This window comes from Leuresthes tenuis, unplaced genomic scaffold (assembly GCF_036924035.1).
Source record: "Leuresthes tenuis unplaced genomic scaffold, fLeuTen1.0.hap1 SCAF_14, whole genome shotgun sequence".
Taxonomy (NCBI): Eukaryota; Metazoa; Chordata; class Actinopteri; order Atheriniformes; family Atherinopsidae; genus Leuresthes; species Leuresthes tenuis.
In genome coordinates, this window is record NW_027325368.1 from 15,671,935 (window position 1) to 15,785,148 (window position 113,214).

At 38.7% G+C, this 113,214-nt stretch overlaps 1 protein-coding gene across 2 annotated transcripts; it reads left to right on the top strand.

The window, feature by feature from the left end:
* The first annotated feature begins 7,098 nt into the window (after positions 1–7,098).
* Positions 7,099–102,692, top strand: LOC140269071 (glypican-5-like). Of its 2 annotated transcripts, XM_072364094.1 has the most exons (9): positions 7,099–7,549; positions 16,931–17,092; positions 33,363–34,051; positions 46,063–46,226; positions 47,296–47,352; positions 47,980–48,102; positions 70,456–70,576; positions 84,097–84,232; positions 100,618–102,692. In XM_072364094.1, the coding sequence occupies exons 1-9, from the start codon at positions 7,372–7,374 to the stop codon at positions 100,785–100,787; spliced, it is 1,800 nt and encodes a 599-aa protein (XP_072220195.1). In that variant the 5' UTR covers positions 7,099–7,371; the 3' UTR covers positions 100,788–102,692. The 2 variants fall into 2 exon arrangements, with proteins under 2 accessions (XP_072220195.1, XP_072220196.1); XM_072364095.1 differs by lacking the exon at positions 47,296–47,352.
* Positions 102,693–113,214: the final 10,522 nt, after the last annotated feature.

Below are 113,214 nucleotides of genomic sequence, written 5' to 3' on the forward strand. Positions count from 1 at the left end.
CTCAACTGCACCAGTACCAAAAGAGGCATCTGTTTTGGTAGTGATAAAAAGAGAGGTAAAAATAGGGTGAAATTGCAGTGCCCTCACTGAGATAAAATGCTTAGTCAAATTGCTGTAAACCCTTTTTTATGCCTATTATGAGTGATGTGGTTGATTGGTCATGTACAAAGCAAGTCACTCCATTCATACTGGCTCTGCATACCCTCACATTCACATATACACAAAGGCCAGTCTAATCTCAGCGTGTGGCTCAAGTGTGACATTTCAAAGGAAGTATTTAGGTCCCATCGGAGTTCAATGCACTTAGACAGTAAGGACATCTCAGGGGTGAATGGGTTAAGCAAATGTTTGCACCTATGCACACAACAGTAGTTTGTTTTGTGAACAGTAGAGAACCCTCCCTCTGGGACAGCGATGGGTGAAACAGAGTACAGACTCACAGAAATGCCTTTGCATACAAAGAAAAAGTGTCTAAACCATAGGAATAGGTTATCGACAGAAGGTTTTACTGAATTTGTTACTGTCACTGGATTTTGATAATGACTTTAGTATTGCATTGTTTTCCAACTGTGAAAGCTAATTAAACACAAGGTTAAAATAATAATATTTTTTGTCAGATATTACAATATTTGCACATTTTGAAATATGAAAAAGAATTACTAACAAATAAAAAAAACATAAATTCTATTCAAAGAAAAGTCATGTTCACACATGTATTTACTATCCAGCACAATACAATTATGAGCACAATTTAGTCTTCTAAGTTACTAAAGATCGCTTGTCCACGTAAAGTGGAACAGAGTGACATGAATGACTGTGTATAAATACAGACCATTGTACCCTAGAGCAGATGCCTGGTACTCAGTTCAATCATGCATGTAATGATGCTGTATTGATCTAGTGCTGTAACAGGCTAATGAAGAGTCTATAAAAAACATTATTACATCAATTAAATGACACTGAGGAAACAGAGACACTATAAACAGAACAAGGATTTTTTCTTATGGAGTTTTTAGCAAGTGAATTGTCTTACCACCAGGGACTGACATCTACAAATTGCGTTATGTAAATGATTGTCTGATTCTAAAAAGGCTGTGCAGTGGCATGAAGATTCTTGCATGTGTTAGTGATGCTCAGAGGGATTCTGTCCACATGGGAGTACCATGCAGGTGAGGACGAAGAAGGCACCAGTGGAACAGAGAGTGAGACAGATGTCAGAGTGTTATTAATGATGCAGAATGTCTTACTTCCATTACTCACATCTCTGTGGGACAAATGAAGCATAAGGTTCCTGCTCTGATCAGCGATGTGTAGACCACTATATGTTTCATGCATGCAACGCATTCCTACACATTGCACAAAAGAACATCCACTTTAGGATTGTCTTGGTAAAAGATGCTTTTTTTTTTAAATAGAAATCTTATCCACATTTTCTTGGCAGGCAGTTGCACGGCATGAGGCAATGATCAACTTAATCAAGCCTCTAAACACTCATTTATCACCACTTCCTTCCTCTAGAGACCTCAAGCTGAGGCAAGTCTCTAATGTCCACCCTTCACACTTTCTGCTGGTGCACCAAGACAGAGAGGTGAAAATGGGAGACTGAAGACAGTAATCTCTCAAACAGGCGGTTGACGGGCTTAACCCCTTGTAAGCTCTTAAACCCCCAGTTTAAAAGGCCAGAACTGATGGGCTAAAGCATCCAGAGACAATACACAAACTGCTCGACTCAGTAGGAGGACACATGAGGGATCTTATGTCATGACAAATGAATTGACCTAATTGGCGTAAAAGGCAAAACACTTTTTTTGTTATATGCTTAAAGGGCAGGGACAACTTAAGGAGAGAGGTTTTTACAGATGGTGTGAAGAGTGGAACATATTGTTCTTCTGCTCTGCACAGCTCGTGCTGTATTGTAAGAATGCCTGGGGTGACTGATGACTCAGTGTGAACAGCCTACTTGGGACATTGGCGATTAGTTCAACTCAAAGGTTTTAGGTTTTGCTCCAAACTAAAAGTAACATTTGCTGAAGAGTAAATGAAACATTGTATATTACCTTAGACAGGCAGTCTAAAAAAAAACTTTTCATCTCCCACTGACCTTATCTTGTACTACAATACTTCACACTGACAGCTTCACACAGTTAAATGAGCATACAAACGTTTGCGTGAGGACTGAAGGGTAGGGTGTAGGGTGTTTGGCGCCATCTGCCGAACACATTCGTTAACAATCAGGGTAAAAAAGAAACCATGTACAAATTCATTTATATTTAGCTTGTCATTTCTTAAACAAAAGTGATGAAAATACATATTGTGTACGTAAAAAATATATTACATTATTTCACAAGGGTCAAATTTTCTTGGTTCGCATCAAACAAACAAGACAACTACGGAGATAGTTGAGCTACTAAAATTGGATTGAGAACTGTCCAATGCACTATGATAACCGGGCTGGTAGTTGTGAACGATATCTGAGAAAGAAATGTGGTTGGGAAAAAGTCCTGAATGATCTCGATAGGAGATATATTAAACACTAGGTGAAACCAAGTCGAGGGAAATCAACAGTTGAGGTCACAGCAATATTTAGGCAAGGAAAAAACTTAATTAGCAAGAAAGTATGAAGATTTGACTGGACTCTGTCATTATTGCATCAGGGTAATAGGATTTTAAAAATACCAAATAAAACACCTGCTTTGGCTTATTCTGTGCTTTAATGAATATATAACACCTTGTCGGAAGAAACATATTTCCCTCACCCTGCTTTGTGGTCGGTGCTCATTAAGGAAATTGATAACACCTGCTGCAGCTCATTGTAAAGTTGCAAGCTGAGACGAGCTCGCGAACCCGCTGCCACAGAGGCTTAACGTGGTCAGGTGTTGGAGGAGCCATGCAGAGAATTCCTCAGTCTCCATGCTCGGCTCGTACTCTTGTCAACAAACGGGTTAGTGTCCGCTGGCCAGCGCGACGGACAGGTCTTACCCAGTAGGCTACAATCAGCTGCAGACTCAGTTTAACTGTTTAGTTTGCCAGCTGGCGGTAGTAATTTGCTTTCTTTCTTTGTGTGAAGTTCAATGAGGGAAACGACCGAGGTGTTAACTGCGCCAGACAGTTTTGACATTCATTCCCAAACGATTTAATAATTTTTATTTAATTTCTCCCTCCCTGGCAACATGGCAAGATGGCAACATCTGGGCAAGGGATTTGATTGATTTTGCGTAATAGGCGAAGTTTCGAACATGAGATCTGTTTCTTCCAGACCGTCATAGAATTTTGGAATCTAGAATTCCACTCTGCGAAGGTGACCGTTACCCATGCAGCCATCCATCTCATTTGTATACAAGTTGCTTTTTATATGCTTGTTTTGTGGCAGTGTTTGTTGACTGACATGATTTTGACAAATGTTTCTCCAGGATGAAAAATAAAGCTTTAACATCGTGCACCAAGCTTGAGGCTTCTCGCTGCATTAGGCTCCCTGCGTATTGATAACTGATTTGTTGATACTTCACATTCATTAATTAAGACGATCTTTGCGTTGCAGGAGAGGGAGGAAGTCCGAGCAAAATACACTGCAGTTTCTACTGAGGGTCCCCTATCCGGTAAGTGAAGACTGAACCCAGATGAGGTATCACAGCTGGGAGATATCCATCGGGCATGATTTGGTACAAAATTGCACCTTCTTGACAGAATTCTTTAGCTGGTTATAGACGCTGACTCCTTTGTCATAATCTGAGTTTACTTTGTCCTCTCTCACTGATTAAGTGCTGTTGTTTTTCCTCTTCAGTAACAATATTACTTCTGTTACTCAGATTCCCACCTTCCTCAAAGTAAAGATTCAAGATAAAATATTATTATAAGCTGTGCTATTATTAGCATGCCTTGCAAATACACTTGTCTTGCAGTATGATTGACAATCATGAATAAATATATTTGAACAAATGAAAAGCACTATTGTTCATACTGAAAACATGACTTAAATTTCAATAAATGCATGCTAATCTCCAGGCTGCTAACATGATCAAAGGCTAACTGCAGTCAGGAAGTAGGAAATGTAGACGCCAGTCATTAAAACAGACCTGGAGGTCTGTTGAGCTACTCTGGGCTATTGAGAGACATGCTCACATTGTATTTTGGCTATTTACAAGAAATGTCTCTGCACTCGACATTTCACACAAAAGATATCTTATCAAGAATGTTTTGATCCAAAATCAATTTTTTGGCACTAAAAAAAAAAAAACCCAATGAGATTGCATTTTGCATTACCTGTAATAAGTAAATGCTGTCATTGAGTGCAGAAACTGTTCTTATTTCAAAGGAAAATATTAAATCCCATTTAGAGTTTCATTGGGGGGGGGGTTTAATAGCAGTTTTACACGTTATTGCCTGTAAGCACAATTCATCTATCAGGATTATCCAAAGTTTACCTGCATTTGTTTCTTTAATTTAAAAAAGAAATAAATTTAGAATGAGATACACTGACTACAGCGCCACTGATCTGGATGGAAGCCAGGGAAAATGAACTGGTTGACCGGAAGTCACCTTGCACAATATCAGATCAATCAATTCTTCTTTCTACTAATAGGGCTAGGTATTTCAATCCCTAATGATTCTGCACAGCACTTACCTTGTGTGGAGATGTGTTTTGGGGTGTCTACATGGGATCAGGGGATAGGAGGGATGAAAGCAATAGTGGTAGAGAGGGTGAGGAAGGCAAAGAGCGAAGGGCCGGATCGAGCTGTACATTCTGCCTCCCTCAGCTTCTACCCTTAGGTGGGAACAGAGGGGAGAAGAATAGAGAATAGACAAAGGGGTCTATCGGTTTTTCATTTGTGGAATGTGGATGGCACATCATCGGTTGGACACCCTAGTCTCATCGGGTGTTTCAGCCATTTATCACAAGACACCCTCAGCTGGGGAATGCCCACCACAGGCTGCTCAGACTTGGGGGTGTGTCGCCTGGTAAGAGTTCTTTGATTAATTTCCGCTATGCCTGCCCTCTGATGCGCAAATCCTTTAGCAGCTTTGTAGTAGAGAGGACCACAAAGTCCCTGCAACCCACTTCCACTGGACACACACTCACCTTCCAACCTCACTGATCTGCCTCCCCTGCCAGACCATCGTATCACAGCTTCTTCCTCTCAAATGCCTCATCAGTGGCATCCTCCCAGGGGACTGTCAGTTAAACGATGAAGACGCAGCTTGTTGTAAACAGTTTGACATGTAAGAAATGCAGAGATGTATAAGTAATGACTGCATTCCACTTTGGAAAGGTCTTTCTGTCATGCATGCTGGTTCACTGTCATCATTTATGTGGAAACTTAAGAGAACGGAGCCATCATTCATGTTACCACCCCCCTCTGTCCACTGTGAGGTTTGGTGGTTTACGCAACCAGTGCTCTAAAAAGCTATTAACTGTCCTGTGATTTGATGTTAATGTCACATTTCATTGTGACTATGTAAGCTTTCACCTGCATTAAAATAAAGAGGGCAACGTTCTGATACCGTTTTGGTGAGATATTTAACTATTTATACATTTATTCTTAAATGAGACCATCTGCATTCAAAATATCACTATTTATTGAAGCCATTATGTGCTGCACGGTAGTGTAGTGTGAGTAATATGAGTGTGGGGGGGTTGTTTGTGTTGTTAGCCCCGCGATGGGCTGTAAACCTGACCTGGGTGCACCCCACTCCCCCCCAGGGTGCCAATAATATTAGAATCCACGGGACTGCTAATTAACAATGTTTTCTTTTAAAGCTTGTTGTGTTATCCCTGTGTAAAATCCTCACCCTAAAAGTATCTGGCATTTAAAATGGTCACATAAGTGGAGGAAAATTGTTTTTAGGGTTTTTTTGGGGCAAAGTGTATTAAACAAAAAAAAAAAAAACATGTACGTAGGTACTGTTCTTGTATTTCTATTTTTCTCCTTTGCTTTATTTTTATCATGAACAAGAATGTTTCAGTCCTTCTCTCCTCAGTAGAAAACAAACTCATATGATTCACCAGATCATAAAGCATGACAACTTGGCTGTTGGTCGGGTGTGAACCAGTTGGAGCAGGAAAAAAAAAACTTGCCCCCACACAACAACTTAAAACTTTACTGATGAAGCGTTCATGTGAAATCAGACCTCAAGGCAGTTACCACATGACTAATGGTGTGGCACCTTTTATGTCCAAAAGAGGGCCCTCTTTTACAAGCCAAACAGCAAAAAGTACTGACGTACTAATGATATGCTGTCATTAGAATACATAATGGCACACTGAAGTGGATATAAAACGCGTGTTACAGTACTTACACCTAATATTCCATATTTCCACATTTAAAATGATGGATGAGAATATATTAATTTGTGGATTGTACCGGGATGCAGGCTTCTTAAACTAAGAACCAATATTCTATGTGATTAATGAAAAAAATAAATGATCACATGGGATATACCCTCTCAATTGGACATGGTCATTAACATTGCAGTCAAACATCTACTATATATTGGTCATACATATGAAATGTACATCCATCCATCCATCCATCCATCCATCCATTTTCTATACCCGCTTAATCCAACCGTAGGGTCGCGGGGGTGCTGTCGACAGCCATTAAACATTTTCTCCACAAGATGGCATCAATGTAAACCTAACCAGTAGCCCCATGGATGCTTGCGCTCTCCAATGCAGGCAATCAACTGCAAAAAATGGTCACCAAATGCTTAAAAGCTGTTTTAATTTTCTTTCTTGGAGAGGTCTGTTGGCAGTCTTTGACTTATCTTCGACCCTGACAGTGATGGTGATCGTCCTCAAGAAGTGTAATGGTGCTCCTTATTTAACAGCAAAAAAAGAAAAGAAAAGCAGGTTATATGTACAAGATGAGTCGCAGTAAAACGTTTCTGCGAATCAATATGTTCCAATGTTGGATTCCTAATAAACTTTTTTTTTTAGTTCGTAGTTCTTAGTTTGACACTATTGTCGATAGTTTATATACAGTGATTTTGAGATACAGACATTGCAGTGTAAGGATATTAAAGTGAGTTTCAGTCGGGGCGCTTCGCTGAGTTAAACAGAGAGGGAGGGGAATGTGCGCAGGGCTTTTGGAAATAGGCACGGAGGCAATCGACCACTGCAAAGTGTTGAGCGCGGGACAGATTGCGTTCAGCTCACACCTCTCCTCCCCTTTCAAAGAGAAGACCCCAGACCTCTTCTGTCCGTGAGGCGCTCCCACCCACCTCAAGCAATAATGTGAAAAAGGGAAAGGTTTGTCAGATGTTCAAATTAATCGTTGCTTATACTTACGCGTCGTTTATTTTCAACATCGTCCCTCAGTTTACAGTCCCGTTACAGTCGGCTATCCACAAGGTTACCTGGTGTGAGATGCGGCAATGTCCCGAGGAATATGCCCACGCGTAAACTGTTGCGGCTCTGTCTGGACTTTGACGGTCGTTATATTTGCTCTGATTGTCCTCGACGCAGAGGCGTACAGCTGTCATGAAGTAAAGACCGCTTTCCAGCTGCGGCAGGTCGGACCGCCTCAACGCGTACCAGAGACACCTGGCACAGGTGAGCAAGTGGGTTTGGCGAATATAATGAAGAGCACTTTGGCTGAGGAACAGGAATCGCATCAGATTGTACACTGCAAGCCCTGTGCTTTTAACAACCATACCATTCAAACGTGAATAATGTGCTGATCACTACTTAAAACTTTTGTCATAGTCTGCATCACTTTGACAGATTTGTTCCATTGCAGAAACGTCCTTAGTGAAGAGGAACAGATGGCATTTTGCTCTCTGTCTTAACTTTTCTGTCTGGCCACATTGGGCATTTTAGTTTAAGATAGTTTTGAAGAGTTAAAAAGCATCCTCAGCAAACACGTTTATTATAGGTGCATTATGACAGACTATTAAAAACATTTTTAGTTTTTTTTTACATCAGTTTACAGCGTTTTTGCAATCTGTAAGTATATATGCATATATGTATATATATATTCAGATGCTTATCGCATAGGGAGCATTTAGAAAACTTTGAAGAATTCTTTGGGTAATGTCTTTTTCGCAGTGGGCATCCTGGCACAGTGAAAAGTTGTAGACATGTTTTTTAAAGCAGAGCAGGTCTAATGCGATACTGATAGTATGTTTTCATTTCTCAGTGTGGAGGTTACAATATTAGATTCACAGTAAGGGGAATGATTGATTGATTGATTTGTCTTCTCATGGTTGAGCAACTCTGTTGAGCAAATGTATTTAGACAAAGAGGTGTCTAGTTCCTAACACTCCATGCAGATGAGCTGAGAAGCCATGATGTGTGAAAGAGGCTCTTGATGTTTCGACAAAAGAGGTTTATAGTCTTTTGCACTTTAACTGACATGATTCTAATATTTATCCTCTGTCTGTAAAAGTGTCAGTGATAGTATCTCCAGATACTTTGAAGACTTTATGGTATGTGGTTTCCTCCTGTACACTTTTCTTTTCTTCTTAACATTGGTTCCAATTGTGTTTGAGGCAAAACTCATTTTGTGCAGGTTTTGGCTTTGATTCAGCCATGCTAAATTTGCCTGAAAATTTGCTGAAAAGTTACTACAGTTATATCATGCTTGCTGTACACCTGTTTGCGCAAACAGGGCTGAGAGGACGGCGCAGTATCGCTGCAGCTCAAACTTCCATTGCTTCCTGTAACTCTTGTCTTCATGATATTTCCCTGCTTCTGCTTCCCATGGAAGTAGAAGTAGAAAATTTACAGAGAGAATTTACATAGGCACTTCTTCTGTTTTCTAATTAAATGAATCAGTAAATTAAAGTAGAATTGGAATTATATGCATTATAATATGTAAGTGTACTGCAGGTTATACTGACATATTTTCACTTAGGTAATAGGTAATTAACCCCACCGATGCTCAGGTTTTGGCACACAGCTGTCTGAGGCAGAACAGGATTCTTGTTGCAGTAGTCACATGTAAGTTGGTTGCAGCTTAAATATCACCCAGTTTGAGTCTGCATTCTGTAAGTGAAAGAAGAGTAATGGATACCCAAGTGAGGAAACATACCGAAAGGTGCATCCAAACCACTTGATATGTTTGTTTAGCAGGGTGTCACTACTAGCAACAGAAAATATATATTTGATTGTGAGTAGTTGTTTTCCCTTAAAGACAATGGAAGTACCTAGGATCTGAAAAAATAAGCAGTCTGGGGTAAGGTCTGTGTCACAAGCTTTTCTATTCTTCATTGCATTGGCAGATGCAGCATGGATATCCATCCCTTCACTTAGAAGTAGTAATAATGCTTTTAGTAAATGGGGCCATTATAATCAGACACACCCCACATTTTTTATAAAGATGTTCATGTGTTATTTTTTTTATTTGTATGTGTTCTGTTTTGGGTCAAATGCAGTCCAGTCTTCAAAGAACAGATGACCAGTGGAAGGGCTTGTTAGAGAGGGAGATTTGGCATATATGAGTGTGTGTGTGTGTGTACACAATTATGCTACACTGCTTCAGTTGTAAGATCATATGCCAACAAAAGCAAATCTTGAAATTTGAAGTGGCAAGTCTTCAGCCCTTCCACAGCCTGATGTTTGTGTTAGGATACTGTACTGCGTTTCATGTGTGCTGAACAGATTTCTCACAAAGTAGCAGGAGTGTGGCAACCAGCCTGTTGGATGATCCTGTCTGAAGAGAGCTGCACTTCTTCTCAATGCATTTTGTTATGTTCAGGTACTGCAACTCTAAGGCATATTTTGTCACGCTTTAAGTTTAGTCTGTCACAAGGCCGGCATGCGTGGCGACATAATCAAGTATTAAGAAGCTTAGCTGCAGGTATTGAAGATAGACGAAGGCAGGCACATTTAGGAGGGTCTAAGGTGAAGAGAGTGGCAATTCAGTTGTGCTTACAAGAAGACAATAAGGAGGCAAGGCAGCTTAGAGGATGCTTGTGATTGGGAGATGCTGGTAGATTTAGGAGGAAAGCTTGTTGTTCCCCAGGAAATGGTCTCTACAAATCTAAGGCCTGATATAGTCTTGTGGTCTAGGAGTAGAATGAGAGTCTATTTCATAGAGCTGACTGTTCATTGGAAGGACTTAGTAGTGGAAGCATATGAAGGGAAAAAGCTTAGGTGTGTAGAATTAGGAGCAGAGCAGCAAGGATGGAAAGTTAGTTTATGTCCAGTGGAAGTAGGATGTAGAGAATTTGTTGCAAAGTCTGTTGTCTCATTGTTGAGGGAGTTGGATGTAAGTGGACAGAGTGTGAGGAAAATAGTGAAGGAAATGTCAGATGAGACAGTAAGGGCCAGTCAGTGGATTTGGATTATAAGAAGCAATAGTGGCTGGGGGGGAAGCAGGGGGAACAATTAGGGTAAACAGACTCTTGAGAGAAGTAAGTAAGAAATCCAGGATGTATTTAAATGGAGGGTGTGGCCCATGTGAGCCTTTTGAAACCAGGTGGCCATTCCAGGTGAGTTGGCCTGTATGGCCTTGTATTTGCTGGTATTTTTAGTGACTGTAGGACTGTTTAGGTGAGTTTGTCTGCTGAATCTGCTCGTGTGTCTTGTTCTGCCTCCACCTCTGGCACCCTCTATACTTTCATTACCCCCTACCCGAACCAGAGTTTGAATCCCATTCCTACTTATCCTTACCTCTTCTATTTCTACCCCCTGCCCGAACCGGGGTTTGTATCCCCACCCCGCAATGACTGGTGTGCAGTTGGTGAGAGGCTGGAGTAGCTTGTGGTTGTGGAAGAAAAGTTGGTTGTTGTGATATGAGGAGCAGTGATGGCTGGCATTAGGGGAGTGACTCTGGGATGCCAGTGATCACTGTCTAGCCTCCTGCAGGTGTCGTGGGCCCAACTGGATGAAACACCGATGAAAGGAGGTTCTCACCTGATGACCCCAATGACATGTTGGTCAGCACTGGTCTATATAGGGATTATAGGGATCAGGAGGTTCTTTATTAGGTACTGAGCCAGTATTATAAAGTTAATTGTTGAATTTAGGGAATTATTCACTGAGTCTGATCCATTTTCTTTTGTAGCACACATTTCTTGTGCTTACTTTGAATTTTGTAAAGTAAGTCTATGTTTGAAATTTTTGGATGTATAAATATAGCATGAGTTCAATTTGAAAATGAGTTAGTAGTAAAAAATTGCTTGAATACACTTTTTGAAAATTTTGTGTTCTTGCATGTAGTTATGTAGAAAAAAAACATGCTTTCCCGAAACATGATTCTGAACAGAAGCCATGCATTACTGAGACAGCTGATCAGTGAGCCCCAATTTATAAACATTGATTAGAACTCAGTGCCAGTTTCAGTATCAGCATATCTTTGCTGATCAGCTACACAAAGTTTCTTGTTCTGTGATTTATGTATTCTTTAGTATAACACTGCCAAATGCTCCATATCGTAATTGGGGTGCTGATATCTCCCTTATGGAGATAAGTTGTGAAGCAGGCAGTTAGAGGTGCTGTTGAGACTCATAATTTGCACTTATGGATTCTTGGATAATGTTCAGAGATATGCTCTTTTACAACTCGGTTTAAACAATATTTAATGATCTGCAAGGCTTACATGATTGTGCACACACAAAAGACTTTTTTTGTATCCAAGTGATATTGGAACATTGTTTTTAATTTACTGAGTCATTAACAACTTTTTTTTTAAATGAAAGAGAAAATGACTTGTACTTTTTAATTATTATAATTTTTTTATCTTTTAATATAACAAAAGCAGGGTCGTGCACTAATAGCAAGGGAATGGAAGCACAATGGAGTGTTATCACATCTTTCCACATCCTTAACCAGTTACAGCGTCAAAGGCCTTGGCAAGCTCTCAAAGCTCACCGTAGCCTTTGAATGGCTGTAGTTATTTTGATTCCCTTTTTTAACTTGGCTTGTTTCACTGGGACTTGTTACAGCACACACGGAGCTGACCGTCTCCATATACTATTGAAAACATTGAGCATCTGTTGTTTACTTTTTCTGGTCATTTCCCAATGACCTGCTTCTGTATAATTCAGAATTCACATAAATAGACTTCCATTGAGTTTTTCTTTCTTTCTTTCTTTCTTTCTTTCTTTCTTTCTTTCTTTCTTTCTTTCTTTCTTTCTTTCTTTCTTTCTTTCTTTCTTTCTTTCTTTCTTTCTTTCTTTCTTTCTTTCTTTCTTTCTTTCTTTCTTTCTTTCTTTCTTTCTTTCTTTCTTTCTTTCTTTCTTTCTTTCTTTCTTTCTTTCTTTCTTTCTTTCTTTCATGGAAGAAAAAAACATTCATTGGTGGTTGAAAGAAAATAAGTCTTATGAAGACAGTGACCATTTTTAAAATTGTGTTCAAAAATTTAATTTTTGAGTGTGCTTGATGTTTTTTAATCAATCCAAACCAATGTGCCAGTCTGCCCACAGCATCTCTTATTAGATTTCAGCTGTGGCCTGTCTTGTGTTGACAGAGAAAGATGTGAATTTATTGGTTTACAGTTGCAAGTATGTTATATACCTCTCTAACAATATGTCCATTTAGAAATTATTCATGTTGTTCAAAGGGTAGAAAATAGTACATGTGAGGAGAGGTTACATCTGAGGCATGTTCAACAGAGGATATTAAATGGTAACATAAGTACTCTGCCCGTCTGTGGGTGAATGCCCCTCTGATATAACGCTGCTTCAGCAGGTCTGCACCTATTTGCCCACCAACCTCACATCTTTCTTTATGCTCTGGCTGTCCAACCTCTGCCCTCTGGTATGGCTTTGGAGTCTGTGCCAATCACTATAGGCAGTTCCAACTTGGGGTCTGGGTAAGCCAAACATTCCAGTTGAGTTTCAAGGTAGTCCAAAAATTCAGGTATGTGGCAAAGACTCTTTTGAGACGTGTTTTCTTTCAACATGGTCTATCCAAATCATAGCAAATCTGCACAGGGTAAATATCCTGCATGTTCAGAAGATCTTGGGATTTCAAAGGGAACTAGCTTCCTGAAGCAGGAGAAGGGTGACTGTATTAATTGCCTGCTTTCTAACAAAGTTATTTTTGTTCACTAGAAAGCATAAACAGCAGCATTAGGAAACCACAGCCCTCCTGCTCACAGTGCAAATCAGAAGAAAATATCTACACTCTGTTAAGAGGATTTGAACTGGAATAAATAAATCCTTATTGTTAATGCTAGAGTTGGTGCATGTAAGCTTGAAAAGGGTGGTTACAGCATTTCCTCAATAGCATATTTTATTCAGCTGCTGGAGTACTACATATTGTGAATGGCATGTGAGTTAGCAGGACAGTTATTCAGTGGCAGCTTCTTTACTCTGATGTTTTGACTTGTGTAGTGAAGGGCATTGAGATGTTGCTGAAGAGATTGTAACTAACGACTCAAGAGCCCTGAGTCATTGCTTTTGATACAGCAAATTACTCCAGAGGCATTTGCCACCTGAGGACAATTAGGGGAATTAGGATTAAAAGCTGACATGCAGTCTGGAGCGTGTTATTGTTTAGCTTGGCAGAATGAGTAGCATTGTGAATTTCCCCACTGTGGGACTTATAAATGTTTATCTTATATTTTGTGCACTGGGCAATAATTACACATGGGCATTAGAATTAATCCCAATAAAAGAAATTTTTTGACAATGACGGTAATTAGAATCAGCATTACAAATTATTTCACAAAAGTAGGTCACTGGCCATGGTCCTTGGTTTTCAAGAGATTTATACTAAATATATATATTTGTTTATATCTTAACCAATTCACCTATTTTGTGTTTGCCATTTTTTTTTTTTACTGATTTCACACAATTAAGTAAAGTAGCAAATATAAATTAATTCAAATAATGTGCAGATCATTAATAGGCACTTAGATGCTTACACTTTAACAATAAATACAATAACTCTTTTACATGATGAAACATTTTCTGATTATTCTAGCACAAATTCATTCTGAGATAGCTTCTCTTTGTTACGATAATTAGTATTATGGAATTTTTTTAAAGACCAGAGCCAATAATTATCTGTGTTGACTTAGCAGCATGAGCATCAAGATACACGTGTTGCTGAATGGATCTGTGACTGAATTTGCAGATTTCGATACAGAAATGAATCCCCAAATGACGTCTTGCTCATTTTCCAGCAAGATAACCAGGCCAAAGCCAAACATGTGCAGGAATGTCTCAGAAGCAGCAATGCTATTGTTCTGCTGTTGTCAAGTCAGAAACTATTCCAAAACCATCCAAATCAATATTTGAGGCAGCACTTGAGTCTTGGTCCCCAAGCAGTTTGACAGAGCTTGAATGGTTGTGCAAAAAATTCTGGAGTGAATTTGCAGTCCAGATGTTCTTACTGATACTGTTGCCAAATGTGCCAACTAAATTTTGACTTCGAGAAGGTGGGAACCTGTGCATTTATTTTTAATTTAAATTGCATCCAATGCTTTACTTTCTTGAAACAAATAAACATGGAAAGTTTATTTTCCAGATTTGTGTGATCTGTATACTGAATATTTTTGATTGATTATAACCAGCAAATTCACAAGAAGACGGGACAATCCCATATTGATAGATTCCATTGTCTTAAATGCCTCGTTCAAGTACTTATAGTGACTAAACAGGAGGAAACTAAGCTGCCCAGCAAGTGACATGGCTGCAAATGACTGAGGAAAGAGGCTTGACATATTTGGTACACAGACTGCTGCTTTAACAACCAACCAAATTCTTTCTGACTATCATATTATAACATGCAGATATGAGCAAGAGACGCAGAAGCCAGACTAGATTCCATCAGGAGTCCCTGGATATTGCTTTCATATCACATATAACCCACAAACATGAAGTAGAAAAGGAGCTGGCCAGTGGAGAGAACATGGTCAGGAAGAGCAAGGTCAGACACTACATAGGGTAATTATATAGAGAAAGTAGAATAGGATTATTTTTATTATTTTTGCTTTTGAAAATCTTTCTATTAGAGACATAGTTTTCTCAAGTGACGAGCAGTATTAATTAACAGCTTTCCAGGAGCTAAATTCAGGAATGTTGCTCTTTTACTTGGAGCCCTGATAAATTTCCTTAAAAAGTCAAGATGCACATTTTAGATTAAGATCTAATCCCATTGAGAGAAATTTACCATATTGAATTTTGGGGACATCTAAACCAACATCTTAAGCTCTCGGCTTGAAATAATTTTTTGGATATTAATGGGTTTTTCCGCCCCTTGCCTACTTCAGACAAGTCATTCATACAGATTGGAGGACCCAACTTTTGACCTCAAATAAAGGTTTCATGCTGTTTTGTTCTCATTTTAGATTGTGTTTTGCTGCTTTCCTCCATTAGATGCGTTTAGGGTTTCTTGCTGTATTTACACTGATGCTATTCACAGTCTCCCTCCCTCTCCTCTCCATCTTTTTCTGCTGCATCAATGTGTTAGGCATGAAACACCTAAGCGTTTGTCCAGTGGTGTGTGACATTAGTCTTACTTATAATCGCTGGTATGTTAGAATCCGTGATGGGTGATGTGAGGTGACGTCAAACTCTCCTCACAACGAATATTCTTAAATGAAAAAAAAATCTAAAGAAAAAACGGTTATTGACATTTAACTCAGGGGTGGGTTGAACTCTTATTCAGTGACTCAGTACTTGTTCTTGTGTGACATGACCAAAAACTCAAACTTGTAGAAGGCAGCAAATGTTTTGTGTACTTTTATGCAGAGTGATAGGCAGAAGACTCTGCAACAACAGTGTCAAAATGAAAAATATTGGACTGCTACAGAGATGGAGATAATGAGCTGGAAGCTGCAGGAAAGCCAGTCATGACTTCATTCATCTGGCTCTGGGATGGGAACAAATGGAGCCTCACTGGGTAATTAAGAGACACCCAGGCCTCACAAGTATATGCCAGGCAAATGGGAGAGTGGGAGCAGAAAGGGAAAGAGGGATTCAGAATGCAACCCTATTGTGTTTCATGGAGGGATTTGGACGTCGAGGCGCTGGTCTTGTGGTCTGTCCTAATGCCATGCTTTAGGCTTTGGTTACAACACCTGCCTCAAGCCATCCCCATCCAGGCCTTTCCCCAGTAAAATCAGTTATTAAATCAGACTTGTGTATGATATAAGTGACATTGTATATGTGTATTTGTGCAAATAAGTGTGAGGAAAGTGCAGTTTTAACTGCCCATGTCAACAATGACTGGTCTTAGAGATGTCAAGTGTTTACATTGCAATGGTGCGAAGCAAGTGATACTGGTGGAGTGGGACAAAGTTTCAGCTGACATAACTGTGTGTTAGATTGACATTTTTCCAATTTGGTCATTTGTGTTTGTTGGGAGCTGCACCATTATATCTAATCAGAGTGGTAGAGGTGGTTTAATTACAGAACTGCATGAGATTTTTTTACTTTTAGAGATTCTAGTAATAGTATACTTATTTTTTAATTGAGTTGTATGTCAAACACAAGGGCTAGTTGCATGTGAAAATGCATATAACAATCATGTGTGCAGTTGTCTCACATTGAGGCAAAGGTGTATATTTAGCAGAGACAGTATTTATAGCAGAAAACATGGATGAATTCTTGGTCTACTTTCTCACCCTGCCATGGTGCCCCTTCTGTCTGTCAGTGGAGTTATGGCTTGGCTATATTTGTGCATACTCAGAGCACTAAACATACACTCACACATACTTTTACAGTGTAGAATCATACTTTACTGTTTTATGCAAAGTTTGAGCAAATTACATTTTGTTGATTTTTGAGCATAACATAAGTAAATAGGATCCATGGACAAAATGGCACACAGAAATATATCCTTTTGCATAAAGATAAAGGTATTTGTTTAATTTTATATTTTATGGTATTTTTTATTTTATATTGTTTAAGTTATATTCATACCTCAAATCTCTGTGACATAATTTTTTGTCTTTTTTTTTTCTATGAAAATGTAAATGTTTTTACTTTAAAGGGAAAATGTTTTAAATATTTGTCCATTTCTGCTTGACTTTTCTAGATGTTGATCTGCTGGTTTGTAAGCACCCAGGTCCATCCTGCTGCACCCGGAAGATGGAGGAGAGCTACCAGTTTGCTGTAAAACGAGAAACCCTCCACAACATTCATTCCTACAGCTACGAGCTCGAGCACCTCATCTCCAGCCATTCAAATGCCTTTCAGTGTAAGTTCGGGGTCAAGGAAAGGTTGAACAGATGATTTTGAACAGACATAGAGCTGTTTAAAAGACCTATAGTTCAGCGGGTTGTCGGTCAGGCATCTGTAACATTTGGTGACAGTTGTAGCTTCTGGAGAGAATTCAATTAGAAAAATAGATTTTTGTATTTATTTTTATGCTTGCAATTACCTTAATTATTTGACTGAGTGAAGAGAGAAGGGAAAAAAAGCAAACTTTTACATCCAGTTACTTAGGATTGTGGTAGCTGGCATTCAGGTGAAAGCAACTTAGGAAAAGAACCTTTCCCTTGCGGATTTGGCAGCATGTGTTGAAGGATTGCTGAGGGTTTGATGGGAAGTAGGTAAGAAGCCTTTTTATAAGCATCTAGGACAGCAAAACACTATTGGAACCTTTCACAAATTTAGAGTATTTTTTTTAAGGTAAATTATCTAACATCGTTTATTTGGTGTTCATTTCTTGGTATGTTGTTCAGGCACCGAAAGGGCCACAAACTATACCCAATTGAATCAAGCAGGTCACTAGTTGCCTAAAGGTTCTTCTTCCTCTAAATTAAGTATCATTTAGGTTTTGAAATGTAAGAAAACAGACTTTTCATTTCACACGATGTAAGGAGGTTTTACCTGCTTGGAAACCCCTGCAAAATCTCACAGGGTTGGTAACATATTGTTTTGGGATGAACCTCAGTACCATGTAATCAGCTTAAAAAACAATGGACAGTTTAGATTCCCAGTTAGTTTTTAGTTTAGCTAATAACTATAAATGATCAATCACTATTGGTGATTCAAACTTAGAAAATGCATATAAAGTGAGGGTGAATGTTGAGACAAAGCATGATGGTGGTCAGGGATCATTGAGAACAAATTTTTAGACGTTACTGTCATGGAAATTACAACTGTCATGTCTGACTTGTAGATATCATCTGGGCAGGACATTCAAGTGTCAAACACAGAAGACAAATAAAATTCAGTTCCTTGACACATATTATGTCTGTGTATAAAACGGGCTGGAGTTAAGACCCTCTTACAGCCATTTCACAAACAAGTAGCGTGAAGTAAATGTGTTCAAACAGTGTTTCTGGTATTTGTCCTTTTCATCATCATTAACATCCTTCCCATCTTACCTCATGTCTGAGCCTGCCTGGACAATGATGGTGTTCCACATATCCAGAAACAGCTAAAGTGGAAAATTACAAAGGAATAACAATAGAAACTGGAGTGTGATAGTGCTGAAAATAATGATGTCACCAGCCCTCACTTTTCAAGGCCTTCTAAGGACAGTCTCTTTGCTGTCTGAGTGCCTTGAGAGGAATGTGAAGTAGCAAGTGGCTGATATACCACATGAAGTAATGAGAATATGATTTTGGCATTAGTGCTGCTATTCATACATTGGATGGTTTAAAAAAAAAAGTTTGTGGCTGACCCTTTTCTTCTCCTTTTTTATTCCTTTTGTTCTGTATCTATCAAGTTGTATCAGCAATCCACCACAGAGCAAGTTGCCAGGAAGCTTAATCTTTCATAATATACTGTTTATTTGATGTTTATAGTATGTTATAGTGTGCCCACTGTTTTCTGTACACTTTTTCATTTGTCTATCAGTCAAGTCAAATTGTTTACAGCATCTTAAATGATTCTGATGTGGTTTTCATACAATGTAGCTCGGATTGTTTGAATTTGGATCCCTCCTGCTGATTGGAAAGGTTAGCCAAATGAACATACCCATTGGAAAGGAGATGCCTTGTGTCTGCATGTTTGTGTGTGTGTGGGGGGGTTGAGGTCTGCATGCATGTTTTTGTGTTTTTGTTGGCCCATCTTTGTTTTGACAGCTTTATGAGGGTCCTACTGTGCTTTGTCATATGTGGGAGTTGTCATGTCATGGGTATGACCCCATAAACGTAGACCACATGTATGCTCTCTTAATTTTCATCAGAGGCTTCTGATCCTGAATATCTAGAAATAGGTTTTGTTTGTTGCAAAAGTATCTCTTCTAAAATGGTACAAGTAATCTTTTGTGACTTTTCAGTCACTTCCCCTTTGTACCCTTGTGCTGCCAAGACTGAATGCCACAGCTGGATTGAAGCTTTTTTAGCAATAACATTCTGTCTTAAAATTCTTTATGTATCTTCCTAGTATTTGGCTTCGTAAATAAGTGTTTTTTGTACTCATTTTTGAAAAAAGTTATCCCACATAAGAGAAGACGAAAAGACCTGAGTGAACATTTGACCCTCATGACTAATCACACGAACAATCTACTGTTTCTGCTTTAATTTTCAATTTTTGACCACAGCTGTTTGTTACACCTATGACACTACACACCATGCAGCCTAACTCATTTCTGCCAAACCGGGTAATAGAAACTATAAGTGATATTATGAATGTTTGCATGAAGTTGTTAATTGGATCCACACACAGCTACAGACACACACAAGACGGCCTTGCTTGTCTTCCATTCTCAAACTTACCACAGGCAGACATTAATCCAACTGAAAGTTGATAGCTAATGAGCTCTTTGGTGTCTTGAACGGGAATTGGTGTCGCACTTGGAGTCAAGTCTAGGCTGGACCAGTTTAGAACTACTATTAAGGGCTTTGGCCTGTCATCCTGTTCCAGACAATTAGATCTAATATGAACAGAGTTGTTGGAAACATCTGTATCCTCTTGACTGGTTGGCAGAAATGTGAACAAATAGATATAATTTAGTAGTTTATCTAATAATGAAAAAAAAACAGGAAAAAAAAACAAACCCGCAGAGACCTGAACATTTAATTCCCAGGACAAAATCTGGTCAGACCCTTATTTTTTAAGCTTGAACACAGTCACTCAGAACTAAAGCTAGAAATCAACCCGTTTCGAAATGCATGTCTTATTAACATCTACTTCACAGCAAGTTACTTTGAACTTCATTTCAAGAAAAGGTTGGAAGTTATTGGAAGTGCTGTTTAATTTTAACCTTTATTTGACAGACACAAATGGAAAAGAAATGATTCTTGTGTCTTCACTCCAACAACAACTCCATGATATTTAGAGAATTTAAGCAAATAAAAAAATTGATGTCAGCAATATACTGGTGAAAAAAAAGCTTGCAAGAAAAGCTGGTGTCCATGGTCATTGTTGTTGTCTTGTTCTACTCCTCATAATGGACCATACATTTTAAAGAGGAGGCACAAATGGTCTACAGATAAACCAGTCAACCATGTACTCTGTGTCTTCAAAGCCACTCTGTCCTGCATAATGGAGTGTGGCGTAATTGTGCTGAAATAACCACAGACTGAAATTACAATATATCCATCTACATCAATGGTACTTTCCCACATATGAAATGTGGTTTCGGCCCTTTGCCGAAACTCCTTCTGTACCCAATCCTTACACCCTCATCAAAAGCTGTACAATGGAGTTTTCTTCCAGTGCAGTGTTACTTTTTTATTCAGTAACATTTTCAGTAATTCTTTGCCTGTCTCCCAACTTTATTAGTGTTATTAGTGTTGCATCAAATTGATTTACAAAATTAAAAAAAAAAAAGAACATGCCAGAATCCAGTTTGGCCACACACACAGAGTTCCAGAGTTCTTTCATCATGATCGGAGCTGATCATGTCCTATTCATGACTCACAGGTTTCACAGTTTGTGTATTTCACATAATGTTAAGAAAATGCTTAAACCCATGGGACCCAATCTAGACTCAAGTGAGCATTTTAAAATGGGGATTTGAACCATTATTGGTCTCAGGTATTCGGCTTTAAGTTGTTGCTGTAAGACCTCTGGCTTGACTTTTAATCTTAATTTCTTTCTTACTACAGTGTAGAGCAGATTATCATTGGCTAATTGCTGCGTAGGCAGTTCAGTGTGTGGAAATGAACAACAGGTGGGTGCGATGGGAAAGAGTGTAAGTGATACTTTTCATCACCAGTATCACCGATATGACTGTGACTTGTCCCCCAGATAAATGCCGTGACATCTGCCGTGACATAATTTTTTGTGCATATGAGTCACGCACACAGAGACATGTGGGCATACACAATATTTACCACCCTCACAAGTCACCATGACCACCTTAAGGCTCAAGTTGTCCTCACAAGATTTTACAAATACTTTTCAGAGAAATGTGCTCTCCTGGCCTAAATAACAATGTGTCATCAGTGAAAGTGTGTTGCATGTAAAACTTTTCTTGCCATTAAGCAAAGCGCCAAGTAGATAATTTAAGAAAGACAGAGAAAGGGCAAGAGAGAGATGGAGAGAATGTCAAGAAGGGCACCCTTACTCAACTAAGCCGTTTTAACGAGTGTTGCAGGCTTGACATTTTTCGGACATGTTTTAGAAGATCTGCTTGTGAGAACACACATGCCCTGAACATTCACCTTTTGTGTAGATTACCCACAAGGATTTACAGTGAATGTGTGATAAGAGTTGTAACTTCGTAGTCTTTTCTGCTTAACTGTAGGTTGGTGTAAGGAAGAGTAGTGTGGTCATCCTTTAACTGGAAATCTGTTTGTTTCAGACCCAGTTTTTATGGTCACATGTTGAAATGTCCTTGGTCTAGATACTGAACCCCATATTGTCCCCCAATGTATTTTTTATCTGTAAGTTACATTGGATAAAACCAGTAGTTAGATTAATATTGTGTAATGTAATGCTTTCCTCTCATTCAATAGAGTGAATATGTTTAAATATAAATGGTATTGATGCCAACACAAAAACATCCATCTTGACAAATAGGATGGGGGTATTGTCGGCTGCTCTGCTTCATCCAGGTGTCACTCGGGAGTAGTTTCAGATGTGAGATGGTATTCGGTTGTATTCAGTTAGATTTTATTTATATAGCGCCAAACTACAACAAATGTCATCTCAAGGTACTTGAAAGAAACAGTCCAATGTAAGCCAATTAGATCTCTCTTTAAAACGATGCACTATCCCAGTAAATTTGTTTGTGTGTGTCGAATACCTAAAGGTGGTAAAGGTGGCAGACACCTTTACCACAGAAACGTTCAGCACAAGATTGAATCATTTAAGTTTCAGTGAAAGGCCTGCACCTAATAAGGGAAGACACAACCAGGAAGCAAGATGATATCAAGTGCAGTGTCTTTTATCTATTTGATGACATGTTTTGAGGAGTGATCTAGAAGAATTGCTTTTTCGACCTATACATGGCTATATAACCAAGGGGCTCAGTCAGACATGAAGCAGACACTCAGTTGCAGTCATATAACAAAAAAGTAGAGCATGTCTGAAAGGTGCTAATGCACTGTCAAACAGACAAGAATATCTAGCCTGAAACAATTTGGTTTTATTAAGATAACTTGGAAATTCTTTTGCTTTCTTGAAGTAAACTGTCAGAATCAACATAGGTTGGCCCACACTACACAGCCTTTTAAAAGGAGTCTGTCTCACTCATTAAATGGTGGTGATTGCTTAGCCTTTGTTTTTACACTTTGAATGGACACGTCTATGTTTGCAAAACTTGTCTGAATAGTGATTCACTTTGCTGTTGAGTTCCATCTTTATATTTTATCAGATACAGGGCTCTATCTTAATTGCAATCTCTACATTGTCTGGAAGTTGTCTCACTCATTTTGCCAGAGATTTTTTTCCACCTTCTCCCACATCATCATTCTTGCTCTCTCACTTCATGTCTTGTATATCTTTTTTTCAGCAGATGTTTTGACCGACATGGTTATTGCTCTAGAGGCTGATGCTTGGACACAGGATGACATTGCACGGCACCATGAGCTCATTCTCAAATTAGGGAGGATATCCGGAATCCATCCCTAAATGCCTCATTTAATCATAAAGGGTGGAGGGAAAACATGTTTATGAACTTAACAGTGGAGAAAAAATATATTACACATATCTGTGTGTGTTTCATAAGCATGTATGTGTTTTAACTACGCCTATTGCAGTCTCCTGAGTAGACATGACAAAAAAAAGGCCAAACACATTTTCCTGAATTTTGTGAACTCAGGCCGTGAGGAAAAAGAAGGAAAGAACAAAGGAAAGAAGTCATAAAGTGCTTAAAGTCATAAACTCGCACTCAAAACTTCCCTAATTACCTGAGCTTTTCATCTGCTCCTCTCGCCTCTAAATGAATGTGTGAAAACTCAGGATTTGGGAGCTGGGCCTAGAAAGTGAGAAGAGGATAAAAAAAAAAGATGAGGGTGGTGCTTGAAGTTAAAGGTTTGGTGAAAATGTGCTCGGATGTGTTTGAATATGGTTCACTTGAGTGTGCATATGTATTGTAGAAACTATAGAATCAACAGATACTTACTACTCAGATATTTTGACTGCTCCTTTTTTTTGCCCACTATCCGTCCTACCTCTTGGGTGTGTAACTGTCTTTGGTGCATGCTTTGTCAGCACTGATTACTTAACGAGAGCATACTGAATCCATGTAGGCACAATGCCAACACCTTATTTGTTGATTGCCATGTGCACTGCAGACAACCCTCTTGTCTTAAAAATAACCCAGCTGCCAACAGTGCACTCCACAAAGTGAAACTATAAAGACAGTCCTATCTTCTTCTTCACGTCAAATATCTCTTCTCATTTTTATTCATCAGCCCCACTTCTACTTATCATTCATACTTACTCTACATTTTACATATAATACACAAACAAATACCAGGTATGTGTGGATTAGCCTCCGCGAGGGTCCACAGTAATGATTTTACATTTTATCATAATATATCATAGATATTGGCTTTCATGAAATAGCACAAATACTCTCTTTGACATTACATGTGACAGGGAGACTCGGCTTTGTTAGTGTCACTGGCCGACTGGTCCAGCCGGGCTTTTTCCCCATCTCCTGTCTGACTTTGCTGTACCCATGTTTCACTGACTGATTCTGAAAGTCACACGTGTCTGTCTATGCATGTATGTGATCTATTTATGAAGACATGTACTTCTACAGCCGTTGCGAGTTAAGAAATCTTTATCAAAGAAAGTCGGATCCAAAAAAGAAAGGGGGGGGGGGGGGGGAACAGGGAATTTTAGTAGTATCTATCTTCTTCAGTGTCGTTAAGTGATAATGTTGGATTTCATTGCAATGAAGTCATGCCGGGAGACAAAAGTGAATATTGGTGAGATGCAGCTTGCAAAGTGGCCAAACTTGCATGTATGTGAGGTAGGCTTATTTTCATCCAGTGCCTGTGTGAGATCAGACAGGGTGTTTAGTACATGGTTTTAAGCCATAAGTGAATGGTGATTGTGATGCATAAGTCTTGGTATTATGACTCACACTTACACTTCAGCCCAAAGTGGGTTGTGTTTGGCTGTCTTCCTCCCATCTCTCACTACCAGCTCATTTCATCACTCCCACATTCAAGTCAACTCAATTTCCTCATTTCGTCCTGTTGTGGCCTCTCCTCCTCCTCTATCCCTTTCCTTCTTGCCTCCCTGACTTGCAATTTATTAGGGACTCCCCATGGTAAATGTTATCCACTGATCTCTCTGTTGTTCATCAGTGTATTACAGAGGAGCAGGAACTGTGAGGGGAAAAAAAATATATAAATTGACAAGAAAAAGTGTTGTGACCCTGGCTAACCACGTCCTGTTTGTATGATCCACAGTGGATTATGTCATCTATGTTGACGGCCAAAACGAACAGAGGTTTGCATCTGCTCTTAAATCAACCACAGCACTGTCCACCACTGGAAAACTGCAAAGCATTTTTCTCTCGAATATTAAGTTATTCCCCTTTGTTTTATTTCAATTGGCGAAAGTTTTTTTGTTGTTTTATATGATATTGATATAAAGGCTTACACTTTAACAAAGAGCCATTTTACTCCTAATTTAAACAATGCGTAAGTGACCTACCCCCCCATGATTCATAAGAAAACTGAAAAATGAGAACAGGGGCCACACCTGCTAAGAAAAGTGGAAAGTTTTTCATTAGTCTCTTTCATCTTAAATTTATTCCACACCTCAGAGTCCGTTCAGGGATCTGTTTCATGTTAATTGTGTGCTCCACTAAAGGTTTCCTTTTCTTTTCCAGGAAAATCTGGAGTCCAGTCTTTTTCTTAGATTACCTCTAATTTTAGTTGTCATCAATTTCAGTTTATTTAATACACTATTACATTGCCTTACCATTAATTTGTTAATCATAATCCACAGATGATCAAGAAGGCTTTGAAGAAAATGCTTTCAGTATGTCTGATATACTTCTGAGTCATTTTAATAGGTCATTGGCAGCTCACTTGTATGGAATCAACCTTTTCTCCCAAATATGTTGTTTCTTCTCTTGAGTCCTCTTTTTTTTATGTGCATATGCTACTTTTTACCAAACTGCAAATGTCATCATTTTGCAGCTAAACCTATAGAGTAAGCCATTCATTGTAAGAGTCCTTCTTGTTGAATGGTAAATTATACACTGCTTGGCCAAAAAAATAGTTGCCATCTACAAAAAAAGGTCACACACTCTAATATTTAGTTGGACCGCCTTTAGCTTTGATTGTGGCACTCGTTTGATGTGGCATTGTTTCGATAAGCTTCTGCAGTGTCACAAGATTTATTCCATCCAGTGTTGCATTAATTTTTCACCAAGATCTTGTTGATGATGGGAGAGTCAGACCACTGCGCAAAGCCTTCTCCAGCACATCCCAAAGATTCTTAATGGTGTTAAGGTCTGGACTCTGTGATGGTCAATACATGTGTGAAAATGATGTCTCATGCTCCCTGAACCACTCTTTCACAATTTGAGCCCGATGAATCGTGTCATTGTCATCTTGGAATATGCCTGTGCCATCAGGACAGAAAAAATCCATTGATGGAATAATCTGGTCATTCAGTATATTCAGGTAGTCAGCTGATCTCATTCTTTGGGCTCATAACGTTGCTGAACTGAAATCTGACCAACTGCAGCAACCCCAGATCATAGCACTGCCCCCGCAGGCTTGTACAGTAGGCACTAGGCATGCTAGGTGCAGCACTTCATCTACCTCTCTTCTTACCCTGATACTCCCATCACTCTGGAACAGAGTGAATCTGGACTCACCAGACCACATGACCTTCTTCCATTGCTCCAGAGTCCAATCTTTATGCTCCCTAGCAAATTGAAGCCTTTCTTTCCGATTAGCCTCACTGATTAGTGGTTTTCTTAGGGTTACACAGCTGTTCAATCCCAATCCCTCGAGTTCCCTTCGCATTGTGTGTGTGGAAATGCTCTTACTTTCACTATTAAACATAGCCCTGAGTTCTACTGTTGTTTTTGATTTCACCAAATGTTAAGTGATCATGATCAGTTAGGGGTTTTTTTCTGACCACATTTTTCCTTCGAAGTTGATGGTTCTCCACTATCCTTCCAGTTTTTAATAATGCGTTGGACAGTTCTTAACCCAATTCTAGTAGTTTCTGCAATCTCCTTAGATGTTTTCTCTGCTTGATGCATGCCAATGATTTGACCCTTCTCAAGCAGACTAACATCTTTTCCACGACCACGGGATGTATCTTTTGACATGGTTGAAATGAGGAACTATGCATAGCATCAGTTGCGGTTAAATAACTTATAAGATAATCACCTGTGCAGTCATTGTCCAGTAGGACTTTTTTTTTGGCCAGGCAGTGAGATTGCTCCACCAGAGCAGACTAAACACTGGAGTGACTCACTCACTGTGGTGGTACTAAGTGGTATTGCAGAAAAATCTGTTCGTATAACAAATTTTCTCAGTTGAGTATCTTTGCTGCATAGTAAGCTTAGCTACTGTGGTCACTGCTGGAATAATTCTTGTTGCACTTTGGTATTTGTTTTATTCAGTTTAATGTTGTTTGTCTTGAATTACTTTTTGAGTAAAATCTAATACCTGATGCTTCAAATTTAAATTATTTATCAGTTTAGTGATATACTGCACAGGGGAGTGCTCAGTTTTCTGTATACTGTGTATACCAATAAAAAAGAAATTGGGGTTACTATTGACCTGTGGCCCCCTTAATACTTAGTACAAGAGGTGCTGTCCATCAGCCTGTCAACAGTCTGCAGCTACACTGCCCCTCTACACTTCCCCTTTATGGTATTAACCATCTTAACAACCTCCTCCCCCCAGGCCCCCATCAGTCCTTCAGCCATTGCTCTTCCTTCTCTGTCCGTGTCATTTTCTCATCTGCTCCTTTCCCTGCCTTCGATCATGTTTCCCTACTTTGGCTAGAGCAGAGTGTAGTGCCCTCCACCTCTCCTTTTCAGTCTCTTTTCAGTGTGCCCTGAGCGCCATGGGAGTTGGCAAGAATATGTGCACATACTTATGATTGTAAATGCTGAATTAGACCTATCTGTATTTTTGGTAGGAGTGCATCTTCCCACTTCTTGTGGTTCAGATTTGAGTGAACAGCATGTCGGTGCGTGTTGTCTGACAGATGAGTCATGATCCCACTTTAGACTTGCTCATGCTGTGTTCAGGAGTCACACAAGTATGATGAATCAAAAGATTGATTCAAGAACTTAATAATAGTTTATTACCATAAAACTTGGAGATTGTATGACATTGCAACTCTCCCCTGTAACTTAAGATGACCAGTTCTGCGTGGGAGAATATTGACCTATATATACAGTCTTTCTGGTAATTAAAACAAGGATATGCAATCTACACACGTGTCACTATGTCACATATCTGTGTGGTGACCTGTTTGAAACCTAAGCCTGAAGAGGGATTAAAATGCTTTGCCTGAGATGATGGTTGACCAGGTTCACTCAGGACTGATTGCCAAGATAGAAATGGCCCACAGCTCTATGGTATGAGAACAGTGTCTCCTATCTCATTATCACAATATTACTGCATCTCCAAGCACATGTAAGCAAGCACAACCACAATTACAAGGCCACATATACATATTTGAATATAGAAATGCTATACGTGAGAGCTTATGGTTGAACTCATTCATCAAAATATTCTCCCTGATACATTAGCAGTTCAGTTCTGTATTTAGGTACTTAATAACTCTCTCACAATGTCTAATGTCCCTGTGCCACATTTCATTCATCCATCCTTACTAGCTACAGTATTCTTTGCTAGACTCGTCAGTTTATTTCAGACTTATCTGGTTACCACTCTATCACAATTTGGGGTAAGTTTTGCTTTTGGAACCAGCCTGGAGTGCTAATTTAAGGAACTGTTAGCAGTTCTACATTAACTTATTTTTTCAGCTCCAGATGTTACCACTTTTTTTTTTTTTTTACATTCTGTCAACATCTAATATGCTTTAGCTAACACTTTTCTGTTCAGACATAAGTAAAATCCAAAAAAATGCGATTGCTTTATATCTTGGGACAAAATGTACATCCATTAGTGACATAGAATATCAAAGATGGACAACGCTTCCTGAATTTAAAGATAAAATAGCAAAACTAGAAACCCTTTTGAAATTGAAACACGTCAGCTCTGATGCCAACAAGAATCCCATCTTCAAAAACCATCAGCTATAAATAACCTCTGTAGGAGAGAGCGGGAAGATGAAAATAATTAAGGAAGCTAAAGATAACATTGATTGTGTATGTGGAATTTTCAGAGTAGAAGACACTGCTTATTCGAAGAGATGTTTTCTGAATGAGGTTTAAAAAAAAAAGTAAAATTTCAGAGTCGGATGTCGTATCCAACTGAAGTTGGATGGAAACTTTCTTTATAACTTACCTGATATGCACACCTATAACAAAGGTTTGATGTTCTTCTTTTCTTTCAGCAGATATGTAGACTTTTGATTAGAATGATGTGGACAAAGCATCAAACCTGGTTCATCCTGTTGTCTAATTTCAGATGTTTACCCAGACTATATCAAAACTCACAGGCATACAAGCTTCTTTCTCAATGGGTAGTTGGCTGAGGAATGGGATATCTCTTACTCACAAAGGCACTGAACATTACAGTTGTGACTGAAACCATAGGTTACCTAAGTTATGCTATGCTATCACTATGCTTTTTAGGGATCAGTAATTGTGGTAGCTTCGCCATGGTGACACTTGAGCTTCAACTGTGCCAGTTAAACACCGGATTGCTATGCACAATATAGAATGGAACCGGGTCCCTATGATTTAAATCCGGTGTTCTCAGAGAGTAAGTTTGGCATAGTGCTGGTAGAGACATATGGCCTCATATTCCATTCCAGAGGCATGGATACATACACGGTCCAAGCCAGTGCAGGACAAAAGCTTCACTGCTGCATTTTTATCCCCTTAGTACATTGTGTATTCTAAACAGACAACATCTCTGATTTGACTTTCAGAACTACAGACAAAGCTGGCCTGTCAATTCATTCCTGTATAGTTAACTTGGCTATTATGTGTTTTCAATTTCAGTGTTTTAGGACTTTCATGAAAATTAAAGTTAAATGCTTCATGCTAAGTAGCCACAGTCCAGCCACATTTCATCTCCCAAGGGGAATACAGACGGGAAACAATAACATTGTAATGATAGCCAGTCATGAGTGTGTATCTAAACTGAGTGTGGTCAAATCCAGATTTAGGCACAGAGGCAAGACAGAAAAGTCATACTAAAACTGACTTTCATGCAATGGTAGTTGGGATTTAAACATCTCTTTTTAGTGTTTTTTATTTTTTTTATATTTGTTCTCAACGTGTGTCCCAGAAGTGGAAATTGCGGTTAAACCCACAACAATTACATTTGATTTATTGTGGTATGAGAAGTCAAAGCTATCTGAGCGTGGGAGACACCATGGGAGATGCTGCAATAGCTAACAAAGAAGAAAAAGAAACAAATATATCTATTGTATAGGACTTCAGTCTCATGTATCTTGGCTGAATACATCTATTTATAGAAGTAAAGCACACTGTGATAGCTGTGATATAAATGAAGCAATATGTCAAATTCTGTTAGAATAAAGCAAAAAGCTAATTTATGCTATTGGTCATGTATTGAATATGAAATAAATGTATATTTCTGCTTCAAATTTCAATTGTAATAATTTACTTCCCATTTACACCCTCTTTATTTGCCATTTGTTTTCCAATTTATTAATTGAACACTTTATTGGTGTTCTGTGCATTTATTTCGCTCTTATTTCTTAGTATCTTTTCCTTATATTTATTTAAATAAAAATGATTATATATTCTATTGTCATATCACTTTTTTTTAAATTGGATAATTGTTCGTGGTTTACTAAATAGATAAAATAGATTTATATCCATATTATTTACCCCCCTCTGTATTTTTCTCCCATTTATTTAACACATCCTATAGATGAAAAAAACTGAAATGAAAAAAAAATTCAAATGACAATAGAATACACAAATTAACAAGTTTATGAAAATCAACATAAGATGCTAAGTAAACTAATAAAGAAATAAATGCAGGTATGAAAGAATGAATATATGAATGAACTGATAATAGAATCTAAAATCCATAAATAGAAAACGTAATTTGAATAATTAGGGTTTTTATCACAGTGTTAATGCGAGCTCTGTAATGAATTAAATCCTCCGTCTGCTGCTAACAATATTATGGCGTCTTTTTGCATTAAAAGGACGTTTATGCAAATATATCTTTTCTCCCTCTCTGAGGTGAGTGCAATAAAGTTCCCTTTAGCAGTTGACAAAGAGTATTTGGAAAGAGATACTTGCATTTAGCCTGGGAGATCAAATTGGCCACCGCAGTTCCTTACTATGGCCAGTGTTTGGTTTTAAATTGTGTCGGAAAGGACTGGGTGTTTCTTGATACATTGTTGTCCACACAATCTCCATAAGGAATGTGAATCTGGGTATCCAGATCCACATTCCTTAAGGATTCTCTAATGCAGAAAATTTTGGTACACGGCCTTTGGCCTTTGAAAGGGAGTCGGTTAAACAGTTAAATCCAACATTCTTTCAGGAGATTTGCCGTTGCTGCTTTGACCACAATGTGGCCCTCAGTTTGATCCCAATTAGTCTGTTGAAACCACTTTTGTACAAACCTGAACCGTTTCATACTTTGGTGACTGATGAGCAAATTGGTGATCTTCATGTTTTGTGTCCTACCTCAAGGTTATCTAAATAAACTGTAAAGGTTTGATGGTTACAATATGGCTAAGTAAAAATTGCGCACCTATACGCTAGATTTACCATGAAAGATTACAAACTCTTTGTAATGGGAATGTATCAAAGAGCATGCAATAAGCCACACTGACAGAGAAATTTACCACCAGTGAATTATTCTGGATAATAAGGACATAAGGACTTTGCTGTCTGTTTTTACAAACTGTAAAGACTTTTTTGTGTGTGTGTAATTGGGTAGGGACAAGCTTGAAGTAACAAAATGTCCTTCTTAAGCACAGAAGTACATGTTTGAAGTGAAAACCATGGAGAGACAGGGAAGTGCTCAGGGGCCAAATGAATCCAGATGTCAGCATGTTCACAAGGTGGAGTCAACTTGTACAGTAGTTGTTTTTCCTTGTTTAATAGTTCAGACACTTGTTTTTATTGAATTTTCCTGGCACTCTCCCACTCTCTCTTCTTATTTTTTTGACATTCTTTTCTTTTTATCTCAATCTTGGCAAGAAAAAAATAAAAGGTTTTTCAACGAGTATGGAACGTCTTAAGGAATTAGTGATCAAAGTTCATGAAATGAATAGTATTCCAAGTATAAAGCCATTTGCTTTTACATCTCAGATTTTCTGTTGAAATGTAAACTGAACAGAACCTCACAGAGAGAAAGACTATACCATGGTATTCGCATGATAATGTTATAACAACATAAAATAATACTGTATAGCTAAAGCTTGTGGATATATCTTGTGGTGTAAAAGTCCTGTGGATAGTGAGCCTTGCAACCTCAACTGGCAGGCATGCGGGCAGACCTCACACTGGTACCAGCTCTGCTGCACCAGGGCATGAGGAGACTGAAGTGGAACTGTTGTTTTCAACCCTATCCTTTTGCGTTGGTCACTGTCTTCTACTCGTTTTGTTCTGTTTACACCTAGACATCTCTGGGGGTCTTACTGACAGCTTTCAGTCAATCTTGAAGTTATCACTCTTTTGACCGTGATTTATTTCTGTCCCATGCTTTTCCACTTTTCCAAACGCATCTTTCAGGCTTCAACTTCAAATGTTTATGGGGGCATGTCTAAATGGTGTTTTTCTTGGGCGTTACAAATAAGATGTGCCTTTTACTGGTAAGTAGGGAGTCCCCGTGTGTCCCAGACAGTGCTCATATTAGTGCAGCTGTTCATGAGGACATGACTGCTGTTATCCTTCTGTCTGCGAGCTGGGAGGGGCTGAAGACACACAATCACACACGCACACACACACACAAAAAAAACACGTACACACTTGGCTCATTTGCAAACAATTTCTATGCTGAAGTAGACTCAAAGTGTGAATTGCTCTCATCATGGCTGAATATGAAAGTGTTAGCATAAAGCAAAACAGACCAATCTATCATCATCAGTACTTTTAAGTTAGCTGTTAGTGTCACAGGAGGTTTATGCTCTGTTTAAGTATGCGTGTGAGTGTGTGTGTGTGTGTGTGTCAGGAGGTACTGTATGTATCCTGGCACCCTCTTTCTCTGGTCTTAGTTTCTGTACAGTTGCTACTGCTCCTTCATGTCCTGTCATACTTTTAAGCTTAGATCACACCCCAGAGAAGAGCGCTGCATCCAGCACACACATACACAAACTTACATGCTTATGTATACAGTACAAAGTGGACAGTGTATGGTGAGCTGCTGGGAGGAAGAACAGAGCAGAGGGTTAGGACCATATGTGAAAGAATGAATCTGGGGAGTGATCAGCAAAATTCTCTTTAGGTCATTTTAAACCACAATATGAAATAACACATTTTTATAAAAGAGTCATACAGGATAATTATTCACATATAACTTACAGTACTCATGAGTTATAGTACCTTGCTGTTATTCAGCCAATGCATGGGCTGATTGATCAACAGCTTATTTCTTCTACCTTTTTCTAATTCTATACTTTAAAAAAAATCACAAAACTTATTTCTAGTAGCATGTAGAGTCTAGAATTTGCATAATGTGTCACAGAAAATGTCTGTCTTTGTCTTTGACAAAAGTCTTTGTCAGTGTGTGAAGATGTTTACTGCAGTGATGACTTCATACAAATTGATATCCAACTGCATTTCTCAACTTAATGACACGCATCGTCCAAGTTTAGTTTGTAAAAAAAAATTCATATCCGTATACGTGTCTGTGTGTATATGTGTTTGTGTAAGACATTACAATTACAACAATGTAACAATTAGAATATTTGATGATAGGATTCTTTTATATACTATATAGACTGAATATATATTGTATATTACATTCTCTGTTTCTCTTTTGCTCTCATTGTAGACATGTACCAGTACCTCCTGTCCTTTTCCCAAGGCCACCTGAGCTCTCTTTTGGAGGGAACCTTCTCATCCCTATCTCGCCATGCCTTGCCCCATGTGAATCAACTCTTCTCATCTCTTTCCCTCTACCTCCGTGGTGCCAATGTCTCTGTTGAGGCAACAGTGCACCAATTTTATGACAACATCTTCCCACTTGTCTACACACAACTTTTCAACCCAGGCAATGAAGATAGCGAAATGGGCGACTGTCTACGTATGATCAGAAAGGATGTCAATCCTTTTGGGCATCATCCAGCTGTCATGGCTCAGGAGTTGGCCGGGGCACTGGGAGCTGGCCGACAACTGGGTCTGGCCTTGGAGGAAGGTGTAGAGGTCATTAATGCCACAGAACATGTCAGCATGAGCAAAGACTGTATAAAGAGCCTGGTGAAGATGGTGTACTGCTCCCACTGCAGAGGCTTAACGTTGATCAAGCCCTGCGCTGGCTACTGTATGAATGTAATGCGAGGCTGCTTGGCCAGTGTATCAGAGCTGGATCAGCCTTGGAGGAGATATACCAGCTTGTTGGAGCAGCTGACCCTTGCCATGGCCGGGCACCACAGCCTGGAACTAGCCCTGCTGGGGGTCAGGGGCCACGTCAACGAGGCATTGCTCCATGCACAGCTCCATGGTCCTCTCATTAATGCCAAGGTGAGTGAACACTAGTTAAACATCGATCAGAGGCCTTAATGGCACATAGAAAAACTTCCAAAAAGTTTTGTTTGACATCTTTGCTTTATCCATATATCTTGGCAGTGTTGAATGTAATGATTGGAAAGCTTTTGCCGGTCGCTTGTGGTTATGAGATACTTTTTTCCACCAGTGCAGCAAAAAAATAATAAAAATCCTACACACTGCATTAATGTTTGTGCAATGCTGAAACTATTCAGAGAAAAAATAATATTTATTCAAAAAGAACTTTAGCATCGTCTAAAGCACCACAGACTTGGTAACTGTTGCAAAACTGGCAAGGCATCTAAAAATCACCATTGTTATTTAAAGTGGTGCATAAAACATCATTTGTGTGCTCATGTAAGCTATGAGTACTACCATATGCCTTACATTATATGCGGTTATTATTCACAACATGAATACAGTTGCAGGAGCAATTGCCAGACAGTTCTTACGACTGAATGCTGCTGTTAAATCCACTGTCACAATTATGTTTTTGTTTTACAGTTTATCTTGGATTCGTACTTTTATGCCTAAAGAGTCAGGGAAGCAGAGTAAACAAAAGAAATGAAGAAAATTTAAACTTGGCAGTTGTGTAGGTTTGCATTTTAACATAAAGTACAGTAGCTTCAGGTGATATCCTCAGATGTACTCATCTTGAAATATTTTCAGTGATGTCAAGTTTAAAACACTTTAGATGTGTTACACAGTGGTTTTGTTTGCAAGTAAGTAATAAGCTTTGCATTGGCAATGGCATTACCAATATGCTATTTCTTCTAGTAACCAGAATGAAAAGTTGGATGCATGTATGAAGGCGTAAGGTAGCATGAGTCATACATCAAGGAAACAAATGGGAAGAAGAACAGAGTAGAAAGTTAAGACCATGTATGAAAGAATAAGTTGATTGTATAATTGAAGTGACAGTCTGAGCACTAATCGGCATGATTCTCTTTGGGTAATTTTATATTTTGATATGAAATAACACATATACATTTTTTCTAAAAGAGTCATGCAAGATAATTAATCATATCAATGAGTAGTAAAGCAGGGAAATTAGGAAAATATCATGAAGGAATGATAATGCATCACAAGTTATCATACTTTGCTGACAAGAGGTGTTCCATTGTTGCTATTTAGCCAGTGCATAGGCTTATTGCTTCACAGCTTATTTCTCCAGCCACTATTAAATCAATATTTGAAAATGCACAACATTTTGGTGAAAATACAACTAACTCCTTCAAAATTTGCTGTCCCCATATTTGCAGGAGATCCCCATAAGTTAGTGTGCAGTTACATTTTTGTCCCCATCATGTTGGAAAAACAAATATACACAAACGCACATAACCATTCACTATAGTCTATAGACTTGATTATATAACATCAACAATTGTACCCATGGCCATTTTAAAATTGATGTTTTTTTTTATGAAGCCACAGTAGCGTGTCAAGAAGAAGTGTTACAAGTTCAGTTCACATCCACTGGAACATCCATCCTTCCATGTGCATACGGCCCCATCTTGGATGACAAATTAGCTATAAACATACAATGATCAAAATATATGCTTTTTTTTTGTAAAGTCAAGCGTCAAGAAGAAACAGTTTTTTGCCCAGTCACAGAATTATTTGGACGTGTTATTAAAGGAATTATTGTGACTGTGGTTTTCTGCTGGGATGTTTTCCCAAACCGTTTTCTGGCTATAATCTCTCACTTTCTGAAATGCAGACTACACAGTCTCCACTGTATATTGCTATACATCACAGTCAAAACACGGAGACACACACAGGCCCCCACACGCCCACACACTGCGATGTGTGCACGTGTGTATTTAGTCCAGTAATGAACCTGGGATAGTTTCTGTGTTAACACACTTCTGTTCTTACTGACATGAAGCATGAACGTATTTCAGAGGGAAGTTGTTATGGATATTATATTGGGAGCTTGGGGTAGGATTATGTTGAGTGTACGCAATTGGAGAAAAACTGGAAAGTTTCCAGTAAAAATGGCTACTCTTATTGGACCCTCGTGCCAATGGTAGCTCCAGTGTTTAGTTAGGTTTTCTCCCTCTGAATACTGACTTGTTGAATTCATCTTAAAATTTCTCCCTCTAGACTTATCTGTGCTTGAGAGGCCACGGACTACTGTTTATTGACATGGCCATAAAAAAAATGATATGGCTCAATTGAACTGCAGTGAAATTTTATATGGACTACCTGTTAAAGATGGGCAGAAATGGATAAATCTTAACACACAGAAGCATGTATTCTTTCACTATTTCATTAAGTCATACACTTGGTTACTGAGGTCTTTACAGCCTGCTTTTGAGAAAAGGGGAACGCTAGTCCACATTAGAACATTTTATAAGCAGGTCTACCTTATCCGCCTGTTGGTTTTACTCCACCTTCTCATTACAATCTTATGGAGGAATGATAATAGCAGCCTGGGCCTTTAGATAATGGAAACAAGGACCAGTGTGATGATTGGAAGGGTTTCCATTCGCTGTGGCAGCTCCTCAATAGACTGCAGCAGCTTACATGCAAGTCATTTTGCATTTACCCTAGCCAGTGATGAAGATTGTTATTATCATGAAAAGTATGTATGTTGTTTGTCATAGCTTTTGCATCGGATTTACCGGGGTGACATTGCAGTATACTTTAATTAAACATGTAGCACTAGCACTGTTTTTATCTGAACTCATTTGTTTATATTTAGATAACTTTTCCTCAGAGGATTTTAGGTACTGTCAAGAAAAAAAGAGACTAATCTACTGACAAAAATTCATACATTTTATTAATTTAACACCAGAGCAGATGTTACATGGGACATGCCCTCGTTTGCCCATTAGCTAGTCCGACAGAGATTTTAACCTTGGATTCTTATGTTTTACCATCTAAAATTGTGACAATTCAGTGACATTGCATTTCTTAGATTTTACTTAGGCTACTTTGATATTCTACCTGTGTGTATATTTTCAACACCCCCTCCCATGTATATGTATAGTTCTTGTGTATAATATTTCAAACTCTTAGCTGAACGATTGCTGACACAAATTGCAAGTGTAGCTAATCTATCTGCTTAACCCATCTCTCTCTAAGTTGTGTGCACGTTTGGCTTCGGATCTCACCTTCAAGCTGCCTGACTGACTTATCCAGTCCATTAGCTAATGATAGTTGGTGCAGCCTCTTTTCTCCTCAGTCGCCCTCACATATTGTTCCTGCTCTCATCTCCCCTCCTCTACTCATGCTGTGATCTGCTGATAATATGCAGCAGCCCTCAAACCAACAGGAAATTCCCACATTGTTTCTCCTTTATTATGGAAAATGTTGCTGTTACAGGGAGAAGTTGGAATATGACTGATTGCTAGGATATGAAATAGGATGTGAATACAAATCAGTCATCTATAAGACATAAATTTTCTCTGCCCTTCATTTCAGCAGTTTAGTTCGAGACACTCTAACCCTTTTAATTGTGTATTTGATTATATGTTGATGAAATGTTTGCGGGAAGGGACAAAGCATGTTGGGTTTTCCTTCAGGGCCTAAGGTCTGCTGCTCAGATGGTCTGTTCACATATTTTAGGAAATAGCCCGAGAGGGATGACAAGAAAGAGAGAAACTTGACAAGCAGAGAGAACCATGTTTATGTTGTCATCTATGTGTAAGACGAATGATGGCTCAACAATGATAGCATGGTATAAGTGCTTCAGTCTTAGTGTTGATTTTGGATAAACTTTGCTTCTAAACAAAGGTCACAGAAAAAAAGTAAATAATGAGACTCCACTCTTTCTTTACACTGTTTCCATAACTTTCAGCAACTTTTAACAAAGAAAGCACACTTCTGTGGGATTGCTGAACAGTTCCTTTTTTAACATAATTTCTCAATAATTCGGGTTCTTCCAGATGTGGTTAACTGCATTCTTCTGTGCTGAATTTAATATCCTCACATCCTCACTGTGGAAGAGACATGTACCATCAGTTGGAAATGATCAATTGCTTATATGAATGGTAGATTATAGTATACACCAAAACTTTTTGTTTAACAATTCTTTCTTATTTTAGACACGTTTAACAGCTTTTATGTTCCAGTGTTAAACTTTTAAAGCCTTTTAAGGTGCCTTGTTACACGGTGAGCTGCAGGTTTAATCTTAACTTGATGATATCATGCAGCACCTGCTGTCTCGCTAACGCAAATGCCCACTGCATCTGTGTTATGATTTTCGTGGTAACTGCTGGTGCATTGGAAGGCTTTAGATGAACACATGGACTTTCCCAGTTTCTTTTCACATGCTTATTTATTTTTTTGCCCTTTTGCCTTATATGTTCCACTAAATCTCAGACAGACTAGATGAACTCATTTAACCTTCCTTTCTCTTTTCCTCTAAGAACTTTTCCTCTGTCTCTATGTATAACCCCACTCGAAAATCCCTAAGACAGGTTGGCATATGTTTGTCTGTGATTCTCATCTACAAAAATGGACAAATTTCGACTTCAAACTCTGCAGTAAAATCCATATTCGCAAAGGCAAACGCAAGAACTTCTCTTTTTCAGATCATCTGCGAGTGATTTAATCAGAGTAAACAAGTCCCAGTGTGCTCTTTACTGATTGGAATCTGAAGGGATTCTTACTGTGATATATGAGCAACTGCATCTCTCTTTAATTAGCACTGACTTCATTCGGATAAGAGAGAGCAAAAAGCATGAAGGAGAGGACTGACTGACAGAGACAGAGAGATGCAGACAGAGTGATTTAGACAGAGTGAGGGCAGACATAAAGAGAGTGCTTTACAGAAATGTCAGATAGAGACAGAATAGGAAGAAAGGGCCAAGGCCTAATGTCACAAATCATCTGCACTTTTTCATTCAAGGATTTCCAAGGGAATAGTGGTCACTTACATCCTTCTTATTGAGTGTTAAGCTTCTAAACAAATGTTTCAAATAAAATAGCCTGGCTAATTGATATTTTTTCTTAAAATCACTACAGAAAAGTTTCACAATGCAACAGAATGAATAGATCCACACTCTTATACCGATGTTTGCTTTCTTTGGTCATCAACAATTAACTTTTTATTGACTTTTTTGTCTTTAATACAGCGTTTCTTAAAAGGGGACATATGTTCACATCTTTTCTTTGTTATGTCCTTGAGAGCATATATTTGGGTGTCTGAAGTTACTATCAACTAAAAAAGTCAAAACTCTCACCCAAAAAAATGACAACCCTGGCATTTTGTTTTGGGCCCCTTATATCTGAAAATGTGACATTCAGTGAGCCTTTCAGATTAACAGGGTAAACTCAGGTCACTTTGCTAGATTATCCAGTCGTCTTTTTCACTAACTCTGCCAAACTTCAACTTCAGATGATGCTGCATTCTCTTTTGGGACATGAAACTCTTTTGCTCATGCTTATTGCTTTGCTGTTAAGATCATGTCACCAATAGTGATGCATCTCACTTAACCAAAGAAATGTATGAGCTTATAATGGTTTACCACTTGTTTATGTAAAGTTTTATATTCCAATAAGAATATCTTCTGATTTGCGTCTTATATTTTTTTATCGCATGAAAGTTGGAAATTTTGATTTCCCCCTTTCTTTTTGTATTCTATGAATCAATTTAGCCAATTTTGTTACTAATATGAACATATTGACCAAACTGGTTTGTAATGTTGGCTGCTAAATACTTCAACAACATACAGAGGAATGGAGCGACAATGAATTCAAGAGTTTATGGAACGATTTGTGACCGAGGAATTGCAATGCAAGCTCTCAATAGTGCTATTAACAGGCCAGCGGCCAATAAGTTCTGCGGTACATGTTTTAAGAATGTGGGCCTGTTTACCACATGACTCGTGACAGATTGTGCCTAAAAGAGAGACCAGTAGCTTACCAGCGGTATATGGCCCAACTGCAGACAATGAAAATATAAGTATCTGAGAATTAATTGCCAGTCAAGTATTCTGCTCTCAGTTTGGTGTGTGGTCTGAGCTCTCAGGCAATCTATCATATGGTCTCTCATAGCCTGGCTGTGTGCTTCAAGGGTCATTAAGTACAATGGATCTCAGAAGAGGTAGACCCTAAAGAAGAGAAGGGCTCAGTGGACTCCAGTGGGTCACTGCACTCCCCTAAAATGATCTCACTGAATAGAGGTGTAAATTAATGGAGAAAAAGGAAAAGTGCCTCTATCTGTGTTATTTTGACAAACGTATATCACAGACTTTTCTGCAAGGCCTCAGGAAATTATGTCAGCTTGTGAAAAAGGGCATAATATGTCTCCTTTAAATACTACTCACAACCTTTAATATTTCCTGTCCTGATTTGTAACTTAACAAACACTGTAGTGTGTCGTATTATCACTTTACTTCTGAATGACGGTCTTATTAATAAGCTGAAAAAACTCCCTTACGGTCAGGCTCTGTTGTTTTTAATTCTATGGCAGTCCTTGGTATGATAGTTGACTGGGAAATTTTAGTGTGAGACTCTAAATTTAAAGTTTGTTGTCGTCTTTGTCTAAAAGATTATCACTTTTCAGTATAGTATGTAAAAAATACACCTATTTATCCACAAATTAAATTAATTGAACGTTTCACCTTTTTCTGAAAGGCTGAACCTTCTCAATGTGAAGTTAAACAGAGTTTGACTTGTGACCTCAAGAGGGCTGTTTGGTAATAAAGTGACTCATACAGTTGGAATATTATTTTTGTAATTAGATGAGTGTATGGAAACAAGAAATCTTAAGACAAACCTTTTCAGTAGATCTTTTTGGCTCCCTTTTGCTTTCTTCCACTGCAGACTTTGCTTGGTCATCAACACGTCTAAACGTGGAGCACAAACCTTAATGGCATTTAAAAAGCAAATCATCAAATGTATCAATACATTGCAAAGTTGAGTGTTCAGTAGTGTATTCTACTTGTGTATTCTAGTGTATGATTAAATGGAGAAAAAAACTGTGTGTAACAAGGCTCCTGGGGGGGGTGATACTTCTTATTCCCTTAACACACACACATTTCCCAGATGGTCTAGGGTTTCAACAGGCAACAATCCAGTCACACGCCTGCTTTCTTAACCTCAAGGCCTCCACCACAACACTGCTAGTCCTGCAAGATACAAGATAAAGATAAAAAAGCATTTATATATCACCTGATGACAAAGCAATTCTCACAATTGCTTCCTTCCTGTTTTCATTTGTGCTCCAAAGAAACCGTCGTATTCTAGTATTTTCACCAGAGGTCTGTTGCTGTCATACTCTCGTGCCAGCACCTGCTATTGCTTAATTTTCCCTTTATACTTTCCATTTAGGTAGTAATAGCAGAAATAATTCTTAATTAATCTAAAAACTGCATTTGCTCTTTGCTGTTGGACTGACTTGCCTTTTCCATCCCGTTGATTGGTAACGTAAATTTCATTGAAACATTCATTTTGAATAGAATTGCTATTCTGAAAGTGTCCAAACATTGTTTTGTACTGAGGCGTCTGTTTCTCCTCACGTCTCTTCTCTTGTGCCCGTCTGCCATGGTTGTAAACTTAAATGGAGAGGGAGTATGGCTTTTAAGAACATTAAATTTTATCATCACTTTATAGAATATAATTTTACGCCCAAATTTTCACTGGTTGTTGTATAAAAGTTGAGAAAACGGCTTATTGTTGACGTGGCAGTGGCTGGGATTTATATAACTGACCTCAGCAGTGAACCCGAGCTTAGTCTGAGAGAATTGACTGAAGACGATTTGCAGGCAGTTTATAGTTTTGAATTTATCATTTACGGTTAACTTAATATATTTTCGGACAGGAATTCTGGATTTGTCTAATCATCTTTCAGATAACAACAGAAAAAAGTTATTAAGCTGATTTTAAGATTTGTTTGAATTTGTTTCACTCATGGCACATCCAGTGGTTTATAACTTTGTGATCTGAATTTAGAATTCAGTCATTCGGCCTTATGATACGTAGCTTTGATGAACTAATATATTCTCTATGCGGTTATTGTTTTTGCAAAGGTCAGGAAGCTTTTATATAACCTGGGCTCAGAAAGCTGTGCAACCTCTTTAAAAAGCATTAATGAAACATCCGTTTAACTGCTATTCCCTTTGTTGTAGTTGACATATGTAATATTGTTCTAATACTTACTCGGTATGGTATTAGCCAGTAACGCCACATGTTTATATACCCATTTAACATACAAACTATAAAGTGCAAGAGAGGAGTCTTTACTGACTGAATAAGTTCTGCTCATCTCAAGTCTCACAGTGCTTGGGGTGTAAGGGGGCTGAGAAAGTTCCCTTGGCTTTACTGGGTTATCCCTTGATAAATAAACTGAAAAGAAAGACAACCTCTGCTATCTGTAAGCCAATACTCCTCTAGAGGAGGGATGGTCTTGGGCTTGGCTAACATGGAACCGATTCTCTTGCTGCACTCTTTTCCCACCCTGTTGCCTCATGAAGATCTGCACAAAAAAACCCATACAGTAATAACTCAGCTTTAGAAACACCTTTGCTGGTTAGAATTTTTTTTTCTTAATCTATCTGTCTGTCTATTGATTCATTTTTGTGTTATTTAAGTTAAATGCAACCTGTAAAACATATGCACAGTATGCAATGTCCTTGTTACAGCCTGCAGCAGAAGTCAAATTTCATTGGAAAGCTCAAATATACATTGAACACATGTATTGTATTTCCCAAGTTTTCCCACGTGGACACTATGCGTCCCATCAATCTTCTCCCCTTCATTGGTCTCTGTCCTTAAGCAATCATACAAGGAATGTTCCACAAAATATCTGAAATTGTGAAGGTATAACAAGGGCAAACAGGTGGTTGAACACACATACACAATACAATCCAAGTATCATTGCTGTGCCCAAATGGGATTTTCCTTCTCACGCCATCATCGGGTCAAGAGATAATTGATTTATGGTAATCTTTTAGCTCATGTCGTTTTTCAGACTGTCATCCGATTGGCCCTCAGGATTATGTGGTCAGCCGATCGTTCCCATAAGAGCATATGTCTATTTCTCAAGAGGATAGTTCAGAGGACACTGTTTATTTTCCCTGCAATGACTTTGCGTTCTGTTTACAATTTTTGTGTGTTTAGTTAAGCTAAAGAATGACTTGTGTTAGCATTACTGTTTTGAAAAGTAGGCCTTTCTCCAATCTTTTTTGGCCCTTTTGGAAGTCCTGCAGTCTTGAACTTCTTCACTGTGGCTTGCCTGCAAAAGTAATGGGGTAATGCAAACAGAACTGAGGGTGACCTCCACTTGGTGTTCATATTTTACACGGATGTTTACATTTTTGTCTTTTAGCAGAATAGCTAAGTGTCATACAAAGGCAGGTGAGAAATGGTACTAGATATAAGACTTAAGTGTGCCTTGTTGAAAGTTTCACAGTGACATGATTAGATCCTATGTTAACCTACTGTTTAGCAACACTGCAGAGGGCATACCGTATGATTTGGACCTTTTTTTATTTATTTATATTTTTGCATCTATTGAACTTAATTTAGCAAGCTGTATTATGTATTTTAAATTCGAACATAGAATATTTGGGAGACGAAAGGTTAGCCATCAGCAGTACATTTCAAATCAGTTCCTGGTATTTATGTATTCATTTAGTAAATTTCATTAATTACAATTTTTACAGAAGTCCTCTGCAGTATGATTCCTCCTTTTTCTTTTTTTTTTAGCCATTTGTTTTTTCATGGAACTGCTCCCATCGGGAAATAATAAATAAGCACACAAAGAAGCAAAAGAGAGGATAAAAGCATTTACACAATTACAAATACACTATTCCTTTCACAGAAAAACTGTTTCTCAGCCACTGAGCCACACATGCCCCTTGCACAGTCTGCCAAATTGACAACTTTCATGCAAACACACACACTCTGCCACATGCACAGGGCTGTAGACCTCCCAGACACTACAGTCTGGACATGTCGTCATTGGACTTCATGTTGTCTGAAATATGTGCAATGAATCTCCGGAATTTGATTTATAGACCCCCCCCCCCCCCCTTGCTAAATAAAGAACGGGCATATAAATCACTTCAACAGTATCTGTCACTTTGATTAGACTTTTCTTACATTTAGTTAATGTAAATGTTTAGGACAGTTTGTTGGATTAAACTAAACAGTAATGACATATATAAATGTTGTAATTCTTTTAATTACCCATAACTATTTTTTAACATATATTCTATATTTTTGCAAAGTTTACTTAATTGAAACAGTCCTCTTAACTACTTTAGGGTTTTACTTTGAAATAAATGTCTGAATATTGCATGTTGTGCAAACAGAATTCAAATTAAATAAATGGGGTTTGCTCAGAGAAACATTAAAGCTTTTGCTCATACCATTTAGTGGGGTGTGTTTCCAGACAGCAGTTGCTATGTCTTATCTCTTCTCACAACCACACTAATGTGTGTGTGTGTGTGGCTGCGTGCATATGTGCCTGTGTGTCGCTCTACCACATTTGAGCATGTTTTATGGGTCCCGTGGGAGTTAAGGTTAATGCTGTAAAACCAACTTCTGCGTGCCCAGCGTCTGTTTGAAGAGTGAATTTAAGACCTGAATGTAGTTGGGAAAAGGTTTGGAGAATAAGGCCATAGTGAAGAGGGAAGTACATTTGTTCAGGTAGGTATGGCATCATCACAGATTCGTGAGCCATTGACAGTTCCGCTATTCACAAATACCTTTCTCGTATGTTAAACTTCCATTCAAACAGCACATGAGATGACAGATCAGCTTCACGCTGCTCAAAAGTCTGTTTTTAGAAGAATGGAAAGACACCTTTTGTGACTGTTAGCACATATTCCATCTGCTTTCAGACTAATCTAAACTCTTCCCAGCATGTGGACATGCCCATTCAGACAACAGTTTAAACAGGCATGCTTACTTACTCCTTCCAAGAAGTTCATACGTTTGTTTGTGCATTCCATAGTTTTGGGTCCCTCAAATGGTTTCTTTAGAGCTAGCATTGTTGTTGCAGTGTGTCTCACAGCATGAGGAAAACATTCCCTTAGCTGAATTTACTGACTGCGTTACCAGAGCAGATTTGCAGGGCTTGTATTGGAGGTGAAGCTGAAATCCAACCAATGTCAGAACTTTGATTACTTTTACAACTGCATGTAATATAAATCCAACCTTTTCAATTGTGACTTAAACATAAACATCATTCAGCCCAAATTCAAAATAGTAATTTAGATAACAAGAGTAGTTTTAAGTGGGAAGCATTTGAATCCATTCCTTTATAAAGTTTAGATATATCTCACTATATATTGAGAGTACCATGATGACTAATGATAAGCTCAGTCTGATCCATGACTGTGGTTAAAATGCTGTACGACTACAAATTTTAAATTAGAGATGACTATTATGTAGTTCTGTTGGATGTGCTATCATGGTAGAATGATTCATCTCTCTTGACAATATACACTGTAAGGACTTATTCAATCAAGCATGCAAGAGCCATTATAGCCTGTCTCTTTGGCTAATTGAGGATCACTTAACAATGCTGCCCAGAGGCTTTTAAGCCAATGAGATGTCATCGATTATATCTTTTGGTTTGAAGCATACTCCCCTTTATTTTCATGACTCCTTCTGTCTCCTCCCCTCTGCTGCAGGCTTTAATAGCCCACTGGAGATACTTGCAATCATTGCCAACTGTGTGTTCGTGCATTTACTTCCATGTGGCAGTGGAATGTTCTACAATGACTTTCAGCCCCCCTGGCAATAACTCACTCATCACACCATTTTGTTTCATCGCATCGCTCCCTTCACACCTACCTTTCCCCAAATCAATCATTAATCAGACCACAAAAATGCTGGCAGTCGTAATTTTGAAATGGGATGGCATCAGTCTGGAAAAGGTGTTCACTTAACACTCAATTTGCATGCATATACTGTTATATGTGCAGGTGTCAGTAGGTGGTTTGGAAGCCGCCCTGCAGCTTCACCCACACTCTTGTATGTTTTCTAAGCTTAGCAGGTGTGTGTTTGCTCTGCTCTACCCACAGGTGGTCAAGGTGTGTGGCCTGTCTACAGAGGAACCTACAGGCATGCAGGCTACTGGCCCAGAGGTCACAACCTCTACCATAACCTCATCTCCTCCGCTTCCATCTGCTGCCCCCTCCCAACCTTTACCAGAACAGTGGCAGGGGCAGTTAGCCCACTTAAAGAGGTAAGATAAAACTATAACCCTCTACACATTTTTATTTAAAAGCTTACACTTACCTGGTTATTTTTTTATTTTGTTATTTTCTTTTGGTGGCAAATTGCAGCTTTTAGAAGCCATCAGATGTGGCATAGTAGATTGAGGGTTTAGCCAGGTTTTAGTCACAGCTGCCATCAGTTTACAGTTTTAATTTGTTTAGTTGGTCTCAACGCACACACACAGAATAGATGTACTGCTTTGCAGCGCAATCCATGCTCTCTGCCTGGCCCTCAAAGTTGCCATCCCATGCCCACAGTTGCTGGTAGTGAGGGTGACCGTTGGTAAGATTAATCTTGACAGACCGACAATTTCCTGTTTACCCAGACGGCCATACCACCAACTCTGCACACCAACCGACCTCAGCTTAAATAGCACCACACACAAAAGCACACACAGACAAACTGTTGCTGTGTTGCCTTCCTGACCTCGTACAAAACCATGAATCGCTGCACCGATGCCAGCCGAGCTGACGGGTCTGGCCTGGCACTGCCACCACCTTTCATGGCAACACAATCCAGCTCCCTGCCTGCTGCCAGTGCTGACCAAAGCACATGTGAGAGCAGACCACTTCAAAGCCGTGGCAGCACCCATTGCAGTAAAGGGAGAGTAGTGTTCTGCTAAAAAATATGAAACATGAGAGTAGAGCAACATTTAGTTTTAATGGGGGGGAAACAGTGAATCAGAAAATTCAGCTGAACTTTATTTGGCTTTCCTGACAATTTTTAACTGTTTGCACATGCTGTTATTTGCTTGTGAGTGTTTACTTAAGATATGAATTCCATGCTATTATCTGTTTTTATTTTCCATGTGGTGTGGGGAGAAATGGGTCTTGATTACATGTGGTGTGACAAATATCTGCATGTGCATGAATAATCATTCTCTTTCAGGGTCAATTGACTGTCCTGTCTCCCATTTCCTTACGTGTTCCGTCATGTTGTCTTTTTTTCTCCTTTTTTCTCTCAACCCCCCTGTTCACCTCCCTGCATCCTCCTGCTTGCAACAATCTCCCCTGGACTTCAACTCCTATCAATCCCAGCCCATTCCCCCTGAAACCCTCCAAGAACAATAAACATAGTCTGAGAGCGCTCTCTAGGTAAGCATGAACCCAAGGGACTTATCTCTCTCAATTCCTTACACAATTTATTTAGAAAAGACAACTCATACAGTATTGCAAATACATATCTGTGACACTTAACTCAATTAATAATACTAATGCATATTTAATGTGATTTCACTGACTGACTGAGCACATAGCCTCTTGTGGCCCCTGTTGTATCTCTGCCTCATGGGTGGCGACAATGTGAGTTGGATCAAAAAGCTGTGCCTTTGTTTTGCTCAAGATGACAGTGTCTTTATCAATAGCACATGTTAGCAGATCTGGTAGCCAGCACTTTACCACACAGCAAAACTGAGAAAAATGTGCTGATGCAGTGAAGTGGTGACATTCACAGCCTGTCATTTCTGCCACCATCAATATTGTCCCGTTTTTTTTTTTTACATGCATGTCTCGTTGAAGTGTTTTGTTGTCAGTTGTTTTGTCCCAGAGTATCACACTGTAGCTGAGAAGCGTGTTCACAAACTAGAAAAAAAAAATGTGGCGACGTGGAATAATCGTACAAACCAGTCCTCAGTCGTTTGTTGTCGAACATAGCTTTCAATTAAGGAATGCGGTATTCGTATAAGAAATGCTCTAAGGCCTTTTTGCTTGTTTTTCTGTCAGGGAGTTCTTGTTGCAACTACAGCGCTACAAGTCCTTCTTTGCTGCCTTGCCAGAGATGCTGTGTGAAGGGGAGACCATAGGGGTTGGATCCACTTGCTGGAGTGGAAATGATGTTGTAAAAAGGTAAGATAAACGTTGTCAGATCCCCATTTTGTGAGTTGTTTCTTGGCTTTGACAGTTGACCTCAGCAGTGCTGGGATCTTCCTTTTCCCCACGTGACATTGCAGTGCTTCAGATGCTCAGTGATGGTCACCCTTTCAGACTTGTCATTTCAATTTCGCCTGCAATTTTACTCTTTTATGTCTTACTTTGTTAAACATGCATTTTAGATATGTTCACATTCGATAAAAAAGGATAATATCAGTCTGATCGGAGTCAGTGTGGCTGTCTGTTGTTAATCACTGTAGAAATAAGGAAATTATTAAATCCATCTCCACATTGAGTGAATGCTGGCAGTACAAAGTTGCAAGGCTCTCCTATTTGTTAAGTTAAATGACTGGATTGTTATCTGCGGCTTTCTGCTCTAAGACTTTTGTTTTGTGCTGATTTATGAGTAAAGCCCTGGAACCCTTTTCCAGATAATGACTGTGGGTGCATCTCTCATAGACTGAAACATTTACTCCATGTGTGGCTATGTTCTTTCTCAGGCATATTCCAATTACTTAGCCAACACAAGTCTGCAAAAGATTTCCCTTGTTGAAGCTGTTTCTTAAACACTCTTGAAAAACACTCCATAGCTAGTGCATTTTGCCTTGGTTTGTAATGACGGATTCAGCCATATTACCTTTACTTGTATATATGGAAAGACATTTTGAAAGACATTTTTTTAATCATGTTTGTTTTAGCCTCTTCTCTTCTCTTCTCTTCTCTTCTCTTCTCTTCTCTTCTCTTCTCTTCTCTTCTCTTCTCTTCTCTTCTCTTCTCTTCTCTTCTTTTAGGAGGCTTGCGATTAAACATTGAGAAAATCAAAATCAATTTAGTAAACACTATGATCATGCATCAAAGGGGGAACTCTTCTTCATAATGGTTCTTGTTTGTTTTTCTTCTGCTTTTTGTCCTTTTCTATCCTTTCACTGCAAAGGCTTCAGTTGAACTCACTAAATATAAATTGTAGAAGGGACAATAATAAGAGAGCTTGGATGGACAAGTTTGCAAAGCAGAAAACTTGATAGAATTATCTTACAAGAGACTCACACTGACTCAATTGACGATCTAGACTCGCAGTGGTGGTGTGAGGGCTTGTGTGTCATGGGTAAACATATAGTAAGGAGTTTACAGTTCTCCTTTAAAACAGAGCAAATCTGACTCTTCTTTGACTCTCTAATTAGACTCAAATTTGACTCTTCCATAACAAAGTGGTGAAAGGAAGATAATTTGTGTTAAAATTTTAAGTTGAAGGGGGTAGTTTTTTTTTGTGTAGTCACCAAATGCAGAAGGAGAAAGATTTTACTATATTTTCAACACTGGGTTTTGAGTTAGAAAGGCACAGAAATATCCAGCCAACCTTAGGGGGAGATTCATATTCAATCTTCTCTCTGCCTGAACAGAATCATGAGGCATTTAGATGTGGTTGATGCTCAGAGATTAAAACATGAAAGTGATATACAATATTAATGCGTTTGGACAGGTGACAATGGAAAAAGCGGTGCAGGAATAGACAGATTTTTCATATGATCTTGTCTGGTGAGGAGTGAGATCATTTTAGTTAGTTTTCTTGACTACTATTTAGTTTGCATATGCTTAACAGTTCTTTCAAAGGAAAACTTTTGGATCGATTGACAGAATAAAAAGTAACTTTTAGACAATATGTTTTGTGAGAGCTTTAAGACTTTTTGGTCATATTGGGTTGCCAAAAAATGAAGACTGCCTCACTGGCGCAGTTGTGGGAGGTTGGTGAAACATAAATTCAGGTCTTTTGCCAACAGTGCAGTTAATTGTCTATAGAAAGGTTGAAAGTAAGTCCAGGGGCTTCAGAACAGCATTACAACCACCAAACATTAATCCAATACCTGTTATGGAGAGACTACTGCAGGGAAAATGGACAGCAGGGGCATGGATAGATTGCTTTCTTTCACGATTCGAGAGTTTGGAAAGTTTAAAAACTTAAATGAGAGCAGCCTGTCGCATTTGTGTGAAAATGAGACATCCCTGGTCTTTAAATTATTTGAAGCCATCAAGGTGAATAGATTTTTGGCTCAGCCTCCACTCCGAGAGGATGCTGGCAGTCCAAGAGGATGCTGGTGTTTTTCTATCCCTTTCTATGTGTGTGGTCTAAGGTATTATGCCAAAATTAGGCATGTACACCAACTTGTAAATCAAATTTTTTGAAACACAAAAAATTGCTCTGAATCTGTTGGTTGTGTAGATGTAAAGATGATGTTTCAGGGATTGTTGAAAACTCAGCTTATGCTTGAATTGACTTATTACAAGATAAGCAATATACTGGAGATTTTCAAATGTATTTGGGACATACATTTGGGGAAGATGGAGAAATTATATCATCCTTTTGACTGTTTTAATGTTTTCACCCATTCAGCGTCCAATGAACAACAGAGGAAATGCCTAACAAATCTTGTTGTTCCTTCTTTATCTGTATGAGCTGACAATTATCTGTTTCTTTTGTCAGTGTGTTTAAGTGAGAGTGAGAGTATCATTTTACTGTTTGTGCAACAGCATTGCTAATGAGTTGTAACAGTGTGTTATGACACACTCCCCGTTGAGTGCTAGGTCTTTGCTTGTGGTGTCAAGTGCTCTTTCTTTCAATGAGAAGACTGTACCCTACTGAGACATTTGGCACTAAGTTTGGCCTGTTGCAATTCAGCTACTTTCTGTCACTCTTTCTGACTCTATTGGCATGTGAAAATGGAGGACAGCACAGAGCATGAAAAGGGTTGTCGTTTTGGTGCCGTGGTGCCCCCTGTACATCCGTATGCCTCTGATGAGGGAAGTACGGTGGAGTGAGGGTGACGGGGGGGCCTTGGCAGCATAAAGACCCATTGTGGAATCACTGGAAAGGGGCATAGCCCTGCAGTGGGGACCCCCAAAGCCTGGAGGGGGAACAAAGGCCCTCCTATGAGGTTGCATGGGAAAAGAGTTGGACATCACTACCATTGCTTCTGCCACTGCCTGGACTGTGCTAAATGCTGTGTGAAAACACCACAGATGACTGGATGAACGGTATTTAGAAATAAAAATGCAGTATTAAAAGTGCAAGACAATGAAAAGGGGAAAATATTGCTATTCAAAGAAGACATGCCAAGGTGCTTTTGTGTTCATCCATTTCAAAGTCATGTCTTGCTTTATGTGTGGTGCACTCACAAAGCCTCTGATTAGTCAGTGGGTTTTTCCCACACATAGACTCATGTACGCACATATACAGTATCAATCCACATGGGATCCATATGCTAGTGAACAGCTGGAGGGTTATTCATAATGTGGAGACACGCTTCCACATACAGACACTTGTACATTATAATACTTCAAAGCACATCAGTGACATTTGGGATTGAAATTCTCTTCTTGTCTTTGTTCATCGTCTGATGACAGAGTAGCAGGCTGAGTGCAAGCAGTTGTACTTGCAACTTAAAGTGCATGTTGGCATGTATCCAAGTGTCTCAACTTTTATACCACCACAGGTGTGAATATTGTGTACCATCTTTTCTGGGAAAAATAGGATGAACCCAAATGACCACATTCTTTATTTAGATTATCAAGGGACTTTGTATTTGTTATAGTGTTGCCACAATAGAAATAGTAAATAACCCTATCCCTTCCGTTTTATGTCCACACTAACAAAAAAGACAATGGAGAAGTGTTTCTTTGCATTTTTCTCCTCCATTTCTTTGAGGCAGCAATTATAAGAATCATTGTTATGTATTTCTTTCTTTCAAAGGTTTAGATATTGCTTCATGTTATATTTATATAGAAATCAAGATTTGAAAAAGTAATGACATAACATGTACTCACTCTGAGCATCATTACCTAAACCCCAGTGGCATAGATGTCTCAGTCAGGTTTACTTTTTCAAATCTTTTATAGGATACAGTAAAGTCACAAAAAATGTGCTCTACCAAACAGTGGAGCGGGACATGAAAACATCAAATTATGTAAATAACAGTTGTTTGGTGCCTTTTTGAGACACATTCTCTTAGATACTGTGTCCATGTTTTGAAATGCTTGAAGCGATTGTCACTATCTGGCATCTTAAAAAGTCTTAATCAACCCATTGACTGAAATCACAGAAAGTGTGAACTTAAGTAAGAATCATGAAACAGTTCACTGCCATCTCATTGATTTGTTGAAGAGGTTGCATTCATTTCAAGCCCAACTCAACTACTGAAAGTACCAGGAACTGGAAAAAGAAAGAAAGAAAAGGATTTCTTCTCTTTTCTTTTTGCTTTTTCAATTTCTTGTGATGTGATGTGAAAATGATTTCTCAACAGTGATTTGACTCTTTAACTCTGTGGTGTCAGAATATATCAAATTAGGGTCATTAGGTTGCTCAGCACATGCTGGTGTGTAGCACATATGGGTGTTTGTTCTAACGAGAACTAATGAATCACCATCATAATTAGGGGATGATTCCAAAGTTTGTGATTAGCTCAAGAGATGATCCAGACAGTACAGCAGTGTCACAGCTTCTGAATGCAATGATTTTTTTCTAAGGTTCTGACAATCCATTTGTTTATCATTTTGACATCTGGAACCCATTCTGTTATTGCAACAAGAAACACAGAAAGTGCTGCGGTGTAAAGCTTTCACCCCTATTACTCCACTTCTTCCAGTACCACCGAGTCATAGGCTTTTTTTTCTTCCCTGACTTATCTTTGTCATTCTCTTGGGTCAGGGGGAGCTTAGTGCAAAAAGTGTAACTGAAATGGATAATGTAACCCTTGCAGGTTTGACAATAAACTGATTAATATGTGCAGAGGAAAAACACGCCCTGCTCTGAGCCTGTGCGTGCATAATTGAACACCTATGAACTCAACTAGCTCTGTTTGATGTGGGAATTAAAAATCATGAAGCGGGCATGATGGAACTGTGATAGACTCATGAGAGCAGCTGATGTGACATAAATACTCAAGCCTTAACCCCTACCATTTCCCTTCTGCCGTTTGTGTTTGATATCTGTGATTAATCCTATAATTCATATGTCTACCAAGAGCACGCAGAACTCAAACAGCCCTGGGCTTTTTTTCAGAAACTATAAGATCATTTCAGCCCTGGGTCTGTTCCATTTCTCCTGAGGTTGAAGGTTAAGGGTAAATTTGGCAAGTTAAGTCTTAAGTGTGTTGCTCAATCTTGATGGTGCACTGCCACACTGAGCCTACAGTAAAACCAGGAAGGGCTCTTTTTTGGGTAAAGGTCAAAATCAGTCCACATTAAACACCTTTATAGGGTTTTGAGTGTTTTTATTGGCGCTTTATAGTTTACCCTATGCTCCCAAATTCTTTTAGACCCTCATTCTTGCAGTCAAAGTGGAGTTGTCTGTGGAGAGAGCCCCCTAAAAGTCCCTTGTTCCTGGAAAGCTTTTTCCTGTACCTCCCTCAATTGTTCCTCTGCTTTCCCTTAGTTCTTATTTAGTGGCCCAATCCTTTCCCATACCCCCAGTATGACCCATTCTACATTGCTTTGACTCTTCTCTCTTTAGAATTGAAACTCTCAGTGAGTGAATGCAACATGTACTTGTTTTTTTTCTTTCTTCATGCAGTCCAAAATCAAAAAGCCCACTATACTTGTGGGGTCCAATTTGTTAAATGGGAACCAAATGGTGGGCACATGCTTGAAGCATTTTTGTGGGTCAAATTATTGGTTTAATAATTAAGGTTGGAATTATATTCAAATTAGATTTAGGGTTAGAGCTAGGAATGGGTATTAAGCCACAGTGGTGAAGGTTAGGGTAACGGTATCACCACATAATAGAAGAGTGAGAGAGAGTGAGAAAGAGAAAAACAGCGATTATATATCATTTTCAGAGTTATTTATTCTGACTGAAAAAAAATTTTGCACTGTGAGTTTTGATTTTATTGATTCTATAAATGGGAGAAAAATGGCAGAAGATGTCTTTGTATAGGTAGTGTGTGTGTATGGTACTTGACATGTTCTAGTAATGTGTTTCTTTACTAGAACATGTCTAGTGTTTCTTTTTTTTTGAGACTTTTCAAGTTTATGCTCATGTGCATTTTCTTTTCTGTGTTTTTATGAAGTTTCCTTACGGCTCATTTTAGTCTTATCAATTAATGTTTTGAAGGGACAGTTTCAAAGCTTCTCCCTTATGTTGGATGTCTAGCCTGTGAAGTGGGTTGAGCTAATCTAATTAAAATACCACAATAGACTGGCATGTTTAACTAGAGCAGTTCCTACTGGATGAGGGAGGCAGTGTACTCACTCACCTTTGTGCTCGCCCACTGGCAAGGCATCAAACTCATAGCAGAGGATGACAAGTAGAGTGGATAGATGTGGAGGGGAGGAGGAAAGGAAGTGGCTTAAGTGTGAATAAAACAATGTTGGAAGGACACATAGTCTCATGGATAGATGAGGGATATAGGTCAGTAGCTAAAATAAATGGTGGCTTTAGGAGAACCCTCTGTCTTTTCTGCATAACTGCCTCTATGAGCCTGTTTGAAGTCAACACTGCTTGCGTGTCTGGGTGCCAGCCAATAGTTTCTGCATATCATTTTTGTTTGTGTGTGAGGAGGGTGAGTTAGGGAGTTTGCCTCTTAAGAATATCTGTTCACTTTGTCACACATTCTAATGAATCACACCAGTAAACAAAAGACAGAACCTCAAAGTGCTTCCCTTTTGATGTCAGCACCACTGTTAACACAGTGTTTCAGTTGCACACATAAACAACATGCCATCCAAATTATTGAAACAAAGGAGTCAAATCATCCACCAGGATGAACCCTCCATATTACGGGGAATTTTATCTAATCAAAACCCCCACAGCTATGCTGTGAAGTGCTTGTTAGTTCTTGGCATGCAAACTGTGAAGCGTATCATGTATATTGCAATATCAGGACTGTCTCTGCATGTCTGGGTGTTCATGGACACATTTGGGAATCCATTTATTACTATATATTTTGATTTAAAATGTAAAGCCAAAATGGTTCATTATATATCATGTTGTCATTAGTAACTTTTTATAACTAAAACTTGAAAAATTGGCCACCTAGTGTGAGAAGACGCGCACCACTTGTTGAAGTGGTAAAGTGGTAGATTTTCAGTGCAATTAAAAATAATAGAAACAGAAAGCCCATGTTCGAAAAAACAACTTGACTGATAGTATATTAGGTACACAAAATTACCTTCTCACTCAGTTCGGGAAACATTTTAACACTGTTTAAAGGCAGTGAAATTCCAGCTTTAGACCTCTGCTTTGAGCATACAGATTGATGGTGGGTGCACAGGGGATGATGGCCGTTTAGACCATCACACTATTTCTGTATTTTCCAGACAGCATATACACAAACAATTCAGACACACGCTCACTACATCAATCATTGTGTGAACACTTTTGACTTATAAATCTCTCTGTTTTGACATTTTTTGGGCAGACACTGCTATCCTTTTGACAATTGTAGTTCAGAGTTGATTGAGCTTTTTATAGAGACATTTGCTGAACATTGTATGATGCAATGGGCAATGTGATTGACTGACAAGCCTCTTGTCCGATGGCAGCTGGAAAAGCCCCCCCCCCCCTACAATGCTGAATTGGATAAAACGGGTATAGAAAATGGATAGATGGATGTATGATGCAAACTTTACCTATGCGTTGACTTTGAGGCCCATGTTTAACTTTGTCAGCATTCCTTGTAGGATTTAAGTGTCAAAGTGTATATATGTTCAAGTTTTGAGTGTGGCATTTATCATAGTAGTGAGAATCTGAACAAAACGTCTGGTTTGAGCCCAATTGCTAGTTCAAGAGCAAGTCTAAGTCTTCATCTTACCCGCTGGAAAGGTATGTGAGTTTAAAACAAAAATGAATGAAGGGCATGAGGGGAGAGAAGGAAAGCTAACAAAACCAACTCTGTACAAATAACAAAAGTACAGTACACTACTGTGGAGGCTGTTGTGTGTGTGCCTGTGATCTGTGTTTAGCGTGTGTATGCGGTAACCTGAAACCACAGGGAAAACGTTCCTAGAATTCCGGGTGGGTTTGGTATCGTGGCTTGCTCACTGGAGCCCCCTGAGTGGTGCTGGGAATGCGGCCTCTGCACGGAAGAAGTGCAGAATGAAGGGAAAGTCCCGCCCTATATTAATATGTCCATATACACTTTACCCTGCTGCCCCCCCCTCACACACACACATTACTTACCTATTGACCAATGAAAACACATTCCTGTAAAGCAAATATAAATAAAGTACAGGATAGAACTTTTAAAGGTGTATTGGTGAACTACTGTTGACTTTTAAAATTGCTTCCTCCTAGTTTGTTTCTTGACTGCTGAACACTGTTCCCCAGCTTGGTCAAATTTGTATCTCTACATAAAGTGTCTGTTGCTCAGAGAGAAAAGTAAAAAAATTATTTGGAGTTATGAAAGATTGAAGATATTGCCATAAATATTTGTCAAAAGTCAAGCCATTTGTGTCTGATTGTGTGCAAGTTACAACACAAGCCAGCACCAAATATGAACTGGATCTAGTTCATACATGGTTGCCAGATTTTACTAAGCTTGGAGCGTGTAGACTTGGCTCATTCTCGAAGAGAAGCAGCTCCATTTCTTACTGCTCTGGCTAGCTTTTTGGCCTGTCTCTAAGAGCTTGGGCCAAACAGTTTTGCCATGCAGTCATTATTGCTCAATAATGTTGGTCAATTCATCAGCTAGCAAATCTTCTCACAGCCCACAACTGTAGGCCTGCATTGTGTTAGAACTAGGGCAGCTGAGCGCCTCAACATAACATGAAATTTAATAATTTGTTCCACAAAGTGTAGACACACTGACAAAATATAAATATATGATATAGACGGCACCACAAGAATCCAGTATTTGATTATGTGAATGTGTTTGTTGAGTATGTGTATTTTTGTGTGTATGTGTGTTTGACAAACTCATTATTTTAATTATCTTTCTACATTGCTCTTTCATTGATAGCCATAGCGGTTACACAAAAGATAGCTGTTTATTCAGTGGTAGGTCTAGCGACACTTCCTTTTCGTAACCAGTTCATGAGGATTTGAAAATAGTCAATACTCAAATGTGCCCAGGTATATTTATTGCTGAGGTTTTGTCCACCAAAGGTCATACCAGGAAAAGAACAGAAGAGCATGTTTCAGAACATTATGTTTGTTGCTTGAATAAATAAAGCTTGAATATTTGAATTATGAAAATGATCGCTAAAAGGCTTAGTGCAGCTTAATTTATATAGCACAGCAACATAGCAGATAATGAGGCAATTTGAGATGTTTTAGATTGCCCAAAGACTAGTATAAGAATTTTGATTAAGAATGAAACCAGCTATGAAAACCAGGAAAAAAACATCAACAAAGGCATATAACCAAAGATTTTTAAGATATGATCAGGGAAATTCAATCCGAAAAACACAAGTAAGGATAACGGAAGACCAACAGGTGTTCACTGTTGCAGAGGAGTAATAAATTAAGGTGCGTCAAATGCAAAGGAGCTAACTAAAGAAATGCCAATCAATCAGAGTCATATAAAACAGCAAAACTGAAATTTAAGATTTCAGTGACATTCTACATCATAAATGTCATCTGTGTGCAGGTTTCTGACTAAGTGCACAATACTACACTACTTTTTAAAAAATGATTATTCATTATTGAATGATTTCCAAACAAAGATTAGTAACTTGTAAGAAACTAAAAGAAAATAGTAGTTTGTAGTACTGTAGTATTTTGTTCACTATTTCTCTAGCACTTCTATACTAAATGAAGTGTTAAACACAGTTGATGACATTCTCAGTAGATTATTACAAAGCCACAATCATAGCTATAACATTCTTTTCTGTCTTAAAAACTCTCACCAGCCTAAAAATAGACAGTAAAAGTTAAAGTCATGGTAAGAGAAGATTTATAGAATCAGTATTGGACTAAAAAAAAGTGTACAGTTAATGCTAGATCTTTGAGGAAATGAATCTGTCTATGACTCATGCTGCCATGGTACATTTATGTAACTTTGGTCCAAGCCTCTTAACTCAAATTCAGACTTCTCAGATTCAACTTATGACTTATGACTTATGATGATGTGTACCATTTCTAACCTCTGGCTGATTGACAGAAAAGTCTGCTCATGGCAAACATGATAGTTATGGCTGGGATTTCCGCCAAGAAAGCCATTTTGTCCACGTGTTTGTCAATGCTACCATCTGCCTGACTTCATTTGGATAACATATCCCTAACCTTTGCCCTTCTTCACTTCGACTGCAATACAGTCACTCTCTCTAACTCCTTGACCTTAATAGCAGTTTGCACAACACTGCAGTGCATAATCCTATATATGTTATTTTGGTGTTGGGTAGCTGCAGTTAAAGCTGACTTTTTATCTCTCTATCTATAATATGCTCTCAAATGTCTATCTTACTGAGTGTCTGGGGACCATGGTTGTCTCTCTGAGTATGTGAGGGTTATGTGCCCCTAAACTGACTGTGTATGGACGTAACAAATGTATGTTGCGGATGTCGGTGTCTGCATGTGTGTATGAGTTCATGGCAGGGGATGGGTGTGAAAAGTGCTCCCATGTGCCCCCTGCAGCAGCAGTCTGAACTCTGACCCTCCTTACTCAACACCCTCTCAGATCTCCCTCTTTCGCATGTGGTTATGTCTGAATACTCAGAGCTATTCTGTGATTTAAAAAAAACAGCCTTGCACATACGGATGAAAAAATAAACACATAAATGATTAAAGGTTAACCCCTTGACTGGTTTTTAGTTTACACTGAAGCTGTAAACCCAAAGCCTTAGATCATGCCATTCTGAGCAGTATAAGACAGACAGACAGACAAACAGGTGGTCGTACCACACCAAAGGATCTCGGTCCACTCCACCCGTCTGTGCTCTGGGGCATAGTTTACTCTCTTGGCTCTGCCCCTGCCTGCCCTTGTCAGCCTTCCAAACACCAACTGTCCCTCCAGACCTCTAACCTCAGTTATCTATGCCCTCCTCGGCATGTAGACATGTGGCAGGATGAGGAGATGGACTCAAATCTCAACATTTTGTATATTCTTTCTTTCTTTTATTTCTTCTGTGTGTATGTATTTTCTGTGACCCACTCTGTTTTTGACGTCTCAGCCATTTCCTTTGTCATATCTCTCTCATTCTTCTCTACTACCGCTAAACAGAGCACACACAATACCTTAGAGATAAATGTGTCTGGCAAAACAGAGTAAAATATAAGAAGGCTAATGCTACCATCTACTGGTAAGACAGCGTCATTGAAGCAGTTATGTGTTTATCAGTTTACCTAAGAGGTTATAATCTTTGTATTTGTGAGTCTAAGTGCAGGCAATTTTATTTTTACTTTGCAACTTGACTTATTTGTGCTGTAGTTGGAGATGGTGTAGTTTATTTAATTTGCATACAGTAAGAGATTAATGAAAAAGGGAAAAGAAGGCCAGTTGATACATTTATGTTGTTGTCAAGAATTAAATGTAAACTACATCAGTAATCATTCAACAATTAATGGTTTTTAGATTACAGTGTAACACATAACTGACCTGACCAGACAAATGTTGTATTTTTGTAAGTGTAAGTACTGTGTCGGTGAAGCACATGTAGAAAAACATTAGTGTTTTGTGGGTAAAGGATTTCTGCCTGCCTGCAGTTTTTGTGTGGGTATAGTGGACATAAGCAGGTTTGTTGCTGCTTAGTATTTTTTTTTTTTCCACCAGAGGTCTGTGTGGTCTGTGACTCAGCCTGCAGTATGTCTGCTGGTACATCAGAGCAGGCGACACATTGAGGTGGGGAGCAGTTACACCCAGTGACAGACCGAAGGACAGTCGTGCCTGGGAATGTCCTCAAAGCAACCATGGGCTAGTTATAGTTGTAATCTAAGTAATTGCCATTAGAGACGATGAAATCTTCAACACTTTGTTTTCAGTTGTCTATCTCTAGCATTAGATAAGGATATTGATCTTTTTGCTTTTATCATTTGTTTAACTTTCATGTCATCAGTGACTCACATAAATCCATAGCTGTGGCAGAGCATCATTGTTGGTTTCTTTGCTTAGCTACAAAAAAAAGATGCAAATTAAAATTTCTTTGGTTTGGTGTAGACTCGGCTTACCCACAGAGGCCAAATTATCCAATGATGAATGCCGCTGGCCCTCAACCAAGAACATATGATAATTTGTTTGTTGCAAATTAAAACTGATTTCCATAACCAGCAGACAGTTTATCATTTCAGTAGAATCTTTACTGTATCATAGCTTCAGTTGGAAAGTGTGGCTTTGCATTCCTTTCAGGAAAAACACTAGCCACTGAACAACAGACCAATGTGACCAATCTAACAATTAAAAAAGAAAAATGAGGTTATTGAGTGACCTTACTTGGTTTGAGATGATGACCTTTTAACTTAATGATATCAAACAAGTTAAAACCACACTATGTGAAGTCTGTGTGTTTCCATCTGCAGTTGCTTTCTTTTCCGCAAGCATAAAGTAAAAATGCCAAAACCCAAGAGTGAGATCATGTCGATAAGTGAGTCCATAAGGTTTGGACAAAAATGCTAAGCTTGATTTTAGAGTATATCAAAAGATACTGTATGTTTATAAGACTCGTGAAAACCACATTGTACTGTAAAATACAAGCCTCAAATGAACCAATGCTGTTAAAAGTAACTATTTCTTTAAGCACTGTCAGAACCTCATCTTTGAGCCTCTAAATCTCAGCATGTCTTAATACTTTGAACAGTGGATACTGTGCACTTTCAGTACATACTGTCAACCACATGGATGCAGTGTAGCAGCATGTTTTGTCAGACCGGCAACTAAATCTGAAGTTATTACACTTGTAGCCCAATTTGATTAACTTAAGATACTTTGTAATTTCTTTTAGCCTTTCATGAGTACATTAGCATTTGGAAGCTATAGAGTGAACCAAATTAATTTGGCACTTTTCAGTTGCAGTGATTGTGAGATAAATCGATAGATGTTCATTAGCCTGGAGTTGCACTGATATGAAACATGTAGGGCTGGATGTAGGCGAGTAATGGGCTAAGTGTGAACAAGAATAGATATTGTCTTGCATAGCCTGCAGGCAGAAATAGCAATAGAATGGCTCTAATGATATCAAACACCTCCTGGGTACCAGGTTATCAAAATATGTGATAATCACAGTATGTGATTACCAGTAAATATATCCACATTCTCAGTAAATCATATTGCCAAGCCATGCATCATTTTCATTTCTTTCTCTCTCTCTCTCTTAAAACTCAATGCCCTGCCCACTTGTCAGTTTCTGCTCTAACTCCCTCACTATCTGGGGTTTTCCCAGGTCACAGTGGCCTACAGAGCATACCAAGAAAAACACTAGGCATTGGGTGAACCCTAAAGAATGTGTTTGATTGAGTTTACCTATCGCTGGACTTGTGTACTACTCCCGACCACGACAAGACAAGACACACAAATGTCAATGAGATATTTTTGACTTTATGAATCCAGGAAGTGTAACCTTGAGCACCAGGGCTCACACTCAAAACCTTCTTTTTTTGTGTGTGTGATTTAATTAATTTGGAACAGAGGATGCTGGAAAACCCCAAACCCAAGTCTAAATAGCATTTCAGACCGCTATTAGCTCTGGGTCACGTCTCCACGAGACCAAGGTCTGCTGGATTAGAAGGAACTATGATCAGCTTTTATTTTCATTGACCCAGCAATCTGATAAAACCCAGTCAACAGCTACCAAACTATGAGCCTGGTTACAAAAACAAATACAGAGACAAGCATTCAGACTGCCTTGTTTCACCACACGGAGCTCTAGTCACTGTAAAAATAGAGAGAAAATGTACCAATCAACCACAATTTTGAAACCACTAACAGGTAAATCAAGTAATACTGCTCATTTTGCCATTATCTGCTGAGAGGAACCGTTGCCTACATAAACAGACCAGAAATCCTCCTTACGGGATCTGATGACATCTGTGGGAATAAATCTACAAAGATGTTATCACTGATGCAAAGGATCTATTGTTACTGTCCTGGTACCAGACACTCCAGGACGTCCTCAGCCGTTTTTTTGTCCTGTCTGCTCAGACACCATTGATGGTATGAGGAAGACATTCTCTGTGGTCACATTGTTATGATTAATCATTGTATATATGAGGTTGAGATAAAAGGAATATGACACAGATGAGTTAACTTGACTCAATCAGTGCTGTCCACATGTATCTGATTTGATTACAGAATAATCTGTAAGACAAACAGTGTGAAAGGGCGCATTTGTAAGTGCCGTAGCACCTTTTATTGCACTCTAGAGACCAGGCTTTTAGAGTGCAATAGTCACGAGTAATTTGAGCCATAGGACTTTCAGCCATATAGCTGTAGCAGTGCAACCACTCAATAAACCAACCTGGTCTTGGTAAAATCACTCTGGGACCTCTTAAGTAATGCCAAAGCAGTTGTAACCAATGTAAGGGTGTGTAATTCCCACCCAACCACAGCCGTAAATAGCCCTATTTCATTGAGGCAAAGCACCACAGAGACAGACACTGCACTCTCTGCACAGGTGTCACACTCAGGTAAAGTTCAAGACAATAACTTTAAATATTCATTAATATAAATATCTCCAGACAAAAATGGATCATCTAGGCCAAAAAGACAAGCTTGGAGGTGGTGTAAGTGGAATTCAGACATCCTTCAAGGTCAAGTTTGTGTGTGAAGTTCATTTCATTTAATGAAATCCTTGTTCTCTGACAGATTGCAGCCAGTCATAAAGATTTTTGTAAAGTGATCATCCCGTAACACAACGATGCTGTTCTCTCCAGCCCAAGCACAGCTAGCCGTTTCCCCCTGATTCTGCATGTGTGCCAAGCTAAAGCTAATAACCACTCTGACTCAAAATGATGTATGTTTCATTTTAATTAGTTTGAATCTGTGACCTTTTCGTTTGGATTGATTTTATTTTGCCCATAGAGGCAATCACTGGTGAAGCTTTTCAGTCTGTTTGGTTTAATAGTCAAATAGGTTTGGACCAACAAATATGGAAATGTAAATTAAAGGCAGGTTTTTGTTTTTTTTGTTTGTTTTTACATTTGTATTCTTATTTAGCAAGAGACACACCGTTTGCAGTTAAAGATGAATCGTTACTTTGCCAAAACTAGTTTAAAAGGTTTGGAGTTTCTCACCATCTCCCGATTAGTCATGCAGACACTCCCCATCACAAGACCCAGTTAGTCAGGATGAAATCATCAAAACAAACTCTAAAAAACTTGAAACAAAAGAGATGATATTCCTGGTTTCTCTGTTATTGCCAACATGCCTACTTTTCCTATGCTGATTATTATATTTTTGATCCTGCCTGATCCTGCCCAAAACTCTGAGCCATCACTTCTTTAAGAACCTTGCCAGGCTGCAAAAGAGCATGACAGAGGGCTCTAGGCTACCAGCCAGGTCTACAAAATCACGTGGCACCCTTAATGCAGCTTTTAAATTGATTAACTGGGAGCTTTTAGAAATTTTAAACAGATTTTATGAATTTTAGCAACACACTGGACAGCATTTGAGTCAAACATTTAACAACACTCAACTATGAATTGAGTTTTTGCAGCAGTAGAATTTGAGATAAATTCTCTCAAAGTCAACTTCATTGTTGACAGTGTCACAGCAGTTTTGCACATCCGTTAGGTCTTTGTCTCACGGGAAGTAGATCGACTCTAGCATTGGTTTATTTCCAAATCCCAAAGCTGCCAGCTGGAACAAGAGAGATGTGAGGTCAAAAGGCAACAGACCATAGACAAAGCTTTTAAAAGATAAAGCTGTTTGGAGTAGAGAAAAGTAAAATGAAGCCAAGACTGAATGCCCAGGTACTGCTGAGACTTACAAGTTACTGTAGCTACTAGTGGCATTTAGAATAATCATTTGGTTACCAGCTGGGTTACAAAAGGCAGCAACAAGAACAAAGAGTGAGTTTGTGGTAGAGGGCAGGGAAAGCAGGAGGTAGAAGAAAGATGACTTGAACCTCGAACTGTTGGTGGACAGATCGTTTAAGAACACAAAATAATAGGCAGGGGTGCAGGGTGGATAAGAGAAATAGAGCATAGAATGAAAAGCACACTGTTTGAGCTTGCCTGCCCCGCAGATGACCCCCTCCTTTTTCGATTGCTTTTTCTCCTTGCACATTTTATGATCCAAGTATTTCCTCTCTAATAAAGTCGTCTTTGAAGTTTCCTAAGCTACACTACTTATTGCCAAGAGTTTAGACATCTTCTGCAAAAGTAACCAAATATTTTGCCAGCATTCTTTTTTTTTTTTTTTCTCTGTTGCTTGATGTTTGAAATATTTATTTTCACTCATGATTATCATGATTAGAAACAAATCTCAGCTTTAAGAGATTATGGAAGGTCCCATTGCTATGTGTATATATTCACATGCCATAATAGACTTCAGAACATTTGTGTATGTTTATACATATTTATATTTACTGTCCAAGTGGCAGCACATGCTCATAGGTCATGTTGATTAAATGTTTGCAAAGAGGCTTTTGACCAGTTGCTCATTCACGTGCTCAATGTTTGTTGTACAGCGAATGGCTGCTAAGCTCACAGCGTGTGAGAACAGTCTGGCCTTTCAGAACAAAACCACTCGTTCAGAGTATTTCAACATGACCAAGCCCTGCTCGTAAAGTTAGCTGGCTACAAACATCTACTCACCCCCTCCCTTGCTTTCACTGTTGGCTTCACTCATGACTTCAGGTTCTCCTCTCACAAAATACAGCTAGGGAAAGTTGCACCACTGCCTATTCCAGTGTTAAATGGGTTTAATGTTATTGTTAGTCGTACATACACTATACATTTTCAGCCTTTAATAGACAGTACAGCAAACAATACAATGGTAACATTGCATGTCTGTAAATATAGTAGTTTAGCATAAGGTCAGTAAATTATGTAACCTTAGAAAAATAATATGGTAATGATAAATTGTTTTAGTGCTAAAACACCTGGTTGATCCTTACTATGGCGTACCTGTGTGCATGCTTGTTACACGATTGGAAGTGGCAGTAACATATGACAAAAAATAGATAAACAAATGAAACAATAATAAATATTTCCATTGCAAGCGCACTGATCAACAACATTAGGACCACATGTCTAATATCCTTGTCATGCCCCCAAAAGAATTCTGACTTGTCAGAGTATGAACAGAGAACATCTGAGTGTAGCCTGCAGGGTCTGGTGCTGATCTCTTTGCTGTATATCTTTTTGGTCCTGTGGGGTGTGGTCTTTGTGGAATGGGCTGGCTTCCTACAGATGCGATCAGCTCGCATCAGAATGATATCTGGGGATTTTAGGAGGCCGTTTGAACAACTCAGACTCTTTGATGGGTACTTTGGTTAGGACCCACCACTTTTCTGCTGGGGGAAGCTGGTACTGTAGGGGAGTGTTGTTGCCATATTACCTATCAGTAGTTTTAATGTTAGGACTGATTGGCGTGCACTCTGTTTTGAAAATTTGCTTTGGACCACTCATTGTAATCTGTGCTTCTAAAATATAAACAGCAGACGTTAACATTTCTCAGCAGCAATGTTACCATTTGTTTTTCATACACGGTAGTAGCAACTTATCAATCGAACATGTTGAGTGCCTATGCTTCAAAGTAATTCATTCAACGTCCTAAGCTTCTGTGTTTGGACATCCTTGTCAGTTTAAAGTGGTGTATTGTTAGCTTGGATAAATATAAAGCAGCAAAAACAGCATGTCAAAAAGGACACTTTACCTCAGAAATGTGTCAAGCCTGAAGTCAAATCATAAAAAGCAGCTGACATGACCCAATGTGGTAATTATAGGACTTCACTTTAAATATCTCAACACATGTTTTCTGCTGTATTCCCACAACAGCCAGAAGGGTGGAGAGAAGTTTTATTGATCTAGAAGGATTTGCTGTTTACCCTGACAGCAGTACCACCAGCTATAATCCTCCTCTTTCCTCACTTGAAATGGTGCCACTCACGCCTACGAAGATACACACAGTTGCTCTTGTGAAAACATGCTTATGTCCTCTTGGTTACTAATATTCCCTCCTCAGTTTGGTTTTATTTAGTTTGTTTGAGACACACATATGCCATAGACTTTGGCTCCATGTGAGCCATGACTTTTGAAGGAGAGGACATTTCCACTTTGGGATTTTGCTGACTATTTTCAGACAGTTTTTGACAGTTGAGATGTGGTGTTTGTTTTTTTTCTCTCTTTTTTCCTTAACTTTATACTGATGTAGGACTTGTAGTTCCTGCCTGTCTGCACAGTCTGACTGAGACCTTATCATGGGGATTCCTGTGTCAGTATAAAATGTCATGATTTTCAGAAATCCACGAGGACCTGCACTGTTTAGCCTTTATATATTGCCAGTGGGGAGTAGATATTTGTATCCATGAAATTACACAAATTTGTACAATATAATTCTATGCTTACTCTTTAGTGATATAATCTTGTTATACTGCATCAGGGCATTGATCTAATTGACTTTAGCGGGATATCACAGAGGGTCCCTCTGTTGAGTTTGTATAAAATTATACTCAATTCTAATTACTGAAGCAAAGATCCAGATAAGCTAACAGATTTCCCTGTGCAAGATGTCAAGCCCTCAGCACACTATGTTTCCATGTTTCCTTATTGGCGTGGATTTTTGAAAGCACACAAAATATTAATAACCAGTGGCTATTTCAGAGATTTTAAAACAACTGTTTAAAACAACTGATAATTGTCTTAACCTTTGGGAATTGACAAAGGTCTCTCAATGTAATCAAACTCGGCTGTTGGCTGTATCTTTACTCAATACATGGACATGTCATCTTGCATGCTGTATGTTTAACTTTATGAAGTTAGTGTAAAAATCTTGATGTGCTAGTCTGTTGTATTTTTGTTTCAAAGGGAGGTTGGACCACCAATAGGAGCCAAGAGTGCACACAGTTAATTAGATTAAAAAAAAAAAAACATGCATATGAAGAGATGCAAAGATAAATCTCGCTTGTAGGAGAAAAAAGATGGACACACAACGTACAAACAATAATTGCCTAATTCCCTTTATTAAACCCTAAAGCTAGACATTAGTGAATATGCACAAAGATGAAAGACAAAGAAGAATGTATTTTACTTGGGGGGCAAGTCTACCATACAACCCCCTTGCTGTTACAAATGGTAATCTTCTTGAAACCAGTAGCCGAATACACATATTTGTAATGCTATCCACCATAAACCTCTGTGTACATAAGAAATGATGCACCGATTCTCCGTTATCTCCCTGTACACCTTGAAGATGAATATTTAATTTCTGTTTTCTGCCTCAAACCCCACAAGCATTCCTGTAAGCTTTCACAAGATCAAGATGGCTGAATTTGGGGTCATTCATTTGGGGTGGAGGTCACTGCTAGTCTGTGCTCCAGGCAGTTGGAAAGAACAGACGAAGCTGCCTTTAGCAGAGTGCATCAATTGTGCATTCACAGGGGGATGTGTCACTTCCACAGAAAGGAGTGAGAGAGCTGTGAGTCAGAGGTAATATATGGGTAAGCAGTTATTTGTAATTATTATTGAAGTTGAGTGTTCAAGACCACCAGTGGAGAACACAGACTGTCAATTTTAGATGTTATTATTCATTTATGGAAAGAAGTATAATTTCGATGCTGCATTTTTTCTTTTTTTTCTGTACAGTTTGCTCTAGATTCACAAGTCCGTGGAATATAAAATTGCACTATACTGAACTTATTTGCAGCATGAAATGTCTATCAGGTAATCAGCCTTTGGATTTCCTGCTGTGTAAGTTGTCACATCCCCTTAGGCACTATCAAACTCTCCCTGCAGTGAAATGTCCCAGGCCTAACACAGTGCCAGACACTTCCCTTTCATTATCATCCAATCTAATGTGCTCATTTCCGCGCCGAGTGCTGTTATTACAAGCCAAGCTAGAAGACAGACCCCCCCCCCCCCCCCACCCCCCCCAACCATTTTTTTAGGGAGCTATTTGATTTTTTTAATTAATCATTTCTGTCTAAAGGGTGAGGTTGAAAGTCCAAAAGCTATCGATTGTTTCCATTCTGAGGAGATTCAAAGTTGGCAGCAATTAAAAGCTTGCAGTGTTGTCAAAGCACACAGTTGGTCATTTGTGTCTGTGCCTGAGCAAAGACTTGGAAGTCAGCTTTGCAAATGCACTCAAGTAAATCAACCAATTCAAGGGGCGAAGAATGAATGCAGGAAAAAAAACAACGGGATGTAAAATGAATGTGCAACATGACAGGGTTTAGCAAGGAATTGTTATGGGTCTGATCAGTAAAGTGCTGTTTCAACAGAAGGACGGAGCACAGACTTCATCAACACATTGCTTACATCACAGGACACAGATTTCTAGGTTCAGCACTTTTATGATTGCCTCTAGTCATACTCGCATGAATACAATGAAGTGTGATTATGCACAACCACAAACTCACAGACATACCCATAAACACACTCACTTGATCCATCCATAATCACTTTATCAGCTCTGTGCTGCTGCTGGAAGCATCAATTGATTTGATATCTGCACATGCCATTCCTTTCCAGGGTTGTAGAATGCTCCACGATGAAAGATTAGCATCAATATGTAATTCCTCAAGTAACGTGGAGTGTTTGTTTATCTGCCAGGAAACAAAAGACCACGTTTAATCTTTGCTGGGAGAAGTGGATGTCTTTGGGGAGCCTTGAGCACTGACTGAGGGGGATTATTTTTGTTTATATTAAGTGTAGGTAAGATAGAGTGATAACGTTACATTAACTGCTGCACTTTGATAAAGATGGATTTAGAGATTTGTGTGCTTCAACATTTTCAGTGGGACATTGGTTTTTAGTTACTTTTCAAGCTTCTAACAAGCAGATTTTTTTGTCTTTCAAAGTTTCTGCATGTATTTATTTAAATCCTTCATAACTATTGCAAGTTATGTTGTTAAAAATAGTGGATTGGTTTACATTGGGTAAACAAATTGTCCAGGTATTTATTATTACAAAGAAATGAACAATTAACTTACTATTTATCCCTGCTCGTAACATAAAGCACTCCTGGCACAATAGAGTATAAGCCTAACCAACACTTCATGGGTATTGGAGACCAAGTTAAAGCTAGTCCCGTCTAGCTTTGAACCTCAGTACCGAGGCTGATGTGGCTTTTCCCATTTCAGTCTGTGTGATGTATTTTGGCATGTGGTCACCTCTTGACAGACTTTGGCTACACAGAAGTGCTACATCTGTGTTTGCTAAGTTTGAAGTTGAGTCAGGACTGGCTGAATAATTTTCTTTTTCTTGTTTTTTTCTTAAAACCCGCAACAGAAATTGCAATATTGTCTCTAATTTCTTTTCAAATTCAGAAATCGCAGCATTTGCATGCATTTTTAGAAGGAACATCAGTTTTAATAGCTTGAAATATCTTGGATTCATTCAGCATCATTTCAGCCAGCTTAGTTTGGTTTAAGAGGTGAAGTTTGACTGTTAAAAAAGTAAAAGGCATCTCACTTGCTTCCTTAACTACAGATCATGAAAATTTCTTATTGGCATTTAACAGTGACAGAAAAGGTTAAAGATGTCAGTTTATTCTGTATTTCTAACATTTTATATTTTTGTATTACAATGCTTATTCTAGCCAATTAAACTCTTGTTACTGTGTGACTGAAACATTTTATCATTATTTAGCTTTGCTGTACGAACAGACAGAGCCTGCAGAGTTGAGATTAAATGGTCGAGGTGGCCTTTTCTCACATTTATCTTTCACAAGGCAGGTTCAGACATATTTTTCATTGAAAATGTTTTCAGTCGGAGAAGAAAAGAGCGGCATTGTGTGAGTTTAACTAAATCTGATTAAGTTTTGATGCAAAAAGTAATACAAATATACAATTAAATGTATGCATTTACCAGACACCAATCGTGTATAAAGAGCCATTTACAATAAGTAGTTCAGCGTCAAGCGGCAACTAGAGGGAGAGTGCAAATATTTTGGTTAGTTAGGTGCAGTTCAAGAAATAGGGCAGTGGGGAAAGAAAAAATAAGCATTTAGATGTGTCTGTGACATGCTCAAGTTTTGTCTTGGACAATAGAGACTTTACGGTTATTTAGTTTATATTGGAAATGGTGCTGTGTTACAGTTACTAAAATACAGATACGGATGGACTGCTGAACATGATGCGAGTTCCAGTGTAGTTTTTTTTGTGTAGTTTGACAAAGAATGCATACAAAAACTACACACCAACAATATGAAATCCCACTTTATCAAATTGTTGAAGTGCAGGCATGTCGATATACGGCTGGTGTTATGTCAGGTAACTAATCAGACTTCTCCATTCTTTTTCTCCCAGCTATACAGGTAGAGTTGTTGGAAACGGTTTGCATGCCCAGAGGCAAAACCCAGAGGTCAAAGTTCGCAGTGTGGACCCTACAATGGTTGAGATCAAGGGGAGGTTGGAGCATTTCATCCAGGTAGGAAGATCTTTGCTTAGCATGAGGACATCTCGCATCACATTCACACTGACAGAAATGTCTGTGTTTTATCCTTCAAATGTAGTCGTTGGCCTGAGGCTGCCAGTGAATCAATCAGTGTTTTGTTCTCCCATGTTTCATTCATAATATCTAAGCCACCAGTGAGTGCCAATGAGGTCAGTATAAAATATATAGATAAACAGAATGAATAACAACAACAAATGAATGTATCCCCCACCTTAAGAGATAAAACCGATTCCAGGGTTAACTTATACTGGTTATAAACAATTTTAACCACATACATCAAAGTCTGTCTTTTTTTTTTTTAATTAGGAGTCCTAAAACGATAGAAGAGGATCTACTGAAATGCCCTTGCCATTTTCTTTTCACCGAAATACTTGTTTTGAGAAAAAAGGCTTTGGATTGTGGATGAAAGGAGGACAAAAAAGTGAATTACTGTGGAAAAAGAAAAAAAAAGAAAAAGAAAGATTAGAGGCAGGAGCAAAAGGTCAGGAATGAGTGACAGATAGGCACAGATGACACAAGCAGCTTCAAAGTGACACTGTTTGTCATGTAGATGGGGTTTAGGGCTGAAAAGACACAAGAAGAAAAGGGCCATTTCAGACTGTCCCTAGAGGCCATTTGAGGAGACAAACGGACTAAGATTCAGTTCCCCTTTGCCTGCCTGCCCTTTTGTTGCCCTGAAAATTATGCCCACGCATAGTACACCAACCATCTCTCACACTCAATATCCCTTTCATTCTTGTGTTTTTACGCTTTCTGCACCTTCTTGATTCCTCATGCTTACGTAATACATCAAAGAAACTTTAACTTTCTTTGCTGTGTTTTTATTAGTCTTTCATTCTTTTAACCAGTATCATCACAGCTATATTTTCTGCCCTGTTCATTTGTATCATGTATCACTCGTCACTCATTTATCTCTCGGCCAGCCTGTCAAGCCGTCTGCCACTGACAGTCTAGACCTCAACATCCCATTGTGCATGGTTGCTGTCAAATACCTTGTTGTCATAGAAACTATGCAAGGCTGAGCAGGTGTGCTGTTGACATTTACACTCTGAAAAGCAAAACCGATTGGCCGAGCTTGGCTGAGCTTCATGGTTATGCCAGATAAGAGTGAAGGTTCAGAGTGTTAAAGTGCAATAATGCAGGTTTTCTACAATTGCAGGAATACATTACATCAAAAGTTCCCACACTTTCATAACGTGCTATGGTATGTTTGAACCGCTAAGCATCAAATAAAATAAAAAGCTTGCTTAACATTGCTTACTTTCTGAAATTAAGCACTTTAGCTTTAAAATAACAACTAAACCCGATCACTCTCCGCATGGAATCATATAGGTCAAAGGGGTTCCTCTTCCAACAGCCAGTATAGGTTGGAACGATTTCAAACTCAAAAGGCCTATGACAGCCCTAAAGGTACACTCCTTAATTTTGATGTGGCATGCTCAAGTCTTTGTTCCACCTCATTGTTCCTTTCAACATTTAAAATTCAACTGAGAGGTGCATTATGGAGATTAAAATTTGTATTTTAACTGAATGAGCGAATGCATGTTTCAGTGGTCAAAGCCATTCAACTTTCAAACTTGAGCCTCATAGTTTTTGACTAGTTACTAATGCTAAAAAAATGATTGTCTCTTTCTCTGTCTTTAAAATGCCTTAGAGTTTCCTACATCCTTTTGAGCAAACACGATCTTATCTGTCACCAGCTTTCTTTATAACAAAGCCTTCAACAGATGCTAGATCATTATATAGGATTTCTCTAGGCAGGAGAAGTCTGTTCGTAAGTTAAGTTTATTTGTGGATTGATTTTGCTGTCCCATCTGTATCGCATACTGAATGACTTTATTGGGCACTTATAGGCTATTAATTTAATTACACTTTACAGACAGAAAACATTATTTCAGTTTGGATTTGTTCCACAGTTAGGCACCATACTATTACAATGCACCAATGTACCATTGCATTACAATATACGATAACTACTGATAATAAGGGCCGTAAATTGGCCATCATTTCTGCAGTGTAAATAAGATACCCATTTCTTCTTAAACTTCCAAGCTAAACAACTGTTAACTTCTTAGCTGGTTGAAATTGTGTTCAAGTTATTCTGAATAAAAAAATAAGTGACTGATTCAAAACCATGGCAACCATAATTGCATCTTATTTATCTCTTAAGCATATTTTCCCTTCTGGCTGACTTGTTGACTGTAATTATTAGTGAAAAGCCACTGTTCATAAGCTTCTGTTAGTTGTGCTTTTGATCTTGACAGATTTCCCTGTACCTCCAGTGCTTTTGCTTGGTGATTAGCCATCAAAGTGGTTTTGATTCTTGTTTTGATTAGATGCTGAACTCAAGACTTCAAAAGAGCAACATTGAACATTTAATTCTACCCCATTATGTGATATAATGTTCAACAATAAATGCCATAATTTGTAGCAAGAATGACAAAGATGTTTTATAGGTGATTATTGATGATATGGTTGAATTTTTATAAGGTCGATGACTCATCCTGATTTCAGAGCCATGATCTTACTCACATTTCTAATTTAAATAGAGCTTATGAGGAATTGTGAGCTGTACTGATCAGTCAGAGCTGGATATTCAGGAAGTAGGTGGCTCAAAGGTGGTCTTTTTCACAGAAAACAAATGTAAATTTACAGAAGGAAACTGAGCGAGGATATATCAGATATAGCCTACTTTGCTTAGCTAAAAACAATGCCACGGGTATTCTCCTTTGATTTAATCATTTTTGTAATCTTTTTCATCCAAAGATCAGCAACTCTTCTGATATTGACAGTATTAGAATCTATCTAAGTACATTTACTGAGATACTGAAGCGAAATTACAGACTGCACAAGCTATTGTGAGTACATCTAATGAACTGAACCCTGCAGTAATTTGTAAAAGTCTTATCTCCAATGATGAGCTAGACATATGGTCAGAATAGAGTTTTATGAGCACACGTATTGCCTGTACTGTTTGAAAGAACATCTAAATGTTCCACCTCCTCTGAAGGACACAAGCTACTGACAGGTTCCTCAGTGCTGTCAGCAAGCATCCATTCGCCATCTTTTGTTGAGTTCAATTACTTCAGAGTTAGAGTATGGTGCCTATTTATACACTGGCAAAAGCTTACTTTCAAAAAGTAACTCTCAGCAAGTTGATTTTAACTATACTTACTTGTCTCTTAATTTACATAACCAAATTGCATGATCCTGACCAACACTGTGTGTGTTTCTGTGGTTAAATCTTTTCCAAAACCTACTTTAACTTCCGGATCCTCAAAGTTGAGTTGTCCTTCTTAAACTGATTAAGATTGAGTTGTGTTTTTTATGTTTTTTTTTTTTTTTTAATGAACATCTGAGCTGGGCTTTGAACAACCTCAATTTCTTGGATTAGAGAGGCTAAGACATTTATATTTTATACCTGCTAAAGCTTTATTTACACTCAAAGCTGTGTTGCACTAAGAGGATTGTAAAAGAGTTGCTGATATATTTCATACTCTTACCTCTAATCTGCCCATGCCATTTTGATGTATTAGCACTCAGTGCTGCATGCAAACTTTGTGAGAAACTCTTCTCCAAACCCTTTGTATGTGCACAACTTCAACTTGTTTGATTCCCACAATCACATGACTCGTGCTTATACTTGGACAGTAGAAATAAAAAACTAGAAATAACATACATTGATACACAAACGGCAGGACCAAACGTCCTAAAATTGTCTAAGTGCGGAGGCCAAGTTATGTACCACACTATGTAAATCCTCTGACTATTCTCTTTATTGCCTGCAAATATTGCTGAAGTGGAAAATAAATGCTCTAAAGTGGATTTTTGATTTCCAGCCAGCAATCCAGCTGGTTTTGGGTGTGGGTCCCTCGACTGCACTCTTTCTTTTTTTTTTTTTTTCATGTGATTTTTAAGTCCAGGTCATTTGTCAGTTTGTAAATTTGCTCTCTGGTAAACACTGAGTCAGTGACAACATGCAGTTCAGGAAATAAACACCCCGACATTCGTTCTGAGGCTTTATGTCTGTCTTTGTTTTCCCCTCAGACATACAGACCCACATCTATGCACATACGCAGAAGGCGTCATTAGAAATGGTAAAAGTGTTGTTGAATGGATAGTTGGAAATTCTCTGGCATAAAAATCCATTTTAGAGAGGCCGGTTTTATGTGTGATTGATGGGACTGACTAGTGTTTTGCTGTCTGGTTTGGCCAACAGCCTGACCAGGTTCCACATCAGAGAAGCCTTGCTCGGTTTTAACAAACACTCAGCAGATCCCTACTGTGGGCTCAGTCAATTCATGGCCCTATCAGCTCATGCACAGACCTAGAGTCACTGTGTGCCTTCCTTACTACTGACATTTTGTGCATGCTATTTAACAAAAAATAACCAACTGACTCTTAAAATCATTTAGATTTAGACACTTCAATATGCTGCCGTAGTGTGGGTCTTCTATGGCTTAGCTGTGTCTGCAGCAGTCTTTAGGGGCTTGAGCTTTAAAGAGTCCAGGGAAGAAGAAAGAGCCTGGGCTGAGCTGGCAGCGTGTCACAGGGAGGGGACAGATTCTTTCCACTTGAAGATGATGGAGCTGGTCTTCACAGGAGCTCTGACTCTTTTTGCTGCTGCTGTGGCAACTATACAGCAACACGTATCACTGTCCAGCCTTCTCTGTTGGCTTGGTAACCAAACCTCAGAAAGCCAGACTGTAATTTGATCGTGAAGTTTTTTTTTTTTCCACCACGATTAAATACAAAGCTCATAAATATCTTGTCAGTTGTAATTTATTTATTTTTTTCTTTCTTTATTGGGTCATATTTGCGCCACTCTTGGGTTTTAATTTCTTGAAGACAGTGAATCTTGTCATGTGGAGAAAATGTCTGACTTCTTTGTTGTTATGGTACATAGTTATGAAAATCCCATTTAAAAAATTGTTTCCGTCTTACATGTTATGCGCTTGCAAAACAGATGTGAAAGCACCACGTTCTTAAGGTTGTCTAGATGAAAGATTACAGGCTTCTGTGGCTTCTCATATTTAGTAAATATTGGACATGGAAGGAAGGTTTTTTTTTAAGATTTATATCATCTGGTGTATGTGTGTTCATTAGAAAATGTTGATGATGACCATAGATTATTAAAAAGTGGAAAAATGAATAGTTTGTAGAAAATGTAAAATGAGGTCACTTTTTTATGTTTCCACGATATTTGCAATATTAAAGTTATATGCAGTGTAGAGGCTGCATTGATTTATCCAGTATGTGGTCTGACTATTACCATAATAATGGCCCTTCATGGTGAGTGACCTCAAGTGGTACCTTGTCAAGGCAGCTTTTCAAAGCCTTTGTGCTGCTGCCTTATAAGGACTACTGAAGCCCAGTTTGATGTCTAAAATGCCTTTGCTTCCCAGCAACACCAGAGCAGACCTCAGTCTTTTTTGGCCTCACATATCTCACATCAACTTCTCATCAACTAAGGTAGATACCTGTTGGAGCATGCTTGGAAAAATGCAATGTTTCACAAACTGTCTCACATTTTTCAATGACATTTTCATCATTCAACAAACAAAGTCATAGTTTATTCGCAACGATATACATTACACAGACACACAGTCTGCTCTTGTTAGTGCCAGAGAGGTACAGGGTGTGACAGCCCTACATAACACTGTGCTGTTGTGACTGAGTCACGAGTGTTACATGGGATCACAATCAATAAGGTGTCACTTGTGGTTACTGACAGAAATCAGCCTGCACTAACTTGCAGTGGAGGGGTGTGTTTCTCTGTTACTGTTTAAGGTGCTTAAAGCATTACTCAGACATTTGGGAAATAAACTTGTTCATTTTAATTTCTTGTTTATGCAATGTGGTCTCAAGTTAGGACATTTTCTGTGGAACAGCAGATTTCTTACACAAAACAACACCATGTGAGCACTTTTAGGTCATGACGTCTGAGATGTGGAGGGAAACATCTTCTGCATTAACTGTTTCAAGAAACAACTTTTTGTGTTTTTCCAGGAGTATTTCTGACTAAATAGACCATTGTAGACCATCTCTGCATTTCTTTCCATGAATTGTGTAAAAGCTTTAAATTACACCTGAAGCTAAAACAAACACGACTCGTCAGCACACATGGATTCAAAGTGTGTGATTGTTACAGTTATCATTGCTCAACACATAGGCATACTAACAAAGTACAAACACATATTGGCCCTCACTGGACAAGATTTAAATGACATAAAGCACATCACATTTTAAGTTTTTTGATTAATAGAATTCAGTGGGTGTATCAGTTATCTTTTCTTGGTTAGCTGACCTTTTACCCCATGTTTGAAGCATCATTTCCTGTTCTGAACTCAGGCATTCATTTAACTATATTGGTCTGTAGGTCTGACCAAATTACATTGTTTTATAACCCCAAGAACCCTCCTAGTTTAGGTTAAACCAAACTTAGATTGCCATTTCACCAAAGTCCATATATAAGCATAGCTTGCCACTTGGCAACCATCTTGGAAGCATTTCAGAGCCATATGTAATTTTAAAGGTCACAAAGGGTTTCCATAGCAAATAAAGATATTGAGAATGGTAACATGTAAATAGCGGTTGCAAGATGGTTTTTTTTCTACATGAGCAGTCAACCAGGAGACTTATCCTAATAGTCAATATCTGATGAGTCAGACTACCCGAGTCCATTGTGCACTTTTTTGTTGTTTCTCTATGTCTGCATGTTGTTTTGTGGTATAGTTGTCAGGCCTCTATTAAGGTTGAACCTCAACTTTTTCTTGTCAATTGTACAAGAAGGGTTTCTCATGAAAATGTCTAACAAGGCAACATTTCTGACTGACTAGCTTGGATAGACTGTGTCCACTGGCTTCATTTTTACCCATGGAAAAGGAATACAGCAGTAAAGTACTTGGCTCTGTGTTTTGTTAAACTTTTGAATTCAAACGCACTTTTGAATTGATTTTTTTGTGCATGTTAACAGTGGCAGTGTTGACATTTTTTTCCAGACACTGTGTTATAATTGCTCTTCAGTTTAGAACTTACCAAATTTGCCAGCAAAGGCACTTGTTAGCCATAACAGACACCAGTAATCCACACAAACAATGCATCGTGTGCCTTTCAGAGTCATCTGCTATGCATGGCTGAACTCTGGGGCTTATGTCCTATTACTTTTGTCTGCAGCCTGTCACTCTATGCAAAAGGCTCCATTTCTGTCTCTTCGCCCTCTTGCTTGGAAAATATGCTGATGTTTCTCTCCTTTGGCTGCCTTTTTTTGGTCATGCAGTCTGAAAAAAAGAGAGAATTCAGCCACTGCCCCTGAAGCCAGACACACGTACAGTTTAGGCCCAAATAAAGTCTGTCATTCATTTTCTTAGTGATATCATAGATTCATTTGAATGCTTTTCCTTCTCTTGCATTTTTGCCAAAAAAATATTTTTAAAATAGGAAAAGATTTTACTGCTAACAAGGTTTTTAAATCTTCCCGCTGGGATTTGGACCACACCCTTTCGGCAAATATCCCCAGGTCCTTTTTGCCATCATTCAAGACTTTAATTCTCCTGACAGATTCTCAATGGTATATGGGCCTGAACTCTTGCTGAGCCACTCCAAAATGTTGATACTGTTTTCTCTTAACCATGTCTTGATCACTTTGGCTGTTTGGGATCAGATTATCTTCATGGAAGGCCCGATACTACCCCAGGCCAGCTTTTCCTTCATATTTAAGTATCATGTCTTAAAGCCTTTCGTCTTTGTCTTATTTCCAGCTACAATAAAGTATTGGTTACCTTAGAATTCATGACAGATTAACAAAAAAATTGGCATGAATCTTGAAAGCTGAACTATAAACTATACATGTTTCTTTTCTCTCTTTTGACATTTTCTCACAAGAAAGCATAATGGGCTTCAAAAAGTATGTGAGGCCATTAGAATTTTCTATTCAAGGGTTGAGACGACTTGTGCAGACTTAGAGATTATTACTGTCTTTTTCCTTCAGTCCCCTCCAGGTTTTTTTCTTTTTTTCCTCTTTCCATATTTGCAGTTTTGCCACCACCACCTTCCATGATATAACGTTTCCCTCTGAATAGTCACATTAGGACAAGCACTCTGTTTCTTCACTGACAAATGTTATGAATTATTATCCCTATTCAAAATTATGACATAAACATTCCACACACGTTATACAGGTACAGGACACAGACGGAGGCACAAGCACCTACACAAATACCAACTTAGTTTTGGAATTGATTGCCAATCCCTAGTGACCGGAGTCCTTAACTTTACATTTCTTAAATTGATTTTTGTGTCCATTTGAAATTTCAACATGTACATATAGTAACCTTGTGATGAAAATCAAAAGCTTTCTTTCTTCCCGACTGCTTTAGAAGGTGGGCGTTATTCTTGGCAGCGCTGATTTTAGCGTGACTAGGATGCAGTCAAATACATGCAGGAATTCAGCCTTTGATGCTCTCAAACCTGCTCCGTCATTTTCTGACTAAAGAGTGCTTTAGAGAAGAAAGAGAGTTGAGAATTAGTTGGCACGGTGTGAGGAGAACTAAAAAATGTTCTATGATTTGGGATTTTATTCAAAGCTTTTTGGGAATACCTGATTTGTCTTTGGACGCCAGGGTGATTTCAAGGCTAATCTTAAAGGGAAAGGCTGGCATATTATTACAACTACAGAGACCTGTCTCAGCTCTATGCTTATAATGTTACTCATTAAACATTTCTCCTTCAGACTCACATACTTACTGCTTCTCTATCGTTCTTTCCTTTTACTGCATTTCTTTTGTGTGCCTTGGATAATTTAAAATGGAATAGAATAGAGAATACTTTATCCATCCCCTGTGGGGGAAATTCAAAAAAGATTGAAATTAGAAAATTTAAATTTCTCTAATTTGACTTATTTATGTTGTTTTCATAATTGACTAATATATTTTTTTATATTTGTAAATAATGTGATGACATCATGAATAATGTAGCGAAGGAGGCATGTTATTTTTTCTTTTTTTTTGAGAAGCCACAGTGTTTCTATTGACGTTTTGATTGCGGATTCCCAAATATCATGCGCACTGTTTATGTATGCTTTTGTGTTTTTTATATTCCATTATATTTTCCAAAAGAGCCCCTTCTGGAAAAAAATAAGGGTAATCTGTCTTTATCTTTAAAACCAAGTTCTCAATATAAACATACCGTTCTGAATCATAAAAGTTCTCCTAAATTAAGCTACATGATAAAATTCAACATTGTTTCTCCCATAAGAAAGATGGAGCTGAGTCATTCCTGGGTCTCTGTTTCTTGTCACATAAAGACTGCTGCTGAAATATTCTCCCCACATACTTACAAGGTGACAAATAGTAATAAGTTTGGAAAGGATTTTCACAATACATAAATACATGATCTCATATTTACATAAATAGCCCATCCATCGTGTTTTTATGCCTTCACCTATGTTGCAGTCATTGCCGGTGTTGTTGTTTTTTTCCCCCTACATGCAAATTGTACCTCTGTCTCTCCTGGTCTTATGAATATAATATGTCTGGAACGCCCAGAGGGAATTTCTTCAGGTGTAACACAAATACACACTTTGGCTCAAGTATGAACTGATTTGAATTGGCATTCAAAGATCAAGGTCACTGTGACTTCACATTTCCCATTTTTGGCCATAACTCAACAATGTATTCACACATCTGTAGATAAAATGATATGTGACAACGTTTTGGGGAGGGTGAAGGTCATATGTAAGATTTAGCCGGATACTGAATTAGTAACACCTATTCTGTGTGCTTTACATGAAACTGTGGTAAATATATATATATTTTTTTTTTGCTGCTTGATGAAGGATTTCTGTATAGATCCATACTTTAGATCTTGTTTCTTCTTCGTAGCAATATTTGTATTAGAAGCAGTGGCTTCTAATGTTGCAAATAACAAAGAGGTGGTAATTCTAATTTGCATTTGAAAGGGAAATTACAAAGGTTAGTGTGCAATGAGTGTGAACTCTTCCTGGATGTGATGATGGCTTCTACTCTAAGACCAGATGTGAAAAGATAAAAGAACAAATAAAGCCTATTTTGTAACCTGCTGAAGATGCTCATTAAAACCTAGATCAGTCTTTCTTTACTGGAGGACTGGTAGGTAGAGAAGGACTATTCATTTTATAATATGCATTACATAGTCTTGAAGAACTTGGTGAAATACTGTATAATCCCTGTTTCTCTAGTTTAGGACAAATTTAAAACATCCTACACTCCCTTCGTATTCCTCTTCAAATTACCACAATAAAGTAAAAAAGTGTCAGTTTTGCAAAGAAGCCCATAAATTGCAGTGGACAGCAGCCAGGCCACAGACATAGTGGCTGTGGTTTCCACAGCGACAGCAACTTAATTGATTCCTTCTCTAATTAACATGCTTTACAGACAGCTGGGCCAAGCAGAGTTGTGTTAAACATCCCCCACAAGACATAGTTATTAGCTTAATACCCAACTGGTTATCTGGATGATAATGGTACAGAGCATTCTGCTGTTTAACAGAGCACATGCTTCTTAAGTCGTGGAATATACACTGAATAGCTGCTTTGCATATCATTATTGCAGTCTCCAGTAGAAATAGAGATGCTTTTCCTCTCTTGCTATATAACTTATGTCACTACTAATCAACCTCTTGAGGGCAAAAATCCATCCATCCATTTTCTGTACCTGCTTGATCCGGTTTAGGGTCCTGGGGGGAGGCTGGAGCCTATCCCAGCTATCATTGGGCGAGAGGCAGTATATACTCTGTACAATGCCACACAGAGACACACGAGACCTACAACCATGCACTCTCACACTCACTCCTAGGGACAGTTTAGTCACCAATTAACCTAACATGCATATTTTTGGATGGTGGGGGGGTGGGGGCAGAGTACCCGAGGAGAACACATGCATACAAGGGGAGAACATGCAAACTCCACACAGAAAGGCCTCAGCCGAGATTAGAACCTGGAAGCCTATAAAAAATAAAATGTACAAAAAGGAGAATTATGGTTTCCGACATTTCTCTTGTAACTTACTGTTACAAAACTGAAAATTGAGCTATTCACCTACGAGTGGATTTTTTGCTCCGAGTGTAAGTGATCTGGATGCACTTAAATTTCATGAAGCCTGGCTTTATTCCATGGTTATACAATTTCACTGTAACACCATGGCACTTGATACACCCATCCAGTCCTCACTGAGTAATGTGCTTTCACACTGAGTATAAATGGGATACATGACGGATGTAATACGCTACAATGTCAAAAGCACCCACTTGTGTCAAGACAATTTTAAGTTTCCTCCTGCGTCGATCTGCAGGTGGTTGTAATCAGCAGTGCGGTAAGAAACACACAAAGAACCGATATGTTCATAATTGTTCTTTTTTTTATAATTCTGATTATAGCTGAACTACTGCAGGGTTACTTCTAAAAGTCATTTTTACTTCAGTGCCTGCTAGTCTTTATGTGGCTTCCTTATTATTTGACACATTTTAAATTTTTTCATTGTAAGTTCTTGACTATCTCTGCATCTACCTTTTGATGCAAACGTAAGTGAGGATGGTCTTATCTAAAATGAGTTTGGCCTCATAAAGCTGCTGCCATACACACAGACCCTTCACGATTCTACTTCCCGTTTAGCTTTGCATCATAGTTGCTATAAATCACAAAATGTTTCCTCGGAGGCATTCAAGGATTAGGAGACAACCAGCTGAAGGTCACTTTTGCTGTCAGGTATGTGAGGGAGTCAATGGTGCCTTGTCAAGGGCAAGGATATTTGTCATCCCTCAACACCTAAAGCTCCACACCTATTCCTGCCATTTTTCTCACAGCATCTTTACTGGTTGTTCCCTCCGTGTGAAGGTCAGTTGTGTAGGATCTATCCTGTCTGCTTTCTCAAGCATGTTTAACAGTAGTTTTGCACTTAGCCTAGAGGGTGGCAGCAATCAGTATATTGTGTGCTTCTCAATAGTCACGACACTCTTTTACCGTCATACTGTGAGATCTTCTTGTTAGACACGATGCAATGTAATGCAGATCCCCTTGATAATGATGGCCAATGGGAAGTGCCTGTTAGTTTGCTTCATATTAGAAAAAAAGATCGGTGATATGTCTTGCAAATGATCATTGATCTTTTTAGAATGTGTGTGCAACAATGTGTGTTTTGCACTATATGAATCTGACAGATGTTTAAATGCACTACAATGCATCTTTCACAGTACTTTAACTGATTTACGTGGTGCACCTTTCAATAGACATTGCAGATGTTAGGACATGCAAACTGGCATTCCTATAATACAAAGAGCTTGTCCTAATAAATTGTTACACCATGTTTGAACAGTGCAAATTACTATGCTGATGATTATTATTATTGTTATTTATTTAGTGGCAAATGTTTCTAAGTACTCCAATATAGAGAATCTATTTGTGGGTTTATTTAACCAAAATTGAGTTAGAATGTTTTTTCTATTATTGTTATTTTCTAATATAATTATTTTAATAAATTGTGGTAATAAATGTGGTTATGATTTCATGTACCACATATCCCTACTGTCGAGGGCTGTTGTTAATGTTCTGTGTCCCCAGAAGGGATATACAAATAACCATGTTGCAACCATTACCTTTTAAAATCCACTTATTTGATTGGCTATTGTAATTTGAATATCTTTATTCGCTGAAAGACGAGCTTTTGCAACTTTAAACCCTAATAAAACAAACAAATAACAATTCCACAGTCAAAAAGTGGTATTTTCTCTAAACGGTGTTTGACTTTTGACCACCATGTCACTAAAAGTGTTGAGGTCTCTTTTGTGTGTTTATGTTTGTTTTTTGTAAATATCGCCAAATTCAGATGGATCTAGCTTCAATGCATTTCAATTAACATTTTAATTCTGTCTGGGCTAGATTATAGTAATTCACATTCTACATTAAACACATTCACTGGTTCAAAATGCAATTGCCAGGCTAATAACCAGGTAAAAAGCCTTCACTCCCATATTAACCTTGATTTGGCAGCTTTCTATTGGCTTTCTGTGAAATACATGAAAAAAATAAATAAGGAAGGTGTTGATTACTGTGCTGTGTTTTTTATTGCTGTGCCCCTTTTCACATTTCAATCACTTCAATCTTTGAATCTTGGTGTTTTATTCATCCCCTGTTCCATCTTGAGGGATTTCACAATTCCTCTTATTGGCAAACCTTTTCCATTCACCTGAAGACTCTGTCTTATATTGTGGTCCATCTTAGCCTTTTTGCACCTAACTGTCCAATGTTTTGTAATCAATTCTCTTTTTCTTTACTTGTTAATTTGTTAATTTTTCAATATTCGTCGTGTTTGTGTGTATACATATATATATATATATGGCAAGTGAAAGTTTCTGTCACACCTATAAGTTTGTTTTAAATGATTAGGAGTGTCCAAACGTTTGAAGAATGTCACTGTACATGACACGAGTTTAATCAACCTTGTGTTCATTGCTTTATGTAGGAGACACAGGAGAGGTTCCCACAGCTGAGCGAAATGGACGCTTGGGAAGAACTTGGTAGTGGGGAAGAGGATGGCAGCGCAGACTGTGATGATGAAGATGGTTGTCAAAGCTCAGGAGATGGTCATGAAAAGAAATGTAAGTGACACATACATGTGTATAAAAACACATATATCATTAAATTGTCCCCTTTTCAATCGTTAACATGCCACATTATGTCCAGGATCTTCTTGGGTTGATGGCTCACACTATTGTTTCTTCTTTTTTGTGTTCTACCTTCAAATTGCTGAGTTTGGACCTTGTTCTGTAAAACCAACAGCAGTTTCTTTTTTCCCCTCTCACAAGACAGTGTACTTTAATTTTCATTTCTAGTTCACTGAGCTTCAAAGTGTTATTTGAGATCTGACACAAGTCACTATTTGATTCACCGCCTCCATGGCAGGGTAGATACTTTTTAAATCCCATGCCCACATTATGCTGATAATCAACCGAAGGTGACGGTATGGGAGACTCTTCATATCTTTCGACAACTATCTAGTTTACATCCATGAGCACACACACACAAATGAAGAGTAAGAGAAGAGGTGTCAGGACTTGGGTCGACTTTGATGATAATCATTTGATCTGCTGCAGGTTTTACATAAATCATCCATAATTACCATGTTGGCTTTTTCCACCTACATAGATTTAAAAAAAAAAAGAAAAAAAAAAAGAAGAAAAAGGGGTTTAAAGCTTTGGCACTGTTTGCATGTAGCATCATTATGTGCCTTTGAGCATTTGATTGCAAGTGTTTGTAGTGATGTTACTTTTACACTTATAGGAAGCACTAAGATTCAATTACTGATAATTGGAGGAGTCTGGCATAATTCCTTTAGCAATCTATACTCAAATATGTCCTGGGTCATACTGAACAACTGTCTCCTCATCAGAAATACCGTCCGAAAAACCGTCTGACCGAGACTTTTTTTTTTTTTTTCCACTGCTGCTCTTGTGTCATAGAAAAAAAAGATTAAGAAAAAAAAGCTCAAACATACAGGAAACATCATTCTGGGAAAACCCAGTGCATCCTGTTTGTGTTGATTATCTGTAGTGACACCAAACACTGAACTAATAGGCTATGAGCCAGGCCGAATATTTCTGGTCCTCACAACTGGTATGCCAATGGAAAATAGTAGAACTTAAAATGGAGCATCCACGGGAGGTGCAATTGTGTTTTTGCACATTACAAAGCAGATGCAACCCATGGATGCACTTTGTGCAAAACTGCTTTACTTAAAGAGGATCAGTTTACTGTGTTTGGGTTTACTTTACACTTTTATGTCTGTGAAAATATGGCAAGTGATGTGACTGCAGCAGACATATAATAGAGCGTGACTGCGTATGATACAGAGCAGCTGTAGGTAAGAGGGTTGGGCATTACGTTGCCTATGTTTATTTCCAATAAAGTACGTGCAACACTCAAGACGCACATGGCAATTTCAGTGCTATCTAAAATGATGCGCTTGGAGCTGTTCTCTTGCAATCAGTTCACCTAAAACACATTCATTGCATGTGTAAAGCAAGCATTTGTATTCCCCACATGGAAGGAGTAGACTTTAAAAAAAAAAAACACTCCACCATGGAAACAATATCAGTTGGTGCTAGATTAAATAAAGTGGTTTATTTCGGAATTTCTGTTTGCTTATGTTTTCATAGTACTTGTAAATAGGGCATCTGGATACTCTATATGCAGAGACATTAAAGACACGCAGACAGGCAATGCAGCCACAGTAGTAGGATCCCAGCTGAGTAAGCTGAGTTATTTTGCTTTCCCAGGAGCAGGTTTGCTGAAATGCCAGCTGCTGATTCAGCATTCTGTTCAAATGTAACATGTTTACTCTCTCCTGCACCAATGCACAAGGCAAATCATGCACATTTTTTTCTACAGTTGCATACATTAAAAGGTTCCTAATGAAGAAGATACAGCTGAATACAATGATGTGATGTGCAGCTATCGAGAGGTTTATGATTCTGACACTGTAATTTCAGCTTATTTTGAATCCGGACAGCAACCTTTTACTTGTAATTCTTACTCTGTTACTCTGTTTCATATATGCCCCCTTGCCACTTTATGTAATCAAAAATAGTCTACACAATCCTAAAGGTTTCTATTAAAAAGATAAATATTTTGTCACCATGTGGTCAAAACTGATATCCCTTTTTGACATCTATTCAAACTAAACATGCTTAACTTCCAAGTTTGCCCAAGATGCTGTGGACATCAACGACACAAACATGAACATGAACAGCTCATTTGATAATCAAAATATCATGTGCTAAGATCGATCAATGGCCCGTTTAGAGAGGTTATTGCTGCTTTTGCCTTTTGTCAGAGCTCTTATAGCAATGCTGGAAGATAATCAACTAAAACCCCAATCTGATTTTTGGAACAAAGCTTATTAGTTAAAGTCTAAATTCACAACATGATAAGCTGTGCTGCTTCTTGAATTCTGTTTTGGTTTAAAAAGTACATTCTAGAAATTCAAATAATATCACCCAGTAAAAAAATCGCCTTTCGAAAAAGATTTGTCTAGAAAATTCTATCTGACTACATGACACATCTCTTTAGTTCTCTGAAGAATAACAGCAAGAGGAGGCAGTCGTGTTTGCCAGCACTTGGGCAGCTATTTTTTGGTACAGCATTTATTGATTTCCACAAGCCAAGGCTGATTTTGAACTGAACTGTGGATGCTCTCAACGATTTGGCAGTTTCAGGTGGATAATGATTACTCTGTGGTATCGGGTATTCTTTACTTACATTTTCCGTCCCTTGCTGTCATGTGCACTTCCCTTTCAGCATTCTTAAAATAGCAAGTTTGGACTTCTACAATTTCTTCTAACTTCTGGAATTTGCAGGACTTTTAAGTAATACAGGGAACCAACCATCATATTTGTGTTTCTCGGTCAGCTTCTTGATGTTTTTATTTGTTCATTTGGTTCATATGCATATGCCTTAATGACTGCTATGATCTTTGAAATTGACGTCTCAAAGCTACAGTGCCTTAGGATTTACATGCAGCATTTTAAAGTTATAACTGGCTTCAGAGATGCTCTCTTCCCCCTTTCTTTTGACACCTTTTGAAATTAGTTTTCAGCCCCACATTGCTGGGGCTGGAGGCTTATTTTACCGCCCATCCTATGCACTTGTTTGCCTCTGTGTTCAGTAGCAGAGATCCCAAGGTGCATGTTTAAGGGGGGCATGGCCACACCATTTTGCCAAGGGAGACTTCATTACCAAGCTAATGTACATTGTTAATCTGAAGAAAACAGGCTCACTGTCTATTTCATCATTCAGATTTGATGCTGCTGAGTAGATTGGATTCACGTGTACAGCTCCCTGCATTCTGACAATAAGTTCAAGAATGAAGACACTTCCAAAGTCATAATTAAATTCTATGAATGTGAAGCTGTTGATTTCCCTGGAAAGCAATAAGAAAATTTTAATGAATTTCCATCAAAGGCTGTGTAACTGAATTAAAACTTTAAAATGAGGAAAAACTGCAGGCAAATATTTGGGAAAGTCACACTCCTTTAACATACTTCACTGTTCTCTCAACTATTCAAAGAAACTGCAGTCTGATCGTATGATGTGATTCCTGTTTGATCTTGGTTCAAATTGCACCAAGATCTTGGTAATCTTGCCTGAAGATATGGGAGTGCATTTGTGTGCCAGCTGAACAAGGCCTGGTCATGTATTAACTGCCATTTCTAAAACCATGAACAGGAGAAGAAATCAGCAAATCTTTAATGAACCATTTTATCCTTCTCCCCCGGGGCTACAAGAGCCTCTTCTCTGGTCCATTCTGTGGCGTGACCAGTGCTTATTAACTGTATTAGCCTGGGAACACTTACTGTGCTTATTCCAAAGAAGCTATTCATTTGTAGACAGCTCATTAACACATTCATCTCTAACACACTCTCAGTAGCACATTAGACCACTATCTCTCCATTAGGAAAAAGAAGACTTCAAATGTCTGCACATCAAAAAGGTAAAACAGTACTTTACTTGTCTGTCTGCTTCCATGAGTCCAACAGTGTTGCAGGAATCTCTGGTGGAAAAGGCTAGTCTTTTTCCTCTCTTTTCTGTCAGTGCAGATCAGGCTGAGACCGGCAAGCAAATAAGGAGCTGTTTTCACATGTGAACTCCAAACAATATTCGAAGAAATAGACACGGAAATTATTGTTGTGTTGACTTTTATCTATTATTGTATTGTTAGTTGCTCATACTTGAGTTAGACAAGAGGATATTGCAACATCAATAAAAGAGTGGGGAAGATTATACACACCAGCAGAAGCGTATGAAGCAGTAAATGTCATCTGCACTCAGTGGATTCTCTAGATGATAGCCTCATCTGTTGACCTGTGGGCTCATATGGATATTATTCAGACAGTGATATCTGTACAAGTTCCTGTCTGACTGATTTGTACATTTGCTTTTTCTTATATAGCAAAAAATATATATATTCTGCTGCAACTGGCACACATTTTGTTTTTAATAGATTCTGTAGACTGATTACCTACTAGATAATGGTGTGGAAAGTCATAAAAACAAAAGCTGGGTGAAGAAGCATATCCATCTCAGAGGAAGAAACTTAATGCATCGTTAAACATATCCTGGGACTGAACTGGTAGGATGTGCAGCGCAAAAGTGTAAATGGTACAACCATGAAAGTACAATTCTTATTTTGATAACAAACACCATCTGGTAGGATCACTGATGTGCTCATCAAGAAAGTGAAACCCTCCCCCCCGTCCCCAGACTCTCCAGTTTTTCACACACTACAGAGAAGTTGTTAAACCTGTCTCAGAAAGTTTTTTAGCAACGGTTGCATTGCTTTGCCATCCTGCCAAAAGATGATGATCTTGTAAAAATGACAACATGGAACAATTTAAGGCTGCACTACTTTATATTTTGCTTCACCTTCTGTATTTTCATACAAGAGATAACAGTTGTAGTGTGTGTGTGTGTGTGTGTGTGCACATGCGTGTGGATTTGTGTCCATACGTGTAAACCTGACCCAAAGAGTAGTGTCAAATCTACAGCTGCTATTTTTTTCTGAGAGAAACACATGCACATTCATGACAGGCAGAAAGTCTGGAGGGCAATAGGGAAAAATATGTGCTCCCTATCCATCAATACACAGTGTTTCACACTCTCATTCATGCATATGTACATGCAGACTTATTGTAAATAGGTAATGTGCCTGTCTGCATCTTTGAATCTGAACTTGATATGGTGGTTCAACTCAGACATATCAGCTTAGTTAGGTTATTTGTTGGTGTGTTTTTATATGGATGTCATCAGCACATAGAGAACTTGTTTTCAAAGTCCATAAAACCTTAAAGGTGTGAGACAGCTGTTCACCATACTAAGGAAACCGCATTCCTGACATGAATGGCCCAAACTCAGTAAATCCTGCTGTTGTCCTAGACTCAGTACACACCTGCCTTTCTTATTAGAAAATGGAAGAGGAAGAACATTCTGGGGATATAGAGTTAGGTGCCCAGCAGCTGGAAGACTCAAGGTTGCAGCTAAAGATGAAGTAGAGAGAAAGGAGTCTGAGACAGTGAAAATAGTGAAGGGATGATACTATTAAGCAGCATGAAAATACAGCTAAAGGAGAATAAAAAGGCTGAGGTTCAGAGACAATAAATGTAACAAACAAACTGTTTCAGTCTACCGTGAGAGAGGAGGGTTAAGAGAGTGCATGAAGGATTTGGTACTTGTACGCCCTGGCAGGCTGGATAGAACCTATCCAACCTCAGCTCTTCACATGCAAGGTTCTGGACTGAATGAGGCCCCTTAAGACTGGCGTTCAGAGAAGCTGGCTGGCCAGCAGATGTAATGGCCGAGTCCCGGGTGCGGATATTACCAGTATGACTGCCATTTCCCTTAACTTTTCATCTGGGGCTCAAGGGGCTGAGAGAGAGTTCCCCTGGGCAAAGCAGGGTTGTAGAAGAAGGAACAAGAGGATCAGGGGTGGCTTTGGCCAGGCAGGATGATTGGTCTGGTTTGATAGATGTGGAGGGAGTGAGTCACATTTTTGTTCACATATGCAGAGTAATATTTTTGCTGTATCAAACACTTAAAAAAAAGAAGGCATTGTATTTTTCTTTTAGATAAACTATTAATTATTTTGAGAAATATAAATGGAACAAAATGAGTATATATTTAACTGACCTGTTATAATTACCAAATCACTGCAACATATTTTCATTTTGGTGATAAAATGCCTTCTATTTATTGTCTTCATCCATCCTTTTTATGCTTTCTTGCATCTTGTGTTTCATCTGGCTCATTTTTCTCTCTAGACTGGCATATTCTACCCTGTGGTTTTTGTAGCATTTTTTTACTTTTATTTTTTTTTTTTTAGAGCATATTAGCTTGCAATGGTCCCTAGGCAAATGGTCATCAGAAGAGAATGGTTCTCATTAGCCTGCATCATCATTTCCTACGAAGCATCTGTAAGCCCTTTATGACTGAGCTTCTCCAGTACATCTCTGGGAGCCTAGAAGGAAAACGCCAAGAATCTCTGGTGTGACAACAGTTTATTAAACCAAAGGAAGTAGTGGGAGTGACTATCCTTGGAAATAAGTGAAAAATGTTATAATGTTACTTTCAACATTTTATGTGGCTGCTCTGATGTTAACCAGAAGAGGAGCACAGAATGTCCAACGAGTCACTGCTCTGATACCGTAGCTGCATTACACCCTTAACTACAGAACCAGAGATGGAACTCTCATTCACTAATAAAACGAGAAGTCTTTACAGTGTGTGCAGGTTCCCAAACAGTAAATGGGATTTTAAAGATGTTAAAATGGCGTCCAGACTCATAAAGTGTTCTTTATTGAAAGCTGCAAATTCAATGGATATCACTTGAGGTTTATACGTGCATAACGCCCTGGTACACCACCCGTTCCCACTGACCCTGAGTCTGGCAAAAATTTCCCCTTAAAGCTTGTCATTAAGACTAGATTAAATCCGTGCTTAGTGAATATAAGGAAATATTTTGCTTCTGGCTACACAAACTTACAGTTAGATAATTAGTTGAGACAACATTATGATAGACCTGGTTTATTTAATCTACTTTATCGAAGTCCATACCCAGACGTCTATGCTTGGGGTTGCGATGTGGATTTGATTGGAGGGTGTGCATGTGTTTGTGTGTGGCATGAATAACTTTCTTGACTAATTTGCCTCGCCTAGAGCTCAACTCCAACTACTAACAGAGAAACTGGCATTCCTTCTGTAACACAGTACTAGGCAAATAAAGGCAGACATTCCAGTGATATTGAAAAGTACTGCAGAAGGATAAGCAGGGATGAGTATGATCCCCTTTGTCTCATCTCGAGCTGCTATGCAAGAGGAAATACAAACTAGGTGAGGAAAGAAGAAATGAAAGCTTGGAGAGAGTTAGGTTTGGATTTTCCCTCTGATCAGATAGGAATGTAATTCTAGCTTAAACTAAAAAAATAAAATAAAAAAAAGTAAACTTTTATAGTTAACAAAATCACCAGTATCAGTTTTAGATGGAAGAGGTGCATTACTGAATGGGTGGTCAGAAGTCTTGTTGCAATCAGCACATTTTATATCGACTACCTGCAGGGTGAGTCTTTGTAGGCTTTATGCATCAAGGATACTCACATGCAAGACAAGGCACTTCATTAAAGGCCAATCCCATTGACCAGTGTTGAGAGTGACAAAGCCCTTCTCCCCTATCCATAACTAATGTGGCAATTAGAGCTGAATCTGGAAAGGACTGTCAGGCCTGAGGACTGGCAGGGGGGGGCTGAACTCTCGCTGACTCAGCTAATTACAGCTTAGATACTATTTCTAAGGAATATTAAACCTAAAACTGAAGCCAGTAATACACCAAGAGTTTACTTCAAAGTGTCAAACTCACCCCCACAAAATAAAACATTTATAACATCACAGCACAATGTTGTTTTTCTTTTTTTTTTTCTTTTCCAACGCATATCTGAAAACACTTTGAAGTTGAAAAGGCAAGTATCACTGAAGTCAGTTTTATTCAGAGCAAGCTGGTCACGTGGAGCAACACAAGGCTGCATTCTGTTTTCTGCACTTTGCATTTGAGTGTGTGTGCACAAATGTTGCCACTTACTGCCACTGAGCACAATAATGACTTTTTTTTCCCCCATTTCTACCCTGACAGACTTTGACTTGAAGCAAACTTTGACAGCCAGCTCAGAGGTTTTGATTGTATGAAATTGTAAATGTGTAAAGCGAAATTGGACTCTCTATACTGTATGAAAGAGACTATGCAATCTGGCTTTGTGGCAAAGCTCAGTGGTATACCTAAGTGGAGCATTTGCTGATGTCAAGCAACTTCTTTGTTGTGCTAAAACAAGTCAAGATCTGTGCCATGTGTAAAAGTTAGACCACAGATGGAGGAACAAAAGAGAGCATTCTTAATAATAATAATAAAAATTCAGTATCTCTTGAGTGGTGCCTGATGTACACTTCCTCTTAATTGTCTTGGATAGAGATGAACTGTGTGCATGCATGTGTGTGAGAGAGAAAAGTGAAAGAGAGAGCAGGAGAATATAAATGTGTCTTTGTTTCTGCATCCTTCACACTTGTCTGTCTACAAGGACAACCTGACACCTGCTAGTGCAATGAGGCATCTAATGTTTGAGTGGACACAGGTGTAGGATGTGCTCTGAGTATATGTTGGATAGTGGTGTGTGTGTGTCGGTAGCTGCATGTGAGACACAGAAGTTTTCCAGTGCTTTTTACTAGCAGATAGACACTGTTTTCTTCTCAAGTTTACACTCTTCATCTTGAAAATTTGTCGCTTTAACTGGTGGAGGTCACTGTCCTCCCAGGGCCCCATTTGCCAATTTGTTTCTGCGCATATGTGTTTTTGTGTGTTTAAAGGGTGTAAATTTGAATCTGTTCAAAGAGCTTGTCTGGATTGCAGCCATTACACTGATATGTGCTCAGGAGTTGCCATGCTGTAATGTCGGTTGCTAGGTTAGCTATAGGCTAATATGTGTACCCCACCGGTGCCCCAGTATTTTGGCCCTTGAGTGTCCAGGGACCATATGTCAGTCCTTATTTCACAATGCCAAAGGGACAGTTCTCAGAGATTTTGTTTTGTGTGATTGTTAACACACAAAAACAGTGCACCGCTGTATCAGAAAACAAGATCATTTTGACATAAAGAATGAATCACGGACCACAGCACAGACCGAGATGGACAGTAATGATCTATGAATTCATCCCTCCCTCATCTGTAAACCTTTCCTCTTTTTCATAAAACACTAATAAGAAAACATTGTGTGACTGGAAAGGCAAATGTCCATGTGAGACAGTGAGCGAGGTCTTACAAAACACAGTGACCCACAGTATTCTTTCATTCTTTTGCTGTCCTCAAGCAAGCAGTGTCAGGATACCCACAATCCATTGCCACAGAAAGGGGCATCAATCTTTTATCTGTGTGCATAGGTCTGATGGGAATGAGATATATATATATATATTAAAAAATGAAAATGCTGCAGATACGCAGCATATAGGCAAATGTAAATGAATGTAGGCACAGGTACATGGATGTGGATATAAGTATCCAGGATACCTCTGAATGTGGTATAGTGTCATTATTAAGGTGCTTGGCAGTTCTGTTTTTAATCAAAAAATAGATGCGTTGGGTTTCTGAAAGATGGTATAGTTCAAGTCACTGAATGTAATGGTGATCGTACAGAAACATCAGTAGACATGCTGATGTCCTGTCTGTTGCTCAGCTGACAGCTGACTGTAACATAGCCTACATGTTTATTTGCATATTGAACTGGTAACTGAGATCCAATTACAAGACATCCCTCAGGATGCATGTGGAAATACATTTGAACACCAGGTGTAAACATGTATTCTTAGAGCTGTACACATGTGATTTGGTCACACCCAATGCATATTAATACTAATGCAGAGCACTCTAAAGATTCTAGAAAAATGACAAAGGCAAAATGAACAACCGACTCTAGATGTCAGTTTTAATGTCACTTTCTATGTTGATTTCAGTCATTTGAATCTAAACTGGAGCCTTGATTCAGCTTTTTTATCATTTAATAAATACAGCCATGTACTTACTTTTTTCCTTACAACTAATGTATATAGGGTTTTGTATATAGTTTTCAGTATTTTGCAAGTGTTCAGATTTAGTTGGGTATAATTCTCAACTATGAAACTTCAAACCAGTTTGAATGAGTACATGCAAGACGAGACAAGTGAAACATTGTACTACATCTGTGTCTCTTCTCCCTTTTCACCTGGGAAATGGAGAGCCCTTTTGTTCTCAAAAGGAGAGATGGCAGGAAACTGGCAAAGGTTACACATTGAGAAATCTTTGTTAAAGACTGAAACCAATGTTGCAAATATATTTCACTTACCCAAATCCACAGATTTAGGTAAGTATAGATAATGGCTATTGCTTAAACATCTGATTTTACAGCTAATAAAGATTGATCTGGAAAATCCTCAGTGTAATAATTAAGGTGCTTTGCAGCTCTGTTAGAAGAGGAAGACAAACTGTTTAATATGCACTGAAGTGTTGAATGAAGAAAACAGTATGCTCAGTGGTTAGCTAATAACATTATCGTCTCTAATTCAGGCAGCATGTTTGTGTGCCTGCATATTTCCATTCACCATGAGCTGCATAAATCTTTGCGTGTATACTTGTGAATACTGGGTTTTGTAATAACTGATTCAGAGGTCACCTATGTTATTGAAAGATCAACATAAGGCAGAGCCAGTGGCCTTGTAAAAAGCCAGACTCCTGAGCTGCTTTACAGCCACCACCTCCTGCATCCGCCTCCCATCAACTGCTCAGCAAGGAGAGAAGCTTCAAGGTCAAGACAGCGTTGTGATCTTAGAGAGAGAGGAAAGAAGGAACAACAAGATAGTGACCCCCAAGTCGCATCCACAGCACTCACTCAATGTGATTTACATCACATTTCAACTATCCTTTTCCTTTCCTTTTACCGGCAGAGAAGTGAAAACTAACACAGGCACTAAAACTCATAATAAACATGTCAAAGTTGCATATATTCTCATGCAACTTCTGTGTAAGTTTAGGGGAAACTGTATAACCCCAGATTCATCGGGGAATGGATTGAGATTAAATTCAGGGACAATTTTAATTCAGTGACATGAGGAAGAACGAGCGCAACCAAATTAGTTGATCACATCGCAGTATTTGTAATGGCTACAAATCTGTGTTTTGTCAACTTGATGTCAAGAAGTGTGACACCTTTCAAAGCCCGAGCATACAGCACATTTTTTCAGTAGATTACAGTTCTGCTGCTAAGGCTCGGCTCGGACTCTTGTGCAAGCATGCGCAACACGCATATACAAGTAAGAAAATATACTGTACAGTACATGATCAGGGCTTTTCAGCATCATAATTTTCACCCCTCTGTATGGATGGATGAGTATTAGTTTGTGCATCCCTCTGTGATGGGTGCCCTCTGTGTGAGTACTGTGACCTCTGATGCTCAGAAGGACAGAAGAAAGAGAGTTGGGTTTAATCTGTGTGGCAGCTTTCATAGAAAACAAACAAACAAAAAAGAATAGTAGTACAAATTTGATCTCATTGTCCAGAGAGCAATCATGCAATTTTTTTGTCCCCCAAATTTTTTCCAGAGAAATAATGCTAATACATTTGTTATTCCTCTCGCTCACCCTCAAACCTTATTTCTCTTTCCCTCAGTCCCTTCTTTTTAATTCCTCTTGCCTCTTGGCCAGAACCTACAGTCCACTTCTTATTCAGTGTTGTGGCTAGACTGTTTAGAAGCAGCTGTTGTTCCTCTTTGGCTGGTGGGAAACTGAGGTTTCTCCACACATACAAGCTACCCATCTGGAGAGGCATTAGTGGCAAGGACATTGTGAACCAGTTCTCACACGCTTAGCCAACACAGAGGTCAACAAGGTTCTGAAACTATGCGAGTATATATCAGAGTCAGATGTACAAAGTCACATGATGGACTTTTTCATTTTCTTAGTGACCCAGTTTACGGTGAGTTTTGATGACAAATTAAAGCTTGCACAATCCGTTCTTTATACTAGTCTATATCCCAAACACACTTGCACACATGATCTCACACTTCCCAAAAAATAAGCTCTGAGCTTCTGTTTTTATTTTTCCCTGTCATTCTTTGTTTCCTGTTGTAAATCTTTTACAAATCAAATCACATTTGTCTTTTAGTGGTGGAAAACAAATGTCATTGACTGTTGTTGCCATGGGAGAAGTATGTCAAAGTGCCACAGCATAGCCTTGAAGTCGCTTGAAGTGATTAATTCAATCTGTCTCGATATGAGTGACCAAAGATTTTCGTCTTCCTCATACTTCTTCCCAACTGTTTTCTTCTTCTAACCGTCTATGTCATTCCTCACTCTCTCCCACCCTCCGCTTTTCTATCTTGCTTTAATTTTCCTTCTTTCACCGCACCATATTTAGGGGATTTACACATGAACCAGTCCATGAAGCATGGCTTATATCTGCTAACATTGTCTCATTATGACAGCAAAATCACATTCCATTATCCACCTGTCCTGGATTTCTTTAAATTGCTTCAGTCCAGCTTTTTCTTAAGTTTCTACACTCTCAACTATAACTAGGTGACAATTCTGTTTTATTTTTTACAACCCCTTTTCCAAAAGAGTATGGACATTGTCTAAAATGTGAAAAAAACAAGGGATATTGTAAATCATCATAACCCTATATAGCTATTCTTGAAAACAGTGGAGTCAATTGTTTAAACTGAGATATTTTATTAATTTTCAAAGATAAAATTTGATATCTTAGTATGTTTTAAAATATTTGGCACAGTTGCAACAACAGAATATGAAGATGTGTAAATAATCTATCAACCGATTCAGTTGATTAGGAACAGGTCGGTAACAGAATTGGACTAATAAAATAAATAGTCAAATAATCCAAAGCAATCTTTGTACACAAGGGACAAGGCTGAAAACTAATACTATATAGCATGAGAAAACATAGATGTAAGCAAGGGACACTTGAGACACTGTCACTATTTAAGTTACTATGGTTGTTATTTCCATCATAGTTACATAGGGCTGCACGGTGCTGTAGTGGTTCGCACTGTTGTCTCACAGCAAGAGGGTTCCTGGTTTGATCCCTGGCCTTTCTGTGTGGAGTTGGCGTGTTCTCGTTGTGTATGCATGGGTTCTCTCCAGGTACTCCGGCTTCCCCCACCACCCAAAGACATGCATGTTAGGTTAATTGGTGTCCCTAAATTGAGAGTGAGCATGGTCTCTATATGTCCCTGTAACGATCTCACCTGGTGACAGCTGGGATGGCTGGGCTCCAGCCCCCCGCGACCCTGAGGCAAGTATAGAAAATGGATAGATAGTTAAATAATGAGAAGGATGTTTAAAGTGCAGAGTCTTTTAATAAAAGGGGTCGTGGAGGCTTACCACAGTGCAGAAAAAACAATAGAGAGGTAACAGGAACGTTACGAGTGGCAAAATCAGTGGTTGTGCAGGCCCCCTACATACAGAGGCTATAGTCATTGCTGCAGTCGGCCCCGGTTCGAGTCTTGCATCGGACAGCCATTACTGCATGTCAATCCCCCTATCTCTGCCCTCTGTTTGCTGTGTCTCTCTAACTATCAATAAAGGCATAAAAAAGCCCCCCAAAAAATAATAATAAAAAATAGAAGATAGAACACTTTGGTGAGCCCTGCAATATAATAATTCAGTTTTGAGTGACCTACCTGTGATAAAGATAAAAAACCTTAAGGACATTTAGCCGAGTAAAGACCACTCCAGCAACTTTAATATAAAAAGAAGGCCTTATGACAGCAAATGCAGAAGGTATAGCACAAGATGTAAATAATTCACATTCCTCAAGAAAAGACAGGCCAAAATAGATTTTTTTTTTCCCATAGAACTTCCCATAAAACAAGAGCAGTTCTGGAGCATCTTTCTTTGAACAGACAAAACTACGATTAACCTGTACTAGAATGAAGGGATTGGCTCATGATCAAATTTTAAACAGTCATCCACTTATGAAACACATACAGGCAGCGTGAGCCAAGGCACTGATGACAGAGGCTGCCAGATGAATTTTGAATTGTATAGAGCTGTCTGTTCAGAGATGTCTGTTCAGAGCTGTCTGGGTTTTGGTGGGTATAGAAATTGTGCAATGGACACGTCACTTACCCAATTTCAGTCTGATCAAGCTGCTTTTTTGCTTGCTGTAGTCAAAGCCAAAGACAATAAAGAAACTCGCATATAACAACTGAAGACAGATATGTGGACCCCTTGAGCCTCTTCACAGAAGCTATCGCAGCCATTTCAAACTTAGAATTTAAAAAGATGAATTTGTCCAGTAAATAACAGCATTGAATTACACTGCACAAAGCTTAGTTAATCACTGCATGAAGCAATCAGACACTCCCTCCCTGAATTTCCCAGAAACTCAAAAAAAAAATTCTTTTTAAAGATTTTAAGTCATTTTTAAAGTTTTTCATAGAGTAAAAGTTCTTTCCACTTATTTCTGTACCTTTTGTAAGAAGATTCATCTGCGTTGGGGACTTCAGATCTTTGATCTCTTTGTTAAAATGTACCATTCTAATAACAAATGTTTCAGACATCTGAAAATGCTTATTACTGAATGCAACTTATGAAGAATAATGGAACATTCACAGATCTGGATAAACAAATGGGCCCTATTATCAATCTTATTTTCTCAAAATGCATCCATGCTACTTTAATTAGAATATACCATATGATTGATGGAATGCTTACCGACACTGTGTAATTTTTATTGGATCCAATTTTCGTCATTAGCAACATTGTGTATAACTGAAAACCTACCTTGGATTAAAAAGGACATTTTATGTTGCTGGCATTATTGTTGTCTGTCGTAATTGGTTGTTCTGGCAAGGACCTGCTCCATTAATTAGCCAGTTGGTTAGACTGCAGCACAGCAGCATTAGTGTTGACTTGGCCCATTCAAATGGTGTGTTCTGACAACTCCCCAACGAGCCCATTTCCATTGAAACAATAACAGCAATCTGATTTGGTATAAATGATGTCTTTGTCTATTGTCTACTAGAACAACAAAAACCATTGGCACAAGAAACACTTCACTCTTCAGAGCCCTGCCGAGCCCTATTCACTCATGCATGCTCCAAAACCCAAGAGGACGGTTAGGGATGGGCTGACATTTCTTCTCAGACCTACTAAAGCAAAAGCAAAACAGAAAAGCAATACATTTTGCTATTAAATATCAGGGAAGAAGTCATTTAGTGAGATATTTGTTTCTTCTGTGGGGTGCAATAAATCTTTGGATTATCTGATCAAGATGTCATTACAAAAAGATTGTTGTAACTTTACGCAATGAGACACCTGAACTCTAGACAGATCAGTTTGTATACACAATAATGGGAATCATTGCAAAATTGGCCTCCTTTTGAGGTTGTGACAGTTTAAAGAAAAAAAAAAAAGAATGATACTGGGGATTGGCACTGTTGGTGCTCCCTCTCACTGACATTCCCCCTATCACAATACACACTCCATCGTTTTCAATCTTGTTCTATTTCCTATAAATATGTCTTCTTGTCTCCCATGTGATACTTATCTGTCCCTCTTTAGACACTTAGTCAAGTTTTGCAGGGGCCCCTCGTTTCAGCTCCTCGATAGAAACTTGTAATGTCTCAGACTTGCAGGTTAACTGGAATTAAGCTTGTATCTGAGGGTGTGTGAGATCCTGCTGTGCTGAGGGTTTTTTACTGCCTCTTATACACTGATGTACTTAACTGTACTGGGTTGGGTCAAGATGGGATTCATGCAGAGGAATAGAAAGAAGGCTGGGCAATGAGCAGAAGGAATGTATTTACACTGTCATCATCCAGATTGAAAGAGGAACAAAGACGGTAGCAAAGTGACATCATCGATGCATGAGGATGTTTAGGAGAGTTGATAATATACATAGAAGCAAGGGTCAAGCAATCCTTTCTCATGATGAGTGTATGGAATTAAAGATGGCTGTCCCCAGCGGGCAGAAAAACTGTGCACAATGGCACTGGCTTGATGTGTGTGAATATATGAAGGTAAGGTGTTACGGCAGCTGAAGAGTAATACAGTGGTTCTATGAGTGTATTTGTGAACATTTTTAAAGCACACTTGAATGTAAATCACGAGTGCTTTAAACTCAAACTGCTACAGCTGTGCTCATACTGATCCATATTTGAGTTAACTTTACTGAGAGCCGGCATATCATGTATCATTTTATGTTTGATCGTTTTTGAAAACTCGGATTCAAGGGATTTCAATGGTCATTGGATGATGATGAGCTTCTGATATATCATTTTCAAGAGCCCAAACGACTTGAAATGAATGAAAACAGATTGCTATGATTACAGTGGAAAGCTTCACTTTTTTTTTTTTTTACCTCTGTCTGTTTCTTTCTTTTGATTTCTGTTTTTGTCTCTCCCAGCACCTCAAGATGTCCCCACTGAACGGAAGTCAAGTGACAGCCTACCAGAAAGTCCCCCTGTTCCCCCCTCGGTGCAGGTGATAGGGGGCTTGCCATCAGCCAGCCAGGCTCAACCTTGGAGCCTTGCATTGCTTTTTGCTGGACTTTGTTTGCAGCGGATGCTGTTCTGATGACAGTACTGTCTGTGAATCAGCCATCATCCCTGTCCATTTTGGAACCTACATGCACACAGACACTCATAAATATATGACAAATATATTCCTTCCTCCTGTCCTCAGCCTAGGTCGATGGATGGTAATAAAGGAAAGAAACCGAAAAGAAAAGCTGGACAGTGTGGACAGAGCTGTAGGAGCTGGTAGATGGATGGGCTGTTGTAGGAACCTTTGTCCAGCAGCATCATCAATATGGGTGTTTGCACAAGCTGACTGCATGCATGCTCATCTACAAAGAATAAATGTACCGTTTCTATGCACTGTTTGGGGCTAGACATGCGTGTTTACAGGAGCTCCACGGCTTCGTTCATACAAACACACCCTTTGCAATTGAAAATGGGACTGCATCATTCTTAAGAGCATTTAAAAATGTAAACACTCACAAACATGTTAAACACAACAGCTGTCTTCCTTTTATACTGCTGTTTTTCACATATCCTCTAAGCTACAAATCTAATCACAGCACTGCACTATTCGCCAGCCAGGCAGAAGAATTCTGCTCCTTTAAAAAAAATTCAAATAGTTTAATTTTAGGGATTAGAGATTGCACGATAGACTGATGGCTCAGTCCCAGTTGCCCGGCCGAAAACAGCAGCTTTGATATGCTCTAATGCCTGTGTACCTTTGCAGGGATTAGAATGTAATGACTTCACAGGTACAGCACAGACTTGCTTGCACAGCTGAACATACTGTGCAGTTAAACAAGGTGTGTATACTGTAGCTAGCAACTGTATATAGGTGGAAAGATTTGACGGAGGGAATGAGGTACTGATATATTAAAAAAAAGCTCTTAAATGGTTGAACTGAATGGGTTTTGCTTTTATTTTTATTTTGGGGCTATGCGTTTCAGCTCTATGTGCAAAAAAAAAAAAAAAACTATGCAAAAATAAAACAAGATTGTTCATCCTTATTCCACCTCAAACCATGAAAGAAATGGACAGTTTTGGACATTTGAAAAAAGTCTGTAGGTTCTTGACTGGACTGTTTATTGTGCATCCTGTTTGTGTGCTTGCTTGCCGAATTGCACATTAGTGTACGTATAACCTGCAAAGTTACCAAAAGCGTTTTGAAAAAATTTGGCCCCTTGTTCAGATAGCTTCGATCTTCTGTATATTTTTGAAACCTTGATATATTTTTTTTCCCCCTCTTTGAAATGGATAGTTTGTGATTTGAAATGTAAGTATAATAATAGGGATGGTGGACTCTTAATCCAGTTTGTTTTATTTTCTAAATTTTTACTGATACTGTGCAGTGGTAGCCATTGTTTTATTGTAATACTGCATCCTGTATTTCATTCAGTATTGGACAAGACCCAAATAATATGTAATGCCTGCAAGACCATTCCTTGAAACTTACAACAGCTGAAAGCATATTTTAAAGGAGTCTGCATGGATATAGAGCAAAGGGGAAGCTCAACAAAAAACTTTCTTCTGCTGAAAATGTATTCACTTTTACGAGCACGGTGGAGTACCTGTCTGAATGAGGACAATGAATGTATGGTCAGGGCTACACAGACACGATAAAGAAGCAGACTATGCCCTATCCAGCCACACAGATGCAACGTCTAAGCTCAATAGTTTTGCATATACATGCATATACATATACATTTCACACAAAATCCCTGCAATTGAATAAGAGTAACAATTGCAATAATTGTGTAAGGTGTTTACAGTTTAATGTGACTCCTAGTTGTTTCCTTCCAGCATTCACTGCACCCACTTATCATTTACAATCATATATCCTGCGCATGTGTATAAATGTACATATTTTACATCATTTGCCACTTGTTTTGTGTCTCTTTTTTGTATCAGTATGATACACTGTAGTTGAGCTCTATTAAACGTGCTCCGCTCTTTTGCTCGTCTCAATAGTCCCTCCTTAAGGAATATCGGTTGCAAAAAACATGGATTTGCTTGGAAACTGGGTTTACTAAAAGGCTGGACACACCCATGGCACATCCACAGGGTTTCTCATGTGCTTGTACAGACTATGCTTGACTTACGTCTTTCTCACCGTCATATTGTGCTTGTTAGGGCATGACAACATCTCTTTTTACTCTTGGCATATTATTTAATTCCCAGCATTGCTTCAGACATCTTCCATCTGATCTGCCTAATAATAAGTGCAAACACCTATGTCACATACAGGCTTCTCAATATTTCATGTTGTCATAACTCATACAGGAAGTCCAATAAATATTATACAGTATAATGACAGAGTAATGTCACAACAAAATGTTTGTCTTTTTGAAAAACAAGTGCATGTCACACAGAGTTTACTTTCTTTCAAGTGTTTTGGATGAATATTCCTATCATGTCTGTGCATTTTCAGGACTTTGCCTGTGATCATACTTGCTGCTAGTCAGCAATGAGGAGGACTGAGTTATAAGGGCACAAGCAGGGCAAGCTGTCTTAGCCTGACCTTCTCTATTTGCATCCAGGAAGCCTTTTGCTAAACATATCATTCTGTGTTTGCACCAGGAATGGCGAGGGGGAGGGAGAGAGTGCAGAAGACATGAATAGTTTTGGCACGAGAAAGTCAGTCATGATGACAGGGTCGTCGACAGAGACTGTTATGGATGACCTGTTGGCTGTTCCTGAGGGGGAACTTTGCCTATTCATGGAGATAGTTAGTCCTGCATTTCTTAGCATCCCCATTAGCCAAGCTTAGAACACATAAACACAAAGTAAGCAATGTGAGGTGCAAAAACACACACAGTCACTGTGTCTCAAATCGAGTACTTCTGTATGGAAACTTGCTATTTTGAGATCATAAGTGTGTTCACATTGACAAGGATGGCTTTATGTATAGATAACATTGTATTTCTCACCCTCAATGATTTCCATTTTGCTAAAAGTATAATTTATCCGTTTACAGCTAATATGAGGAGGATACTTCTCCGCAACAGTGTTTTTTTGTCCGGCATTGACTGTTTATATGCTGTCACAGTGCGAGTATGGAGAGGACACAAACGCAGGTTCAGGAGTCAAGGAGTCCAAAATCTCTAAAATGCTGAGCAAGGCAGGAAGAGAACTCAACAATGCATGAAGAACTGATACAACAGCAAACAATGACAACAATCTGGCAATGTACAAAAGAAAACTGATAGAATATATATCTTACTTTTGGTGTGACAGTTATGAGGTGGATATCCGGCTCTCCAGCCCTTTGTCATTTGCAAGGCGTCAAACACTACGGTTTTGTCCAAGCCCATGATATAAAAACAAAATTATCTTTGGTGTTGGTTTTCTCACACATGTACTAAATTAGCCGTGTTTTCCTGCTAATCTCTAAATACATACTGTACCTACCTTTAACAATTGGCAATGTAGTGGGTCAGGCTATTTTTATCCACTGGTTCGCATAAATGCTTTTGTTTTATTGTTTGATAGCCAATAACCTGAATTATATTAATGTTTTGATTACGTACTGACCACAATACTGAAAATATGTGCCTTTTCAATTTCAGGAATATCGTCACTTTTTGGCTATTAGGTCCCAAATGTGAGACCGTTTGAAACCACCAAAGATCCTCTACACCAACAGCATGATGAAAAATAATCTGCACAAGCACTGAACATTGTGTTGTGTTATGAACAGTGCATGGCTGAAATGGAATTTGAAGGATTGCTGTATTGTTATATTGGTAGATATAATTTACATTACATTTTACATCCATTTAGGTTATATTTGTGTAATTTACTTAGATTTTTGAGATGTCTGTTGTTTTACATTGCAAGAGTGAACTGCTGAGACACATTCCCCAAAAAATGTTAAAATGTTCTTGATTTGTTTGTCTGAAAAATGCCAATGCGTGGTTGGTGTAAAATGGGTTAAAGATTTCTTTTGAAGATTATGTTGAAGAATAGGTTAGAACTTGTGTTTGTGTTAACTCCCGTTGGTGTAAAATGACTTAGGACTGCCACCAGAATCCTAAAGGGGGGAGTCAGGGGCAAAACCACAGGAAATTAACTAAATGGGCCATCTCTTTTCTGAAGAAACAGAAGTTGGGCTGCATTGTGACATGACCATCAAAACTTTTTATTTTTTCATTCACTTGCTGCTTACTTTTAGTTTCACTTACATTTTGGTTAGATTTAGGCATCCACTTTATTAGGTTTAGGCTACACAGTTTCTCCCTGGTTTGTATGAACGACCAAAATTATTTTATAACTTAGTTTATAACTGAAGGTATATATTACATAACTACCGTGTTGATTTGTGACTCCAAGTGGACCTGAAACAAACAGCTGTATACGACACCATTTAAGTAATATTGGGCTGCTCAGTCATGCACTAATGCTAAAGTATTTTACCATTAATAACTATAGCTAGATTAGCTACAGACACATGCACAATAGGACAGAAGCATACATATCTATAGTAATATCTATAACTGGTCTTCAGAGTAACACCAGTCTTTTTTTTTCTGTAGAGCTATTATGTAAGTATATAACGGTTATTTATCTGGCGACAGTGGCCTTATAAGTCTCACCACCTTCTGCTGTTTTACCCATCAGCCGGGGAGCACAGCTAAGAGCACTTTCCTGGCTATAAGCACACAGTGTCACGATGAACACAAAAATCATCGCACACCAGTGATCTCATTCCCACACCCTGTCTCACAGTGGTACACTTCACAGTGCACGCACAGTGCATGTGATCCTCGGAGTCTATTTCATGCTTGTCGCTGTGAAACTGAGTGTCTGGCTGCAGAAGGGTGAGGACAGTGTACAGTCGAGGTTACCGTGCCTCCTCTCTGCTTGGCTTGTAATTGGGTTCTACTGTTCTGCCTGACAAAACTAAAAAATCCACTGTTTTCTTTTAATAGTCCCTGCTGGCTGATGAGGAAAGCAATGGAACTCTTAAAATGTGGACAAAAGTTGAAGCAAACAGAAACTGTAAAAGAGACAATATGAAAATTGCTTTGAACCATGCTTTCATTCTTTAGTTTACTTCATAAAATGAGGTCTTATCATAAAAGGATTATTGCTGATTCTTTGGGATACTCACACACACACACATTTTCAGGAAACACTGTGGTCAGTGAGTGTAACTGAGAGTTTGGTGGACCTGAGGTCACAGCTGCTCAGCTGTCTGTCTGGACTATTTTAAACGGCAGCTCACATCAGCGCTTCTGCCCCACTGGCGTGGCCATGTGCACACCTAAACATCCAAACACATGCACGCAGACAGAGAGAGAGGGTGAGAGAGAAATTTTACCTTCTTTGTAAAGAGAAAAAACTAGTCTTAATTTAGAGTCAGAGAAGTTGCATCTCACACAGTGAACAGGACCTTAAAAGCATGAATCTTTTTTTTGTCCAATAGACGTTCATGAAGTAAGCGTGATTGTGCAATAGTGGGGTGACAGTGGAGTAACCCACCCCCCACCCCCATCCATCTACAGATTGTCTTACCTTTTCAGCAAGTGGATCACTGTGACAAGCTTGAACTGGATGAGCGAAGCAAAGGAAGGGAAAAGGCACTGGAAATAGCCTTTCAAAGATAGACAATTAGGTGAAGGGTTCCTGTGGCTCCTGTTAACCGCAGCTCTCCCTCTTGACTTTCAGTTGTCAGCTGTATCCATTTCCCTCTGCTCAGAACTCCCTCTGCTCTCACAACATGCTAACACAAGCTGTCACTGCCAATTGTCGATCTGTCTCCCAGTTCCGCTGGGTAGTTAGCATTATGCTTAGTGGGTTCTTGAGCTGACTGTTTGAGTTCAATTAAACTAATTTTCAACATGATAAAGCATCAAGGGGAGCGTCGGCATCACAGACAGAGATCAACAGGGACACGAGAACTTTGCTTTATTCCTCCTAACTGCTGATTGCTCTCAGTTGTCACATGTGTTTCCCATCAAGCACTGTTCTGGCGGAGGCCAGGAAAACAGGATAACGTGGTGTTGTCTTCCTGGCAGTTGTCATGCAGTTGTTGTCATTTTCTGTCTGATGATGGTGCAAAACACAAGGATTTGCTCCTGACCAATGAAATCCTGAAAAGGTCAACATGCAAGTAAAAAGCAATCATGCATTCCAAGAACTGTAAAAGTTTTCTCATTGTAAAAGTCATCCTGCCCTCTCCCGAATGCTGCTTCCGGCAAGTCCTTCTGGATGACCGGCATCAAATATGAACCATCACTCAGCTGTGCAATAATTTCAGATCCTACAAGAATCCCAACTTATTCTTCCTGTTATGAAAGAAAAATAGAGGCACACCACAGGCCAGAGCAGCTGGCTGGGACTCCGTTCAAGCTCTCACTGAGAAGATTCACAGTCTTTTCTTGACTAGTCCTACAGGAAAAGGTGCGTACGAGGTCAGGTAGACATGTCAAACTGAGGAGAGAAGGGAGCATCTTTAATAGACTTAGAGCAGTTAAATTTGATATTATGATCTGTTGAGCAGGGAAAAAGGCTTTCTAGTCAATATACTTTAGAAGGTGAAATCTGCAGAAATCAACAAGCCGCTACTAAGGATGCTCTCCACTGAAACTGTACACAAAGGATTTTAAACTGCATTTAAGGAAAAATAGAACACGAGAGCCTGTATCTGCCTGGTTGCCAGAGCATAACTAGAAATACAGAAGATGTATTGTCTCAACATCTGTCTGCTAAAATAGGCTGGTAACAGTCTTCCCTGGCACAGAGTAATCATTTGTAGAGAAAGCCAAATAAACAAAAAACAAACCTGTGATCTCACATAGGACTCACATGAGACTTGAATCTAAGATGAAAATAAGTAAAGAAAGGGCTGGAGTAAAAGAAACCCACTTCACTGTCTTCTTCCATGTCACCCCTCTGTGTTTGCTGGTTAACAAACCATGCTGCAGGTTGATAAACATTTTGAAAATGCATTTCGAGGGTTTCAACATTTTACTCTGTCAACTGGCTTGTAAGTATAGTGTATGTATGCATATGAATGCCTTTTTTGATATGCAGTTCTTCCTCCTGATGTTAGCAACATGCAATTGAAATTTTACCCACTACTGAATTATTCCTTTCTGTGTTTTAATCTCCAAAGTGCCAAGAAAACTTATTGAGCTATGCCATGTCGGCTTCACAAATAATGAGCTGCAGTTGTACGGTCTCTTTGAAAGCAATTTGATTTGCTTCAAAAGCCCAGTTTGATTTTCAGCCGTCCTAAATGAAAGATGACCAATGAGAAATAACTGTAGTGACCTCTTTGGCTGCTATGACTGCTGCTGCAACTTAAACAAGCAACAACCAAGCTATTAATGGGAACGAAGCATGGAACGGCGCTGTCTTGTAAAAACTGAAACAAACATGAACACTGTAGATCGAGGCCAAACATGTATAACATTTGTGTTTTTCACACAAGAAAAAGCAAATGTGGCATGGCAGCAGAAGCCTTGTATGTATGATGTGTCCTCCATCACATACTCTGACTGCACAGAAGGAAGCAGCATGGAAACAGATAGCAGAGGAATTGAGTTTCCAACGTAAGTAGCAAATAAGCGCTGAACATAGTCAATATTTTACGTTTGTCAGCACATAAAACCTACTTTCCATTACTCTGATGCTTGGAATCTGTGTCCCTCATCTGAGTCACACCCTGCTGTGATACAGCAGGTATCATCATCAAACTGTCTGCAGACAACAAGCACGCTGATATTGCCAAGTTCATTAGATGCCTGTCGCACAATGAACTCATATGGCATATAAAACCACACTTTTAGATTAGTATTTATCTCTTATTTTGCAGTTAATTTAAAGTATAATCATGATTCTGAAATGCACTGTACAGTTTAATTGCTACATGTGGGAAATATTTTTAATACACTCATTTAAGTGAAGAAAATGTACTTCAGGGTTCAGTATCTTTGACATACTGACTGGGGAAATTGCGAAGTGAACCAATGACCTCCTGATTATGGGGAAACCACTCTAGCTCCTGAGCTACATTCACCATCAAATATACCGTTTTTTTCTGCCAAGACTGTTAAAATCAAGTCTGTTTTTAAACTAAATGACATCCAGATTCATGTGATGATAGGCTTCCTTAATCACTTGTTAATAATGATTTATGCCAAAAAAAGCAAACCAGGTGTTTGACCATCATGGTAAAAGTGGCACGGTAAGAGAGTGCAACACGTAGTTAACAGATTGGTTTATGAATTTTTTACTCACAGATGCAAATTCCTGTGAGATCATGCACGCTGCACCTGTACAGTCATATACATGTTCACAAAACTGATTTGTTGGTGAAAGAAACTGGAGTCCAGGTTGAGTGTGTCATTAGAATGTATTGTGTTTTGATAAGGCACAGCAGTGGGGCCTGAGCATTAGTCAACGGGAAAGTCTGGCTGTTAGGAAAACAAATTAACTGTCTCCACATGACAATGGCCCAACCAGAGAAAAATGTGCCCCCTCTAGAATGAGTTCCTCAGTCCAATCAGACCAGCGGGTCACCATTGGTATAAATGTAATGTGAGGTGTGACTGAGATGGGTAAGAAAGAGCTGCATGCATACGTGTGTGTGGGTGTGCATGTATGTTTGCATGGCTGTCACATTTGTTCAAGGCTTGCCTGCATCTCATGTGGAATTCTCTGGCAGGTACGCTCTGTTTGGCATGCCAATGGCAGCCTCCTTCCTCATGTCCTGGAGATGGATGAGCACCAGTGTGAATGTTCCACAGCTCGCATGGGTGCCATTGCACCTTTGCAACACTCCCTGTCTTTATGTGTCTCTCTTAATACAGAAACTGAAAATAGCATAGTGTACTAATGTGTACTAGTGTATGAATTTGTCAGGATTTCCCATGCATTTGTCCCGTGACTACTTAAAATCAGTTTATGCATGTGTATAATACAGGATGAATTAGGGCGCGGGTCGGCGAGAGAATCATCGATTGGCTTTGATTACAGATTCAGGCATGTCTGTTGCTGTCCGATTCTGCAGGCCACGAGAGAAGGGAAATCCATTTTGCAGAGCCACTGGGGCTTTAGCCTTACTCTCCTAACATACTCAGGCCAAACTAATTTTGGATCGCAACATAGAAGCAAAATAAAAAAAAAATACATTGCTGGTTGAACTTGGAACAATGAAAATCCATCTTATTTTTCTATTCTGATCCCATTTCTTCGTCACCGGTCTCAGGTGTGAATCTTGCTCTTTAAAACCTAACCTCATAAACCATGATATATGCACTTACTTACCTAATTACCTTATACATCCCCCTTTACTTAAAATGGTGTTTGTAAATAACAAAAGACAAAAGATTTAAATTAACTTTCTTATTAGAAACATCTTAAAAGTCATGCATGCAATCAAACCTTTAGGTGGCTTTTTAAAAAAAAAAAATAATAATTCTCTTTTTTTTTATTTCAACTTGAGGTCAAACATGAAAAGTTGGACTATTCTACAGGAAACCGACCCAATACTAGTATATAATGACTGCAAAACATTTAGCTGGAAAATGAAAATAACTTTTGCACATCTGTGAAGTTTTTATTGGGCAAGTTACTTGAAAACGTTATGGGTCATTCTTCTCCAACTATTCCTTGAAAATGTAATCATATGCAAATAGCTGATTACATATTGATTGCACTGTTAAATTTGATACCAAACATTGCAACCACTAATGGTCCCCTTAAAACATCCAACATGTCCACATCCACGCATCACTTATTCTTTCAAATGTTCTTCCTGCCAGTGGCTAAAGTCGTCAAAACTGACCTCCGTTCATAAAATTCAACAGTGAGAGGATTTTTTTTTCCCCTTTTCCATCATAATAATCTCCTCATGCCTTAAACCTCTAAGTTTGTGCACAAAAGCGGCAATAGCAAGAAAAGGCTTGGAAATTGTGAGATTGTAAAGTTTTTTAATTACCTGTTGTTATATATTAGGAAATATTAAGGCATGTGATGCAGACATCTAACCATGTATTTGATTATCATTCAAGCTCAGCTATGTATTCTTTTCTCCTAACCCTAACCAACCTCAGCAGAGAGCTAAGTCGAACTGTGCAAATTTGCTCGACGGTCCCCGCTGTACCACCCACTCCTGCCTCCCTCTAAGTGTTTTTGAACATGTATTAGTTGTACGATATCACATTTGTTAAAGTTTCACATGATGCTCAACACAATCATGTGTTGCAAATTGCAAAGAAAAACAGAGACATGTAATGATTTTTGAGCACGCGTGTCAGTTTCATTCAAAGTAAAACACAGGGACTTCATGATTGTGTGCTAACCACCACACCACTGCACAGCCCATAATGTGTGACCTCATTTCTTGAATATGCTGGGCTACTCTTTAAAGTTGAACTGCAGGTGAACACTTGTGAATTGAGCAGAACGGCTCAGATTTTCGTAAATTACTAAAGCACTAAAGCTGACATAGCATCACATGAAACTCAGATTTAGATAAAACTGAAATGACTTGATTTAACCTTTGACCTCTTTATTAGGGATATACTGACTGCACATTAACCCCAAATCTTGTCAGACTTTGAATAAATAGGCACATTGGAGTCTATTTGAGATGTTACAAAGTTTGTCTTCTCGTTTCAAAAGTCCTGTAATCACTAAGTGACATCGATAGAATTATTCATCGATGCCACTTAGATGTCAGTGATTTCTTCCTCAGCCGATGTCCCCACAAATCAGTCTTTCATGTGGACCCCTCATAAAACATGCACTTATACATAACTGATGGTGATCTTGTTAAATGCTAGCCAAGCATAGCCTTGTCACATTTGCTTATGGGAATCAATCAATAGTTGTTTTCCATTGGCATCACCACACAGCTTTTTTCTTTTTTTTTCCCACTTTGAGCACATCAGTATAGTTTAATTTGAAATCAAACCAAATTAGGACTGTTATTCAGCTGACAGATTTATTGGCTAAGTTTGTTTTATGGTACACTTTACAATGCCATAAGAGCGGAGTGCTGAGTGAACAATCCATCTAAATGGAAATTCCTACAACGAAACCTCAAAGAGGACGAGTGGAAAGGCTTTGGACAAACCAGTGATGAAGACGGGCTGCTTTCAGAAGTTGGTTGCCTGACAAAGAAAAAAATTTGATTGTGAACGCTTACGCTTCATATATATGGAAAGAGTTAGCGCTTAGACGGTCATGTGTCTAAACATAGAACCAAGACAGCACTGATACATTCAACTTTTTCTGTGTTTTCTCTCATTAAAAACAAATCTAAGAAATGAGAGTAGGAGTAATGTAATAAAGTGCCCTCCGTACAGAGGAGGGCTGAGGAATGTGGAAGGAATGTGTGGATAATTCAAAGTCGTAGTGGGAAAGTAATGTTGGACTCCTTATAGGGGGCTGAGAACCACACATCATTTTGGCCTCCCACTGTTTTCGAGGCCAATCTGGAGGAAGATGCTGCCGGTCTTGACAAAGACCTATAAATTAACCAAATACCTGAAGGGAGTTAAGTTTAGTTAACTCTTTATTGATCGTTTGCTTCAAAATTTAGATACGATTTTTAGCCATTTTCAGGATTTCTCTAACCAGATCAAGGCTGCTCTCAGGAAAAAAATGATCTGTGAAACATATTTATTTTTGTAGGACAATACATGGGACTCATGGTCAAACTGTGCAAACAAACTGTGTACACATCTTTATCTTTCAATGTTGTCATTTTGCCCTAGGGTTTATGAGTTTTTACAGCAGGAGGAAGATAAACTGAGCAATTCATCCATTCTTCAAGACATGTGACAAATAGAGAGGGTCACGTGTTTTATGTGAGAATAGTGCATAGGTAAAAGATGAGATTTATTGATTAAGTTGGTGCAGAAATACGTTGCTATAAAATAGGTAAATCCTGTCATTGCACCGTAATGTGGCTCAGTTTTGTGACTTCAGAGGACACTGAATGAATATTTAACATTTGTGTTAAATTTCAGTCAAATTTCGGTTCATTCAGTGCATTATTAATTTCTGAGAAGTTTCTGATGCCTCTATCCAGTACATTGTACAGAGTATGTTTTGCTCTTGCTTTGAAAGTTCTCTGTCTTCTACACCCTGTTCTTCATCCTCTCCATTCATAAAGCACAACCCCTCTCAGTTTCTCCCCCAACCCACTTCTCTGTCATTTTCCCCATCCATCATCATGTTCTTATCCTTCTTATCGTACCTCATACGCTCAGCCCTGCTCCCCAAGTTTCTCTCACTTAGTCCCATTTTTCTCGACACCATTATCTGTCTACCCTTTGCAGGTCCCATCAACATTTCTCCTTTTGTCTGTCATCATCTATCTTTGGCAACTGGAGGGTTCAGCATATTGCGATAGGCAGATCTACTGTTTGTGGAGGCTGTGTTTGTACAGACATAGACAGGGAAAATGTGTTCAAAAGACAATATAACTCTTCAAAATGGCAAAGAGACAACTAGGAAAAGAAGCC

Excerpts from the sequence above, each read along its gene's own strand:
- LOC140269071 (XM_072364094.1), top strand. The coding sequence starts at position 7,372 with ATGTCCCGAGGAATATGCCCACGCGTAAACTGTTGCGGCTCTGTCTGG. Across the intron at positions 7,550-16,930 it reads ACCAGAGACACCTGGCACAG|ATGTTGATCTGCTGGTTTGT; the intron begins GTGAGCAAGTGG and ends TGACTTTTCTAG. Across the intron at positions 48,103-70,455 it reads GGAAATGATGTTGTAAAAAG|CTATACAGGTAGAGTTGTTG; the intron begins GTAAGATAAACG and ends TTTTTCTCCCAG.